Raw genomic sequence first — 123,531 nt, 5'->3', positions numbered from 1 at the left:
CCATCTGTCCTGGTTAAACAACTCTTCACTGACTAATCACTTGTCAGATAAGGGGGAGGGGAGGATTATGTAACAAATGAATAAAAATGCCCATAAGCTGCTGGCTGTGGCAACTGTGTGTTTAACTGCTGTCAGCAGCAGAGCATTAGTTTCCTCTAACAATTTGTTTGGTTCTTCTGTGTCTCTGATTCACCAAGTGAGTGCTGGATAACAGTTCTCCTGTGTTCTAAGCTTCACCTTCTGCTTAAAAACCCAAAGTCAATTGCTGCTTTTCTCTTGTGGCATTCTGCCATAAGCTCCAAGCACTCTTGATTAAAAGGGGAGCACTATTGATTTTCTTTTTTTCTGTTTTTCAGGCAGTTGCCAGAGCCCAGATGACTATATAGTCTGGGAAAAGAAACAAAAACTGGCTGAATTTCCAAAGGTTATACAGCAAGGGCACCAATTTTCTGAGAGTCCAATATCAAGCTTGCATTGCTTATTATTGTGATTAAATGCGATATTTGTTTAATTCTACTTTCAAGTTGGATTTGACAGATGTATGTAGGCATTTGTTTTTAATCCTTGTCACTAATGAAGTTGAAAATTGCGTGAGTCTTAACACTCATTACCTTTTATGCCTAAAGTAAAGTTACACACACTTGGATATTAGTAATATTTGGTAAAAAGCAAAAAACTACAACTGTTTGACGGCCCTAAGCAATATTTTCCTGCTGCTTTCTGAACAGTAAAACTGTTAAATACAACCAAATACTGTTCTGTTAAAAGAAGTCCAAATGTAAACAAAACAAAAAAAATCAAGTGAAACTGCCAATAACAAAAACAATAATCCACGAAATGTGTTTATCACATCTGAATTTCACAAACTTGACAGAACAAAGAAATGTGTTCTTTCCACAGTACTACACTCATGCAGACTTCCAGTATAGAAAAGCTAAGCATACAGTATTTTATCATTTTGTTGTCATTTCACAGACTTTTTTTTAACTATATGTTTATATGTATTTATAGTTGGAACAGCTACAACAGCTTTACTTTAGGACTGGCTGTTTTCATTAAAGATAATTTTAGGATTTTTGGCCCTCTAATGCTAATCGTGGCTAAATTCCACCACTAAATGAAAAGTGCATTTAGTCTTGTTAGCATTATCTTTAGCTTCCTCCCAGCATTAGCGGTGCATGTAAAAGAACTTTAAGTGCCAATTGCTGCTACCAAAGACACATTGTGTGAGACACCAGTGGTTATTTTAAAACTACACTACTTTACACCCCAGAAACAACATTAGCATTTTCTGTAAGGACTTTTGTGTGGAGTTAGCAAAACCTTCTCTATTATCTTACGGTTTAGCTCATTAGCTAACAATGCTGTAGCCTTTTAGCTCACTTGAAATGAGGCCACATTTGAAGCTTCTGTGTATGTTTGTTACTTCTCAGAGTATAAAAAAGATTTCCTCAGTGGTTTAAAAAAAAAAGGGGTCTCATCTGACTCCAGATCACAAGTTGCCTGGTCATGTGGCGAGTCTCATGGCTGGATCATCCCAAAATGCCTTCTCTTTCTCTCTCCTTGCACCGTCTGTGCATGTTGTCTCATTGAGAGCAGGAGGTCTTCATTATCCAGGCTGGACACATGATCTTTCTGCTGAATCTCTGAGGAGCGCCAATATCTGTCTCGTGTTTCCTTTACAACTCTCTGAGATGAGTGCGTTGGTGTGGCTACACAAACAATCGATTCGTGAAATATGATATAGTAACAAACACTGTATAACTGCTGGTAGTAAACTGAGTATCAGAAGACTGTGAGGCTATTGATTCACAATATCACATCATATAGGAGGGACAGCAGTTGCCAGGATCAATAGACCTATATACCCCAGGGAAATATAAAAAAAATAAACAGCCTTATGAATAAAAACACACTGCGGCATGTAATTTTGTCAAAGCCAAAGCATTTTTTTGTGCAATTGTGGTTAAAAGTGTTTTTTTGTTTTTTTTTTCCACAGAGAGATCTGCGCCTATGAGCCAAGCAGTTCCTGCCTCCTCTGACATATTTTTGGGCGATATAGCCCTGTGAGACATGTCAGCATACCTGTGCATGCTAACGAAAGCTGTATTCCTGCAAGAAACAACGTCATAGTCTTTGGTTTTCACTTCAGAAGATCTAAGAACCTAACACCAAAGAATCAACTACACAACAGGCAGGAAACATAAACAGTGTGTCTGCCTGAGGCCCTTCGAGGTAATAACAAGGCTTTCTTCAGCGCTACAGGCTAACATGCCTTCTCCAGGAAAACTGATAAGTAAACATGATTATGAAATCCACATTTCATCACTCTCCGGCTGCTCCTTCCCTATCTTGACGATGATTATTAGGAGAATTACACGCATGCAGCACATGTCATTAGGAGGCACCATAAAAGAAGAGAAGCGGGCAGAGGTGTTTCACATAAAGGCCATATGGGTTTCTGCATCTTTTTAAGTGATGGTAATAAAACATAGTCACCACCTCCTGAAAACCCTGGCCAATAGGAGCCCACTGAACAAACTTTTTATGTGCCCTCCAAAAATGCTTGAGCATCCCCTGTGCCACTCCGGTTAATTCCTCAACATGCGCAGGTAGGACCGACTTCAAGGGAGGGAATTTCATGACCGCGGCTCCTTCTGCTTCTGCATCTCCACTGAGCGCCTCTCTGCCGAGCCCTGTCCCGTCACGGAGGGGGTGTGAAACATGGCCCTCAAAGTCTCCGGTTTGAGGAGGTAAATATCTCAAATATCTGTCTTTCTGTCAGGGCTCTTCATAAAAATTTTTTTTTTAATTTCCAAATTTATGCAGAGCCATTTCACACTAACTAATAATAAATTTGTAATCTTTATTTATTAGGAGGAAATGGCTCCATTTTCTCTTTCTCATAACTTTATGGGTGTAATAAGAATCGACTGAGCATAAATTAAAGAAATTAGACGTTTGTCTTTTAATCCAACCACATCTATGCACACGTCTTCGCTGTTTCCCTTCCAGCTGTTAGAATAAAAGAGTTCTTATCTGAATAATACCACCGGCTTCAACAGCACTGAACATTTTCACATAGATACTGTACTCCTCAAAGTTTTTGTCCACACATTTTCTGCTACAGTCAACTTGAATATGACTGAACCACATGGCCAGTTGCTTCATGGCCAACAGCGATCCATTCTTGGGTAATTAACACAAATGGGAGAGCATTAATTATGTCAAGAGTTGGCAAGCTGGCTTGCTCTCAGCATTTTGGGAGTGCCTAAGGGGTACTGAAACATGCACAACAGCAAAGGGAAAGTCTGTCACTTACAACCGTGTCAAAAGCCAAAAGACGATGAATCAGGAATTCAGTCAGGAGTTAAAGGAGAGGGCATATCATTATCTAACTGAGCTGAAAGAATGATTACATGAAAGGATGTTTATAGGAATATAAGAGAGGTTTTGTCTTGTCTTCTGATGGTAGAGGTTGGGTTTTGTTATATATTTCAGTTCTAACCTGTTTATATTTTTTCATCAATTTTTATCAGTTTCGTCGGTGACAAAGTAGGCCATAAAAGATTTATTATTAAAAGGGAGTTTTTCATTCCCAACATCTCTATCAAGCAAAGCTTTCTCTTTCTGTTTTTTCTGTTGTTGTTTACAGAACTGTAGGAAGAAGCTAAATATAGTCTGATGGAAGACGAGCTTGATGAACAGTTATAGGAAGAAATCCTCCAAGGAAAACAAAGAAAAACTCAAATCATACTTCAAAGAAAATACTTACCTGTCTTAGAGGAATTCTCTGACATGCAGGGCTATAAATTTACTTGCTTTCTTGCTGAGAGTAAGATGAAGAATCAATACTGTCTCTTACTCGCAAGAAGCCAGTTTCAGAAAGATAGACTGTTGAGTGTTGCAAGATCAAACTAGGTGCACTTTATGTGAGTGTGTCTGAATTCATGCATTGCACAGTAAACACACATCTATCCACTGCACAAAGTTGTTGTGTGTCTTAAGTAGGATTAAAACTTTAAAAAGTAGAATTTAAAAGTTAAACTTAGCTGATAAAGCAGCTGCTTTAAACTAATTAGATATTTCTGCCACAACAGAAACTGTTTGTGTGTCACGCAATATTTATCACAGTACTTTAAAGAAATCTGCTATTAACACTACATATTTCCAATAGCCTGTCGTTTTTAGCTTCTATTGTAACTACAACAACTGAACTCTGACTGCTAGATTTAGACATGGTTACCTTAGTTAGCATAGGCTGAAAGATTGAAAGCAGGGTGAAAGATTGCTCAAGTCTTGCCAAATCTTTCGCAAATGTCAGGCTGTTTAAAATAACAATAAAATCATAAATTTGAACCCCATATAGCTGCACTAGTCTAGAACAGTGATGGATTGGTGCTTAAGACAGACAGCCCACTGGGGCTCTGAAGATGCTCCTTTAACGTGAAGGGCATAACGTTAGAGACCAACGCCTCCTCTGAAGAGGCCTTGCTGACTTAGCCATTAGTCATTTCTTCAGACACTGCACACACACTGGCACATATTCCTCAAGCAAACACACACATTAGCAGGAGAGTTCACACTCTAGAGGTGGGTTACGCCCTCAGTAACACCACCACAACCTCATCCATTTCTCAGCTAGACAAGCTGCAGCATTTGCCTTTAGAGGAGAGACCTCACTGTCTCTATCAGTCATGCTGACGATTCAGAATAGCTGCAGAGAGCTGTCACAACGCAGGAGACATAAAGGAAGCTAAAGCAGGCGAGTGTGATAATACAAGTGAAAGTGTGAACAAAATGTAGCACTGCTCAGACACTTCAGCTGTGAAAGATTACCTCAGAAAGCTGTGTAGCTACTGCTTTATATCAGCCACCTTTGGCAATATTTAGGTAAATAGAGAGATACTTCAATTGAAAGTCTTGGTGAAGTATTTCATTGATGCTCGTAGAAGTAATTAGTAAATATGCACATAAGTTCATGCCCTCATTGAGAAAGCTATCCATAAGAAAGATTAGAATTTGCCTCGGAGACAGCAGGGCAGAAATGATCTGATTTAAGTTAAGCACGAGTGGATGGAGCCATTGAAATACAGTTTGTTTGCCTGCATAACACATGATGATGCCCTCTGAGCATAGCGATCAAGAGATCAGCTTACCCCTGACTTGTAGTAATGGTTTTGAGGAAATATGAATGAGTTAGTTAGTAAGGCTGCTTATTTTCTGACATCATTAATTCTCTAAACGAATTTGCTAAATGGATCCGCTGTGAAGCTGACTGCTGGCCCCTTGTAGACATTCTAGACATACAGTTTTTGAGGTAACCCTGTGATGCATTTACTAACAGAATATATGTCTGATATATAACAAAACGGTTATCTATCACTTTATGTCACCAACAGCTTGTTTGCCTGTAGTCAAACTAGAACATTTCATTAGAACAATGAAACTATGCTCAATGAAACACAGCTATGAACAAAAAGATTCTAGACCAGGGGTCTGCAACCTTTAACACCCAAAGAGCCACTTGGACCCGGTTTCCACGCAAAAGAAAACACTGGGAGCCACAAATACTTTTTGAAATCTAAAATGAAGATAACACTGTATATATTGTTTTTTTTTACCTTTCTGCTTTGTGTGAACAACTAAAGTAAGTAAGTAAAGTTTATTTATTACGCACTTTTCACAGACAGGCAGTCACAAAGCGCTGTACACAAATATTAAAATAAACAATACAATCAATAGACATTATACACAATGTAAAAGATCAAATGTAAATAATGTAAAGAATATAAAATACATAGATCAACAAAAGGCTTGTTTGAACAGAAAGGTTTTTAACTGCTTTTTAAAAGAATCCACAGAGCAACTAAGGTGTGTTGCTTATGAAATCCATGAAGTGCTACAGAGAAAATTACATTTTATTTATGCAATTAACGCATTTTGAACTCTTAAAGAAATATAACAAAAGGAAAGACACCCAGCTGAACTAAAATGATCCATGTAGTAAACAAAAACTGTTGTGAGCCGCCTCCCTTATATCTCCTTTGGGCTTTTGGAGCCTTGACCTGACTTTTAAAAAATAATTGGAAAAAAGCACTATGCTGCTAAAAGATGAAAAATAGATATTTGCAAAATTCTGCCTAAATATGTATTTTACCACCTTAATGTGTGTGGCGGGGCGTGGTCTGCAGTGCCGCTGCAGGGAGTTGGACGCACCTGAGCGGCACCCGCAATCACGCCTTGCCGCCTTAAAGTCTGTGCTCTCTCTGCTATTGTGTTGTCGGGCTGTGAGCTGAAAAGTTACAGCCGGCTGTATGCGTACAGCAACCGTGTGTGAAAAGCGGTCAATAAAGAGATGCTGAAAAGCATGTTCATGCAAACATCGTCGGGTCTGCCGTGGTATGTTTACAATGAGACTTCTGGTCCCGAACTTTTGCGCACAGCGTCTGCAAATCGGGGCATTCATCTTCATGCAGGACTGTAAGCTGTCATCTGTGAGGCGTGAGCGGTGTTTGTTTTTAACATAATTCACGGTGGAGAACAGCTGCCGACATAATGTGGATCCAGATCCATAATTGGCCTACCTGGGGTTGAAAGTCTCGATAAATGCACCGCGTTTAGGCGGGTACACCGGCTTAAGCGACTGTGACTCTTATTTTGAGCGATGAAAAAAAATAAGAGAATATAATTTTATTTTTATATTTCAAAATCACAATAATCTTCCAATTTAGAACTACAAGTTAAAAAAAGAACTAAACACCAATAAAATACACTTCAGCTAAATACTTCTAATTTATTTGCCCAAACCACGCGGAGCCGCAAAATAAAGACTAAAGAGCCGCGGGTTGCCGACCCCTGTTCTAGACATTTGCATACAACACACAACCTTTGCAGAGGCCAAGTCAGAGGGGCTCATACACTTCAGTATGACTGGAAGTGTTTTTAAAAACCTAGCTACCTCCCCCTGGTGGCAATTAAAATTAATCCAGCTTTAACGCTGCTCCATGTTCATGTCAATTTTCAGACTTGGAATCTGTTTACATCTTTTTCATTCAGCTTATATGGCAACACATGTGACATATAAGGACTTTAACCCAGTGTTTCCCAACCTTTTGGAGCCACAGCACATATTTCCCTTAAGAAAAATCACACGGCACACCGCCAAACAAAAATGTCCCAAAAAGCATATTGATAATTTTTTCCCGCGCACCAGGCATAGCGGAATTGGTTCGATTTGTCCCCGATATGCTGCTTTCTTCTGACCACAACTCATGCTAGGGCCTTCATCTGGGTCGGATTTCCTCCAGGACCCAGGTCAGACTGACTACTTTTTCTTTTCAAATATTTATCTATTGCTATCAGTGTTGCCAACTCCTCAGTAAGGAAAATCGCTATTGGTTGTCCTAAAAGTCGCTAGAAGTCGCTAAATGACGTCATCACCTAATTTGCATAATTGGTCATGCTAATATAATTGTAACCTATGTTGTTGGAGAGAGAAATAACATCGTGGAAGAGACATAAAGTGAGTAAAAACGTCCTAAATGCATTTAGAGTTTATTTAGAACTACAAATTAAATTTCTTTTAGCAATTATTGTTTTTTTAATGTCACAATTCCAACCCTGCTCCTTTACCCGGGCTTGGACCGCAAAAGTGATCCGAAATAGGCACTCTGGTGGAGTTACTTTGTGTGTGTGTGTTTATAAGTAGTTTTAAACCTTGTGATCCACAAAACAGCATAAGAGTAAAAGAGTAAAAGAAGAACTGACTGTGTTACAGCACCCGCTGCTTGTTGAGAGTAAAGCGATACGCGCTTTTTCGTTTTTAGCGACTTTTTAAGAAAAAGTCGCTAGGGGGTCTGAAAACTCGCTAAATATAGCGACAAAGTCGCTAAGTTGGCTATTACGTGCTGCGTTGTCTCACTCACAGCATGACTATTACGTAATTGGTTCTTCGTCTTCTTCTGCATTACTGGCAGTTGGCAACCCATTTAATTAGAGCAGGTAGTTGTACCGCCCTCTAGTGGAAGAGAATGTAATTGCTTTGCCCGTTTCTCACGCGGGTCGCTTAGCGCAGTGGTCCCCAACCTTTTTTGCGCCACTGACCAGTGTATGTCCGACAATATTTTCACAGACTGGTGTAAATACAACAAAATAAAAACAATACCGATACCAAAAAAAGAAGATTTTTTCATAACACACAGGAAAAGACCCAGGGTGTCAATAGAAAATTGTACTTAGTAGTCAGTATAATCTTTTAATAATATAAGTTTGCATATGATAGAATACTGCATGATGACCTCTTTATAACTCAGACTGTTTTGATTCACTGTGACCCGTTATCATGCAGGGAAGGAGCAGTACCTGCTAGATAAGAGCTTAATAAGCAGTTTCACTTTGTACCAGGTAGAGGAGCCTCTCCTGGCACACGCACACACGCGCACACACACACACACATATCCGCACATGCTCACGCATCAACATTCCACTGAACAAACGTATTCACTGTTGTATTACTCTTCTTGTGTATAAATAAAGACCAGGGCAGTGGCAGAGTGCGAGTCTCGGAGCCCTCACTCCAAGTGCGAGTGCTCTGTGGCTGCCCTTGCATGCAAGTAAAACTGTGTGTTTCTCCTCTCTGATTCTCAGCTGAAGAAGTGTCTTAGAGTACATCTCTTGACACAGGGCAACGGAGTTAACGATAAAAACAATTACAAAAAATAACGTTAAAAACCGATAAAAACCCTGAAAACCATAAATTTCACACCCGAGCCTCAACTCTCACGGCCCGGTACCAAACGACTCACAGGCTGCTACAGGTCCGTGTCCTGGGGTTTGGGGACCCGCTGGCTTAGAGTACCAATCAGGTGAAACCAGATAATCTCCCACAGTACACCTGATCATTTCTCATGGCACACCTATGTGCTGTGGCACAGTGGCTGGAAAACACTGGTTTAACCCCTTATTGAAATAAAATTGAAATGACTATAGTAGCTTTAATATTTACCATAGATCACTGTAACGTAGTGAGTTGACTGATTTATCTATGGCTCTGAGGTTTGGATTTCTCCAAATTAAATACAGTTGATCTTAAATTCATGTAGCAAAAATCTTTGTTCCATTCATAATCTAAAAGGTATTTGTCAAACAATTTCTCCAACTTCATGCACCATCAACATCACATACAGCATTTTTCTTTCTCTCCTTTATCTTAACTGCAGTGCAAAGAAAACACAGAGGTCACCTGCTCCATGTTATTCATGTGTTGTGTTATAAACTCAGTCAAAGAGAACGACACCTGTGATTATGATACTGATACTGATTTTTCTCCATCATTCCTGAACAGAAAGCAGCCGTGCCATCTATTGATGTCTGCTTACTCCCCCATCTGTGTGGCTCTTCTGTCCTTCCTCTTCACTCCAGCTCTTGGTCGTAAGTCACATTACAGCGCAGTGTGGCGTCACCTGACATGACACAAATCCGAGTCCCATATCTTACATGGATTACACCACTGCTGTGACTCTGTCTTGTAAACACAAAGAAAGACGGTTACTGTTAACACCCAAATGCTGACCTTTGATAAGTCAGACCCATCATTAGAAGTCACAAATCAAAAGCCATAAATAGTATATCACTGACATATTGTGCCGGTCTGTGTGGTGGCAGTACATCGGATTAAACGTGCACTCTGATAATCGCGGCAGACTCACTCCCCGCTCTTGTTTGGAGCAGACAAAAAGTAAAATTACCAGCCGCAGATTGTGCACCGCTTTGTGGAATTTGCCTCATTATCCAGGCGCACACATGCAGATGCACGTGGCATTTTAACTATGGTTCATCTCCAGCTCGTTGCACTAATGACTGGCTTTCTGAGCGTAACGCTGCGGCAAGCAGTAACTTTTAACAACTTGAGGCCCACATGCACAGTCAGATAAGTATTTAGCGGTGGTAAATATGGGATTATAAATATCGTCTCACCACTTTATCTCATTTCTCAGCAGTTTTAATGGGGATGTGGGAACGACTTCCAGATGTGTTGTGTTCACGCTGCTCGCTGTAAATGAGCTGAGTCAGGTCATTGACTGGGGAGCCCCTCTGGCTCTCACCATCTTCGTTTCACAGAGTTATTCACGAGGATTTCCTCCTGAACAACTGCGGGGGGGGGGCGAGCGCCCTCCCCTGGCACATCACACAAATAGAGTTTCTGTGACAGTGAAACTGTTTTTCACCAGAAGCTCTATCAACTCTAAACCTGTTGTGATGTAAAACCTGTCCAGTCTTTTATTATGAACATAAAATTGTAGAATAAATGTGAACTATTAATGATGAAAGCAGAAATAGGATGGTGGTGGGATGTATAGCAGCTTGTAATTTTGATAGATCACATCCATATTACCCCGCTAAAATACTCCTAATGACATGTGGCTTTTTCTACCTGTTGTAGTTTCTGACCTTCATGGAATATTCTGAACAGGGCGCTGAGAGATCTGTATTATAAATTTCAAACATTGCTTTGATTAGTCTGAACTGCAACTGAACTGAGAACTGCAGCTGTCTTAATGCATGCTCAATCATCCAGCTAAGTAAATCCCAAAAGGCTGATTCTGTTTATCTGGATGTAGCATTTTCAGCTACATCCAGATGAACAGAATGAACCTTGTGATGTTAATCCAGACCTTGCTTCTCTTTTGTTGCTGTCTATGACAAATGAATGAAAGTGGCCAGTATTATCTATAAGACTTGCCATATTTCAAGCAAACAACAAGTGCGGCAGGATTTTTTCTTTTCTTTTTCTCCCGTCAGAACTGGACCTGAACAGACTGGATGGCGATTCTGTCTGCCCGCCAATAAGAAGTGGCCAAGATGACCTTCCAGGTAAAATACTTAGTGGGACACTCTTTGAAAATATACAACAGGAGCTTTAAAACAACAAATCCAAGTCTAGAAAATCCCTAAAAGAGAAAAGGAAGGCGGTGAGTTTAATTGGAGGAACAGGGTGGGCTGCCTAATGCCTCAAGATTTCAAATGAGGCAAATAAAATGTTCCACTTGAGTTTAACAAAATTGTAGAACAATACAAACTCAGCAGCTTGTAACCGCTCGGCACTGCTGCTCTGTTTACTCCTACACATCTGCTCACACGCTGCTCTGTGGTTTTAAGTTGTTTACAATAAAGTAAAAAGCATCTTTGTTTACATCCTGTTCATAAGGAAGAGTTTACACTTTAAATGTATGGAAAGACGATTTGGCAAGGATGGGAAATCAGCCTGCCCCATACAGTGAATGCACCTCATTAATATTTTATCCATGCAAGCTCCTGTAACTCCTGCCAAGTTAAACTGTGTCAGTGTAAATACACCAAACATATGTAGTTAATGTACAGAGGCTGAAGTAACAACTGATTCGCTGCCTCCTTTCAAAACAGGCTGCACTGCACCCGGAAGCTGTTTCTACAAACGAGCTATACAACAAAGTGCTGATCACTACTACACGCATGAATAGTAGTGATCAGTGATTTGTGTCACACCAAATCTGGACATTTGGTGTGACACAAAACCGCTAACGATTATAATATTACTGTGAGTAGATGTGGATTTACAGACAGTGAAATCAAAATGATTGTTTTTGAAATGTTTAGACTTACAGTAGCTGTGCAGTGCTGATCATAATGCTAATGATACTATTGTTCTCTTCACACTAATGGGATCAGCACTAATACTGCAAACCCAGTTCTGAATATTTTGGAACATGTGCAAAATGTAAAGACAAACAGTATGCAAAGATCTGCAAATCTCGCAAACCAGCGGTTCCCAACCGACAACATCTTCACGGACAATATTTATCTATTGCTATTATGCGCTGCGTTGTCTCACTTACAGCATGACTACATAATTGCTTCTTCGTCTTCTTCTGCTTTACTGGCAGTTGGCAACCCATTTAATTAGAGCAGGTAGTTGTACTGCCCTCTAGTGGAAGAGAATGTAATTGCTCTGCCCGTTACTCACACGGGTAACGGGCAGTTTATGTCCAACAATATTTTCACGGACCGGCCTTTAAGGTGTCGTGGATAAATACAACAAAATAAAACCATTCATAACACACGAGAAAAGGCCCAGGGAAACCGAGTTACTGATAAAAACGATTACAAAAAATAACGAGAAAAACCGAGAAAAACCCTGAAAACCATAAATTTCTCTCGCGGCCCGGTACCAAATGACTCACGGGCCGGTACTGATCCGTGGCCCAGGGATTGGGGGACGCCATTGTAAACCCATGTTTTATTCACAATATGTGATATTTGCTACTTTTTAAAATTTCCAGCCTTTTACTGCCCGATCGAAATGTTTTTGAGACGTGTTGCTTCCATGACATTCAATATTCCTGCCATCCTGCCTATCCCATGTAGGGTTTGATCTGATCACTCAGTTCCAGCTGGATGTTATTCCCCTGAAAGGTGTGAGGAAAGTGGATGGCTCCACAAACCTCCAGGTGGCCTACCGCCTCGACAGAGAGGCCAACTTCCAAATTCCAACTATGTAAGTATAGCAGGGGCATCTTTAAAGAAGCTGATCTTTTTTTAAATGTCAAACAGCACCGGCCCTCATGCAGGTGTTGCATTATTACAGGTCTGACACAGATGTTGCTGCTTGGCGAGCAGCGTATAATTGTTTGAGGAAAAAACATGTCAGGACGTATTTGGCATCTCTTAGAAAGACAGAGTCAGAGTATTTTTGGATGTGTTTGAGTGAGTGCAGAGAAATAGCAACTTAGACCCTGTTTGAAGCTGTTTTGTCAGCATAAGAGAAAAAAACATAATTCACCACTTCTTCTTTTTTTAACTAACTTCAAGTTGTACTAACCTTCAGACGGTTAGGTATGAGCGTACTACATCATGTACTGACAACAGTTCTGGCTTCCTGTGAGGATCTTTGCTAGTTTGTAATTAAAGGTTAGCTGTAGTAATCTGGATGTGCACAGGACTACTTTTTTAAACATCCTTTTTTAACCATGATCTGCAAACATTACCATGTTAACCATCATTTCCAGTAACAGGCACACAGATTGTGTTACTTGCCTGTTTGTTTGTGTGGTGGGAAGCGTGAGAAAGGCTTCAATATTTCCCGTTGGCTGTCACGTTTTGTTTTAATGCTTCTAGTGTAATTACTCCTGTCCGTCCTTTTAATAATAAAACACAACTACAGTGGGCATTATTTGGAGGCTAAGTGGAATCCTACCTGGGAGACTAAGAACCCACTCTCAGGGGCTTTCTTAATGGATCGCAGTCACTACACCAGTTCTCTGACAATCCAATATAAGTAAGCACTTGTCAATAGTGGGAAGCCACAGATTACTTTTAATGGGAACAGACCTGCAGCAGGGTGGCTGAGTGGTTCAGTGGTTGACACTGTTGCCTCACAGCAAAAAAGTCCTGGGTTTGAGTCTGTTAGCATCTAGAATATTCTCTGCATTGTCTCCCGCTACTCCTGCTTCCTGCCACAGCCCAAAGCCATGGGTCTCTGTGTTTGGCCTGTGTTAGAGTACCTGTCCAGGTGAACCCCTCCTCCTGCAAGGGGTTTGTCTGCTAACAACACATCGTACCTGAAATACCAGTTATCAGTTTGGCATGTAGCACATGGAATAGTTTAGCCTCCACCTTTCTTGATGATTTTATGGAAGAAGAATTGCTTTATTTATGCCAAAGGTTGGGTTTACTGTGGTAAAGCAGACAAAACATGAAAAACAACTTAGCTCCATAAAATAAATATGTCAGTGTCACAGCCCAAACAGTAAAGAAGCCATTCAGTAATAATAGAAATAGAAAAATACAAAAACGTGAAGTGGGTGAAGAGCTCAAAAGGTAATAAAAAATATGATACAATAAAGAGCTGGAATCTGAAATGAATGCAGGTGTTGTGGCAGCAGAACTGAAGTAGATGTTAGAGAAAGTGTTCAGCTGCGTGTCCAGATGGTGGCCAGGATCCTGTCAAAAATGGACATATAGTAAACCTGGGGACCTGATCATTACAGCAACTAAAATATCAAGATTTCCCTGGTGACAAAGCCTCTTAACATGGACCGGCTCACTGCAGACGCGTGTCGGGTCAAGATTACAGCTGGGGTTTCTTATAGCCACAGGCTCATCAGTCCATTTATTTAGAAACCACTTGAAGTCTCATGTTTAAAGATCTTAACCCTAACCCCAGATGCCCAATAACCTGGCAAATGTTACAGGTTAATTTCCAGTAACTTGTCCTAGAACAAAATGTTACGTAAGCAGAGATGCCTCCTGTTGTTTCCCAGCTTGCCTGCTCCAGTCTGTTTTGGCTAATCTGTTCCTGGAGGCCAGCTTTCCTTCGAAGCTCTTATGTAAGTTGCTGGCACCCTGCATCTCTGCCCCTTTGTTCAGTCATGCTAAATGTAAATACTTGTTTATCCCCCCACCTCACAAGTCCAGTCGCACAGGCTGTGCTTTGAAGTCTTTGCTTCAGCTGCGCTCCTGCTCTTGTCGTCTGCAGGGCAAAGGCAGCACATACTCGCGGCACTTAGCTGAAGAGAAAGCTCTTCATTTGTTTTATTGGGTTTTTTATTACCTCACCTTAGTCATTTACTAGGTGGTAAAAGTCGGGCTGTAGCGCCCATCTATGAATGCACCACCCACCGAGACGTTGGCTTGTCAAAAACACAGAAAGCAGCAGTCTGGATGCTAACCAGGGTAGCATATTGTGACTGAGCTACTGATTTATGCACTGAGACAGCCTCCCTCACAGTATCTGATTTGTGATATAATAGCACACCTTAAAACCTCTCTTTGTTTCTTTGAAGTGTGTGCCTTTAATTTGAATCTCAAAGACAATGACGACAGGGCTTTGAGTTATTTTTACCCAAGTCTTGCACTTGATCTGATGGTAGTTTTGCTGAGTGCTGATCATAAATTAACTCTGACATCAGAGATATTTTGAGTGTTTTAATCCGGCTGGGTGAGTGGCGGTGCATTTGGTGTGATTGGCAGAAACCAGAGGATTTGAACCCCTGCTCCTCACTTCCCCCTCAGACTCAACTTTCCTCGCGGCTTCCCAGACGAGTACTCCTTCATGACGACCTTCCGCATGATCAAGAGCACAGTGAGCAAGGTGTGGAACATCTGGCAGATAGTTGACGAAGATGGCTATAAGCAGGCCGGATTACGGCTGAATGGCGACGAGCAGGCTCTGGAGTACTTCCTGACAGGCCCTGATGGAAATCTGCAGACAGTCACCTTCCCCGGCCTTTCTGTGCTCTTTAACACCAAGTGGCATAAGGTGATGATCGGCGTAGAGCACGACCAGGTCACGCTGTATGTGGATTGCCAGCCTGTTGATCAGAAACCCATCAAAGGCAAAGGCTCTATCAACACAGAGGGAGACACTCTTATTGGCAGGCTGGATGCTGATCCCAACGCCTCCGTAGTGGTAAGCAAGTATGGAGAACTGCCTGCTCTATTTAATAATGTTCACCCTCCTTACGAGCATTATCAGGGAAATTGTGCTCTTTGTGAACAACACATTCAGGTTTATGTGCGTGCTGAGCTCTGCTATAATTCTAAAGTGCTGCTGTCACGGCAAATCTGCTCAGCTGGGTCCCAGTAGGAAAAAAGGATGGGGGGGGGGGACTTAATCCCTGCAGAAAATCACATTGGTGGAAAATCAAGCTCAACAACCCATATAGACGGCATTGATTCCAAGCTACAAAGAAGTAACAGCACCACGAAGAAGCATTTCAAAGCCCTTTGTTTTCTCAGTTTCACTTGTGAAAATAATTCCACATGTTACCATGTCTTTTTTACAGTTTGAGCTCCAGTGGATGCTGATACACTGCGACCCAAAGAGAGCCCAGAGAGAAAGCTGCAATGAGCTGCCTCCCTCTGAGGTACAGTAGCGGAGACAAGGATCTGCTCAGCATCTGTTGTGGTTTGTGGTTTTACTCAGGTTGATGGAGCTTCCAGTGTTTTTGAAGGGAAGCGGCAGAAATGCTGAGACAGAGCTGCAGAAATGTAACAAACACCTCGCCAGCAGTTTTACTTTTAGCTCTTTATTTTTTATTGTCAACATTGAGCTGTTGTCCTACAAACATTTGTTGGAGGAAGAGCTGTTTAGGAGCTACTTTAAACCTACAGACCATATATATAAACTGTAACACCACCCACTGGTGCCGGGACTCAGCATTTTGATGTAAGCATTTTTGCTTTTATTGTTAGCTAGTGTCAACACGTATTACCTAATTTGCTAACTTGGTTAGCAAAGCATATCCACAGTTAACTGCAATATTTAAAGGGGAGCTAACTTCAGAAGGTGAAAAACAGCCTTAAAACAAATGTATGTATTTAACGGAGAAACCAAACAGCCATCTTTATGCAGTTTTATTTGCGGAAAAAGAGTAACTTTAATCCTGTTACACCAAGTGCATCATAATTGATACATGAGGTTTTGAGCCCTTTATTATATCATCAGTGTGATTTTTTTTTTTTCTCCTGAAAATCTGCTGTATACAGTCAGACACATGCAGTGCTACTATGAGCAATTAACTACACAGGATGTAGCAAGAAAGAGTTTTAAAAAAAAGCATAATTAAAACTTATATGTAAAAATAAAACTAAAGTATAGGAATAGTTACTCCTTGTGCAGTTGACTCAATTTTTACTAAATTTTCCAACTCTGGGAATATTACTCTCTACCTCAACAATGTGTCTCAGTTATTCTCTGTTTCATACACTGCCAAGAAATCAGTGCGAAAGCAAGAGCTCAGAGACATGTTACATGTATATTACCATTAATATACTTAACAAATAGTAGTTAGCAGTTATACTCCAATCGTGTCCTTTAATGAATGAGGCATTAATGTGGTCAGGGATCATCCAAAATCAGGAAGCATTTGATAAATGTAGAAAGCTTTTCTACATTTATGGGATTTATAATTAAATATTATGTTTCATTTCTACTGTGATTAATGAGATGGCTGCCTGCGATGAAAACGCCACTCTGCAGTCTCACATTTCGTGCTCTGTGAACTCTGCCGTGCAATGAATTAGGATTAGTGAGAATTTTTTTTTTTTTTTAATTCAATCACTTTCATCAAAATGTGACTGATTGTACACCCTGTGGACAGACTCATTTCCTGCCCTGGTGCACTCTATTAGCTCTCAGGCTAACACGGGGAGTGTGGGTACTGTTTACGGGGCTTTGTATTTAAATGACAGCATGACATCACTCACTGCCGTTGTTGTGAACCAGAGCGCTTTTGCTGACACTTTTGGTGAGGGTGGTGTGACTACTTTCACTAACTCTCCCTTTATCTGATTTCTCTTGCTTCTTCAGATGTATGCCAATGCTGAGGTATTTATTTTTCATCTCTACTTTCTTTTTGCTTTGTGATTTTAAACCAATAATCTGTTTCAGTGCTTCAGTTGCCTAATTGCCTCAATGCTTTGTTCTATATCTAATAAATGGTGGTGATATTATTTGTTTTAGCATTGCATAGGTTGACCATTCTTACGTTTGTACATCAAATCATGTGCCCAGAAGTAACTTAAAACCAGGTGGCACAGAGATAATTTCCACAGATTATAAGTTTATGCTGAAAAAGACTTTATCTTCTGTTCTACACAAGTGTTTAGATTGAACATTTAAATTCAGTTACCTAACATTTCTCAAGTTTTCTGTGATAATATGCTAATTGTTTGTTTGTCTCTTCTGTCAGCCTGAAAAATCAATCCCAGGCCCCCCAGGTACTCCTGGCCCAGAGGGCCCCCGAGGGCCAGCAGGAGAAAATGGCAGAGATGGAAGAGATGTAAGTATTTCCTACTTCCATTAGCACAGAGTGAGTATTTTTCTCCCTTATTTGACTTCTTTTATTTATCTCTCCAGGGTCTTCCAGGGCCTCCTGGCAGTCCTGGCGCTCCTGTGAGTATTAAACACAAAATGATTTACTGACAACGTACCTCGAGGCTGCGTTCTCCCTCTCAGTGTGTTTGTTTCTCATATGATACCTCAGGGAAATGATTCACGTCGTGGCTCAGTTACACAGTTTCAAAACAGATTTGTCTGACACAATATGACTCGGCATTGCTTAGTATGCTAACACTTCTTCGTAGACCAATCCTGTTACAGTGAGTCTCCAGTGAGAGAGTGTTGAAATAATCTGGATAAATTAACTTCAGAAAATCCACCTGGTCACTGACAGTTAACAGTTATTCTGGCAAAGTTTCCTATACTGAAAATGTAACATGACCAAAGCCTTGTGAAAACACAGGAACCCAAAGTCAGTCTGAAACCCTGATACTTTATCAGGATCTCTAACCTCTCGAATTACAGGACTCAGTGTGGGAACTAGCCTCAAGTGGCTGTTAGAGGAGTTGCAGTTTTTGGATCTTTCTTGAAGGCTTCTTTTTTTCCACCCTGGAGGTTGCTCCTTAATTACAACCCACACCAATGTTCATATATACTAACTTTAACAGTGGTTAGAATGATCTATTAACAACAACAATGGGAGGTGACATAGAGAAGAGGTTGATGTGGATGAATCAGTCCACAAAACATTGGATTTTAATTCAAATACAATGTAAATGGAATATCAGTATAAATCTTACTTTAATATCGTTTTTTGAAAAACTTGCACCATGCAGCTTGGTAAGTTACAAACTTAAAGGCACTTGTTACATCTTATTTTTTGTTGACAAGGGCCTGTGTTCATAAATACTTAATATCCAAGAGGCTTCAACAGGTTAAGGGTCAACTTGGGTTAACATTCAGTTTTTTGTGGATGTTTTTCCTGTTTGGTACAGCCAAATTAAAAAGCTTATGAAAGAAGAGCTTTCAGGCCAAAATGCATCTAGGACGCTTCTACTTTAACTTCTAATCTTCTGAAGATGTGGTTGGTTAGCATATGGCTAAACACAGCAAAACCCAAATGCTAGAGATCTGTTGGATATTAAGAGATTAAATAGGTTAGTGTCACAGAATGTGGTGGCAGACTGTGGAGTAGCAGTGAAAAGGAGGACCATAATACAGGACTCTTATGATGAACAGTGGATTTATTTACAGTGAGTTGAAAAACAACACAGCTATATACAAATCCCAGCACTGTGGCCCCGTGGTGATCCTCCCTGAATCCCACACAGTGCAGATGTCCATGAAAGGTAAAAAGTAGCAACTCCAAAAACTCCTGTTCCCAACCCCGAGACTCCAAAAGCACTCCGCTCCCCGATTCCTGGTAACACACAAACACACTCAGGTTAGCAGGATTATCTAAAATCGCGAGGGTTTTCTCAAAGTCCACGGCTGTACTAATGAGTTTTGACTCAAGGATCCAGCGCCGACTGAGCTCAGCCACACTCTTAAATAGGGCGCTCTTAACAAGGCCTTCAGCTGCAGTCGGTGATGGCTGACGAGCGGTAGGTGTGGCAGCTTCCAGCGTGGGAACACTTCCGGGTCGCAATCCCTCAGCAACCCAAAACATCCAGGAATATGAATGAACATAAACACACAGGGAGACGGAGGAAAAAGGATACACAACAACCAAAACACTACATACAGAAAAATAAACATAAATACAGAATTATGGGTCCCTAGGCCCAGGCCATGACAGGTTGCGTCATATGGCTGCCTCTCACAGAAGTTTCTTCCTGTTTCCTCCTGGGAGTTTTTCATTCCCACTGTCGCCAAGCGTGTTCTCATGGGGGGGGCTGTCCAAATTCATGGGCTGCATCCTCCTGAGGCTGGATTTGTAGGCCGATTACGTCACAGTGACGCGCCGAAGACTGTCCAAATTCGTAGACTCCTCCAAATGCAGCTGACAAATGCGTCCTCCTTTTCCCCAGATTTGAAGGATGGGTCGGGTGTGTCTTCCACCATATCCCAGAATTCATAGCGCGGCCCAGCCAATTCCAGTTTCCAACAATGGCATCAGCTACTTAGTTTTAATATTACTCTTATTACTTTTTCTGGGTCACAAAATAAACTTTTAAGATATTTTCAGGCGATAATGTAGCTGTGTAAACTTCAAATATCTGCTCGGTTTATCAAGACATCACATATTTGCAAAAGTGCCCCGATGTTTTCAGAGACGTCTGTTACCCACCAGCTCGATAGCTAGCTGGGGCGATAACAGCTCCCGACACATTGTTTTCAAACCCCCGCGGTCTTTCGATACTCAGGTTAAACATGATATATAAGTCACTTAGATAACTGAAAAATGTTATTGTTTGGCTTTTTTCAGTGTTTTATTTGTTCATGAGTAAATCGGTTTGGCTGAGATTAAAGTTAAAGTTATAGTTTTAACACAGAAAGTGTGAGATGATCGAGAATTTACGCCAGTGTCCTGTTATATTTTAGATAGAAAGGAGCAGGAGCGAGACAGCTGGTGACGCAAATCTGAAGGCTAGATCGTCCAATTTCACAGCTGCTCACTTCGGGCCTACCCGGCCTTCGGAGGACCCGGCCCACGTAGACCGCGAAGGCCGGGTCCTCAGGAGGATGCAGCCTATGAATTTGGACATTTGCTTTATGGGGTTTTCTCTGTTTTCTTTGTAATATTGTAGGGTATTTATCTGATACTAGGAAGCGCCTTGAGGCAGCCACTGTTGTGATTTGGGGTTATATGAATAAAATTTAATTCTTGAAGTCTTGGTGTTGCAGTATACTGATCTTTCTTCTACCAGTTTAATTTCATCACAAGTAGCTTTGTCACAAATAAATCAATTTCCTCCATTAAACAAATGGACAAAAATAAAGCAGGGGGAGCGCTCAGTGGGTAGAGTGGGTGGGAGTTCTCATATGATGTGAATGCCACTTAATGTGCTGCTCTAAACTTCTTAATACAGCAGTGAAATCCTGGACATGGCGCCTTGTTTTCGTTCATTCGAATCCTTCATCCTTTAATCCTGTCTGGGTATTGTTGCATATGACATACCTACAAATGTTTCATTAAAAAAATAATAACTGAGAGGTCTTTGTGACTTTGTAATAAAAGTGTACAACAGTTAAGTTTCCCAAGAAGAGTAGGCTTTCTACTAAAATATTAGCAATTATGCTAAAAGAGAAATTTAGGAATAAAGGCATGCTAAGTAGCAGACACAAGCCTGGTTCAAATAAAGGCCTCATGTTAAGCAGTGTCTTTGTCATTCACAGTCACGGCTCCTTTGTTTTCGACATAGCCTTACACAAGCTCATCTTGCGGCTGATCGTCGAGTGCGGCCCACCTTTCATTGATTAAATGTTGACTGGCTCTGCCTCTGTGTATCTAAGCAACAGGGCAGGAAGATGCAGGAAGAAGATAAAACAGTTTTATTCTTGTTGTGTCTGTTTCCTAGGGCAGCAAAGGGGAGCAGGGGGAGATCGGTCTTCCTGGACAGAGAGGCCTGCCTGGTCTTCCAGGACCTGCTGTAGGAAACAGCACCTGACACACATTTTTTATACCTGCCAGTGCTGCCTGTTTGTGTGTGTGTGTGTGTGTGTGTGTGTGTGTGTGTGTGTGTGTGTGTGTGTGTGTGTGTGTGTGTGTGTGTGTGTGTGTTGTGTGTGTGTAAATATATGTATGTGTTTCAAGCTAAGGATAAAAATTGTTACAAACATTCTGTGCTGTAGTGTGTAAGGATGCCACATTAATTTGACTGTATGTTGACTGTCTGCAGGGTCCAGCAGGTCCAATGGGTCCCAGAGGGCCCGTAGGAGAGAGAGTGAGTCAACATTTAGTTTCATTCAAAGCCATGATTTACAGGAAATCATTGACAATGTACTGATTTTCTATGCTTTTCATCGCAGGGACTTCCTGGCTTTCCTGGACCTCCAGGTCCCGCTGTAAGTGGAAAGAATTCTCGTTTAAAGCAACATATGCATATGGAAATGACACTAAATCATGACAATGTGATAAATGTTCTTCTTCTTTGTCTCCTTTCCAGGGTCCAGCAAGAGAAGGACCTCCTGTATGTGTTTGCTACAGATGTTGATGTTTTGTTTCTCACATTTACATGGCTTACTGGTGAATTATCTGGTTTCTGTTCATGTCTGGCAGGGACCTCCAGGAAAACCAGGAACCCCAGGAGATGAGGGGAACATTGGACCAGAGGTCAGAATGTTTTTGTGGAATAGGTGTACAACATAAAGTCAAACCCCATAAAAAGAGCTCCCACAGCTTGCTTGTGGAAGCATGTTATTGCAACCCATAGTTGTTACTTTATTGCAACAATGATGTTGGTGAGAATTATGACAGGAGCTTCACCGTTGAAGCTTGTGCGTCAATGCCATGCTGTTATGGGGCAGCCATGTATGAAAATGTGTTTTTGTGGAGGTAAGAGGTAAAATGATTTTGAGACATTAGTACTCCAGCAATGTCTCAACTTCATATTGTCATAAGTTGGCTGTGTGAGCTGATTACTGTGGACCCAAACGCAAGATGCAGGAGTAAACAGGTAATGCTGATAAGTGCAAAATTCCAGGGACACACAAGGAACCAAGCAAGGGAATCCAAAAAGCTAGAAATGAACAGGAAGCACGTATTCTCAGGGAAACTCAGAGCAGGATGAATGGTTAGGGAGTCACGCAGCTATGAGGGATGACACAACAATGAACAAGCGGAGACTGAGACAATAATAACAGGTAACAGATGGGACACACAGCTAGAGACATTATAAGATGGGTGGAAGTTAAAAGCAACACAAGACTCAGAGAATGCCCCTTACCAAAATAAAACAGGAAGTGCGACACAAATCTGTCGAGGGATAGAATTACCTCGACAGAGTGGGAGGATAAGTCGATCATACAGGTGAACGTAGAAAGACAAAGATGAGACAGAAGTAGGAAGTGAATAAAAACACAAAGGGAACAAACTAAAAGATAATATGAGAGCGACAAAACTAAGAATAGTAGACTCAAATAACCAGACTTGAAAATCAGCCATAATGAACCCACAAAAAAGGAGGTAAACGAGACTTTAACACAAGGGCGCAATAACCAGGAAACTAAATACTGGTCAACTAAGGAACACGGAAGCCAAAACCAAAGATAACCTCAAAGAATGACTTCAAATAACAAGTAAAATACAAACAGGAAATGTAATAATACATAACACCAAGAAAAAGAGAATACTACATTTCAAAGGCAAACAAACAACTGAATAAAAATAAAAAAGAATAAAGAATTAACTGAAAACTTTTTAGTGCTTTTAAAGACATCTTATCAGTTCCAAAACAGCCACTACATCAGAGAGGACTTTTTTTTTCCTTTGTCGATATGTAATTGATATTAAATGTGTTATTGCAGGGTCCACCTGGGCCTAGAGGAGGACCCGGGGTTCCAGGGCCTCCTGGCCCTCCTGGCCCACCAGGGCGTGTGGTAAGAACCTGATCCAACACTGGTTTTATTATCATGGGAGACTTTATTATTTCATACATTTCCTATGTTATATACATACATGGTACAACAGCACACATGGGGTTGTTTACCAATCAAGGTTGGTGGTTCGATCCCTGGTACTTCCAGTCTTAGTTCTTAGCGCTATGCTAACAGCACACATTGTAAGTAGCCCTTTCCTTGTGGGCGAATCTCGTCCTGAGCTCAGATCTCTGTATGAAATCACGAGCATGTGATGCATGCACCAGTCTCTTTTCACACATTCAAATCTGGAACTTAGATTTCTGTGAACGTCTAACCCCCTGTGGCTGTTTTAGATGTCACTCTGCTGTGTTTTAGGGACCGCCCGGTGCCAGCAATGAGGGAAGTGGGGAAGCTGTGAGTGTTTTACTGTCTTATATGCTGCCAAATGTTTCCTGGATGCATGGCAATTGGAGTGGTGACAGTGAATTTGTTACCAGAATGAGTCATGTTATAAAGAAGCTGGTAACAGCCACGCTTGTTGAGTATCTGACTGGCTGTGTATGTTTATAGTGTCCTGCTGCCTGCCCTGCTGGACCCCAGGGGCTGCCTGGGCTACCAGGGATGAAGGTGAGGAATGTTAATGAAGGATGTTCAGTGATTCAGCTAATTAAAAGCCAAACCAGACATTTAAATTAGTATTCTCGTCAGACTGGGAGAGGTTTTTACATTTTAAGGTTATCATGGGACTGCAAAAAATCTTCATTTATATCCAATCTAATATCATTCTGCGAGGCATAGCTTTAGACTTAAAGTTTATTTAATAGGCTGTGAAGCTCAACAACTCATCATCCTTAACAAAGATGGAATGACTAACATCAATGCATCGATAAGTGTCAGCAAGAATGAACTGTAGAAACTCAGACTCTGACGATCAGGCCAGGACAAAGAGATATAAAAGATGTATATAAAAGATGGATTCAGATCTCTGGATGTCACTATTGTGACACCACTCACTGATTTCTTGACATTAGCATGACATTAGCCAAATGTTATTTTTTCTGAGCCATATGTCACCATATTTTGACAAGAGAGTGGCGTGCTAGTTTGTCAGCTAAGATTATCAACCGTGTTTACCAAACGAACCACAGATATACATAACCATAATTAGGGCTGCATGCCACATTAATAACATAATGGAAATCCACACAACAAAGTTGAAGCAGAAAGTTATTGGATAAGCAGACGATTTTATTTAAACCATTTTATTTGTCAAATAATTGCACTGAAACTGCTCCAAAAGGCACCAACAGCAAAAATAAGGGCTCCTGTTCAGTGACTCATTTTAGTGAAGGTGTGGCTTTGCAGCTATTAGCTGCATATGATTCAGAAAATAATCTGTAAACATTCTGTAGAGCCCACAACAGCTTTTGTACCGTGCTGTAAAAATGCTTTTAAATACTGTTTAGTTGTTCATTTTAACAAAGGAGCTGATGGGGATCGACTGTATTAGAGATACTCTACATGGACAAAAGTTCTGGGACACCAAGGTGCTGTGGCCCAAGACTTTTGTCCATATAGTGTAGTCCATTGAATGTAGGCAAGAGTTCTACCTGGATAACCCTAGCTAGCTTGTTAACCCTTGCTATTGCCCCACTGTCACAAACAGACATGACAGCATGTCTGTCAGCTGGCAGGTTAGAGATAATTTAACATCCAGAGTGATCAGGGCGTGTGTGATAATACTGTAGATGTTACAGCAAACATGGGCATTGATAAATACTTATAGTATATATAAATACTATATATATATATATATATATATATATATATATATATATATATATATATATATATATATATATATATATATATATATATATAGATAGATAGATAGATAGATAGATAGATAGATAGATAGATTAATGATGTGATTGTTACCTTTAGGGACACAAAGGTCTGGATGGTGAGCCTGGAAAGGACGGCGTTCCTGGAGACAAGGTACGTGCAGAGTGAAAACCAGACAGAGCATACAGTACATGCAGTAGTTACCTTGTAGCAATGAGCTATGCTTCTCTACCAACAGGATACCAAGAACCATTTGTACATATGCTACAATCCACCCTCACAAAATGTGATGTTAATGTGTTTACACTTGCGGTTTTCCACAGGGGGAACCAGGAAAGCAGGGTCCTCAAGGACCACCAGGTCGCATGGGAGATGATGTAGGGAAGCTTCTCCCTTGGTTACATTGTATTAATATTAATGAAATTATGTCTCCCTAAAGATATAAAGTGATAAATATCTACAAAAAAACTCTCTTTTGTCCTTATAGGGACAAAGAGGACCCATTGGAATCCCTGGTACCCCGGGAGAGAAGGGAGACAGAGTACGTTTAACAGTGATGACACAGACATTTGGACCTTTGTACATTTAAATGAAAGCTAACTCTTCTCCATTCTCAGGGCCCACCTGGCTTCAATGGTGTCCCAGGACCCACTGGTCCTCCTGGAGCTCCTGTAAGCAGCCTTAGTTTGATCAGCTCCACGGCCTCTGCTCTTCTGGCATTTGCTCTAGCGAAAAAGGGCAGGATGTACTTTAACCTGTAACTAACTTTCTCTCAGGGTGTGGAGGGAATGCGTGGACGTCCGGGTTTGCCGGGGCCTAAAGGCGAAGACGTGAGTCCTGCTCTCCACCTAAGATGATTTATATAACAAATCATGTTTCGAAAAGCGTTTAAAAAATGTGATTTAATCTTGTTTAGGGAGCCATGGGCGCTCAGGGATCACAGGGTCCTCCAGGGGAAAAGGGAGATACTGTAAGTAAGCGGGAAGAGATAAAGTTGTGGTGGAAGAAAATGGGTGAATGGTGAGACATTTATTTTTAGCACAGCATTGCTTAATATATAGTGTTTTACAGGGAGAGCCTGGCAATAATGGCTTAGATGGAAGTCCTGGAGTTGATGGCGCCAAGGTAACTATTATCCCCTGTGATCTTTTTACTAATAGAAGTGCATCGTGCTACACTAAAACTCAATAATTGTCTGGGAGACATGGAAAGATTGAATTGGATGGGCCTGGTTCTAAAATATACAAGACAGAAATACATCAAATCTACAAGCTAATGGTGACACGTGGCCAAGAAAGGCTGACTCAACCAAAAATCTAAGAGTATATAACTATTCAGTTAATTAATTAAGAAATAATAATAATAATAATAATAATAATAATGATGGATTGGATTTCATATAGAGCTTTTCAAGGCACCCAAAGCGCTTTACAATGCCACTATTCATTCACTCTCACATTCACACACTGGTGGAGGCAAGCTACTGTTGTAGCCACAGCTGCCCTGGGGCAGACTGACAGAGGCGAGGCTGCCATATCGCGCCATTGGCCCCTCTGGCCAACACCAGTAGGCGGTAGGTGAAGTGTCTTGCCCAAGGACACAACGACCAGGACAGAGAGCCCAGGGATCGAACCAGCGACCTTCCGGTTGCAGATACGCTTCCCAACCCCCTGAGCCACGGTCGAAAGAAGGAAACACAGCAAATATTATTACTGCATACTGCTTTTAATGTTTGTTTTGTTTTTTTATCAGGCTTGAAATGTTCATTCTGCCATATGAAACACTGGAAATAGCAACGTCATATTATATAACTGTGATAGCACCCTAAAATATAGTCTACAACAGCGGTTTCAGACCTTTTTTGCGCCACGGACCGGATTATGTCCGACAATATTTTCACGGACCGGCCTTTAAGGTGTCGCGGATAAGCGACACCTTAAAGGCCGGTCATACAACATACATACATACAACAAAATAAAACCAGTGCCGATACCAAAGAAGGATTTATTCATAACACACGTGAAAAGACCCAGAGAAACCGAGTTAACGATAAAAATGACCAAAAAAATAGCGATAAAAACCCTGAAAACCATTGTGAATGAATTGGGGACCGCTGGTCTACAACATATGGTGTGACCCCCCCAACATTTACCAAATTATTCTGCTGAATGCATCATGTGTGTAGTATGGCGTCCATTGGACTTTTGGCTGACGCCATGTTGGTTTCTTTGGAAACACCGTTGAACACACATTCAACAAAAGTAAACTTTTATATTGCATATAAGTCTGTGCACACTTAAACTATGCATCTCCTCAACAGGGAGAGCCCGGCACTCCTGGAGCTGTTGGTGTCAGGGGGATTGTGGGTATTCCAGTAAGTCAAACTTAATTTTTGTACATTCTGTTAAACCTACAATTGAATTATATCCTCTGTAGTTACAATTTCCAGGAGTTAGCGTTTCATTGCAAAGCTAGTGACGCCGGTAAATTAAAGGAGGATGAGCTTCTCTCTGAAGTCACAAAGCTGGTCAGCTAAATAAAACATTAAAGTCAAACAACCTGCAGGAAAGGCAAGGGCACACCTACTGTTGCCTGTAAGGCTGTGAGATGAGAGGATACAGATGTGACTTGAATGGTAAATGTGAATTCACAAACAGCACAGTAGATAAAAGGACAGTGTTTTTAATATAGGCTGTGTGACTTATTTCCAGTGTGCTATTTTTTACCTACAGATTTTTCTTACTACTGTTTCTCAAACAGTTATAAGTGTTATACGGTGATTTCTTATTCATGTTAAGTAACATTTTATGCTACTTCACTGCTTTGCTAATTCACTGACCCCATTTCCTGTTAATGTTAATTATTGCTTCTCACAGAAGCAGACGTGAGGCAATGACACAAACATTTTCAGTTTGTTTTCATGACATGGTTTTGTTCCTAGGGGCTGCCAGGGAAGCCGGGAGTAGCTGGAACCCCCGGTGAAAAGGTAATTGGAATCATCATCCATTTAATGAGGCATGTCTTTATATCACATCCCTAATGTTATTGCAGCTGACAGCTTCAGTAGAACCCTCTCTTTGAGCTTTGAGCTGACTTATTCAGTGCAATTCCTGCTGTGGATTTAGGGCAGCACTGGTGCAGAGGGACCTGTCGGACCAGCTGGACTTCCTGGAAAAACTGTGAGATTACCCTACCCACAGAACTCTATCCATGAGCCTCTAATTTTACAGATCTTTTTCATCTGTTATGTTGGTTCTGCAAGTGATATTCACACTCATTCAAACTGATTTGGATATTTTTCCCATATAGGGTGAGCCTGGAAAAGATGGAGCAGATGGAAAACCTGGAGATAAAGGAGCAACCGTAAGTTGACATTTTTTCCCCATCGGTTCATGATTTTTCTATTTAAATTCCTTGTTAAAGACAAGTTACACTTTCAGACTTTTAGACTTTTCGGGTACGGTAGTACCAGAAAGTTCATGTGCAAACTGAAGTTGAGGTTTTGCTACTTCTTGATGTACAGGGTCAAACAGGAAAACAAGGACCAGTTGGGCCTGCAGGTCCACCAGGAATCCAGGTGAGATACACTGATGCACTACCTGTCCATCCATCCATCTGCTCCCAGCTGGGCATTTCCAGAAAACGTCCAAAGAGAAACACACAGGAGCCATCCTGACTATTTGTCTAAACCACTTTAGCTGGCTTCAGCCAAAGTGAAGGCGCAGTAGCTCTACTCTGAACTCCATCGATATGTGTGAGCTCCTCACTCTATCACTAAGGCGGAGTAAACCTGTTTTAGCTGCTTGATTGGCCTGATGACCTCAGTGTTGTCTCAGTGTTCAATTTCTATGATCCAGAAGTGAGTCTGTTTGTCCCAGGCACGGCTTTACAGCTTTACAGAAGAACAGAAACTTTGATGACATCTCTGGAAATTCAGTTCAATTCAATTTTATTGATATAGCAACAAATCACAACAACAGTCACCCCAAAGTGCTTTATATTGTAAGGTAGACCCTACAATAATACATACAGAGAAAAACCCAACAATCACATGAACCCCTATGAGCAAGCACTTTGGCAACAGTGGGAAGGAAGAACTCCCTTTTAACAGGAAGAAACCTCCAGCAGAACCAGGCTCAGGGAGGGGCGGGGCCATCTGCTGCGACTGGTTGGGGAGAGAGAAGAAAGACAGGATAAAAGACGTGCTGTGGAAGAGAACAGAGATTAATAACGTATGTATGTATGATTCAGTGCAGAGAGGTCTATTACCTATAGTGAGAAAGTTGACTGAGGAATCCCCCAGCAGCCTAAATGGAGATGTGTCTGTAAGAGCTAATTATGAAGAGTAAGTTTCTGCAAAATTCACAGTTGACAGGCGAATCAGGGCGTTAAAATGATAAAGAAAATCTGTGCTGCATGATGCTCAGATAACCTAAAATGACTGTTCCCAAGAGAAGTTAGGGGTGGTAAAATAAAGCTACTTCAGCTGTCTCAACCCTGTTGCTCTGAACACACAGACATAAATATATTTGTTGTATTTTCAGGGTGAGAAAGGAGCTAAAGGTAACCCCGGTGACAAAGGAATGAAGGGCCATACAGGCCACAAAGGTGATCTGGTGAGAGAAATTTCATTCTTTACCAAAGCTTAGAAATCTTCTAATAAGAGTTTAGTGAAGAGCATAATGTGTTGTTTAGGGACCCGTTGGACCAGTAGGACCAAAAGGAAGTCAGGTGAGAAATATTGTAATTTCCAGTTTATCTGCAAATGAACTTTAACAGCTCGTCCAGTAATTTGACTTTTTTGCTCAATCTGTTTTAAAACAGGGGGACAAAGGAATGCAAGGAGATCCTGGGATAAAGGGAGACCAGGTTTTCACTCATATGCTTAATTAAATGCAAGAAAAAAATGTATTTTCTGTTGCTGGATTTGAGAGATATTGATTTATCTTCATGCGTGTGTCTCAGGGCCCTCCTGGTGTTCATGGAATCAGAGGAGAGGTATGCAGGAAAGTGTTACATGACATCTAACATTGCAAGCTTGGATTGTATATACAAACAAACAGTTTAGAGCATTTGAATAGGTACTACAATCAATTCCCACCTTAGCATATGGTATACAAAGCTTATAGAAAGTTATTGAAGCTATTAGAACACTGAAGGAATCACGTAGTTGTGTATTGTTCTGGCACACAAGCTATCTTAGCTGATATGGGCAATATCCCACTGCTAACACATACAGCCTTGGTTCATAATGATTTGTTTTCACCATTAGCGTGGGGAGAAGGGCCAAAGAGGAGTTACAGGAGCCGATGGCAGACCAGGCCAGCCAGGACACGAGGGTTTGACGGGTCCAATGGGAGCTCGAGGGCTGGAGGGAGAGCCGGGCCTTCCCGGAGCACCAGGCCCGAGAGGTCTACCTGTAAGTGACACATTTAACCAGTATAGGAAATGCATCCACTTTAGCCACATGCTAGCAAACCACATCACTACTTTTAGCAGACATGCTAGTGGTTCTAGAGATGGCAGCACCTCATCCACCAGTTTGGTTTGGAATAATCTCAGCAATTATTTCTCCCTAAATGAAACTGACAGAAACAGTGCAAATGCAACTGTTGGCTGCATCAACCCTCAGTCACTTTGCAGTAATAATATTTGTGATTTCACAGGGGCCAAAAGTGAGTGACGAGAAGCTTCGGGAAATGTGTTCAGCTGTTGTTGAAGGTGCCGTTTGTTCACCTTAATAAAACCTCACATTGAACCCAGTGAAGGGCTGAGCAGTGAAATATTAAAACCTATTTGTTGCAATTCATTTAGAGCAATTAGCTGAATTTATGAAAGAACTCTCAAAGAAGCCAGCAGCCATTGGTGCCCCTGGTACTCCTGGACCTGCAGGTCCTCCTGGACTCCCTGGACCAGCTGGAGCCGCAGGAGCAGCAGGAGCTCCAGGGCCAATGGGTCCCAAAGGCCCTCCAGGCTACTTTGGACTTCCAGGCGCACCAGGACAAAAAGGTCAGTATGGCATTTCAAATGTTTTCACCTCTAGTAAAAACTGAGCCTCGGTTTTTAGCATCCTTTACTTACAGCTGTAAGTGGGTTGTTCATTATGTATGCGTTTCACCCACACCATGACAGATAAGCTGCGAGGCTGTGATAGCCTTTTGCTTCTCCTCTATTTTCTTGGAGACCTTCCAATCCTAGAGTGGCTGTAGTGGAAAAAATTAAATTAATCCTTTAGAGAAAACAATGCTGTCAGCTCTGGCAGTACGCCTTTGTCTTCACACTGCCAAAGCAAACGCTGAAAGAAGTTATGCAGAGAGCTCTGAGGATGGAAGAGAGTCACTGATGCATAACATTATACAATCAATGATGCACTAAACAGGGCGGAATCAGAGTGGAGTCATTAAGTTTCCTAATTACATGCCTATAACTGTGCCTCTCCATTTCATCTCAGCATTAATGTGCATGTCCCTGATGTGTTCGGCTCCTGTGCAGGTGATGCCGGGGAGAGGGGAGACAAGGGGAGCAGGGGAGAGGATGGTGTGGGAATCAAAGGAAGCCAAGGCGCACCAGGTGCACCAGGTAAGGATTCTTGTTATAATTAGAGCAGAACACTGGTGACAGTAAACAGGGGGTCCACGAAATGTCAAACTGAACTAAAAACTGACTTTAATTTTTAATTCTCATTAAAAGTGCAGTTTTTGTAGCACGTTAGAGAGATAACCCTCACATGTAAACATAAATATATATACTTTTCTGTCTAAAAGTCATTGAACTTGCTCAAATGCAGGCTTTATCTCACAGCAGGTCAATTTATTTGTCAGATAATTCCATTTAAAATGCTCCACAAATCACCAACAGAAAATACCACAGTGTAGCGACCACTGTAGAGCTCAGCTGTGGGGCTCTGGAAGTAAAGATTCCATAGGGATTTTGATTATTAGCCATTATTTTATAGCCGTCCAAAGCTGTTGTATTACTTGAACTGATAGTAGAAGCATAATTTGATATCAACCTTGTTTTTGAAAAATGCATTGTGAAATGTCATAGAAAAAATAGTTACTTTATTTAAAAAAAAAAAACCCTCAATAAAGCTTTGACAGCCCGCTATTCATCACTGATCAAGGACAACAGTAGCAACACCAGATTTCTTTTCAGTACCAGAACCAGACCGACAAAGAGTCAGGGCTCTGTTGGGCCAACTATTCTTTTAACTATTGCTTTAAGTAGCAATGAATTCATTCATTTCTTCACAAATAAATTTTTAAGCAGCAATGAAAATGTTACTGTTATTCACAGCCTTTCGTCTGAGTACAGCAACTTTAATATGTTTTCATCTGATAACAGGTCACAGGTTGTACTGCCGGCTTTTAAAGTGGTGATAATTAAAGCACTACTTACAAAGCCCAACTTCAGATGTAAAGATCCCAGCACTTACCTACTAGTTTGGCATCCCTGGCACTGGAAAGAACAGCGAGCCCGGTTCTTGTAAAAGGAAGTTTTTCCAAGTGGAAGCTGATAGGGCGTTTCTGATTGTTGTTCCAGTGTAAGGTCTTTACCTTACAGCATAAAGCACCTCGAGGCAACTGATTTTTGTCAGTTTTGTGAACTTTTGTGAAATTGAAATTGAATTGAAAAGAGCTACTCTACCCAAAAACAGACATCTCTGCAACATCTCTTTTTGGTGGAGGTCGCAGTTACCATGGAAACCAGAAAATGTCAGGTCGCTTAGACTAAACTTCAGAAACTGCAAGAACAGCTAATACAGCGAGTTACAGAGCGCTGTACTTACTGAGAGCTAGGCCATACTTTACCACATACACAATTACAAATACTAAACACTGTTATAATTCAACACCACAATAATGAAAAGGATAGCATTTAAGAAGGTTAGAAGACATTGCTCTGGAAACTGGGATTTGCAGTGGATTATGGGATGAGTAGTTCCTTCACCATTAAAAGTAATTGTTTACACAATCTTATACCTTTTCTTTGTTTCATTTTATTATTATTTTTATCCAGGGAGGAGCAGCCATCTGCCATGACAAAAAGAGAGACAAAGTTAATCATATGTAGCGTGTACTACGAAGGGACAGGGATTAGCCACTCTCAAAGTAGCAAATGTAGGTTTTTTAGGGTCATACTAAGACAGGATGTTTCTAATTGTACCAACATTTATGCCACTGAAAGACACAACGTACCTAGAGACTTGTTTAATGTGTCCGCATTAAAGAATGAGTGAGTTTCATATACCAGCTGAGCCAGATCAGCTGATTGCCAGATTTAGTGTAAAACCTGAAAACACGACCTGGTGTAACAAATGTCGATAATGCTGTTTCTTTTGCTTGCCTGTTAGCCCGTCATCTTATTTTTTTAAACTGGAAAGGTCCCAGTTCACCCCTTCCATGCTAGATATCTGAGGGAGGTTATGTTTCATTTGAAATTAGAGAAGGTGAAATATACTTTAAAAGGAATAAAGGATGATTTCTGTAAGATATGGATCACATATGGATCACCTGTGTGTGGCTGTTTTAGTAGGTTGTTAATGTGCGCTCACATTTTGACTTGTCTTAGTGTTGTGTCATTCATATTCTTGCTAGAATTAAATGAACAGATTGTTAGGGTTAAGAAAGGGGAAGGTTCTACATTATACTGTTCTATGTGGTGATGAGATTATGTGATTAGTACTGTGTAATATTATAAAATGTAACAAAAGAAAAGTTTAAAAAAAAGAAAGAAGGTATAGCATAGTTTTATCTGAATATCAAAACTGGACGTCATCCACACCTTTATGTCTGCAGCTTAACTAAATCATTTGTGTCGTCTGCTTTCATAGATAAATATACCTGGATGTCATCTGCATAGCAGTGGTTATTTAGCTAGTGCCTGTATAAACTGCCAAAGAATAGCATGCGAGACATGAAAAGTATTGTTCCTGGTGCAGAAGCCACTATGTCTGACTTTTGCAGACATGGTTTCTTTAAAAAAATTCAATTTTTCATTTTATGTTGACATAATATTTAACATGTTTTTGTTTCCTCAGGTGCACCTGGCGCCCCTGGCATCGGAAAGGATGGTAGAAACGGAGAGCGTGGTGAGACAGGTAGTCCTGGTATCCCTGGACCTGTTGGTCCAAGGGGGCTCCCAGGATCACCTGGCTTTTGTGACCCATCAACCTGTATAGGCAGGCATCCTCCACTTTATATGGTTGGTGGGAAGAAATCCACTGGCTACAAAAACCCATGAAACACCCCAAGCTCACTGAAACACTCCAGATCTCATCCTGCCAGTGACCACATTCCAGGACTTGTCAAAGCATGGTGATCTTTGGAAGTTGCCATCTGAACCACGGAACGAAGAGACGCACAGGGAAACAGAAGTGAGGCACAATTGGAGATTACTGTACAGATGTTAACTAACCGAGCTTAACCCAACATTCAAAAACTGTTGTTACTGATCACGGAACAACTTCTGACTGATGGCAGGCCCAGGGCACACAAGCTGAGCCCCCACCACAGTCATTCGATATCAATTCTGCTCTTTTAGCTAATATTAAAGTCTATTATGTGACCCATATTGAAGCGATCATGAGCCAATCTTATAGTGAAGCTAGGTTTTACAAAAAAAACCAAAAACCTGATACTAACATCAGACATGAGCTGACATCTTCAACCTGCTATTTAATTTAGGATCATGCATTTGTTCCCCTCATTTTGTCAAATCGATGATCTTGTTTAAATGCTGCAATAAAGTGTTGTGTTTTGAAAGTGCGCCATCATGAAATTCCACAGCCTCTCTACAGTAAAACGCTTTTTTGTCCAGAAAAAAAAAAGAAGTCCCTGGGTTATTATGGATATAATGTTGATTCAGCAAGGCATTTCACAGTTGCCTGGTTACAAAGGAAAGTCAACACCATCCTCACCTCTGTCTGCACAACACAAATACTCTCACAGATCAAATATGTAAGCGGTTAGGAAGGAGTCGGCATAGGAGCCATTCCAAGGACATCCCTTTCATCTAACAGATGTTATCGTGGCTCGGAGACATCGCGTTTATAGATGTGTACTGTAAGTGAATGGATGCTCAAGGTTCATGAAGCTTGATATAGGAGAAGAGTGCAGCATGATTTCTATAATCAGGTTTAGACATAGAACATGATGGATGTCTCCGTCTTGATTATCACGCATTAGTGACAAAGCAGAGCTGGAGCTCTTGAATAAATAACATAAACATTTTCATTGTAAAGAGATTCAATACAGTATATTCAATGAAACAGAATTGGTCCGCTTGTATTTCAGCATTATGTAAAAGAGTACGAGTACTGGCTTTTCAAATGACAAGGCAAAAGTCTGAGTTATAAAATGAATCTGTTCCAGTCTTTATTATACAGTACAGTACAGGTGTTGTTCCAATACTTACAATATGCTACTACTTTAAAATACCTTAGCACCAATTTATCAGGAAAATTTGGGAAAGGGTTAATAAAATGCAGTTAATTCATTACAACATGATTCTATTTGATCAAATCCTGATTAATTTAGCAGTATAACAGTACAAGTTAAAGCCTTTATGCATTACAAATACAATCCCTCACCAAGTCTCTGATGCAACGTCTGCTGATGTAACTGTAACAACCATTTACAAAACCACCAGACAGGTTTGTTGCAATTTACAAATTGTTCAGTGGCAAATATGAGATAGTGAACATATGGAAATGGTAGAAAGTGCAGGTCACATAGAGCCGTGTTGATTCTGGACAAAATGTATCTTTTTGAATTGTGTCAAATTGCATCAAATCACAACTCTGAAGAATGGAGCTGTCGTGTACTGAAACTACAAGAGCTGCTCTGAAGGCACTGGTGGAGTAAAAGCCGAGACAGAAATAAGGAACAGGGTTAGCTTAGCATTTCTAAGGTAGCTATTTAGTCTACAGGTTTGAATGACTCATTTTGGGTATTAATGCAAGCTAAATGCAAGCTAGCTGAATACCTAATCCTACCAGAGCCATGAACTAATGAACAAAATAAGTCATTTTTAATTAGTTCAATGTTGCAGACATATGCAACAGCTACGGTAACATGTCAGACTTCTGGATTGAAGGATCCACAATCATGCCAGGGTTTAAACACCTGCACCAATCAAAATGAAGATTGCTTCCACATCTGAAAGTGAAGCCAGAGTGGAAGTGTCTTATACATGGATTCTTTGTAATAGTCAGCATATGGCTGCAAAAAGGTCCAGCCGTATAGAAGTCTATGAGGAAATGACCTTACTGCTCACTTCATGACCTCACTAAAGACGTTGATAATGAGTGTGCAGTCTCCATCTCTAGTTTACAGCCTTCAGCACACATGACATATATATTGTAATTTGCATTATAGTAAAAAACCAGGATAAAGCAGAGCGTGCTTTAAGGAATTGCCTACCCTGTTACTGAGAAGACACTGCTATATGATCACACATCATATCCAGTTTCTAAAAGGCTTTGCAAACTTTGCATCATCATGGCTAAAATCTACAGTTTGCATCTACAGGCCTGTGCTAGATGGTTCATCCAATCATCTGCAAGAACGATTCAAGAACGATTCCATTTTCGTGCAAGTTTTCCCCACAAAGACACGAAGCTTTGTCAACAATGTGTTCTCTCTGTGGCCAGCTCCACTGGCTGCTTGCTAGCTTTCAAGGCTAGGAACGCCCCTCTGGCAGTAATACATTTTGCGAAGCTGCGTTTGATTGCTTGTGGAGTAAACATTTTTCTGTTTGCAATATGACAATGATGTTTTTCCATTTTCAAAAACTGACAGACTAACTTTAACTCAACTGTTTATGAAAACGGCCTCTAGAACAGCCTCAGAAGTATTGGTCAAACTGAAAACCCCATCCAGCTTCACCAACACATTTAAAACCTAAGTGCTGTCAAAGCTCCGGCTTCACTCTCTTCATAAATGATCTTGTGTTATGTAACCTGAGAAAGAGATAATGACAAAGTATAATCAGCCATTAGATCATACTGTAAGATCTGTCAAGCATCACATTCAGATGCTTTTATTCGTCTTTATTTGAAGGAGTTTCTTTGTTCTTTTAAAGTGAACATTATTTTTAATTGGCTCTAGATAACCAAGGTGTCTGATGTTGGGAGGAACTCTAATTGGTCCGTGAGGGACATAAGACAAAGGGATTGTTCAAACTGTTACCACAACGCTCCGATCATCAAGATGCAAGAGATCAGTTCTCCAATTTCAGGTTCCAGGGTACAAACAAGAAAAGCAGTGTGTGTTTTAGAGCAGGTCAGAGCTACAGGCACTTAATAAGCATCACCGAGACAGAGAGGAAGTGACAGGTTTAGGGAAAGCGGCGTGAAATAGGCCGCTTTTCAAGAAAGGTGAACAAAGGCTGCAATTACACCACCTCCTCAAAGCTGTTTGCTGCTCAGGTCTATGTGTAGCTCAGAGAGAGAGTGACCAGAGCCGCCTCATTAAACATGAAAGCACAAATCTAACAGCGACACTGCTTGCTGTCTCATCTTCTGGAACAAATCATTACATGGCATATATTCATGGTCAAAAGAGCAAACTTAAATGAAGTCCTTAAAAAAACACAAAAAAATAAAACAGATATCCACCCTTAAATGTCACATGCACAAATACAAACAAGACTTCTGGAATGAAATCCTTCAAATCTCACCAAAGCTTGAAATGACATTGCAGAGATGCTAATTTGTGGGCTGTGACAGAGAGGTCATTTCTGCCGCCTTCAGTTTATTCCCAGAATAAAATCTTGTTTCCTACCTGTCTAAATAAACCAAGCAAACTGCACTACTTTAAGGGCGCATTTCTCTAAAAGGCATTTTATTTTTCTGTGTTGTTTTTGCATCCCTGTGTCACGACAAACAAATGTGATATAACAACATACATGCTGCTGTGGATGAAATGCAAATGTTTCATCACTCGAACCGATTAAAGCTCCTCCGACACAAAAACCACTGCTGCTGTTTGCCTCTCACCGTCTGCCACCGCTTTCTCCCAATCAATGACCGGAAAAGTGATACCGAGTAATTACTGCGACTGTGTCAGTCACTGACTTAGTGAGCAGTGAATGACACATGCTGCCTGATGCTAACTTGTGAAGGGTGGCTGATGCAGAACGGTGTGAGGCAAGCAGCGAAGCGTCTGACTGAGATGATTACTGATGAAACTATATAAAATCGAATAGCAGGATCTTTACTCCTGATGTTCGGGGCCGTGCCATCCATGTTATCTCCCTATATATTTACAGGAAGCATGCAAGTGAGGGAAAAAAAACTGTAGCTGCCCTCTTTATCCCATAATAGATCAGAAAGAAACTCCCACGTTGCTTAATCCCCATCCATCCCGAGCGTCGTACCAAAATCAAAACATAGAATCTGACCGGCAGCACCTGTGGCTTCAGCCCTCTGTACTGAGGTGACTTTAACAAAAAAAACAAAAAAAAGTTCTTGATTCTTGATTAAGTTCATAAATACAGCTGGTCTCCCAACTCTGCTTGGCTCTTCTTCTTTAAGTCCCCTTCACATTTTTGGTGTGGGGCCGTTGTGCCAGGCTGGCATAGTAGGCACACTGGGTTGGGTCGCACTGGCCAGGAGGGCCCGGAGGTCCAGGCTGACCATGGGGGCCGGGGTTTCCTGGCTCTCCTTGGGCTCCGGCTTGTCCCGGGCTTCCGTCTTTGCCGTAACCAGGCATACCTGCTGGGCCTGGAACCGGAAGAAGAGCATTAAGGAAACTTATTAGAACTGGACCAGCTCTTCTAAGAGTCAGCGTATGTAAAATCCTTACCTATGGGTCCAGAAGGACCTGGCTCTCCTCTTTCACCAATCCCAGGGTCTCCCTTCTCTCCCGTTGCTCCTTTCTCACCTGACACATGCGCAGGAACAGAAACAGAATGAATAACGTTAATCAGTTTTAAGGTGAGGATGTGCTTCTCTCCTGCATTAAAGCAGCTCAATTCATCACAGATTCTCATACATTTACATATTTTTTCAGTTTCAGTCGTTAGATGTCTAAACCAGCGTGAAATATGGTCACAGGCTGCAGCTGTGTGAAGTAGGTAGGGTGCTGCAGTGAGCATCACGTCCTCATTATACTGCATCATCAAAGGGGTGAAAATGAAGCAAATCAAAGAGGAGGGGACTCCTGTCAGAATAAACTACTAAAACTATTCGAGTTACGACTGGAAACGTTTAAGGACGACAAACTAGAACAGACATTTATCACAGTTTCCAGACATTGCAAAGACTAAAGAATAACTTCATTAAACAAGATCATAAACACCTCCAACTGGTTGCAGCAGATGGCCCCGCCCCTCCCTGAGCCTGGTTCTACAGGAGGTTTCTTCCTGTTAAAAGGGAGTTTTTCCTTCCCACTGTTGCTAAGTTTTTGCTCATAGCAGGTCGTCTGATTGTTGGGGTTTTCTCTACCCTACGAAAGTACCTTGAGGCAACTGTTCTCTTGATTTGTTGCTATATAAATGTAATTGAATTGGTTCCTGTTTAGTTTTTATAAAGTTGTGGATGCATGTCATGTTAGCTGTACAGTTTTAGTGTTAGTTTGGAGTTCTCTGTCTTTATTTAGCTTATTTAGCTGGTTCCTTTGGTTTGCTGGTTTTGACGTTTACTTCTGTGCAGAGTTTCAGTATCGATAGTGAGTTTCCAGATGTGCAAGCTTCAAATTCCATTTGGCACTAATGCACCCCCGGTACCATGACAGATGGAGTCTTTTGAACGGAGCACTGATAAGAAGTCGTATGATCACTCTCCTCTTTACGATGTGACATCTGTGTTATTAATCTCTGTCTCTCTTCCACAGCATGTCTTTTATCATGTCTTCCTTCTCTCGCCCCAACCAGTCGCAGCAGATAGCTGCTCCTCCCTGAGCCTGGTTCAGTCGGAGGTTTCTTCCTGTTAAAACGTAGTTTTTCCTTCCCACTGTCGCCAAAGTGCTTGCTCAGCAGGGTCATATTCTGACTCTGATTCTGACACGATTGTTGGGTTTCTCTCTGTATGTAGCACCTTGAGGCGACTGTTGTTGTGATTTGGTGCTGTATAAATACAATTGAATTGAATTGTTTTCCAAAAAAGAATATAAAATTTCAATTTGTGTGACCACGGCTTTCTACCGACTCACATATAATCTAAGTCTAAACCTGTGTTTGAATTCTGTTCTGATATTTCTTCTTTGCTCTCAGACTGAAATCCCACCTGAGCTGTCTTGCGCACATTTACCTTTAGTTTAATGAAACTCTGTTATTTCACACTCTGCATTTTGCCGACTTTCTTTCCTGGCTTCAAATAAGCTGAACTTTATTAATACAGTAGCTCTTCTCCAGTCTTACTGTCCAAAACATTTAAGGCCCTCACAGATTCATATAGTGCTTTTAAAACTAAACTACTCCAGTGCTTTTCCTCCTACACTCTCAGCACTGCTTTGTCTGCAGCAGCTGGGTTACTTTCAAGTCTGTAATGTGTATTTAACTCTTTTTCCCCTATTATTACTGATTAAAGACTTTGTAAACATCAGCTGCTTGTTTCCAGCACACTTTTCCATATTCATGATTGGTCAGATGATTTTGCTGCTTTCATCATTCATGTAAAAGTGCAGCGTTACAAGTTGGTCACCAGTTTCATGCGACCGCTCTTCCTGATTGTAATTGTGAATCCAGCTAACGGAACGATACGCTGGGCTCGCTGAACTCGCTTCATCGTACAGGACGCTGCTCCCAGATTTAAATTTATGGATATGTTGGTTTGACAACTAAACCAAAAGCTGCTTTGAAGAACCAAAAGAGCTGATCCAGCTGCGTTTATTCTCTTTACAACTTCTTTCAGCTCCCACAGGATTAAACAGCATACTGACTCTACATTACAGCCAGTCTGCTAGTTTATGACAGTACTGCATCGGCTATGGAATCACTTCAATTACCTCAGTAGATAAAAAAAATCCACTCAGGCTTGTGTACCATTAATTTTAAACAGGATGCACGCAGTGATTCAGGCATTTAGCATCTACAAACCCGTCAGTTTCTTTCTTTTTTCTCTTTCCTTTCCTTTCTTCAGTAAATCGAGCCTTCTCTCAGGAGACATTTTGACATGTCACAGCAGAGTGAACGCAGGCAGAATTGATCAGATTAACTATGTCCTGTTTACTCCGTCACAGGCAGGAAAGAAGGCCAGCTGAGTACCGGGATACTAGCCCGTGTAAAAGGAGCAGGGTCACAATTCACGTTACACCTGTGGTTACCTGATAATGTCATGTTGAAACAGCTGCTGTGAAGACAGCATGCAGAAGTTTTGTCTCAGGAAGCCCTAAGACAAAAGTTTAAAGGAGCAGCTGGTGTGAGGCGCGCAAACGCAGTCAGGACGACGTCTGCTCTTCAGTTTCAAGCAGAACTCAACCACCACTGTTTCACTCTCTCTCGCTCTCTGACATGAAATCTCTCTGGACCATATCAGTGACTTAACAAGGACAAAAAAGGATTTTTAAAAAATCCCACACTACATAATCCATCCATTTCTCACTTTAAGTTTTTATTTCATTCCCATTTGTTCTGTTATCTTGTCCTAGTTTAGCCCCATGCAGGAGTTTATGACTTCTTTCTCCTCTGAAAACCACACTGAAAGAAGCTCTACAGAGAAGAATGTAGAAACACAGTGTAACAGTCACAACTGTGTGGTGTCTCTTTAAGACAACCCAAGTTAATGTTTAGTGATGTCACAAGTATACATCACTGCCCTCTGTGTGGGAGAAACGTGCTTGCACATGGACGTATGGACTGAGATGGACCTCATATTGTTACCTTCCTAACTCAAAGTAACGTTACAGGTTGTATGAACACTGCTCGCTTCATGTATGACAAGACTGCAGCCGTTCAACCGGGCCTTGTAAGGTTGGTGAAGAGTGTGTTTATTAAAGGACAAGCACTGGAAATCCCAGTACCAGTGTCATCGTTTTTGACTGCAGCCTCCTCTCAACCACTGAATACAACCCACGTTACAGCAGGTCTAACTCTGTGTACCTCTGTACCAAAAGAATTATTATCTGACATTCTAAATACCTACATATTACTAATAACTGTTTTAAACTATACATCTCCACCTCCTCTTCTTCATCTACCTCACCAGCTGGCTAAACACCTGCCAGGATACAACAGAGTAGAATAGAAACATCCTTTATTGTCCCTCATTGGGGAAATTGGAGTGTTCCAAAACTGTACAGTTATTAAGTTATTAAAAGTGATTAAAAACAGAAAATAGAAAAAATGTGCAAATAACAGCAGTGATATAAACAACTAGAATATAAACATCGTATTGCTTTTGTTGGGTGCAGTGATGGTTAAAAAGTCTAACAGCTGCTGGGAGGAAACCTGCACCAATGCTGCTTTGTGCACCCAGGATGCAGCAGTCTGTCGCTGAACGAGCTGCAGTTCTGCAACAGCTTCATGCATGGGGTGGGAGACAGTGTTCAAGAGTGATGTTAATCTGGTTATAAACTAACATTATGCCAGCTAACTCACACTTTCACACCATATGAGAGTTTATTCACCAAGCGTCTGTCAACTGTAGATCCACTTCAAAGAAAGCTTCAGTAACTCGTGCTAGCAGCAGCAAATCAGCCGTGCTTTGACAGACATTTTCTACAACGCCTCAACAGCTCACCTCAGCGTCATGTCATCAGATAGAAGTGAGCTTCACTGACTCATCGACTCATATTTCACAAGGTTTGACAGACGCCTCCAAAGTAAATAGTTGTGGAAACTCCAAACCTGGGATTGAGAGGTAAACAGCGATCTAACAGCCTACGCTCGCTCGATAAACTCCAGTGTTTGAGTTCGTTTGGGGATAAAAACATAAAATATCCAGATTTGATCAGTTTTGATTAAAATGTGTTAAAATATAGTATGCACAAAAATGTTTTATACACAAGCAGTAGTAGAAACTGAGACGAAACATAAGGTGGCCAGCCACTATGTGCTACAGTAGGTGTTAACAAACATTATACCGTGCACTCACAACTGGAAGCTCCGTCCATCTTTTATATAAAGTCTCTGGTTGATACACATTTTGTGTGTGGTCTGACAAGTTAGACAGGAAATACTAAAACTAGTGTTTAGAGTCATTTGTTCAGGGATGTATTTGGAATGCTAATATGCTAAAATTTTAATACTACTTCAGTATTATAGAAGCACTTTATTTTGAAATGTAAAAGTATGCCTCTCGCTAACTTTAAAGATGTTATGGAATTTATCACAATGTTGAGAACCACAATACTTTGGGGTTTATTTTGGGTTCTTTTCAGTGTTTGTTTTGGAAACAACTAAACAACAATGATCAGATGATCACAAGTAAACTAATAGCAGCAGAATTAATATCTTAGTAAACACACACACAGAACCAAAAACATTTCTCTGAGTTTTGTCCTACCCTTAGGGCCCATGGGTCCCCGGGGTCCTTCTCCTCCATTCTGTCCGGGCATCCCAGGTTCTCCAGGGGGCCCAGGGCGTCCAGGGCTGCCATCTTTACCCGGAAGGCCAGGAGGTCCGGGGCGGCCTGCTGTGCTTTTCACATGTGCTGGCTGCATCTGAGCCATGAGATAAGCTAATTTGGCTGGAAGCAGAAAGAAAAGTTAGTGTAATATATCTAACAAGGTTATTCTCACTGAACCCAAATGAACAAATATCTCAAAGGGTACCAGAAGAACGCCTCACCATCCAGCTGTTTTGCCAGCTCCTCCTGGATGAGCCGCCTCATCTGTTCCAGTGACACTGACTCTCCCTGGAGAAGCAGAGATGCTAATGAAAAATTCTGTTATTAATGTCTCTATCTAACTCATCTGATGGTGCTGTGCATGCTGCAGTAGGGCCGATATTGTTTCAGAGTCTATTTCAGTTGGGTTTATGACTCACCCTGGGCCCTGGAAGGCCAGGGTTTCCTGAAGGTCCCTGTGGCCCCGGGGCTCCGATTTCTCCTGGTGGTCCTGACATGCCCATCATCCCTGTGTGGCCCTTCCTGCCAGGGGGACCAGGGTTTCCCGGCATACCTGGCTCTCCTGACTGCCCTTTATCTCCCTTTGTACCTGGATCTCCCTGGAACAGATGTCACTATGTTTGTAAATGTTTGGCCTCGAAGCACATGATCCCAAAGTAACCAGCAAGGCAGCTGGGCAAAAGTTAGTGTTTTATAAGATGGTTGATGATGACATTATATGTGAAGTGTGCATATTTAAAAAAACCAAAATACCCAAAACTAATTCAGATTTGTCTGATCTCTTTGTTAAGATCACTTCTTCACACAACTCAGTGCTGTTTTAGTGTAGCTGTTACTTTTAGATTCTGACCACTTACATTGTATACTCACTTCACTGAGAACGAGCAATCTTCTGTTACAAACTGAATCAATTTTTGAGTCCAAGGCGCATCAAAAGCAAGACAAAATAATAAAACACACCATAAGAGCTCTAATGCCATTTCACACGTCATTGGTTGTTTTGATCTAACAGCATGTAGCCCTATGTGTCATGACACCTGCATTTTTTTATAAAATAGTGCAGACACCACGCCTCCATCGTCTTATCGCACACTTTAACACACTCCAATGTTCTTGCTGTCTGTGTCAGATTTGTTTTAGAGTGTGGCACCATGTTAGCATCAGTGAAGGCTGAGAGATGTTAATGTGCCCACATAGAGCCTATAGAAAATTTGCCCTTACAGAGCCCTGTATGGCTTTTCTATGGGCAACCTCACTGTAGACTGCCCACAGAAAACTGTGGTGGAGTAAAATGTTGGCAAGGTTTGTATGGGTTAGTCACCAGGTGAGCCAATAGGGGCTGTCTATTTCTTTATTTTAAGTTTCTTTAAAGGATTTTTGGGGGAAACGTATAAATTCATTTTTAGCATTTTTGTGCAGTTGGGTAAAATAATATCTGGTTGACTCAAAATCCTGTGTCACGTCAGTAACTGTCACACGCTGCTATAATGTGTAAGCGTGTATGTCAAACATCAGCAAAATTGGTTTCCACTCCTAGCGCTGCTCACCTTCTCTCCTTTGATACCACGATCACCAGCTCTGCCCGGCACACCCTGCAAAATACCACAGACAAGTAAATGTTAGTGTGGATATAAAGAAGATGATACGTCATCAGTTCTCTTTCGGAAAGTCTTACCTGTTTTCCTTCTGGGCCAATTGGACCTGGTGGACCCTGGAAATCAAAATAAAAGTTATTATTACCAACAGCTGCTCATATTTGCGAGCTGCGATTCATCTTTACATCAAAACATGAATATATAAATAAATAATCTTGCACTCACCGCGGGGCCTTTAGGTCCACTGAAGCCTGGTAATCCTGGATTGCCCGGCTCACCCTTGTCTCCCCTAAGACCCTGTAGGACAGCAGAGACATGTTTGTCACATGGCACACTGCAGACCAGCAGGGTTGCATCATTACTGCAGATTTAGCTGCATTTCCTGCTCAGCATGCAGCAGAGCTCTGGATGAAATTTTCATAAATATTGTGGCTTGAAAACATTAAAATTCATATTTTCTAACCAGCGCGTGGGTTCAAAGACAAGCTGGTTAATGCATCCACAGAGTGGAGAAATGTATTAATGCCCATTTTATCGACACTTTCTTTAAAAAAATCCTGTATTTTAAATCTTTGATGTGCTTCTCTATCACCTCTGCTCCTCTCCACTCACTGCACCCCTTCCTTTTCTTTGCGTGGTAAATCTGACATCTGATACCATTTTGGTCGATATCTGACCCTTCCTCTGAACATCTCCTTCGCCATCCACTGAAATCACTCTCCATCTCCTTCTGTAACCTTGCTGCATTCTGCTTGCTGCCCTCTTCCCTCCCCCAGGCTGCTCCTGTTGATCTGCTTCCTCTGCTGACTGATATCATCGACTCCTCTGATAACTTGCTGCATATCGTCTGCCCTCCAGTTAGCAACATTTAGTCCACCTCCAAAGATACCATCCTTCAGCCCACAGGCCGGTGCACAGGTCCTTCTATGCCTTTCCACAGCTTATTAACATTCTTGTTGCACATGATACCAACACATAAGCTGATTTGATTTCAGCACGAATCATTAAACAAACGCTCTGCATATTTCAGCCTCTTCCTCAATACTCTGACATTACCAACTCTACATTTAGCTGTGACATTTCCAATAATGTGACACTGCTTTACAATAAACAGTTTGTTTCAGGATTTATTTACCCTCAAATAAAGGTTTATTTATCATACTAATGATATGGCATTTAAAAATGTCACTGCTGCGAGGTGTTTTATATCAATCATGATGATTTACTATTACACCTGATATTAAGGAGTAATTTAACACCAGTGTTTCACCTCTGACCACACTCAGCATGGTTTCTCCTATTTGTGCTCTCGGGTCCTACTAAGTGTATTTAAAACCCACGTATAAAAAAGGGCAGTGTACTTCTATGTGAAACATGACTTACAAAGCTGGTTTAGAGTTAGAGGCATGGTCTCTGTGCTTTTGCTGATGGTTGTCTATTGGGCTTCACATCAGCTAATTTGACTCAATGAACTCTGAAACATCTTTGTGCTGTTGGTGCCTTTTGGGGAACTTCCCTTCTGTTTTGTACAGACTGTTTGTAGTATTTTATTTGTCTGCGCTTTAGGACTTATTAGTGGCTCCGTGTGTCTGCAGCCTATAACCTGTAGAGGTTCAGTGCACAGAGGTTAACAGAGGTTATCAGCTAACACCAGCTTGCTAGTGTTTGTGCATAACTTTGGTGGCTGGGTTTCGCTTTTGGGAATAGATTGTGCATTGAACCTCTGTGTAACTACTTTCAGTCACAAGGAGTTTGATTAGGTTTGGCACACGGAGGTTTGATCTGACTGGGATTGACGGCCGTCACTCGCAGACAAATTGGTGAAGATTTACTAACAATAATAGTCACAGCAACTAACTGAGTTGTTGCAGACTGGTCCCCATCTTCTAAGTAGCCACATCGAAGGTGACTTACACACAGTTGCATTAACTTTGGTTGTAGTGCAGTCTCCAACATCTGCTCTCCCTAGTGTTACTGTAGCAACAAGGGCAGATGCTGGCATCATTTCTACATACAGGGCTTCTCTTACAAAGCAAGAAATATTGTTCATATTATGGCAATAAAACCATCACCAAGAAGCTAATAGGTGACATCATGATGGCTGCATCTATCTCCAGTAACACTGGGGTCCTTTTTAACCAGGATATATCCTTCAGTGCACATATCAAACAAATATGTAGGACTGCTTTCTTCCATTTGTGCAACATCTCTAAAATTAGAAACATCCTGTCTGAGTGATGCTGGAAAACTAGTTCATGTATTCATTACTTCTAAGATGGAATATTGTAATTCATTATTATCAGCTCACCCTAAGAGCTCCCTGAAAGGCTTCAGTTGATGCAAAATGCTGCAGCAAGAGTATTGACAGGGACTAGAAAGAGAGAGCATGTTTCTCCCATACTGGCTTCTCTTCATTGGCTCCCTGTTAAATTAAAATTAAAAACTTCTCCTCACATGTAAGGCCTGAATAATCAGGCTCCATCTCATCTTAAAGACCCTTATAGTACCATATCACCCTAACAGAGCACTTGGCTCTCAGACTCCTGTGTTACTTCTGGTTCCTAGAGTATTTAAGAGCAGAACTGGAGGTGGAGTGGAACGGTTCCACAGAGGACGGGCCTGAAAGCTGAAGGCTCTCCCTCTCACAGAGCCAGCTCCCAAACTGTCACTACCGAGCACTTATCTGCACAATCTCATATGCACACACACACACACACACACCTTCATACACCAAGTTACTTTTTGCACAACGCTCAGTCTTTTGTACATTTCTATTGCACTGTCTTGCGTCTGTATCATTCTGTTCTATGTACTGTTGCACTGTTTTGTTTTGGCTTTTTGCTATTTTTGCACATTGCACTTTATGCAGTCCTGTGTTGGTTGTCTGTTATATGTCATTTGTAGCACCACGGTCGTGTTATTTCATTTCACTGTGTACTGTACCACTGCACATGTTTGGAATGACAGTACAGCCACTTGACTTGACTTCAGGAGACAGACACTGTCTCTACTTTTAAGATTAAGCTTAAAATTTTCATTTTGATTAAACAACTAATAAAGGTTATTTAGTTACACTGTGACAAGCCTAGACTGAGTCTCTGCTGCAGCTGAGCCTGGAAACACAGTTCAGGAAAATATGCAAAGGGATTTTCATTTAACTCTGATATCCACTTGGTAAGATGCTTAACCCTCACAGCAGCTTCAATTGAACTCTGAATGTAGATTCTGATTACAGACAATTATGTTCGAAGCAGTTTAGAAAGGGATCATTTAATGGCCAGTTTGAACAGGACTGATAATTACAGCAAATGAAACCTGAAACCTGCACATTTCAATATTGTTTCCTGACAGACAGGAAAAGTAAATGTGAACCAATTCTTTAACCGATAGCTTTCTCACTGCTGCTTTTCCCCAAATCCTCACACACTCACATTTTCACTGTAAAATCATCCCCTAAGGAAACCTTGTAGGCCAGAGTTGTTTTTCCCCTGATACCAGGCACTCTGTGCAAAACCTTCCAATAACCTTGGTTGCATTCTGCATCATCAGACAATTCAGACCTTTTGTCACCAGAGACTCAGCTTAGGCATGTCTCTGTGGGTGCACGTCAAAACACAATTACTAGATGAGTCTTCTAGAAAATGACGATCACCTGATTCACTTGGCTGTGAGGGTTTTTTTTTTCTCCAACTAGCAGCAACCCGGCCAACTCCCTACCTCACTCAGGGGAAAGTGATGTTCCCTCCCCAGTCAGAGCAACATTTTCTCCAATGTTCCATCACAATCTGACAGCTCATTTCTTCAAAAAGTCTCCTCTTGCCTTCAGTTTCATGTACGGGAACTGCCTGTTCTGCTATTACTGAAAATACTGCGCTTCAGCTCATTCATTCAGCGGGTGCTTGTCACAGAGTTTAATTAGAGATGTGTGCTTCTTATACCAAAGGTGAAAAATCAGGAGGGAAAGTAAAACTGAATGCAAAGATTTTGCAGAACAGGAAGAGGAAACTCACCGGTGTTCCGGGGAGACCTGATTTTCCTGACGGTCCCGGTTCACCCGGCTTGCCCTGGGATGCCAAGTTAAAAAAACAAGAAGAAGAAAAAAAGATACAATGGAAAAAAACTGATGAGGAAGGGCAGTGAGAGAAACAGCTTGAGTGCCACTTTATGTCCCTATCTGTCAGCATGACACCGTGCTGTGTCTCTTCTCTGCATCAGACAGCCATGCCAGCGACTGAAAATGACTCACCGGCTCTCCTCTTGGGCCTAAAAGTCCTTCTGGCCCTGGAGGTCCCCGAGGACCCTGTAAGAAGAAAACATTAGTACCCTGCATTCAAATTGGTTGAATGACTCTTATCGTATCTTCAGGCCAAACTGGGAGCCAGATGCTAAATATTAGCATCAGTGCAAAACCCTCCTTTCTGGAGTGAGCGGCACCTTTGCATCACTACAGTAAACATGTCCTGACAGAAAGATGAAGACACTTATTTCTTTTACTGCCTTTATTATATAGTTATTATTATTATTATACAATTTACAGCTGTTTATACCAAATTTTTTTTAAAAAGTTCTGATTGGTCCCCAACATGGCTAAAGCAGTTGATATCAGCGCAAGTGAGTAATCAAAGGTGAACAGCTATAAGGTGTCACTGGCTCCTCTATAACACACAGACATCACCAAAGGCTGGATTTCGTTTTTTGAGATGCTCTCCCAGGTCTTTATTACAGCCACCTTCAGTTGTTGGCTATTTGTGGGTCTTTTTGCCTTTAGTTTGGTCTTCAGTAACTGAAAAACGTGCTTTGTTGGGTTGAGATCAGGTGACTGACTTTGAGAAGCTCTTGTGTTGCTTTAGCAGTATGGGTCAATACCCATGTACACTACAAAGCTTTGTAAAATTACTTTTGCAGCATTTGCCAGAATCTGAGCAGAGAGTGGAGCACAGTACTGAAATACAGTGTGGATACCACAGTATCTACTGCTCACAGAAATATTGTTGCCGTTTTCTTGCCTGTTGGACAAGTTGGCTGTTACAGGCCTCTGATTTATGCAGAGCGGTTTATAATAAAGCAGGCTCAGAATTCATTTAGAAAAAAGCTTCTTTTAGCATCCGCCTGCAGAGCCTGCGTTTGATGGAAAAACCACGCTGCATCGCCATGTTGTAGCCAAAGAACCGCAGGTGTAAACACCAGTTCTTACACCGGAGCATGCTTTCCAGATTCAAGTAGCATCACCTGTAGCATCAGGTCATTCATTTGTGACCTGCCAGTTTGAGCTGCACTCAGTTGACTGTGTTGCTCAATGGTGAAAGAAACATGCAAAGGGCTAATTTGATCTCCTTACGTAGCATTGCCTTACTGGACCGCAGCCTCTCCTGTAGGAGGCTGTTAAATGTGAATTCTTGTTGTTGTAGGTGAAAAATATATTCTTACTTCAGGAGACGTGAGCTGTGAGAACATTCTGTCTCATTGCCTCACAGCCAGAGGATCAGCTTGGTGAAAGAGGTTTTTGTGAAGTGCTACTGCACATCGTGCCACAAGAAAAATGGGGGCATAACAATCCTGCAGTTTCTGAGTGTATGTGTGAGTTTTCACTTTGACGAAAAGAGAAAAAAAGGAAAAAAAACCCAAACAACTCTCACACAGTGTCAAAAGATAAAACGGCACTGCCACGACTTGGCCGCAGTCGTTATAAAAGACATGATTAAAGATGCCGGTGGTGGTGTGCCAGGAAGAAACTTTTTTATTATCTGCATTCCCTCAATCAATACATCTGCTTCCAGACAACATTAATGATCACCGTCAAGAGCTCAGCGACTGAGACAGAACGTGCTGGAGGATTTCAAAGGGGGTGACAAATGTTTACAGGAGGGGGGATATCAGAGAGGGCATTCGAGAGCTGCAGTAGAGGCATTAGCAGGGTTTATTTGGGGGGGTTTCACATGTACATTTCTTTCCTTTAAAGGTATTGTCTGTTTCTCAGTGTGCCATAAGGGCTGAAAACTGAATATAACAAAAGCTGCATTTTTCCTTGTGGTGCCCCTTTCTGTATATATGTACAGTGCTTAATAAATGAATTAGAGCGCCATAAAACTGTCATAAAAACAAGAAGAAATCTGTCAAACATGTGTTTAAAACTAAAAGTTATATTGTTATTGTCATGATACCTGGGTTTTGATTTTTCTGGAATCACTATGCTTTTCTTTTGATGCTTGTGTGTTGTGTTCAGTTTTGCTTCCCCTGTCTTGTTACTCCTGATCTGTTCTTGCTGTTTTCCCCAGCTGTCTCCACTTTCTTAATTATCTTCCTGTGTATTACCTTCCTCTAATAAATGTATTAAGCACTTAAAGTAGAAAAGAAGTAATAAACATGATAAAAACAAATGAGAAAAAACTCACCAAATGTAAAAAGCTTTACGTACCTCTTTCCCAGCTTTACCGTCACGTCCAGGTGATCCAGACTTTCCATCTTCTCCCTGTGCCGCATAACAGAAAACATCAACTAAACAAGGAGAGAATATGAAGTTTGCATTATGATGACTCATAATGTAACCTTTGTATAATGTAACCAAGTATAGCACAGCACTGCAGGCCAGAGAGTTTACTGTAAGAATCTATATGATGCTTCCAGACTACGCTGGTACAGTCTGCACTTGTAAAATCTACTTTTAATTTGATGATTGAGTTTAATTTACATGGGAGTGACAATGAAGGGTAAGTCTCGTGTCTATGGCAACACTTCCTCTAATAACCTCTAATAAGCAGAGTGGCTGCAGGGCGAGGAGGCTGCCTGCCTCGCTGTGACTCACTCAGACTTGTCTGTAATGAGCCATGCTATTGGTCACGGGGCTTTCCTGCAGGTGTGTGGTGTTTGAGAAGAAAGCAGCAGGTGCAATGAGTCTCTATCAAAACGGGTGTTTAAAAAAAAAAGAAAAGGTGAGCCTCTGGGCTGGTGTCAGATATGAGGTGATGCTGCAGTGCGGCGCGCTAAACAGCAAGCGTGGCTGTGTGCTATACCCTGCACTCCTGCTGTGAGTAAGGCTGTTGAGCCAGAGACTAAGTAACACTCCTCGCCAGTTTCACACTGCATGCATTTGTGAGCAGTTGAGAAAGTGACGGCGCGACACTCTTCAAAACCACCAACGACGACACTCGCGGCTACATTAGTCGTCCTTACGCTCTGCGATGGCACCATCACTGATTATATTTGCATATTTTACTGGTTTTTCTTGAGGGTAATACGAATGCAGCAAGTCTGCACAGACACCAAGATTATTTTGGGTAGTTGTTTCAGAACCCATCACACTGTCTGGGAAACTGCACACCTCTTCAGGAAAAAAGATGCTGTCACAAAACATAAATAAAAGTGCACTGGTGCAGATTTTCTGCTTTTTTGCACTGCCAGAGTCTCAAAATGGTTTTAGCTTGCATTTTTAAGGTCAGCTGTTTATGCGTGGCCTTGTGAAGTAAAAGAAGAAACTGTGTCCCTTCTTGTTGCTGGAAACTCTCAGTATTTGTATTCTTTAGTTGTGGCATTACATTAGTTGATAAAGTCTGTAATGTGCTGGGTTATTTTACTTTGCTTTAGGAGTCTGATACTGCATGAAAAAGGAAAAATAGTTATGTTTTAGTTAAACTGAGGGTTAGACTACCAGGCAAGCTCAAGATAGCTAGCTTTTCTTTGTGGTAACGGGCTGAAAAAAAACCTTACAACCTCAGAAGACAACAGTATTGGAACGGTGGTTCCTTGTGTTTGATGTTTCAGCTATTTAGTAAAGTGGAAACGATAATAGACAGCTATAGAGAAAACGAAAAATGTCTTCAACAGTTATCCATCATGTATCTATGCTTTGCCTCCAAAAGCCAGATGTCTTTAAAATGGTATTTTAAAGTTTTCCTTTGGTCATTGGCTGCTTTTTCACTCATTATGATTTCAGTCTTTGTACCTGACCATTCATTAACACTGACCTATAACTCCTTTCTCTTGTAATGTCTCTAACATATTACTCTTGTTTAACAGCTCTGCTCAAACACATTAAAAGCAAACCAACCTTAGAACCTGGAGCTCCAGGTTCTCCTCTGTGGCCTTTAAAGCCCTGGTTAGAAAGAGAAGGTGCAGCGAATCAGTCACAGCAATTTGCATATCACCAGGTTCTTCCATCAGATCTACTGCTGGTTACTTACAGGGAGTCCCCTGAGCCCTGGGTTTCCTGGGGGTCCAGTTTCACCTTGTTTGCCCTGAAAGGAAACACCTTGAGTGAGCAAATGTGAATAAATAAATACAGACAAAATCTTCCAGTTGGTGTTCAAACTTTATGTGCTCTGTGGGTCATTTCCATCAACTTACAGGTTCTCCTGGTTCACCTGGTCTGCCATCTTTTCCCATTTTGCCAGGCTGCCCCTGTGATAAAGGAAAACAATTATTTAGGGTCAACGTCAAAGACCCAAAGGCCCACTTATGGTTTTATATTGCTGCCCAAAATAATCACAGCACCCAGCAGGAACTGCATATTCATGATGCTTTACGTTCTCATGATTTTTCTTACTATCAAGCCAGGAAGCCCTGGTGGTCCCTGGATTCCTTTGAGACCCTCTTTGCCCTGGTGCAAACAAAGACAAAAACGGGTCACCAACAAAAAAGAAATGATTAATAGCCATTATTACGGCACAGGGCGATGACCTACACGCTAGAGGGAAGCGGGTTGTACAATAATGACACATGGGTAATGGGTTCTCTGAGCAGAAAGTACACAGGGTGCTAACTGACCTTTTCTCCAGGGGGTCCTGGGGGGCCCGCAAGCCCAGGCAGCCCATCGTTACCCTGAAGAGGAAGAGAGGATGTCAGTGGAGGTCAATATTCACATTTTTTTTTAAAAAAAGCTCCCGTATTCTGACAATGTTATAAACAAGGCTAAAACATCCACTCACAGGTGTACCCATTAATCCAGGAGGACCTGGGTGACCAGGAGGCCCTGGGTGACCCTATTAAACAGATAATGGTCATTAAAATCGAGCTGAAGACTTTGCATTGGATGTTTCTTCAAACACAGCGAGAGGAAGGTTGGAAATGTCACAGTGGAAAAACAAACCTTGTCCCCTTTGTCTCCGGGGTTTCCAGCAGGTCCTCGATCACCTTTCACACCCTGTGGTGACAAAAAGAGAAAAGCATTTGGTTGGACAAACTCGAGAAAATAAAGTTCAAAATATCACCCTAACATAGAAGCAGCTAATAAGTTTGGCAGTAAGTGAGCAAACGTGCCTTTCCTCCATCGGCTCCGGGGGCCCCTGGAGGTCCAGCTAGTCCTGGCGGGCCCTGCAGTGACACAGCAGACCATCAGTCTCTGTCCGAGCCAACAGTAGCGAGCACAGTCGCTGGTTGCTAATCGTTCACCGCTACCCCCCAGAGGAGGCCGAGCTAATGATGCAGACAGAGCCTCGCCATCCGTCACAGCAGGTGACTGATGAGATGAGGCTCAGACCTCATGACTCACACAGGGCAGCAAACACACACTTTATAAAATGTGTTTAAATACATGCTGTTACATTATAATAGACTTTAGACAAGAGAAGTGAAGTGAGGTCATTCACTTTAATTATGACATGTTAATAACTTTGACCCACTTGGTATCCATCTTCCCCATTTTTCCCAGGAGGTCCCTGTTGTCCTTTATCTCCTGGGATTCCTGGGAGTCCAGGTGGTCCCGGTGGTCCTGCAGGGCAGTCTGAGCAAAACTCCTAAAGATGGCACAGACACGCTGTCATCAAATGATCCACATATCAAATCATATCAAATAATGGCTTCTTACCTTTGGGTCAAAGTCTGGGGCTTTTCCCTGGGAGACAGAAAATAAATGAGTTAATAGAAACAAAGCAACATCAAGGGATCTGTGCACAAGCCAAAATTGTGTCCGAAAAAAGTATCACATATATATAGAATATAAACATCTTGCTTCAAAATGAATCCTGCGTTCTAGTGGACTCTCAAGATTTCCAACCTCAACTTTAAAACTAGATGCCAGTTTTATTCCCATTTCCCCGAGCCGCAGCCAGAAGCTGACCATTTACATTAGTGAGACTCTAAGGTTGACTTTATTCTTTAACAAGAAGAAAATATAGCCTTATAAAGTTGGTAGAATGAGCATGTTAGCAACTGATCATTCAGCAAACACAAAGCAACATCCATTCAGCCGTGCATCTGTTTCCTGCCATTTATTTGGGTCCAGGTCGTGGGGGTAGCAGTCTAAGCAGAGGAGCCCAGGTCATGGCCTCCAGGTCTAAGATACTGAGGCAACGTCAAGGCAGAGAGGACTGCCCAAACCACCCAAACTACTCTGAGCTCCTCCTCAGTGACTAAGTTCCCTCATCCTCGCTGTACAGCTACACCCGAAAAACCTTCAGAGGAAGCTCGCTGACACCACCACAATCAGTCACTGCAATCAGCTTGTGGCCATCAAACAAGAGCTGGATGCAAACCAAGGTTTTAGACCGACGAGCAGCAGGCCTGATGCTTTGTACGTACTTTGAAACCCCCATAGAACACTCCAAAGGAGCATGTAGTTTTCCAAACTCCCGAGCATGCTCATACAGCATCTGAGTATTAATTTAGTCTCTCTCCAATATTGCTCTCATTTTATGTCTATTTTGTTTCATGCTAAAGTCTGAGAAACATATTTAGCTGCTAAGCTTAGGTCTTTTTAGAACCTTTTCATGGAAAATATAATGTGAACCAAACAGAAAAGCTGCGACCAACAAGTCCAAACTATTTGGTAAAAATTGCTCTGATAACTCACATGATCCTAGTGATAGTGACAGGACAAAGTGTTCTCATATCCCGCTTTATATTAAATGCATGCACTAAAACTAAGCAAACAGCTGGAGAAACAGAAGCTCTGATGTAGCCTGTTGTTCTCTAGCTGTGTGTACTTACAGGCTCTCCTGGTGAGCCCTTTTCTCCTGGCCTTCCTGGCAGACCCTACATTTGGAGAAAAAGCAACACATCACATTTTCTACCAGCTGAAGATCACAGGCATGCATCATCATCCACCAAATCTGTGGTTCACTGCAGAGAGTTATACAAGTCAAGACAAGTGAAGCATAAAAAAACTTATTTATGAGTAAATATTTTAGTGTTGGACTTACATTGTGACCTGCTGGGCCTTGAGGACCAGCGACACCTGGTGGACCCCTCAAACCCTTAAACCCAGAAATACATGTTAAAGAAGATACAATAATAGCGTGGAGTTATTTAAAAATGCTTCAGTAAATATTTACCACAGGTCCAGGTGGTCCAGTTTGTCCTGGAGGTCCCTGTAAACAACAGTCATGGTGAAATTTGTGGCTAACGTTAAAGCAACATTCTAAATCTTCAGGATCTAGAAGATGAGATGTTACATTTTCAGTGTCACATATTTTGGCATTAGAGTTTATCTTTGGTGCTTCCAAGTAGATAAAAGAAATTAAATAAAAACAGGATGGGCGTTAACAATACTCTGTCGCTAACTTCGATGGGTTACCAGTGATCTGAAAGTCAAAAGGACTTGACTTGGTGTGGTGTACGTACCGGTTGTCCCACTTTGCCTTCTCCTGCAGGACCCCTGTCGCCTGGTAACCCAGGTTCTCCTCTTGACCCTGGTTGACCCTGGCACGAAAAGAAAAAGCTAAATTTACTTCACCCTCCAGCTGCCATTATGTTTAGCTAAGGTTCTGGCGTACTGCATTCAGCAATGATTGCCGACCCAGAAATACAACTCAGTGTTTATCTGGGTATTTGGAAAAAACTGAATAAAACAAATACAATCTAAGGCTGACATTTCTGTAGTCAGAAGAGAAAACGTCTCGGTGATGAGGGTGAGCAGTTTGACACCATAAATCCACCGAATGCCCCTTCCCAGCCTCACGCGTGCTGAAACCTTCACCTCAAGCTCTTCACAACAAAGAGGCAGTCATAATCAGAGCGACGGTCACAGAGCAGTGGACACGGAAATTGCTTTTGCTGCTTTCTACAAAGATGAATTGTTTTTTTTCCTCATTCGGGCAACAACAACTAAAAAGAAAGAAAGTTTTTCCACATCAACAAAAGAGCACCTGTGCATGATAAACCAGAACAGCCGAGGAGACCTAGAAAACTCTTACAAACTTCTGAAATGACATTACCTTCAGCCCTGGGGGTCCTTGGATTCCCTGTGGCCCCGGGTCTCCCTGTAATACCACAAATAAAACTGGTTATTAACCAAAATACTCCAATTAAACATCTTTGAATAAATCATTTATGTTCCACAAAAAGCTCCTATTCTTCATGCACGTGACTGTATCGAGGCCTCAGGGCCGCACCTGGCAGCTGTAAAAGAAGGAAAAAGAAAAAAAAGGGAGTGAAAACTGCTGTGAGGCAAATCTGTTGTGCCCCTCTGCTGTTTTAATGTTATATGTCTTAACAATGTCCTTCCTGTTTGCTCTGCCCTGTCAGCAGGACGGCCACATGTTTGGATCACGGTGAAAAATGATGAAGACACATGTTGAGCTCCAGCACAAAATGTGCCTACTCAGGCTTGTTTTCTGCTCATACAAGTGCTCATATTACGCTGCGGTTCAACAGGCGAGGAGATGTTTACAAGCAGAACACATGTGGAAATACAGAAGACTGCTTCACAGGCACAGTCACACGGGAGAGGTCATCCTAACCTTGATAAACATACATTTCTGTTGTTAAAATGCAGATATAGACTTCACAATATCATGTCTAATATTGCTTTTCTGGTGTTGGTCAGTACAACAAAGTCATGCTGTGCTGGCAAAAATTGTGCAAATTTACAGGATTAGATCCCAAAAGATCCCAGTATTTTGAGTCCAAGCAGGAATTGTGTATAAATGTATTGATTGTTTACATTATTAGGATGTCAAGTGTCAAATAATAATCAAATAATAAGAGAAAACAATATGGTTTGGCAGTGTTCAGTAGGATAATTCTCCCAAACTTTAAAGCAGCTGAAGGTAAACTGCTTAGGAATAAGAAATAGGAAAAAGGAATAAAATGTCTATGCAAAATTCCTTAAAACTGCAGTTCTTCTAAAGGCCACTTGAGGTAGGCTGCAAAAGTGAGTCAGTCTTCGCAGACTCCAATGTTCAAATACCAACTTCAGCCTTGAAAATAACTTATTTACAAGCCGGTCATGCACGTCTCTAGAGCTAATTTTGTCCTCGGGTAGGTGTAGCCAGTGGCAGTCGGCTAGGCTTCACATACGTAACATACTTTCTGAGCATTTTAGTTGAAATATTGGACAAATATTATGGATGCTATGTAATAAAGCCCTTACAAAGAGCCCGTGCTCTAATTTTAGGTGGGTGAAATTTTTTGTTTGTCCTCTTTATAACTAGCATTAGCTGGCTCCATGGTGTAGCCATGGACAGTATAAAAGATGGATACAGCTGCCATGCTGATGGAGATGCAAAAATCTTAATGTGATACAGAAGCGCTAAAATCCAAAAAAGTTTATCTATTCTATTCATAGCTGGTAAATGCTTAATTGTGGCACTTTCCTATAATATGATATTGTATTAAATATAATAATGAATCACTTTAAACGTCATTATATTTGTAAGATGAACTATGGTAAACATTCAGTAAATAACATAGCTGACAACAAAAAAGGTGTGCCTTACATTTTGCCCATCTTTCCCCTTCCCTGGTAGTCCAGGAGGTCCAGTCAAACCAGGCTCTCCAGGTGGTCCTGCGGGACCTTGTTGTCCTGGTTTTCCAGGTTCCCCCTAAAATAAATAATGGAATAAAAAAATACTGCTTTTGTCTCTCAAGTCAGCAAAGCAGATGCCTCAGATATTTTTTGTTGCTCTGGATTCTGAAAGAAATTTAGGTAAAGTCAAATTCAGTTCTATGTATGATCATTTATTATTTTAAATCTCAGTCTTATAATTATTATACATCTTTTTCTGCATATTAAAACTGCAAAGGCATTAGAGAGAGTACAAAGAGCTCTGAATTGCTACTCCTACATGTAGCTGCTGCAGCAGGATTCAAATGGATTCACAGACTGAAACAATGATGGAGGACATACAAGGTCACTCTTTTTCTCAGCAGTCAGTTTCTCTGCACTGCCAATACCAGTCTCAGCAAAGTCCTGATCCTGTCAAATCACACCCACCAAACGCACTCATGGATTTTAAAAATAAGCGACTGACCTTGTCTCCTCTTTGTCCAGCTGGACCTGGAGGCCCAATAATTCCCGGTATGCCCTAAAACATAAAGAGAACTGTTAGCTAATATAAGAATGTGTAGTATAAAGACATAGGAAGCACATGCAACAGACATAATTGATCAGAAAGAAAAGACTAACCACACTTCCCGGTAGTCCACGGGCACCCTGAGGGCCAGCTATGCCAGGTGGACCCTGGAAGGAACACAGAGGTCATCGTCATCGTCATCCTCATCGTTTAGAAAACGTAGCGCTTGATGTTAAAAGGTGAATCCTATTAGATGGAACTACTTACAGGGTCTCCAACACGCCCGGTCTCTCCAGTGAGTCCAGTCTCACCCTTTGGCCCCTGAAAGCAAAACAGCTAATCAGAGATATTCCAGTCGGAAGGACTGTAGCTTAAAACGAGTGAGGAGATAACAAGCTTTGTACCGGTATCCCAGGTGGTCCCTTAAAACCTTGTTCACCAGGTAGTCCTCTTGGACCCTACAGAGAAGACGCATTAATTTAAAAATATATTTAAACGTTTCTCTTAAAGCGCTAAAAGGGCTACTCTAAAAATGAATGAAGAATAGTGATGATCCTCTACAACAAAAAGACTTAAGACTTACTGTCATATGCTGCCTTAAGAATATGAGTGTTAATTCCAGCACAGAATTCATGTTGCCTATTTAATGCTAAATATACCAATGCATTCTGTTCTGCTGCACCTAATATACAATATATCAGCAAAGCAGAGAGAACAGAGATTCAGGGCACTGCATGACTGTGTCAAATATTTAATTTACTTAGCCAATTAAGGAAAGTCTCGGGAGCTCGCTCACTGTAACAGGACATCCTTGCTGCAGCAATGTCAAATCTCTACTGGCACCTAGTGGGATCCTGAGTGTATTGCTGGATGAAGCTTGGTTATGTAAAAAGAGGAAGTGAAAACTAAACTCACCATCTCTCCTGGTTTCCCTTGATCCCCTTTCTCTCCTTTCTCTCCAGGTCTCCCCTTAAGGTAAAAGCAAGCAATGAAATAAATGGCAAAAATGCATAAGACGAGAAGAGTAAGAACAGCGTTTTATGTATACTGATCAGGGATAACATTATGACCACCTGCCTAACACTGTGTTGTTCCCCTTTTTCTGCCAAAACAGACCTGACTCGCCGCATGGACTCTACTAGACCCCTGAACGTGCTGATGGTGTGATGTGGTATTTGTTACCAAGATGTTGGGCAACACATCCTGTAAGTCCTGTAAGTTGTGAGGTAGCATCTCCATAAATCGGCCTTGTTTATCCAGGACATCCAACAGATGCTTGATTGAACTGAGTTCTGGGGAATTTGAAGGTCAAGTCAACACCTCAAAGTCATTGTTGTGCTCCTCGAACCATTCCTAAACCAGTTTTGCTTTGTGGCAGGTGGCATTATCTTGCTGAAGAGGCCATAGCCATCAGGGAGTAGTGTTTTCATCAAAGGGTGTACATGGTGTGCAACAATGCTTAGGTAGATGGTATGTGTCAAAGTAACATCCACATGGATGGCAGAACAGCAGAACATGGCCCAATGCCTCTGCATGCTTGCCTTTTTCCCATAGTGCATCCTGGTGCCAAGTGTTACCCAGGTAAACAATACACACACACCCGCCCATCCATGTGATGTAGAAGTAAATGTGATTCAACAGACGAGGCCTGTTGTCCAGTTCTGATGCTCACATGCCCATTGTTGGCGCTTTCCCTGGAAGACAGGGGTCTGCATGGGAACCCTGACAGCTCTGTGGTTATGCAGACCTATACACAACAAACTGATGCTCTGTGTATTCAGAATCAGAATGAAGTTTTTCAGCAGTTTGAGCTACAGTAGCTTAACTGCTGGATCGGACCACACAGGACAGTCCATGGCCCTGTCACTGGTTCACCACTGTTCCTTCCTTGAACCACCTTTGATAGACACTGACCACCAGACCAGGAGCACCCCACAAGAGCTGCAGTTATGGAGATGCTCTGACACACTTGTCATAATCTGGCCCTTTCCATATGGAAAAGAAATAGTAAAAACTTATAAAAGACTTGCATAAGATGTGGCCTACTTCATATAGTGAATCATATAAGGCTTATATGATTTACTCATGAAAGTGGCCACTTTCTCATTACTTTCATATATTGTTTTAGTAAGTATCCAAAACATACAAGTTTCATTTATATGATTTTTCAAGGGATCTTATATCTGTTTTCACTCTTGTATGCTTTTCATACAAGTTTCACACAAGACCGATACAAACTTTATAAGATTTATATATATCTTTTCCATATGGGTTGTCACACTCCCTCAAATCCTCACACTTGCCCATTTTTCCTTTTTCTAACACATCAATTTTGAGGACAAAATGTTCACTAATGTTTCCTAATGTTCCCTAATATATCCCACCTACTAACAGCTGCCATGATGAAGAGATAATCAGTGTTATACGCTTCACCTGTCTGTCAGGTGTCAATGTCTGATCGGTGGTAATATAATATGTAAACAATTTTTTTTAAATCAAGCAAATTAAAAGAAACAAACAAACAAACAAAAAAACAGCCATTCTTCCCAGATTTGATTCTGGAGTGTGTGAAATAGAAGAAGCGTACTCACAGGTTCTCCGGGCTCAGGAATGACGTTTGCAACCTGTGAAGAAGAAAGCAGGTGACATTTCACCACATCTGCACTCTATTACAGTTAACACGCACACAAACAGCAGAAATATTACTCACATTTCCCGGAATGCCCGGCGGTCCCATAGCTCCCACTTCACCCTGAGGCAGGAGACAATATGTTCAGAGTCTGGATGCTAATTACCTTATTACAGCTAATACTGCAGGGTGACCATTAGTGAGACAAATACAGCAGCGTTGCTCCTATTCCTTCACTTTATTAAGGTGTCCAAAATATAAAAGAGGTTCCGGATTTTTCTTTTTTACCTTGTCGCCTTTTTCACCTTTTGGCCCAACTGGTCCTGTCTGTCCTCTTTCTCCCTATGGTAAACAAAATATTCATTTTTTTTTTACAAATCTCAGATATTCATGTGCATATTAATACAGGGAACTAAGAACTTTATAATTGGAAAGTCAGTCGGTCTCAAAATGGCATCTGGGAACAACCACCGGGCCCCTAGGGTTCCCAGGAGGTCACCCAGTGCAATTAGGGACATTCATTTTACTGGAGCTGACTTTAATAGAAATGATTACATAATGTACAAAAGTGAAGTAAGGACAGTGCCCCATGTTTGCAGAAGTAAATCAGAGATGTCGCTGTAAATGACTGTGAAAGCTTTGAGAACCTTACCGGCACGCCTCGGTCACCTCGTGCTCCAGCAGTACCTGCCTGTCCAGGGGCACCAGCTTCCCCCTGGAAAAAAAATTAAATGTAAATAAAATGTATTCCATAAAATCCAAATGCCAAACAAACAAAAACGAAGGCAACTGTGAGCTCACTCTCTCCCCTGGAGGTCCTCTTGGTCCAGGAGGCCCTTCGTCGCCCTGCAGAGAAAATGCACTTGTTAATATGGCGGTTTTCTGAATAAATAACACAACAAGCACAAGCTCAGTGTATTTCTGGGTAAGGTTAATCACGTTACCTTGGGTCCAGGCTTGCCAGGAAAACCATCTGTTCCACGCTCGCCCCTGGGCCCCTTTAGAGACACAAGATTATAATTTAGATGTCATACTTTCAAAACTCGTCCCAGCCAAAAGCATTTTCCAGGCACATCACCAGCCCGGTGGCACCAATGAGCCCACTGTTTAGCAACCAAAACATTTTTTTAAAAGTTTGCTTGTGGTTTCTGTGCAACTTTTCTTTTATGAGGAAGCAGAGTTTGGATGAGCAGCCTGGAGCTTGCCTCCAAAGTTGCCCAACAGCCACAACACACACAACTCTGCAGAGTCTCACTCGGTGTGAAGAATCTCCCAATCAAATGTACCAAAGCCCTGAGATTCGCAACAACGGTAAAAAGAGAAGAATAGACTTGTTTTCTGTGATATTGTGATTTTGGATTTGTTTTGCTTTGTCATTTTATCTTTTCTCATCCATGTGTACACTGCGAAGATGTAAGATTTAACTAAATTTATGAATATGGTCAAAACGACCTGCTGAAGTTTAAACTGAGCATCAGAATGGGGAAGAGAGGTGATTCAAGCAACTGTGAACGTGGCCCGGTTATTGGTGCCAGATGGGCTGGTCGGAGTATTTCAGACACTGCTGATCTACTGGGATTTTCCCACACAGCCATCTGTATGGTTTACAAAGAATGATCTAAAAAAGAAAAATATCCAGTGAGCAACAGTTGTCTTGTTTAAAATATCTTCTTGTTGTCAGAGCACAATCGCCAGATTGCTTTGAGTTAATGGAACAGAATCGAAATATCCTTTATGGTCCTTCACTGGGAAAATTCAAGTGTTCCAGCAGCAAAGTGACAGTCAGATGGAGCATACAGATTCACACAAACGTAAAGAATATAACATAAAAAAACAATAAATAAGAGTGTACGGGGCAAATTTACAACTTAAGAAAAGAAAAGAGTGCTGTACAGTTATTAAAAGTAGCACATTCAGATTCAAAGACATGTTGAGTAGGATAATTTACAAAAAGATGTACAAAAAGTGCTGTAATAATAGGAAAGCAAATGTAATTCAAATAACCAATTATTACAACTAAGGTATCAGAGAAGATAATCTCTGAACACATAAGATTGTGCAGATGGATTAAAGCAGCAGGAGACCAGTTCTGTCAGCTAAGAACAGGAAACTGAGTCTACAATTCACACAGGCACACCAAACTAGATCACAGAGGCTTGTGAAAACGTTACCTGATCTAATGAGTCTGAATTTCTGCTGTGACATTAGGATGGTAGGGTCAGAATTTGGTATAAAAACATGGAAGTGTAAATCTACCTTCTATCCACTGCCTTCTTCAAAATATGGCACAAGGAATTAAAGCTATTCTGACATCAAAAGATGGTGCTCATGGTACTAGCTGTGTCACTTTTAAGTCCAAAAGGCCAGTATGACTGTTGCCACCTGCAAAAGCTGCTTAGCTATCACAGCCCATGCCACAAAGCTTTCAGTGCACATATTTGTGCTGCTGTTAATGCCGGTGGTTTTGAGCTTGAACTTGAGTCAGCAAACTGTTAACGACTTTTTAAAGTGTTGACGACTGTACACCTCTGCACTCGGTGAACCCAGCTGTGGACCCTAAATGCTTCCACTGTGTAATACCACTTACAGCTGAGCGATGGTGGCCTCCTCTTACAGCGTCGTATTCAAATTCAACAAGTTCTTTAGAACCATATATTCTTTCACAAATGTTTGCAAAGGCAGACTCCATTACTGCATGCATGGCTTGACTTTATACACCTGTGCCAATGGGACTGGAAACACCTGAGGTGTGGGCTAATATTTTTGTCTCCATGATTTTTTTCCAGTATATTCCGTGGTTTAGTTATGCTGACACTCAAACTTGGTTCATAATTACCTGAAATAAATGATCAAATGGTAAAAGCCTGAGAACCAAAACCTTTCCTTGTTGGTAGCTTGTAGCTTAGAGACTCATCAACATTACAGGGGTCAAAAATGAATACATGTAAAAGTTTTTCTTCTGAGATTATGTGGAAGAACACCACAAAAATATGAATAATATACATTAAGACTATTATTCATGTCTGGCCTTACGTAGATGAAATTACAAGTATTTACCAAATAAAACCTCTCCAGATTTCTTATTTTATTCACAAATTCCTCACAAATAGACTCAGAGTTTATTGTTCTTCATTGTTCTTAGCATATCTACTTCCCCTCCAGCATGTTTTGAGCCCCTTTGAGGACATCTGCTACCACTGCTACGCAGACGATATCCAGTTATACATTTCTTTTAAGCCCCAAGATGTTTCTAAGCTACAGATTTTGAATGAGTGCTTAGATGTCAAATATCTGGTTCAGTCCTGCTTTTATCACTTAAGAAACATTTCTAAACTAAGCCTCATTGTATCTTCTACTGAACTGGAAATTGTCATTCATGCTTTCATTTCATCATGACTGGACTGCTGTAATTCTCTGTTTACATGTTTAAACAAAAACTCTTAGGAGCGTCTACAGATTGTTCAAAACGCTGCAGCAAGACTTCTAACTGAAACATCTGAGTATTCATTTGTGACACTGTTGCTCATACAGCTGCACTGGCTCCCCATTGAATTCAGAGTCCATTTCAAGATTCTGGTACTGACTTATAGAGCTCTTCATGGACAAGCACCTGCCTACGTCACTGAACTTCTACAGCCCTATGTCCCTAGCAGGTCTCTTAGGTCATGTGACCAGGGTCTACTTGTCATGCATCATACAAGGCTGAGAACTAAAGGAGACAGAGCTTTTGCCACTGTGGCTCCCAGACTGTGGAACTCCCACTGAGCTTAAGATCTCTGGACTCAGTAGCTTCTTTTAAAAAACAACTAAAAACACATATTTTTAGAATTGCATTTTGTTAACTGTTGTCTGTTTTGTGTTATAGTTTGTTATCCTTGTGTGAAGCACTTTGTGATCTTTTATCTAGAAAAGTGGTATATAAATAAAGTTTTACTTACTTACTTACTTAATAGTTTGAATGCCAAAAACTGCTCATTAGCTATTTGCTTTATCAGTTAGCAAGATCTAAAGTTTCTAACTGTAAATGTCTAATCTGCTGCTGGAAACAAGGCTGATCTGCAGAGTGAGAGAGAAAGTTTGGAATTGTGAAACAAACAATAAGCTAACCGTAATCGTTTTGATTAGCACACCTTGAAAGTTTGTTCATCGTAGGCAAATCTAAAAGTTTCACTCACCATGGCACCGTCATTTCCAGGAAGACCATCCAGTCCATCTTTACCAGGAATACCCTTTGAAAATCAGACATCAGATGCAGACGTTCGGTGACACACACAGGGGAACTACCAACAAACACTTGGCATTATAAGTACCAGCATTAAGTTTTTATTTAAGCCCGCAAAAGTTTAACTTACAGGTTTTCCAGCCTCTCCCTGTTTGCCTGGAAATCCAATTTCACCTGGCAGACCCTTCGGGTGAGAGAAAAAACACAAAGGCATCTCGTCATGTTTTGAAGCAAATCTTCCTTCACTGCTAAATCTCATGAGCAAAAATAAAGACTGTCATTTCTAAAGGTCAGTTTCTAGTCACTTACGGGAGGTCCAGTGTTTCCTTGGTTTCCTGGTGGTCCAGGTGGACCCTGAGGACCCTGAAAAATAATTTTTATAGCGTGTGGAAAAAGTTGACTTGATCATATACACAGATATTTAGATGTTTGATGAAATAGATCCAGCTTTTATTACAAGAACAATGTGCCAAGATCTAATTTTCTTTTCCAAATATTTGAAAAAAATGTCTAAATTTGAATTTATTTTAAATTTTAATCATATGGATTTCCAGAAGGCAAAGTTGAAATCATTAGCACTGAGCAGCCACTAGAGGGGAGTATTGCAGCACAGTTTACCATCAATTCAACCTTGGCTAGTGCTTGAACACAGGGGACATTTCTGTTTGGCTACAGGGAGCAATTTGGGAAATTAATTGGTATAACCTGTTGGTTTTAATTTAGCCTGTTTATTTTCCCTCTATTAAAACATACAATGAAGAGACCTTTGAGAGCACTGCAGCAATTTTATGCTTTGTAGACCACAACAAATATTGAGCAGCCCACATAATTTAAATAGCAAATTATTCCTCCTCAGTTCTCCGTGAGAGGTCATCGGGGCATTACAGGAAGCACTGACGTAAGATGTTCATAAACAACACATCATGTAAACAGAGCTGCATAGAGGATGATGCTATGGCAACGTAAAATGAGTATTACATTTTTCCAAAGCAACATAAAGTAATGATGCTTCGCCATCCCTAAAATACAGACAACATATTGTGATTTTGGTTTTCCGTGTTATTTTTAAAGACCGTATAAGATAGAAACTTGGGACTCATTTAAGAAAAGCCCAGTATACCACTGGGCTTTTCTTAAATGAGTCCCAAGTTTCTATCTTATACAGTAGCTGCTGTTTTGTGAGCCTCTATGCTGCTCACATGTAACTGTTAAGGATGAGGTAATGCTGGCTGGTCTCACCCATGAATACAAGTAAGGTTAATATGTACTTTATGTCTAGCTGTGGCTGAAAAAGAGGATTTGGTTAGTACGGCAGTCTCAATGGACATTGAGTCCTGTCCACTAGAGAGTGATGGCTTACCAACAAATCAAAATGATGCTAAACTCAAGACTTTTTTTATAGACACTACTTCATATTTGCATTATTGCAAAATTAGGCAACATTTTGTCAGGATTATTCAGAATGGGGGGAAACTACATGTGAGCCACACAAAATACAGTAAAAAATATTTGAATACAGCTCCAGAATCTGGAAGTTCATTTCTAGTAATTTTTTGTAAAGTAATACATATTTGTTTAAAAAAATGCATTACATTCACAGACTGTATAAAAGATGGTCATGGCTTCCACGTCTAAACAGTTCATTTTAAAAGGCCACCAGGGGGCGATAGCTGTGGTTACAAAAAAGCTTCCAGCCTACAGAAGTGTACTTACATTTACATATTTGTCCATTTGCTCAAACATTTCGGTCATTCAGTCAGTGTCAGAAAGGAGATTTTTCCAGGATGTGCTCATTGTCAGACCCATCTCAGGGCTTCAGAATGGGACTTCACAAACCATCACAGTAGCTACGTTCATCTTTTATACTGTCTATTACAACTTTTTGTAGCTTTGTTTTTATAGTAGTGCTGTATTTTTCTGGAATGTACACATGGGTAAATAGATTCGGTCTGCACATCTCTTGTGATAGATGTATTTATAGGTTTGACCTAGCTTTGATAAAAAAACAACTCATAATCACTATCATCACTTTACATGCTGCAAAATCCAATATCCAAATGGTTCTTACAGCAGGTCCAGGAAGGCCATCGATGCCTGGGAGTCCACTGTCACCTTTCCTTCCCTATAAGATAACAGTATATTAGAATGAAAACAATGAAATGAACAAATGATAACAATAATAAAATATTCAGCACGAAATTGTCTTAGTAACATCTGAGAAATGTGAGCTTATATTTGCTACTGAGGGGTTTAGAAACTTTGGAGTTCAGAGCGCAGTACTCTGAGCTATTCAGAACTTCTTCTAACACAACAATCTTGAAAACAGCTTTCAGACCTTAAAACTGGGAAAGAAAAATGGGAATATTTTAGCTGAGCCGCTTTCATTTGGTACATATCACAGGGAAAATAGAAAGCTCTGAGATTTTGGTTGAACTTCAGTAAGCTGCTGATGACAATGATGTCATCTCTGCCTGTGCTCCACTGATGGTCTCATTTTACAAGTTGAGAAGCTGTTCCTCAAACATTAGTGTATTCACGTGCTTTTATGTGGGAAGGTTGAGCAACACTAATCCAGTAGACAGCATTTCATTTCACTTCTCTCTCCCCAACCAGTCGCAGCAGATGGCCCCGCCCCTCCCTGAGCCTGGTTCTGCCGGAGGTTTCTTCCTGTTAAAAGGGAGTTTTTCCTTCCCACTGTCGCCAAAGTGCTTGCTCATAGGGGGTCATATGATTGTTGGGTTTTTTTCTGTATGTATTATTGTAGGGTCTACCTTACAATATAAAGCACCTTGATGTTGTGATTTGGCGCTATATAAATAAAATTGAATTGAATTGACTTTGGGTAAAATCTCATAGTCATGTTGGGTGTAAAAAAAGTGTAAAAAGTAACGTGTTAAATCTAACAATGTAACAATTTGATTAATTTAACACATTACGGTACTAAATTCAGAAATTGCATTACAGTTAGAATTATGTCATTAGCTGCATTCTACAGGATCTTCAGTTATCGGCATGTCAGGCATATAGAAAGAAAAAAATAAAATTTAAACAAACATATTTTTTCTTCCTGCACATTGGGATACAGTCCGCTGATTTCACTTTGTAAGAAAATGATGGATAGGTCTACAGTGGAAATATGGACATTACTTTTAATAATAAATAATGAATGTAATAATAAAAAAAATTGTTTAAGATTATTTTATGGAGTAACAAAAAGGAGTGTAACAAATCACTTTTTCTGGGAGTAAATGAGTAACGTACAGCATTACTTTTAAGAAAAGTAACAAGTAATGTGTAATACATTACTTTAGTTAGGTCATGACCCCAGCACTGCCTAGAAAGTATATTTGTATTAACAAAACCAAGATGTGAAATTGTTGTGGGTTCTAGCTGTTATGTGTAGGGCAGCACGGTGGTGCAGTGGCCTCACAGCAAGAAGTGCCTGAGTTTGACTCCACCATCTGGTCAGAGCCTTTCTGGATACTCTGGCGTCCTCCCACAGCACAAAGACATGCAGTTAGTGGGATTCAGTTAATTGGTGATTCCAAATTGCTCATAGATGTGAATGTGAGTGTGAATGGTTCTCTGTCTTTATGTGTTAGACTGGTGACCATCCAGGGTGTACCATGCCTATCGCCCTGTCGTAGCTAAAATAGGCTCCAGTGCCCCCCAGACCCTGATAATGATAAGCGGAAGAGGATCGATAGTGTAATTGAGAAACATTAGTTTTGGGGCAACTCACAGTTTCCCATTAAAGCTATGGTCAAATTATACTTAAATCACACATTTACTTCATGATTTATTTATAAAACATCTATATTCTCACTATGTAAGCTACTTTTCAACTAGTCACAAAATTTTACTGTTTTAATCTTTTTTTTTTAAATCCTTTTGTGATGATTGCTGTTGTTTCTTCTGCATTCACATAAAACTACATGCTGTCAGATTTTTCTTAATAAGTTTGTTGATGTAATCATCTTCAGTCCTTTAAGAAGTCAGTCAGCATTCCAGGCTTCAATCAGCGATCATATAAGGATAAAGGTGAAGAAACAGGACTCAGCAGCATTGAAACCAGACAACTGATGACTGCTTTTCAGCGGCGGAGGTGAAAGCAGCCCAATCTATACCTACTCAACCATATGGCCAACTCTATTAGCACTGGCAATAGTGGAGGCCAACCCATTATCACAGACCAGAGCCTAGCTTTAACTCCCTCACCTCCACACACACACACACACACACACACACACACACACACACACACACACACACACACACACACACACACACACACACACACACACACACACACACACAGACTTATTCCCTGTGAATCTTCAGAGTGGGTTTAACAATCCTAAACCTGAAAAAAAATAGGTCAAACTTCTCACAGTCTGTTTTTCTGAACGATTCTCTTGGAAAGTACCCCATGAAGCTGCAAAGTACTTCAGCAGGACTTCCACTGATATCATGAAAAAAAAACAAGGCTACATAGAGGGATGTTTTCTACATATTCTGAAACATAAACCCAGTGTGGCTGTTTTATTAATGCTGTTAAAGCATAAATATTTTGGAGGTAGAGAGTTCGTCTTTTGACAAGGTTTGGCTTGACTGTGTTGCCCAGCTGAGCAATGACAAAGTCACATACTGCTGATAAGAAGTTCATTGCTTCCAGTAGAGAAGGGAGGGGAGAGGAGGTCACTGTCTTTGTTAATATTTTGGAGGAACAAATTATGTAGAACCACTGTGTCTGTTTTAATTAATGTAATAGAACCAGTGTTGAGAGAGAGAGAGAGGAAGAAGTATACAAGACACAAGGGACGAGTTGTTAGAGAGCACTGATAAAAGCTACATCATAGGCTCTGAGTAGCATGAAGAATAAACAGCAGCTTTCTTGATTCTATACAAAGAAGCAAGATATATGGAATTATGTAGCAAAGAAAAAATTGATAAATGACTTGCATTTTAGATTCCTCAAAGTAGCCACACTTTATTAATCTCTGGCTCTCTTCCACAGCATGTCTTTTATCTTGTTTTCCTTCTCTCACCCCAACCGCGGCAGATGGCCCCGCCCCTCCCTGAGCCTTGTTCTGTTGGAGGTTTCTTCCTGTTAAAAGGGAGTTTTTCCTTCCCACTGTCGCCAAAGTGCTTGCTCATAGGAGGTCACATGATTGTTGGGTTTTTCTCTGTATGTATTAGATGCATCTACTAGGAGTGCACAGTGGTCCACCAGTATTTTTATGCACATAATGGAGCTGCAGGATAAGAATTTGGAATGAGGCCATGAGTAGTGCAAGGTCACAGCAGCATTTTTGCCAAGTTTCTTAAAGATTATTTTTTTGTCCCCTGATTTCCAAGACATTGAGGAAGAATTTTACAAAACCACACAATTACATGTTCTGACAGCACAGAGTTAAGGTTACCGCAGATGACGATTTAGACCTGACAGGAATTAGCTAGATCCAAACCCCTACCCTAAACCCTAGATAGACTGCCTGTGTCCTGAAGGTGTTAATCCTCTGAGGCCTCATTGTTGCTCCCCGTTTGTCGTTGTCTCCCCTCCCTCACGCCCAATCTGTTGCAGCAGATTCAGTTTAATTCAGTTTTACTTATTTTGCACCAAATCATAACAATCACCTGAAGGCGTGGTGAAGACCCTACAACTACACAGAGCAACAATCAGATGCCCCCTGTGAGCAATGCATCACAACTTGTTGTGATTTTGAGCTACATAAAAAAAATTGATCTGAACTGAATTGAACTGAATATCATTTTCAAGCTGAAACTCTTCCTGTGAGTTTAAAGTACCCCGTATTCACTCAGTTGCTAAAACTGTCAATGCCATATTCAAAAGTAAGGTGAAAAAACAAAATGTGTCCGAGTTCCACTGTAATTTAGTTTGAAATTGCTGAGTAACATAAAACCAAAAATACAATTTGGCAATATAATAAGAACAAAGAAACAGGCTGCTCCTCACATGACATCTAACCACGAGGCACGGTTCTATCTGTGTCCTGTGGTTAGAGCTGGAAACAGAAAGTCAGATGATGCAAAGATAAAACAATCATCAGGTGAATTGAACCTCCCCCGGTACAATAAGGTGATATTCCAACACCCTCCCAACAAAATTAGATTCTTACCCTCTGGCCAAATTCTCCAGGGTTACCGGGTAAACCTTGTTCACCAGGAGGACCCTGAGGAATAAATCACCAAAAATGAAAACCGGAAAACTGGCATGTTAATAAATTGTTGAGCATTGCATCTGATTGTGGCTTTTCAACAACAGCAACTATCAAAAGCTAAACAGCAGGAAAGAGGAAGAAACGAAATAATAAATCAGGATCCTTACAGGAGGCCCTGGGGGTCCTTCAGCACCTGGAGGCCCTTGTGGTCCAGGCTCACCCTGAAACAGGTCAAACAGACACGTTTTATTACAGTAATAGTGAAAAATTTGTGAAATTAATCATCGATATTTTCAATATACATTTAAACTTACTTATCCTTTGTCATTCTATAAATTTGTTTGGGTAGTCTATAATACATTTGATTAAGCAAATTAATATATTCTCTTCAATTCATTATTTCCATTTACCGAAATCAATATCGTTTAGCTTTACAATTCCAATTTTCATAAAATGCCATATTTCACTTACTTTTCACACACAAAGCCACATTTTCCAAAGACCAAAAACACCAAATTACTCATAAACAGCATATTTCGTGAGGGTTATTTTTATATTGGTGCCTGGATTTCATCCTGCAGTAACAATCTGCTGTCAGTGAAGATGTTAAACAACTGCTCACCTTCTCACCCCGTAAGCCTTCTGTTTGTACCTGAAATTAAAGCACTGAATAAATAATGACATTCTCACTTTGATTTGTGAAATTCATTGATAGTTACTGTGATGAAAAAGTGTCTGCACAGTGTATGTAAGTGTTTTTTCTCAAAGAAAATAACATATCCATCATTAGTCATTATTAAGCTCATTTTCTTCATCCCATTAAGAGATGTTAAAACGTTTTTTTTAACCCATCAACTAGAAATAATCTATATTTTTAGATATAATAACAAGTGTTGTCAAGTTTCAGCTACAGTCCTGCACTTCACTAACAGACACAGTGATCTCGCTTCCTGTCTTTTTATACGCTTCAGTTAAAAACACGACGATCACTCTTTGATGATCTGCTCTGTCTTTAGCAATAATCATTAAAAAATAGTTAAAATGCAACATGTGAGGTTTAAATGCATGCTGCTGTAACCCTACTATCTTCATCATGACACGAACCAATAATCCTTAAGAGTATAATTCTTATGTACTTTTGGTGTATTTTTGGCACTTACCGCATCCCCAGGTAATCCGGGAAGACCTCTCTCCCCCTGTGACATAGGTCACACAACAAGGACAAACCCATCATTAGAATCAAGAGGCTCTCAGGGTAAAATAAGGGCTGTGATGATGGCACAGCAACAACCATAATTTATGAGATGAGCTGTAGTGCAGGCTAAAAGAAAGTGAAACTTGTGGGTAAAGAACCACGGCAGCTCTTTGTGCTTGTGTGTGCATTAGTGTGTGTGCAGCTGGGTGTGGTAGAAGCATGTGCGTTCCACTGGAGGAATCATCAAAGTTGGTAATTACAGACAGACAAATGAACTGCGTTTTAGTTTCTCAGACAAATGAGGGGGCTGACTTTGATGGTGCACAGAGGAGACTGAGGAATGTCTGGAGAGAGCAGACAGTAGCTTGGGAAGCTTCTGATAAGTCTTTGAAAGAACTCATATCAGCACCACTTAATAACATTACACAACAGTATCATCAGCTTGTAATCAAGTGAACAGTGTTCCAAATACAATAAAGGTAAGTGGGTGGGCATACCTTGTCACCTTTAACCCCGTTGGGCCCAGGTACTCCAGTCAGACCTCTCAAACCCTAAACAATAAAAGAAAAAAACCCATAACCAACAAAAACCTATTAATACAAAGGTGATGGACCAAATGTGTCACCAACTGATGTCGCCATCAAAAATCAACACTTACATCCTTCCCAGTTAAGCCAGGTTTTCCAGGTAATCCATCAAGACCTGGCTCACCCTGAAATGGGAAAATTACATTTTCTCTTTTAAAATGTAGGCAAAAAGGCAAACTTTAAAACCCAAGATAAAAGAACCTTCAAGTAATGAATAAAGAAGGAAATAAGAAACAAAAAACATAATAGCATAAAATCACAATAGGACAAAAGAATAATAGCTATTGTAGCTAAATGCCACAATACTGGGGACAGTTTCACACAAGATAACGCTGACTTAGACATGAAAATGTGTTTTGCTTAATAATGCTTATTTGACCAGATATCATATTTACTTGCATAATAAATCACATCCAGTACTTCCTATACAAACAGTTCTTCACTTGCAATATACAATATCAAGAAAGACCTTCAATAAAAGGTCTTACACTACCATCAGGTTCCTCCACCATCATCAAGTATAAGACTTGTTATTAACATGTCCTTTGGGCCTCTTAGATATCTCTACATGGTGGCTTTGGTTGTAGCTTAAATCTGACCAACCACAGTCGTGGTTAGTACGGGTGTTGCTTAATAAAGAGCAGCTTTTTCAGTCAGCAAGCACAACTTTAAATCAGTCCTGTGTGTCTCCTCCAAACCACCTATTCCCTTTATCGCTTTACTGAGGTAAGGACTTTGCCAGTACTTTTCAGCAACAGGAAATTGCTTACTGTCTGACTGAACAGCTGATGGACAGCTCTAAAAGGGGCATCAGTTTGTCTGAATGGGCCTATATGTGCTTAGAACCTGCTACTCATCCCAATGCCATACGGCAGAGTCATCAGTGGACTGATTTGATGCACAGTTCTTTATTCAAACCATGTTTAAGATGTTTAGCTTGAAGTTAAAGCTGAACATGAAACACTGATCAGAAAAAGAACTCAACACAAAACAGCATTAAATAGTTGAAAACAACTGTTGAATCAGGGAAATAATCTTTCACTGGATTATTAAAAGCCTAAATAACATTCAGTGTGATGGCAAACAGCTCCTAGAAAACTTAAGACATCAACAAAGCTTCAGCGAGCCTAAATGAAGTGCATTATATCCTGTAACGCCCCCACAGAATTCCAGACAGGAAGTGTGGAGAGTAAATCAAGGAAACCACATCTGTTTGCACAATTACGCCCCTCAGTTCTCAGTTCCTCTGAGAAGAAAAGTCTCTTTCTGAAAAGTTAAGCCCGTTATCAGGATTTGCAGTATGAGCTGGTGTTCTGCGCAGGTTCAACCTAGAAACGTGGCCCAAATCCCAGAACACGCTGGGAAAGCAAATGAGCTAACTCTCTCGTGACCTTCAGCAACAACTGTTTTAAAGATGTAGCTCGTATCTGCTGCAGCGGAACTTTTGGCCAAACAATTAGCGGCTGTTGCAGGAGAACCCCAAGTAAGAATATGTGAAGAGTGAAGCAACTGTTTAAACTCCTGACGTCTATCAGGTTGCCGGTAACCTGGTCAGGTTCACAAATTTAGTTTACCCAAATGGAAAACTTTAATTGTCATTAAAGTGTATTTAATATACTTTGAAAGGTGTGAAAGGTAAAATCTCGTAGTTTCTGAAACTGTGTTTGTTGTAGCATGTGGCTACAAAGCAACCTATCCATAAGCCTAAGCCAAAGGGGTTTTAATACGTGTCTTACCCTGACTCCCGGTGTTCCCGTTTCACCTTTTGTACCTGAGTCACCCTATAACAAACCAAAGCAACATGATTATTTTTATAGAAATATATTTCTATAAACTGCCATCAAATCAGACCATCATTTGGTGGACGTTAATTCGGATTATACTTACAGTGACACCTTTTGGCCCTGGTGCACCAGGAATCCCAGCATCCCCTTGAAGTCCCTGTGCAATAAACAAAACAAATACTTGTATTAATAAAAGTTACTGACTTCCACCAAAGCATCACTGTTTCTGACTCAGAAGCATACTGAGGCTCGCTGGGGTCGGCTGAAACTCCGAAAGACAAAAATAGCTTCTGTCAGTGATAAAAATTATCCCGAGAAACCCTTAAATGTTGACTTATGACCTTCTATCCACAAGCTATCCATTTAAAATGAGCAACTTTGTTGATGTTGTGACATAATCGAACCTTAAAAGACCCTCACAAGATTAGAGAGAGAACCTCAATGATCAGGTGATCTCCTATGAGCAAGCAATTAGTGACAGTGGGAAGGAAGAAGTCCATTTAAATGGAAGAAACGACAAACAGAATAAAAAATAAAGTGCTCAGCACACTGGAGTCCCCAGGCAAACTGAGCCTATATTACCATAACGAACAGATGGTTCAGGATCAAACCTTCTTACTTTATTTTTGATAAAGCTCTAATGATAAGCTTTATCAGAAAGGAAGGTTTGAAGCCAAATCTTAATAGAAGAGAGAGTGTCTGTCTCCTGAACTGAGAGCTGGTTCCACAGAGGCGCCTGATAGCTCAGTTTACTTTTAGGAACTCTGGGAACTGCGCATAATCCCACAGATGAAGTGCTCTGTTTGGATAATATGAGGTCCTTGAGCTATTATAGGACCCTCATTCAGAACTTTGTATGTGAGTAAAGGCCTTTAAATCTAATACTGGACTCAGGAAGTCAGTGAACAGAAACTAGTATGATTTCACTCACTGTGACATCTTGGATAAACTGGAGGTTGTGCACTGAACTTTTAGAGTAGCAGTGTTGGGCAGTAACGGAATACATGTTCCGGTGTTACGTATTTAAAATACAAAATATGAGTAATATAATACCAAATAATTAATTACCAAATAATATAATATAATTGCCAAATATAATAATAACCACTGCAGCCAAAGATAGTGCCTGATGAGCCCAGTTGTAAGTAAGCTATTAAGACTCGACTGTACGCTGTGTTCGTGTTTTCCTCCGAAACAACAAGTTCCCTTGGAGCAGCCTTTCAACGCCTCTCTCTGTCTCTCGCTAGCAAAGTTGACCCACACAACAAAGTAAAGCTAGTTTTCGGCTACGAGCCCGACACAGAACCCGACGTATTAGCCAGAGGTCCCTTTACTACGGTTCAGAGCCGCGGACCTGTTTTATATACGTGTTATATATACGAGATCGCTGCAAAAAGTGCAGCCTTACCTACTGTTACTCATTTTATATTAAGATTTAAAAAATCTAGTTGGTATTGGTATGGCAAGTAACCTTCAGTAATAGTAATAAATTACACAGCAATAGTATATTCATGTAGTTGTAAAAAGCATGATAATATATTAAGTAATCCAAAGTATTCAGAATACTTTAGTCTCATTGAATAACGTATTCCCAACACTGTAGAGCAGCCTGATAATAACAAAATATATAGTCCAGCCTTAAAGTTTGTAAAGCTATGAAGCAGCAGCAAAAATGTTTATTCTGATATTGTGCAGATGAATTGAGCCGGTCCTACGAGGTGTTCACTGGTTTTTTTATCATCTCGTATATCCTGTGCTGTGTGGGGATGCTCGTTCGCTTCAGTCTTGGGCAGTCTGTCACAGGCCAGTGGCCCAGCTTGAGCCAGAACCCATGCTCCCATCTGCCTGACTCCCTCACCAGCTGCTGCAGCTTCATCCAAGAGAAAGTCACCCAAACTGGCTACCCCCTTTTTCACAAAAAATCAATACCAGCTTGAGAGGAAATTGTCCAAAAAAACGTATGTACACTCACTTAACAGAACAAGTGCCTCTCTGAAATTGATGCCAAAACCAGAATAGCTTAAGTTTTTTTTTTTCATTTTTTATGGCCTGAAATGTATTTAAAACCTTTTCAAACTGCATGTGCATGTGCAGTCGCTCGTGAATGGATTAAAAGCTGGAAAACCAAATTCACCCACCCTCGGTCCAGCTGGACCTGGTAGCCCTGGATCACCAGCCAGTCCTGCTTGACCCTGATTATGAAAAAAAAAAACATTTGCACAACAGTCACAACGTCTGTGTTTTGAAAAGAAATAGAAAACAAATGTCAGGAAGTTAAACAATTTCTTTGAAAATACATATAATTGTTATAGTTTTACCAAATAGTGTTATAAATACATGCAAATAAGACATTAGTTCAAAATAAAACAGAAAACTGTCACATAGAATCCTCATCTACTTTTGAAATATAATGAAAAGTAATAGTGAGACATTTACTATCAGCTTTTATGAGGATAAAATAAAAAAATAAATGCTTTCGTTTTTTTATTTTATCCTCCTAAAATTCTGATAGATAAAATTAAAACAGGAAGAAGAACTGGAAAAGATGTTTTATGAAACTACCAGTTCCTTATCTTGGTAGGAATTGCTTGGCAAAATAAACAAGGGATACTTTTTGACTGCAGAAATAATAGTTCAAATTCTCATGCAGATGATTTGACACATTTTGGATGGCAGTTTTTTTTAATATAAGAGGTGATTACAAAACATTTGAAGTTCAAACATAAACTGGGAAAAGTTTAAATGAGATTTTTTAAATTCTATTAATTAAAGATGTACTGACAGTTTGGACAGTTGGAAATGATTGATAAAATATAAATACACCATCAAAACCACTTGTTATTTCATGGACACAATCTGTAAATGCCTTTTTTAAAAATATACATATACTTATTTCATACTTTAAATTTTGATATAGGGTATCCAAGTTAAGGTAAAACCATAGCTGTATGAGTTTGCTTCTTACTTTGTCGCCTTTGTCTCCAGTTAAACCATCAATGCCTGGGATTCCACCAACTCCCTGTGAGATGGTTGAAAACACACAATCAGTACCAGTTTGGAGACGTTTAAAACTCTAAATAAAAGTCAAAAGATCTCCAGGTCTCCAGGTTCACACCTTCTCTCCTTTTTGTCCAGGAGGACCTGTCAACCCTATGCTGCCTCTATCACCCTGTGAATACAAAACAAGCGTTAACGTCTATAGTTCAGTCACAGTGAGGCATGCAGGGGGGCCGGGACAGGCGGCGGTGACGTGCTGTCGAAAAAATCAACCCAGCAGTACCACAGAACATGGTTTAGTACCCGATGGATGGACGGTCAATTAAAAACAAAGAACAGGAGATGTATTATCACTGCACACACAGTAACACACAAAGTTAAAGTTATACACAGAACACAAAGACTCACATAAACCGAGACAAACAAAACACTTTTGAGTAAAGGTTCGGGAGCCAGAATATCCTTACAGCTTCACCAAGACCCGCTATGGTTTGGTCGCACATTCGACCAAAGACTCAAGGAACAATGGCTTCCCATTGTCCTCAGAGCATCACACTTTTGGTTTGTACACTGATGTCATCTTCTGTGCCAAGGAATCCCTCGTCTGAGCAAAAAGTAATGGCTGTTAAATTACACGGTACCATGAGGTCTTACCCACCTCAAGACTTCCCTCTGCTTCATAAACCACTTTACAAGTCACAGGAGGTTGCCCTTTAATTATTTCAGGCTTATATCACATTAGCACACGTCGTTTAGATCAGCAAAAGGGACTCCTGTTCTGCTGCACCCCATGGCAAAGAGACATTATCCATAAGAACAGTGCTGCACAGGGAGCTGCCTGTTCTAAAGATGCGATTAGAAGCAATTAAACCAGTTTTGATTTTGCTCCCCCGCCACGTGCTCAGGGAGACTCGATGACCAGCTCAGCCACTTTGAACCGCAGCTTAAAGTCAGTTTACGTCATGTGTTTGCATCAGGTTTGGAAAAGAGGCAAATTGCAGCCTTCCCGTGGAGAAAGTGAAGACAGATGCTTGCACAGTAAGAAACAGAAAAAGTAGCAAGGCGCATTAAAGTTCAATTTAATGCACTTTTATCAAACCAGCAAGGTTTTTTTAAGCTATAACAAGTAGAAAAGTCAAATAAATGTATCATGAAATGACTTTTGCTGTCGCTCTCACTGCACTGCCCCCCCGTAGTGCACCTGTATTATCCAGAAAAACTTACAGGTGTGGTCTCAAAACTATCAGAATAACACTTCTCGTCTTTTAGATCTCTTGGGCCTTTTTAAGTGTCCCTTTCAGTGCAGCAGTGAGTGATGAATACCGAGAAGTTTGTTTCAAGGAATAAATTACACCGTGGGACTCCCGGCTGGCACTGGAAGGCAGCACAGAGGCTGTGATTTGTGCAGACTGGGTGGGCGTCTGCACTGGCTCCCTGCTACATATCCTCTGTGGTAACCTGTCCTATAATTCATACATCTGTTACTCTGACAATAAGAGATGTATGAGCACTTTCCTAGACACTCCCAGGAAAAAACATATAGAAAAAAAGGCAAAGCCAAAAAGCGAGATAGCAAGAAAGATTTGAATAAAATAGATCTGAAGAAGCAGATTAGAACATTTTGTCTACATGCATATAAAATATGCACCTTACACAGACAAACATGTATCTGGGTTAAGATGATGCTCATGCAGAGTCGTGAAGGACAGGTTTACTTACCTTCTCACCTCTGTCACCTTTGACAGAGTTTATACTGCCCTGCAAATAATTAACCAATAAGGATTAATTATTATCGAGGCTGAAAGAAAAGCAGGAAAGCTTGAAAGCATAGCATGTGACATGACCAAGACTAGTTTATTTACAGTGGGGGAAATAATTATTGGATTTGTAAGTTTGCTCCCATCACAGAAATGAAGGATTTTTGTGGTGAAATAAGTATTTGATCCTCTAAAGCTGTCTGTGTGCCCATGTGACACACAGATTCCAAACAATCAGTTGATCATTCAATTGCAGATACTCCTGATCTCAACTGATTATATGTATAAAGCACACCTATCCACAGAATCAGTTTCTTCCAATCCAACCTCTTCACCAACACAGGCAAGACCAAAGAGCTGTCCGTCACCCTCCATGCAGGATCTTACCTCATGGGCTGAGGATGATCATGAGAAAAGTGGTGGATCAGCCTAAAACTACACATGAGGAGCTTGTTATTGATCAGACGGCGGTTGGGGCAACCGTCATTCAGAACACTACTGGTAACATCTAAATGATTCAAAAGGAGGCTTTGGAGAAAATGCTGTGGTCAGATGAAACTAAACTCAAACTCTTTGGCAACAACTCGACCCAACTGAAGGAAGAGAAATGCTGAGTATATCAAACACGGAAGTGGCAAGATAATGCTTTGACACTGTTTTTCTGCTAAGGGTACAGGAAGACTTTACAACACAGGGTCATGGGGCCATGTGCTGTAAAATCTTGAATGAGAACCTCCTTCCATCAGCCAAAATACAGAAGATGGGTCATGGATAGTCTTCCATTGAGGTCATGGAGTGGCTTCGACCTTCTCCAGACCTCAATCTTATAAATTTGTGAGGGGATATTTGAGTTGCAAAGTGGTATCCAAGAAACCGAAATGATTTTGAGAGTTTCTGTAAGGAGAGCTGGGTTCAAATCCCTCCTGAGATGTGTGCAAACCTGGTGACCAACTACAAGAAACTTCTCACTGCTGTGCTTGCCAACAACGCTTCTCCACCAAATACTAAGTTATGTTTTGGTTAGAGATCAAATGCTTATTTTCACTCAATGACATGCAAATCATTTTATAACATTTATGCAATGTGTTTACATAAAAATCATGACTCTTTCTTTGAAAGTGAGCAATCTTACAAATTCAGCATAGGATCAAGTAATCAATTCCCTCACTGTAATCCAAAAACTTTGAAGCTATCTTAAAAGTAAAAGATGTGACTGTGGACATTTTTAAGTTTTCATACACTTTCTCCTTTTTCTCCTTTGAGTCCAGGTGGTCCGATAGCACCCTTAGGGCCAGTGTCACCCTGAAAAAGGTAGGCAGGTTCACACAATAAAAATAAAGCTGAACAACTATAATGAAAGTGTAATCCTTTATCACAAACACTATAGAACTGAAAGGCAGTGGTAGATGACCTTGTCACCCTTAGGACCTGCAACACCGGGTGCACCCATGCGACCCTGTGAGAGATGAAAACACAGCCGTCTTTTGAAAGCCATTGAAGAAAGGATTCCCACTCATCCGTGCAAATAATAGAGAGGGATTAGGCGTGGTAAAATCAGCGGGGCTTTACCTTTTCTCCAGCAGGGCAGGAGCAGTTCACTTGAGGGCCTCGTTGTTGCTCAGCACTGGTAGGTGTTGGCGTGGGGATCTTGTAAGGGGGAGCCTCTGTCACAACCATCTTAGGGCACTGAAATGAAGCAATTTATTTTGATAAAACTGGACATGATGCTGTGATAGAAGTGGCAGGCATCTCTGATTAAGACTAAAACTATTCAGACCCACACTTTTAACTTTTAAAGTAGCTTTAGAAGGAATTATACCTGTATGTTCTATACCTTTGTGACAAGCTGATGATGATCAGTGTCTCTCCTGGGTGTATATTACTGCTATATTAAGGTTTGCATCCCTGTGATCCAAAAACTGACGCTTCAGGATGCTCAAGTCTGAAACATTTCATTTCAGATGTGGCTCTTTATGATGTCATAGAGTCACAAGCACACACTGTTTAAATCGTATGTTTCCGAGGGTTAACCAAAGAGAAGGAAGTGGGAAAAAATGAATGAGAAAGTAGCTAAAAGGGCTTCAGACAGTGAATGAATTGAGGGGCTGCACCAGCACACGGTTTAACATAAATAAGAACTATTTTGAGCTATTGTGATTCATGCAAAGCTACTCTAGTGCAGTCCAAGAATTAAACATTAGCATGACAGCTATCTTATGTGTACTCAGCTAGATCCTATAGGCTGTTTAGTTGTCTCTTAATTACCCAGTTAGCAAAATTACCTAGTTGTAAGCTGGTCAGATTCAAAGACAATCATTTTTTTAATCTGTGGTAGATGTGCCCGGGTCAGGTCATTTGTGTTATAGCGTATATCTGTTTAAGGCGCTCTCAAGGAGACAAAGAAACACTGTACTTCTGTATTTACTCTCAGGATTGTGGCGGTAATGTGTATTAATACAAAATCAGTTTTAAGTAATGTGTCAACTCTGTTAATCAGCTAATAAATACCACCGTGTGGAGGTCTGATTAGTCAAATTGGCAAGTAACTGCTTGTTTCTGTGTCCATCACATTTCAAAGGAGCAAGTGGAAAATATTTTGTTTCACCTCATCATAAATGTGTATGAGTGTCAAACTGTTCCTCTAAAGCTGTTTGATAAAGCTGTATTGTACAGAGTTACAAAGTAACAAAGCTAAACTGAATATTCAAAGTAGCTTAGCTGTGTGTTTTCAAGCTAGAAATGAGCTTGGGGGGGAGGGGGTCTCTCGTTTGTAACTGGCATTGGATATATTTCTATACAACCAGGTACTTCCACGGCTTAGCAGCATCTGAAAGACGCATTTGCCTTTCACTGCAAAGACGCAGACTGTGGGCCTGTTGGCCTGTAATACTTACAGGCCCATTGGGTAGATCACAGCAGGTTTCCAGCTCGGCATGCTTGGAGTCGCAGTAAATCATCATTCGCTGAAGGTCAAACTGTATGTACACAAATTAACAACAGGTCAACTGCAGAAAAATAACCTTGACTAACATGAATCACGCTGTTGCCAAAACAGAGGTGAAGACTTACATCAATTGGCACACTGTCATACAGCCTTTTCCCAATCACTGTCTTCCCCTGGATATCAATGTCCTCTCTGTCTTCTATCGGCAGCGTCTGGATGTGCTTGCAATCCAAGTACAGAGACACAGACTTGGACTCCACACTGAGAGCAATCTTGTGCCAGTTGCGGTCAAACAGGTTGTCGACCTCAGGGTTTTTGAACACAGCCCTCACAGCATCTTTTGTAAGGCCCACAGCGTTGTACTCCACTGCCTTGTTCTCACCGTCCAGACGGATGGACACCTGACAGGTCAGAAGCACAGGGATGTGAACTGAAACTTAAAGGAGCTTGTTTTCCACAGAGGGAAGTAATAAATGTACAAAAACAAATAAAATATTGCCAATTCTAAGGCACAAAGTAATTGTATGTGATTTTTTTCGCCTTTAGTTTTGACAGTTGGAATGAAAAAGAGAAGTCAGCAAGGTGAGCCTATTCAACGATGTAATTCTCCAAGTTGGGCCACATGCAGAGACAGGCACATTTGTCACTATTTACATTTGGCTCACTCACCTGTGGAATTCCATATTTGTCAAAAACCTGCCAGAGGTACCAGTCTTCACGCCTCGAGGTTTTCCTGAATTTAAATGTGGTCACAAAGGCATATTCGTCTGGCAGCCCTTGACGAAACACATCTCTGTGGAATAAAAGTACATCATTATTATTATTGCTTTACTTTTCTCTTTTTCGTGGATGTGGTAAACCACCAGTTGCGTTGGCTGTACAGCAGTTGAAATATTAATGTATAAGATTAAACACGGTCCCAGTGTTTTACCTAGCAACCTAGCAACCCGTGTGTTTGTAGCTACTCTTCCTGCTGTCCTTAGCAGTTTTACACTGACTTCTTATATTTAAACTATTGCCTGTGTATCCATTCTGTAAAATTTAAAAACCTTTCAAAAAATAGGATTAGCCAGGATGCTCACTAGCTAACAATTTGGGATTGACACCTTGTTAGCCAACTGGATTATTTCACAATCACATCCAGCGCTTGTTCTGCTGTTTCAAAACACCACAATGGTAAAAATGCAAATGCAAACACTTCAAAAGGAACTTAAAAAATCAATGGGGGGTGTTACTCTAGACACGACTAAATTGGTGTCTTTAGTACTTAAGTAGATGGCTAGTGGCTGTTTCAAAGCTGCCAAAGAAAGTGTCTCTTTTTAATATCACATTTTACTGACATTTCATCTGGCTGTGATCAGATAACGACATATCAACTCTAACTCCACAAAGTTAATATACAGAAGATGTCATTAATATAGCTACATGGTAATGATGTTTCACATGGGATTGTGTCATAATGTATTGTTGGTCTTAGTTGTGTTTGGGTTTGAATCTCCTCATTGTTGGAGTTGTTGAGTAGGAAAAATGTCCTTTTCAGCCAGAACCGAGATGTAAAGGAATGAACTTTTGGAGACTTCGGAGACTTCACTTTTGCCACTTTCACATGCATTGACAGGGCTCAAAAACAAGCTGAGCTGTTTAAAGCATAATGGGCAGGTCACTTACTCTGTCTGTTGTACTATAGGCATGGTGCCAAGGCGAACATATGAACTTTGGCCATCTTCAGCTCTGGTTCCCAGAATATCTCTCACATTGAAATACTCCATCAGGTCAAATCCTGCAGCAACACAGTAAAGAAGCCTAGTTGGACTCCACACACACATAAAAAAATCATGCCAGGCTCTCCAGTCATGAAGCTGAGTTATGGTTTTGTCAGATTTCTAGGGGGTACACTGAAGTTTAACTGGGTCAGTCCCACCACACCCTGCAGCGACTGTGTTTTGGACTTTTTGAAGAATCGCTGAATTAATGGACAACTGGAAAATACAGATGTTTTCTGGACCATTTAAATATTTGTTAGATTTGTTGCCAGAGTGGGGAAAAAAAAGCTCGTTTCCACTGCTGGTAAGGTCCTCGTGTGAGTCTGAGAGAGCGCATGTGTGTGTACATTGTTCTGCAGCGTGTGATTTGAAGTGGTGTGACCACAGACCATATTTAGGTGGTTTAGAGAGGACACTCCCTTGTACAACAAACAAGTAGCTGTAGCTATGGCGATGCCAGTAAGACGAGAGCTTGTGCAGCACTAATGCTGCCAGTCTGTCCAGCAGCTCTCACTGAAAGCTGGTGGTTAGCCTATGTTGTGTAGTCTGAGCTCTCCGGAAAACAGACTGCGGCACGAGTGAGTCAACACAATGAGAACAGCCTCAACATTTTCCTGCACAGCCCTAGTTATGCAGCAAAATCTCCGTGAGACTTCTAGTGGGAATAATAACAGCAGCGCCCTAATCTTTCAAAGAGGAAACCGCAGCGTTAAGGTGGTAATGCGAGAGTCTGGCAGAAAAGCTCAGTGGATGTCATTAGAAATAGCTTGGAAGCAGGTGGTTAAGCGCACACTTAGCCTGCCCCTCTGTCATTAGCAACAGAGCAAAAAATAACATTAGAATCAAAAGTCTTCATGACAGACATAACTGATCTGCCATCAGCCCCACACCACAGCTGCTTTCTCTGTCAGAACGTGCCTCACATGCACCGTTACCAATTATTTTATTCACTCAGCAGTGGGTGGAGACTTTGTCTTTGCTCAAACACACACACAAGGAAACATTTCTCATTGTCTTTCATTCATTTTGATTATGAAACAGCTTTATTAGTTAGGTTACCTTTACTGGCCACCAGATGGTGCTGTTTCTTTGCTGACTCAAAACATAAGAGTCATCAATTTTGCCTTAGTGTTTTTGTTGTTTGTTGTTGGGTTTTTCATGCAGAAAAACCCCAAAAAGATTTGTTGCTGTGTTCTGATACCTGAGACTTTTGCCTTATTTAAACCATGGGATGGGATACTCGCAAAATCCCCCCCAGTCTCAGTTATTTTTAAAAAGTCTGCTGAGCTACGTGTGACGTAAAATGGCTCACCTTCCTTTGCTATCTGAAAGAAAACACTTTGAATAATTGACAACTTAACAACTAAAAAGTGAATCTTTGCTGTACAAAAGCGATGTTTGCTGGTTATCAGTTGCTCGAGGAAGCCACGCAGCTGTGAGTTACACTGGCCTCGATTCTCCCTGTCACTGTGCTGCATCGTGCACACCATGCTGTTTCTGTGGCTCTTTGGGGCCAAATCTGAGCACAAAGCTGTAATTTGAACTGGCAGCAGATAGCGTATAATCAACCCAAAAAGTTATTTTGGACAGCCAAAAACGACCACTGGGGTGATCTGCGGCAAAAGCCAGATGAGTTCACTGACTGGGAAAGGCGAGCGCATACACACAGCATTCTTTTGATGGGAGCAGATGGCAACATTTGTACAGTAGATAGTGAGCGCGGAGCCACGGAGATGCTCCGCAGCCTCTTGTGTGCGCTCGGTACCCCGAGGGGGTCTGACTAGACAGCCCGTGATAAATACAAGTCTCATTCAAACCGCAGGTCTCTTGGCTGTCAAATCATAATAAGTGGCGAATAGTCTTGACATTTAGCAAAGAGAACTGCACTCGCTGTGCACCAGCGCAGAAGCATTTGTTGTGTAATTATAAGAAGGACCTGCAGGAGTAGCAATGATAAACACCGTGTGTCTGCATGAAGAGAAAATCTCGGTGTGCTTACCCACAAACTGAAAAAAAGTACTTTACTCAAGCAAGTTTGACATTGTACATCTTAAAGTCTGCATTTACAGAGCGACTGTAGCTTGGAAATCCCCAGACATCTTTATCATGTCAGGGAGCGTCAGACCTCAGACTGCTGTATGATAACATTTCGCCCCAAGTGGGGCCCACAGCAGGTTTTTGCTCGTAGAAAAGACCTGATTGTGACGCAACTGTCTGTGTTACATTCAAGGTAGAGAAAAAAAATCAATAAGCACCCCTGTGCTGTATTTACTGATGCTAAAGTGAAATTAAAAACTAAACATTTGCTTCCAGACAACACTATGGGAACAGTTAAAGTATAGAAAATGAGTAATTATGATGGAATTTAAAATTATGATAGTGTTTAGCTGTAACTAAATGTAAAGGAAATATAAATCAGTGCAGTGTAGAGTGTATTCATGGCCTGTTCCACAGTATTCTATACTTTGGGTACAAGGAAAGTATTTCCCATAGAGTTTTCCGCTGGAACAAGATCTGACAAACAAATCATTGGTCAGAGGATTTATTCCAGTACGAGCGCTTAGCGCATCTGACTAAGTGATACATCTGCTTAAGAAAGCATCAGTGGCTTTCAGTGATTTATCAAAAGTTTGTTCTAATTTCTTTTGCGGCTGAGAGAAAAAGCCAAACCACATAATTAGCACTCGCCCAGTGACGAGGATGTGATAATGTGTCTTGACAGCACAAAGTGGCGCTGTCTCTGATCATGAAAACACTCTTTCAGTCAAAAAGTCAGTGTAACTTTTTAGCAACTATAAAGAATAAGAGGATACATCAGGGATAAAGCTTTCTCAAAGGGTTCTGTACTTCAGTCCAATATATACCTATATTAACATAAAACAGTTCAAAAAGACTTATAAAAATATGATCTTCTCGAACTATAAAGAAAGGGATCATATCGAAATTAAGTGAATGTCTCTATTTAAAAAATTTCATGATGTGATATTATAGTATATAGTATATATTATCAGAAATCTGTTCACTATTTTTATTACACATTATATCAGTAAGGAAGCTGACTAAATATTAACTGATAACTTATGGCAAAGGGGTGGGATTAAGCGTGTACTTCTTCCCACTCCCTTTCAACATGTAAATGAATCAGAACGGTAGCAATATTGAAATGTATTGACTTTGGTATAGTATTTTTTTTCTCTTAGTTTCTTTACTAAATGTCCCTGTATATTGTTTACATGTTTGAAATAAATTAACAATAAATAAAAATAAATAAATATATACTCTTAAAACCTGACTACAGTATGAGGGGAAATAGTGTTCATTTAGCAAAACTGAAATACAATAAACAAATATGCACTGCACTGAAGTATTTAAAAGTTCAGACTTACTAGCTCTTAATATTTCACAGAAGATCTCTCAAATAATTGTGAGAAATTAACTGATAATTATGAGATTATGTGGTAACCAGGCAGGAATTACAAGCCACTGCTATTCGCTAGTGCATCCAGTTTACAGCTAAGTCTTCATAGTTTTTTTCACCAGGTTATAAATGTAAAAAGTAAATGTATGTAATGTAAATTAAAGGAAGTAGACTTCACATCATAGCTCAGTGTGTAACTCCATATATTGATGTTGAGAGCTGTGGATGCTAATGGACTGACAATCTATATGGATGCTACGGAAAAACAGCTCCATGCTGAGACGTCTGTGAACACTCGCCTGATGAATTTACAGGTTCAGTAACTCATTTCACTGAAATTTGGATTCAAATTGAATTTTAAAAAATTTAATATTTTGGACAGTTTCAAATTTAGGATTATCTGGAGCATGCTCATTGGTTAATAACTGACAAGTTATTAACCAATGAGAAAACAGTTCTTCATCTCATTGGAATTTTTGTTAGTTTGTTTCCTTTTTATTAAACTAAAAAAATACATCTGGGAACTTTTAAAAGTCTGTTGTTGACAATTATCTACAACTTTACTACTATTTAAAGTCATATTCATCACATTAAATCAAGGAGCACGACTGGCCCTGTCCCTCACTAATTGACTTATGCATTAAAGCTGTCTCTGAAGCAAAAGGATAAACAGATACTGCACAGGACCGCCGAGCTCCCAGGCCTCTGGTGGAAGACCCAAGTTTGAAGGATAAAGACGGCCCGACGGGGGCGAGAGGGGAATAAAAAAAATATGGGCTGTTATATTAAATATTAATCATTATCATCCATCAGAATCAGAATGAGAATCAGAATGTCTTTATTGTCACAGGTACAGCGAAATTAAAAGTGGTCCCTGATCACTGCATCATCCCTAAAAATATAAAAATATAAATAAAACAATAAAATTTAATAAAATCAATAAATAAAATGCTTAAAGTGCTAATAAGAATAGTGTGACCAAACATTCACATACATTCCCACACACATAATGGTTGTTGTGGCCGAGTGGTTAAGGCGATGGACTAGAAATCCATTGGGGTCTCCCTGCGCAGGTTCGAATCCTGCCGACAACGAATGATTCTTTTAGGGTGCAGGGATAGCTCAGTAGGTACAGTGGTGGCCCCATGATCAGAAAGTCAGGGATTCGAATCCACTGAACAGCTACCCTGAGGTACCCCTGAGCAAGGTACCGTCCCTACACACTGCTGCCCAATGGCTGCCCACTGCTTCACTGAGTGAATGAGTTAAATGCAGAGTGGAATTTCCCCACGGGATCAATAAAGTATACATTTTTATTATTACATGCAGACACCATCCATCTTTGATTTGCAGATGTTGCATCTACAAACACAAGTCTTAAGCTTACCCAGTTATTTTTTCTCCAAAACAGATATATTTGGTTTTGTTTTTTAACTTCATTTCATTAATGTTTTTATATTTGAATTCATTGCCAGCTGGTGTCTTTCTATTTCAAGTTTCCATGTTATGTCTGTGTGGTTTTCCTCCCACATGTCTAAAGACATGCAGTCTTGATAAAATGTCCTTAAGAAGTGACATGTTTTTGGTCCAAGTGTGTTGGCTGTCATTCGGCAGCCTCTTCAGGGTGTACGCAGTGAAGTCCAGTAGCGTTGTGGTGCTGACCAAGAGTGATATACAAAAGAGATGGAAGGATGTCCGGGTTTTAAATAATTTTTTTTTTAAGAAATCAAAGTCTGTCTTTCCTGAATAAATCAACAGAACAACCTGTGCCAGCCAAGTATGTTAAGAGGGAACATTTCTAAAAACATAGCTTTTCGGTGCTCTTACATCTCTTTTTCCTTGAACCTGGACTTAGCACGAGTCCAAACACTCATGCCTGTGCATCTGTTTTTTCTCTTACTGTGATGGATGTGGGTGGGAGACACAGACAGGAACTGAGATTTCCCAGAACGCACTATTATAACTGGTGGATAAACGGTTTTCAAGACCTCGGAGAAGAACCTTTAACACAGGAGCGTGGAATGTGTGGAATAAAAACATCTAATGATGGAGCGCTACATGCTAGTAAAACAGCAGCTTCACTGCTAATCTTAAAAAGAGCAGCACCTTGTCTTGACTCTTGTTTGTGATTTCCTTAGCCTGGATTTCAATAGTGAAGCTGCAATAACAAACATGTCTGGCGAGTGTACTGAGAGGTCACGTCTTTCTACAGACAAAGTACTGCGGCGCCTCAAGTGGTCATCTGAAAGGTTTGAGTTTGATGCAGATGAAATGGATAAGCTCTTCAGAACTGTTATCTCCCAGAAAAGGATGGTGACCTCGCTTCAGATAAAGCTGAGGAGTCTATCCTAGATAGAAAAGTAAGTTCAAGTATCTTGGAGTAAGAGATCGAGGCACCAGCAGGTCAACCATACTAGTAAAAAGAGCTGAACCATGAGGTGAAGCTCTGAATTTGCCCACTTTAAAACTTGATTTTGAAAAAGACGAGTGTTTTGTTTTCACAAGTATATTTAGAGAGCTGTCAGAGAATTAGCAGCTTCCTGGTCATGAATTAAACCACTTCACTTTATATTCTCATGGAAAGAGAGAGAAACTGTGTGTGAGAACAAACTCTTTGCATGGAATAAATGTTTTTGGAAAATGTAGGAAATGCTTTCAGAAATAAAGACCTGACTTTGTGGTTGACACGTATTGCCAGTGCTGCATGTTGCTGTTAAGAAAGCAGCAGTTTGCACATACCTGGAACCTCTTCAAGACCATAACTGGTGCTGCCGGGCTTAAACCGATCAGGTTGAACCTTCATATTTGGACACAGGACATCTGAGAAGAAAGCAAAATAATTCAGTTAGGCACGCTCGTGCTCTCATTGGACCATGGGGAGAAAGATATGGTAACCCTGTATCTTCCTGTTCAAAATCGAATCATATGTTATTGTTTTATTAGAAGAAGCAATCAGTGGGAAACATTCTGAGGGGTCAGACGTAAGAGATGTGAAGTGTCATGTTGTTAAACTGATTTGCGATGAGGGGAGCACCAGCGCAGACAGTCTAGCCCCCATTTCTGCCGTTTGATATCTGGGGATGGGAAGCATGTGGATGGCCGAGTGACGACTGAGATGGCTTTTATAGTGGGGGGGGGGTGACAGTGTTATATTTCCACACACGCGCAGCTCAGTGATGGTGATGACAGCAAGAAAGGCAACCCCTTCAGGTTGGCAGGAGGGCCATTTTCTGTGTCAGGATGCCAGCTTCTGTGAAGGGTGCTGTCTAGTTTCAGAAGATGTAAACATTTGCTTAATGTGACCGACAGTTTTTGAGGATCACTTCACTCCTGCCTAATCCATGGATACAGATTAGCCTTCATCCATATTGATTTTGCTGGTTCACGTGAGTTTACGTTTGTTTGTTTTTTACTAAACTGTGTCATAAAGCACATGCACTAATAATCACATGTGAGCGTGCTGACACAGTAAAGAAATGTGAACACGGCAAACTTTATACCAGCTAAATGTTAATATGTCAACAAGGCCTCACTGCCTTCCCATAAATGCTGGGTGGAGGACATAATGATACACCTCAAAATAGAACAACTCAGGTACAGAATTCAGGGCTCACTTAAGTTCATGAAGAGCTGGTGGCTATTTCTTATTGTGCTGGAATAACATCCGTTAACTTAAAGTTGTTTTTTTTTAAATCATTTTCATTGTTGATTTTTTGTTTCTCATTGTACTATAGTGTATACAGCTTGATGTCTGGCTATTCACAGAACATAATAATACTCAAAAAAACAAGACGAATTAGTACAAATATTCAAATACACTCCTGTGCAAAAGTCTCACTCCACCATCATTTATTCTTTATATTTTTATTCCCAGAACTTTTAAAGCTGTCTTGAGCCATAGTTTCTGGAGGACTTTAAAACTTTTTCATCATACATTGGTTGCTTTATTACTAATTTTCATTTTTAGTCCAGTCTTTTTATCGTTTTCAAAGGAGTTTGTTTGTTTGCTTACTTTTTGTTAATTAAGCCAACTAGCCCTCACCTATGAATCATTCAAACATTAAAGTAGTGCTGTGTCTAGACAAAAAAAGCCAAATGTGACACAGTATAACAGGCATAAAATACTACTTTTGAACCATTAATGTGATTCCCAAAGAGCAATTTGATGGAAATTTTGAAGTCTAAAAGGCTAACTACAACAGATTAACAGCATCTTAAAGTGAAATCCTTAAGAAAAAGCAAAAAATCCAGCAAAGACCTGACACAGCCCCAGGAGATGTGTGCGGTGCTTTAGTTCTTCTGTCTACTGTTCACTGAAGCCCCATCAAAGTGGTCTCAGTGAAAGAGTGGCTGTCAAGAACCCATTCTTAAGGTAAGGGAAACAGGAAGAAAAGGACAAGGTATGTCAAATTACACAAGAGCTGGGCTGATATTAAGATAAACAAATTTTACATTTTTGTTTCAAATCGTTGGAAGGTACAGGTGTCAGGAAAGGAGGTCCGGACACCCACAACAGTGGGCATCTACAGCTATCTGTAAAACATGGAGGAGGCTCTGTGATGATTTGAGGCTGCATTTCAGCTGGTGGTGTTGAAGAGTTTGTCAAAGCTGATGAATTTCTGAACACAGAACAGTATAAATTTTGAGCTACCATGCAATACCAGCTAGAAAGAGCTTGACTGACATCAACTTCATTTTTTTTTTTTTGCATTAAATTTTTTTAGCATTACACTGATAGTGTAATGCTAAAAAACAATATCAGTGATGGATTGGCATCTTTATGTGAATTGTACGAGCATTTCTTAACATCAGTGACTAGGATCAAGGCTAAGCACGATAAGGGGGAACCATGAAACATTTTAAAAGTAGACAGAGGATGTGTCAACAGCACCGGTGATAGTACATACGCTTGCTAGCTTGCTAGTGTGACCATCATTGCAAAACATTGTAAACATTATATACCACACAAGTGGGTACATTTTAAACTGACATTAGCATTTGGCTCAAAATAATGCAATGCTATGTTTTGTTTCGCCTCAGAGCTGCTAGCATAGTTGTAAACTTAGACATATAGACTTTCCTTTTTATGGTCATTCTTTTGCTCTAAGTGCCATGATAAACTTTCCACTCTGTTGATTGCTGAAATTAAACTGCATTTTTATCAAGACAAATCTGTATCCTCCACTCTTTGAAACTCTCCCTGATCGGCTCCCTTGTGTTAACTTTCAGTGAACAACAGCAAATCCAAATCTTGTTACCCTTTGGAATCACTATATCATGAAACCTGTTATTATGTCATTGATTTGTCTAACCATGAATGCTATGATGCATATATTATCTGACAAGTGAGACACTCCAAATTCCCTAACAGATGCATTATTTGCTGAAAATCTATTTTCTTTCCAATTCACAGCTGTAAAAATCTTCACTGCAGAAAGACTTTTAACCTGTAGCACTGATTATGAGAGCCTGTCAGCTCTTGAATACTTTATCATGCCAAAGTAGTGGAGTTATTACAGTTTCTTGTGCATTGTTTTTAATTTGGGCTTGACATCTTTCATTGGGAGCGAAACTGGAGGAGACAGTTTTTTGCTTCCACACGTACACCGGTATTTTTGAAAACGCAGATTTTTCTGTGCGTTTGCACCTTTCGTCCACATGTAAACGGCGTTTTCGGTCAATGAAAACGGAGATTTTTAAAAACTCCTGCCAAGGTGGAGATTTTCGAAAACTCAGTTTTTCCGTGTGGACGAGGAAAACGGAGAAAACGCAGCGTCAAAGGTGTGCGCCTTTTTTTGACGTCACACTGTGCGCCAGGTTATTAGCTGTGTCCCAAAACGTCGGCTGCATCCTCCGGAGGCCACATTTGAAGGCCGATTACGTCACAGCCAGGCGACGAAGGCTGTCCCAATTCGTCGACTCCTTCAAATGCGGCCGACAAATGCGTCCTTCATTTCCCCGAATTTGAAGGATGGGTCGGGTGTGTCCTACGTGGCCCACCATATCCCAGAATTCATAGCACGGCCCAGCCAAATTTCAGCTGCCAACAATGGCGGCCGCTACTAAGTTCTAAAATTAGTCTTATTAATCTTTCTGGGTCACAAAATAAACTTTTAACATATTTTCAGGCGAGAAAGTAGCGGTGTAAATTACAAATATCTGCTTGGTTTATCAAGACATCGTATATTTGCAGGTTTTCGGAGACATTTGTTACCCACCCGCTCGATAGCAATGGTCACTCCAGCCGGCGAGAGCAGCGAACTCCCGGCTTCATCGTTTTCAGACCCCCGCTCTTTTGCTACTCAGGTTAAACATGATATATAAGTCACTCGGATAACTTAAAAATGTAATTGTTTGCCTTTTTTCGGTGTTTTATTTGTTCCGGAGTAAATCGGTTTGGCTGAGATCAAAGTTATTAGATTGTTAGATTAAATAAAACTTTATTAAACCATCAGGTGGGCGGGTGGGTTCCTCTGGGATTTTCACACAGCTGAATAAACGTCAAACAGAAAACTGATTAAATAGAAGTGTGAGACGGTCGAGAATTTACGCCAGTGTCCTGTTATATTTTAGATAGCAAGGAGCAGACGGCCGAGTTTATTAAACTCCACCGACATAGCGGTGATGCAAATCTGAAGGCTAGACCGTCCCATTTCACAGCCTCGCACTTCTGGCCTTCTCGGTCTTCGAAGGACCCGGCCCACGTAGACCGCGAAGGCCAGGTCCTCCGAAGGATGCAGCCGACGTTTTGGGACACAGCTATTATTGTTTCGGTGAAATGAATTTCTACAATGGCGGACTTATACAAAATACCGTTACTGTTAATTTTACTCTCTGCAGTGTTTAAATGCTTACATATACACACACAGTTACTGTCCCTCCACACATAGGACTCAGTTCTGCTTCTATGCTCCATCTTTGTTTACTCTTTCCCACTCAGGCTTCTAGACTTCTGATTGGCCAACATTTCTACACGGTTAGGAATATATGGCCACCTGCTGCTTTGGCATGTTCCTAGCAGCGTTTTCCTTCGTTTTTGGCTTTTACGTGTGGACGGGATTTTTTTTAAAAACGAAAACGGAAAATCTCCGTTTTCAAAAATACCCGTACGTGTGGACATAGACCTTTTAGACCTTAGAAAGGACCTTTGGCTTATACTGTTTATAAAGCCAAAGTTAGCCAAAAATAACCATTCTGTAAAATGTATATAAGCACGTCACTCTTTTTTAAAAGATGGTGTTGAGACTCGAGCATGCTAAATACTTGAGCTACCCTCAGATTTGTGGCCCTAAGGCTATAATTTAGGGCTCTGGCTGTGAGTTAAAGTGGAAGCAGTGTAAAACCTGCCTTTGGGAATGAATCTCTAAGTATCAGCAAAAATGTATGCATTACATGGGGCATCTGTTTTCAGCCGTAAACTGGTAAATTATTCATTTTTGCTATTAGCTGTGTTTCCTGTCACTATTATAGCTGGTGAATTTTTAAACACCATCTGGGTGCCCCTTGTCTGTTATGTGGAGAACAGGCATGTAAGGTCAAATATGCAATCTTAGGAGTTTGTGTTCTTAGGTGAGGCCACACATGCTCTGTCGAATCAGTGTAGCACAGAATAAATAGTGTCCATTTTTAAAACTATAGATTAAAAGGTGAAAACATCTAACATGGACATTTGAGCCACTGTAGCTGACCCACTTGAAACATTAGAGCTATAATTTTCTGGGTGAAAATAACTCACATCGCTCAGGCAGCCAGTTATGCTGACCACTGATGTACTTGGAGGCTCACCCGTGGCGATTTTAGAGATTATAGAAAGAAAACACTGAAACTTTTTTTATCTGACTGAATTTAGCCTTCGGCTTGTTGGAGTTGATAAAGTATGATTTAAAAATACACAATATTATCGAGTGCCTCATCCAAAATCTATAAGTGAAGAGTCAGAGGTTACTGGTTTAGGACAAAACTACAAGCTGCTTTTAAAGCACAAGAGGTATGTAACTTTGTAACATGATACACCCTCAAAAAAGAATTAAGGCATTTTAGAGTCTTACTCATCACATTCTTCACAGGAATCACTGTTTTTGCCTGACAGGTTAGCACCAGGTTAAAATAAAAGTTGGGGGTTTGTCATTGCTCATCCTTAAGCAAACCATGTAATCATGTCATTTCCATTTTAGTATTTCTTGTTCGTGGTAAAGACTCATGGCATCCCTTTCTTTCCGGTCTGCCTAATTTTAGGCAGGAATTTTAAGCGTTGGCGCGGGAAGCATCCATCATCCCCATAAAAATACTAGCAAACAGATGCGTCCCTGCTTCGCTACAAAGCTAAAAAAGTTGTTAACATAGAATATTTTAAGTCTATTTTAGCTGATTAAGTTAGCAGTATAAACTATTTTGTGTCTATGTTGAAACATTTTCTCAGCACACTAGTGAAGAAAGCATTGAGGTTAACACTAAGACAGGCTTTCTACTGCTAAATGCCTCTGCACTATAGCAGCAGTCGAAAAGGCAGCTGTACCACAGATATGTCTTGGTCGGGAAACTGTCATTTACGAGCTAATTTTTGCAAGGGCTTCATATTCAGTCACAAGGAGCCGGGATAGCTCAGTGTGCATGTGCATCTCTGTGTGGTTGGGGTGGGGTTTTGTGGTTAGGGTCTTTCCTCTTTTCACAGTGGTTAAAAGGTTAAAATAAGTCACTTTGATGAAGTGGATATTGCGACTGAGGCAGACTGTTCAAAGTATAACTTCAAAAAGAAGCCATGCGGCATGCAGTGTGAGTGTTTTGTTGGCAGTGGTCGCGATGACTGACTTACTCTCACACAGCCTCCTCCTCAGCCTGTCCCTGATCTTGTCAATGGCATTGAAGTCTGTTACATGGAAGACATGGGCATTCTTTGGCTCCGCTGCGATCTCTTCCAGCTCCTCCTTCAGAGCCTCCCCTATGCCCACAGCAAACATCCTGATGTCCGCTTTGGCAGCTTTCTTGGACGGCTCCAAAACATAATCCTGGCTTCGGCCATCTGTGAGAAGAATGGCCACCTTTTGAATGCCTCTGGCGGCCGGCCTCGCTCCATTCTGCACTGTGAAGATGTTGCTGGTTGTGTAGTTGATAGCATCCCCAGTCATTGTATTTCCCCCCAGGTAGCGTATGTTGCTTGCAGCTCGCTTCACATCTTCCAGGGTCTTGTGTCGTCCTAGGTTGAACTCAGTGGTTGGTCTGTCACTGTAGCGAACCACGGCTACTCTTGTCTTGTCAGGTGCTACATCAAAAGACTCCACCAGGTTAGAAACCCATTGCCTAATCTTCTCAAAGTTCTCCTTTCCAACACTGGATGAGGTATCCAGGATAAAAGCCAAGTCATAGTGGACGTTTTTACACCCTAGAGAAGGCAGATCCAGAAAGGATTTTAACACATACAGTCTATAAATGTTCTAAGGCTGCTATTACAACAGAAATGTAATCCTAATGGTCTTACCTGCCCTTTGTGCTTCCACCTTCTCACTGGAAAGAGTCAAGGCCAGGATGACCAAGACCAGGGTGATCCTAAATCCCAGTCTTAATTCCATCTCAACCTTGGCTTCAGTCTGTTTTGTTTAGCTTATTATAACCATCAAGTTGTTCAGTCTGTGGAAAGATGAATAAAAATAGTTCAATTCTATTCAATTCAATTCAAAACATTTATATGTTTATATTTATTGCATTTATATTTATATTGCATTTTGCCTATTTGAGAAGCGTTTGAATTGATCTGTGATATGTTATAGTTTCTGAAAAGTGGCCTATTGACACTAGCTCAAAAAAAAAAAACTACCCTAACTCCAGATGGGTCAGGCAGAAATCCCTCTGAACGCTACACCTATGCAATCAGAAAATGGGGTTTACCGTATTTTTTGGACCATAAGGCTTACCAGATTATAAAGTGCATTAAGTGAAACAAAGCAGTTAGATATGTCAACTTGCTTCCTCCACTTCCGTACCATTGATTCATTGATGTTGAATTTTATCACAGCTACTCTATCCCCATGTTGTTGCAGTATATTAACAATTAACCTCGTATTGTGGATGGATTATCTCAATTGTTCTCCTGACTGAATTTTGGCCATGCGATTGCATTTGTCCCTAACCATCAGGAACCCTCACGTTAGCGTTCATCCTCCAGCTTCACTGTGTTTGTTATGCTAACATAGCTGTGTCGCTAGCGATCACGTACCACATTATTATATACCAGCTATCTCAACTTCAGCAACCCTACAAACATCACTGCTGTTTAGTTTTCTGTCTTCATTTATGTTGGAAGTGATGGCAGAGCTGTATGTTTTAATTTTTTCACAAATCTCTCAGTCAGAACATGCTATATCCTGTTTAGGTGGAAACTAGCGAGCTAACTTCCTGCTAACTCCGTCAGAATTTAATATATTATGTTTTAATGGATGCCTGAATGTTAAACTTTTTTGTTACACCTGGTAAAGCAGCAACATTGACCATTTTATTAAAGATGAAAGAATTTAGACAGTTTTCAACTCTCATTGATGCTGCAGTGTTCGTTTCACTTTGTGACCTGAAGCAGACCGAGTTTTGGAATAGTCCACGAGGCTCCCGACTACGGTAGCCGTAATGCTGCGACAATCCATCAAGCGGTGCGGCTTCTTATCTTAGCAAAGTTGTACTAAACATTTTTTAACAGATTTTTGAGCGCCCCGTACCACATAAAATCGGTTCGAGGTCAGTAAGCACAACCAGAATTCATACATAAGGTGCACCGGATTATAAGGCGCACTGTCGATTTTTGAGAAAATTAAAGGATTTTAAGTGTGCCTTAAAGTGCGGAAAATACGGCATTTTCTTTACAAACAAGTCTTGACAATCATTGGACAAAGAAGGCAATCGTTAGCGTTCCAACAGCTACATTTTAAACTGCAGTAGACACCTTATATGTGTCAAAGAAAAGGAAAAATCTCATCCCCATTATTGTCCAGTGTTTTACTGTCTTCTCTCTGGTATGAAAGCTGGAAGGAAATGTCTTTCATTCTTAGGACATGATAATTGAAACCTAAGACTAAAATACACACTTTTTTGTTTTACAGCAGCAGTGAATACTTCACCCAGAGAAAAACTGGACTCGGTAAAGAGTGCTGGAATTTGCTGCATATATATCAACTCCAACCACATAAGGACAGTGTCAGGTCTGTGATGTTTTCTGATGATAAACTGCAAAAGTTCTCCAAAGTAATTTCTTACTCTTTAAAATATGCATTTAAACACACATCTAACTGCTAGAGTGCCATTTTTACAGGTTTGATCATGTTGTAGAAGACATCGGTCTGCCTCTGTTTGAATCATTTTTATGCTGTTGTCTCTGGGTGGCACTGAGAGGAGCCTGTCTTTTAAACAAAAAACTATTCTTGATCTTATTGCACACCAGTGGTTGTGATGCCTGCTATTAAGATTGATGTCTGGCTGACTGTAGCCATAACACAGGCTCATCCTGATCTCATTGCAGGGGGTTTGTGGGGGAAGTTGAGGAAAGTCTGAGTAATGCACAGCTTGGAAAAGCAATAATATAAACTGATTTTTTCTCACCATCTTTTACTGTTGTGATAGTTTCACTCAATTGTGCTTTTTTATGTATGTTTTCCAGAAAGAAAAAGATACATTTTTGGTGGTGGATAGTAACTTTTAACTTCCAGAAATAAAGCAGTGCTGTGTAGTTTTCCTATAATGGAAGGAGCAGGTAATTCACCTTTTACATTCCTAACAGTCATTAGAAAACTTGATGTTGATATATATTAAAAAAGCTTAAAACACATGATTTTAGAAGGTTTTGCGTCTGAATTTCAACAATCTGGAGAAGTGTTGGCAGCAAATAAACGTCTCTGGGGTTGAAAAGTTCAGCTAAAGTGTCAAACACTGTAGTTGATCCATCAGGTAGCCACCTGAGGTCAGTGCCAAAAGTGAGTCAATCCACATGGAGTACCATGTTGAAATGCCCAACTTCAGTAAAAAAAATTAACATGTTTGGTTCAAACAAAAAACAAACAAACAAAACATCTTTTGGGCATTTTGCATAGTTTGTCCCTTCATAAAAACTACAGAGGCTGTTGAACTGAACCAGACCTCTGACTGCTTGTGATGATTTTGCATCACAAATCCAAGAAATAGCTTCAGTTTATGTGGGTAAATATCGGTTTGTTACTGTACGTAGCACTGATTAACAGGTATCTGCATCTGTGTGTTGCATCTGTACATGCCCTAAAATGCATGCTAGCCTTTGCAACTTATCAGTCCAGTCACATCTCTAAATATAATAATTTGTTATGCCAAAAAAAAAAAAAAAACTCAGCTAAAATGGTAATTTTGAGGCTTCAAAATGCACGCAAACAGTGGCTATGCCCATCTTTTGTATGCAGTCTGTGGTGGGCACTGGACTTCACTGAGCACATTAAAACATGAGGATTGCTTATGTTGTAAGGTAGACCTTAGTCACATACTGCCATTCAGTGATAGTTTCAAAAAAGTGTGATGCAAACTGGAAACAAAGACCATTCACCTGCTAAATAAAAGTTGTTCCTTACAAATGAAATTTTACTTTGAAGGCAAACATTCTCCGTAGCCAGCTTTAGTCAGACTCATCAAAGCTTCACAGCTGCTTAGCAAGTGTTTGCAGACAGGTCAGCATTTTCTATACAAACTACAGTGATCCTGGGAATCTGCCAGCAGCCAAAGAAATTTCAATGAGGTTTTCGGTTCAATGGTGTATAAATCTTTTGAACCAGTTTCATTTAGTAATGCCAAGCAACTTTCTACAACCACTCGCCAACCTGCTAGGGAATACATTTTTTTCCGTAGTGACCAGGCGATCACTAACTGATCTGGCCTTAGCAAGGAATGAATTGGATGAAAGTTAACAGTAAAATCTCTCTAGCAGGTAGGCAAATTTTGTATCATCTAGACAAACTTAGCCTATCTGTTTCCAGCTATGCTAGGCAGAGCTAGTCACCTCCAAGCTGTCAATCTGTTGATCCAGTTCTTGGCATGAAAACCTGACAACCTGTGTTGTCCAAAATGTCAAGCTAATCATTTACTTGGATTAGCTAGACTTTTTAGGACTACAGTGGAGAATGAAGTATAATCAAAGAGCAGTAAGTAAATGTAACTATGTAAGAATATATTATTTTAAATTACAAAATGATCTAAACAGAAAGTCAGGAAATATTGTGGTGGGACTCAACAGCCTGTTGACTGTGCTTTAGCTTCTATGTAGCCTGTGACATAGAAAGTTCACTGTGGGTTGTACAAACTTCTTTAGTGCATGGTATTGCCCTTATCTGATTCTCCACTGGGCTATTTCTGCTACTTGGTTTCACTGTTGCTATTAATGAATAAAACAGGCACTTTAGCTGAATTGCTGTAATTGCTCCAATTAGTGTGCATTTAACATCTAAGAAATTCAGCCCAGAGAGCTTCAATGAAAAAAAAAAAAACTACAAAAAATCTCAGCTGCTCAGCTGAATGAGATTTAGTTTCAAGCTCCTAATCTTCATTACTCAAGTTTGTATGTCAAACAGATTATAATTTGTCTTTCTTTCATCACTGATTATATAAAATGTGGAGCTGAATTAATCTGCAGTTTTACGTAGCTACAGTATCTGACGTAAAGCTAAAAACAGGATATCAACATCCCAACCTGGGACCGGATTCCTTACAAACAGCAGGTCTGTATCACCAGGCCTGTTTCCACTTCGTCTCTTGATGGTTGACCTGGGACTGCAGTGTAGATGTCTATAACAGAAGCACCACGTTTATCATTCCTGAAATGCAAAAAACAGAGAAAGGCCTTTTTTTAAGTGCAACCAAAGGAGAGGGGGAAAAAAAAGAGTACGTTTTCTGATAGCAGATCTGAGCAACACATAAAGACAAAAAAAGCCAATAATTCAGAACTGCTAAAGAATAAAAAAGCATTTCAGAGGCGTTTTATGGAAGCAGAATAAGCAGTAATACATGGAAGACTTCATGACTTTTTTTCCCTTACCTGGCCTGTCACTCAGTCAGTGTCGCTGGAGGTGTCTCTCTTTCTGTCTTTGCCTCCAGCACTCACACCCTGAATCAGCACTGGGAAAGCATCATTATCACTTGATAATAATCCAAACTGTCACCCCTGCAGGCATCAGAACTCACGAAGGGATTATAATATAATCCAGGGAGACAATCCAGTGCAGAGTGTTGTTAAAAAGTGAGGTGAGGTGAGCTTCAGCAACCTTGTGGATGAGTGGACAAGGTGGGAGGGAACTGCAAAGGGGGAAAGTGTAGGGTTTCACTTGGGGACGAAGCAGCTTCTACTGTTCTTGACTGGGCTGTGCTCTCACATAAAAAAGGCAAAGAGGCACAGCCAATTATAGAGCCAACTTTATGGATATTTTTGTCCTTTTTTTCCTCTCTGCCTCTCTCTCTCTCTGTCCTCCATAGCTGCACCCATCTGAGGTGTTGCCCTTAAAGTAGAGGCATGGCTTCTTGGCAACCACCTCAACTGTCCAGCCTTTGCCACTGTTATAGCCACAACGGAGCCGCCCTGGGGCTGGCGGTGGGCTGGGCCTTATTGGCTTCTACCAGCAACACACTTTTAGAAAAAGGCTGTATTTAAGTTGGGGAAATGATTACAGAACACTTGTGCTTTCAGCTTTGTGTTGAATGGCTGTCCTTGCACTGGCTTATAGTAAAGCTCTGTGATCTATATTACTTATGTTATGCTGTTTTTCTTGGTTTACACTCATGTCAGACCGCACACATTTCATTTAAATATACATTTTTATCATATGAAATATATGCTTGTATCCTAATTGATATGTCTCCTTGACTTTGTGGTTTCTCATGTTTTTTTTCTCCCAATTTAATGTTTTTAAGGGTTTTTTCTTTCTTTCCTTGGGACGTTTTACTGCTTCCTTTTTGTGACATCCCAAGTTTCCACAGATAGGATGAAAGATTTATTCATGTTTGAATCAGCAGAAGAAAAATGGATGCATGGATGGATAATTGGATGGATGGGCTGTATATAAAAACACAGGGCAGGTTTGGGCAATTCATTTCCTTAAGGGGCCACATCAGAAATCAGGACCGCTGAACTGAAATCAATTCTACTCAACATTAATTTGATCTCTTTATAAACTGTTACTGGTAAGAGTAGGTGTTGCAATTAAGGAATGAGAAGATAAAATATTTGTAGTAAAAATGCCAACATTCTATCACATTACAGCAACATTCGCAAAAGCAGTTCTGAAAAAAATGTGTATGCTGTCACAAAATTTCAAAGACTTTTATCTTTATTCAACTTGCTATTGCAATTTTACTTGAAGTTACTTCATCTTTAGTTCTTTTTTCTTCTTTAGTGAGTAAAGGTTAATCTGTTTTGGGCTTGAACAAATGCATTAACATCAGTGACTGAGGTGAAATTTCAAAAGATTCTGTATCTGAAAGCTCTTTGCCTTTCTTCTCACAAAACATTTAAGTATTTCTTCACTAAAGTCAGAGGTAAAGCCATGTGCTTAATTTGTGGAGAGCACGTTGCAAAGTTTTAGAAAGATTATGGACCTGACAACAGAAATCTGTGAGTTGTGTGTGAAGAAAGGCAAAGAGCTTTCAGATACAGAATGGAAGGCAGATCTAGCATTTGCTGTACTGTCTTTGACCTCAGTCAAAGTTGTACATTACAATACATTAGCAAATGTATTAAACCACTTGTCATAAAAACAAGAAAACACAAAAATTTTCAGAAATCTGTCGAGACTTCCTTAAAACTAAACATTATACTGTTATTTATCAGGCCAATCACAAGTAAATTGAAAATTTTTACACCCACATTTGAGCTGGCACCAGTACACTTCTCTGAGAAGTCTCAAATTAATTGAGCACAACATTCAAGCACTAAAAGTGACTTTTGGGATGTAATATAAGGGACTAGTATATAATTTTAAAAAATCTGTGTTTCTTTCTTTTCACCTTTTTTCTAAAACAATACATTTTAAAATTTATAGATATCAGCAATATTTATATTCTAGCATTATAAAAATCCTTTTGATTAAAGAGTTTTTACATATAGTGTTGGATTAACCTGTACAGAAACATAAAAAATTATTTTGGTAGTTGCCAGTTTTGTTCACTTAGGTCAGTCTAATGAATGTGGGAAGCACTCAATAAGTATTTACCTCGTCATTTCTTATCAGTCCTATAGGAGCCACTTAGCCACAACCAAACAGCCAGAAGTGGCCCAGGCAGTACAGCATCCAGAACTCGTCTCCAATCACCCAAAGTCTCAAAAGTCACCAGGTCATGTACAAATGAAAAGGTTGATGGTTCGATCCCTGGCTGCTCTAGTTTGCATGATAACATATCATCAGACAAGATACTGAATTGCTCCTGATGCATTCATTAGGAAAAGTGCATCTGTGAAAGAGGCATGTTGTATAAAGTGATTTCACTGCTCAAATAGAGCACTATATAAGAACCAGTCCACTTACCTCCCTCTGTTGGCATACCCGTCAATCAGAATGTCCACCATCATGACTTTAAGTCTCACCAGTATCAGAATGGAAGAATTACAACAAAAAAATCACTCAGTACACTTGTTATAAAGCAGAAAACTCCTTAAGTTGGACATTCTGATATGGCCATTTGAAGGGATTGACTCACTTTTGAAGCCTGCCTCGAGAGGACTATGAAAGAACTACAGTTTTGGGTTTTTTGGGGGTTTTCATTTATCATTGGTTTCGTTTTTTCAGCCCTAGAGGCTGCCACTTGGACCAAACACATTTTTTACCAACCATCCAATCCCATTTGATAGATAACTGTGCCTGTGCTCTGATTTGACAGACCAGTGATTCAGTGTGGGCTGCAGGCACTTGTAGAGTTATTGCTGCTGGGCCATGAGCCTTTAAATACATAAAAAGTTTCCTTCTCAGTTGTTTTTTTTTTATTAAATATGAAATCACATCAACTATTCTGAAGTTTTAGAAAGGCTTTGATTTACAGTAGTAGAAGACTGCTGTGATTCACATTTCACTGTACAGTGATGTCTTTATCATGTGTGGTCATGCTCCTCGACAGTGCCCACACAACGCTGTGGTCATGCCACACGTCACGTCATGTTTCGTGCAGTTGTCTCCACATGCTTTTACACCACCTTAGAATACAGCCAAATCCTGTGCGGTGCAGTCAAGGCACCAAAATGCTCCAAAGTCAGTATTTGAATGTCACGGACAACAACATTAGCCATTCCATTGAGCCCTATTTACGGTGTCTTTGTAGCTGAGGCAAGTGCAGGCCGGGCTATGTATAGGCTCAGTGTGAAGTGGATGGGAAGTAGGCTGACGATTCAGGGCAGATGCACACGATGAGTGATGGTGTCAGTCTGAGAAACCGTCTGTCGCCCTGTGTGAGAGGGCTAAAGAGTTGACCAGCATGTTGGGTGAGTGAGAGGCTGCAGGCACCATGTAGTGTTGGAGAAAGCCATCTGTCATGCAACCGACAGCCAGCTTTCAAACTCCCGTATCAGATACAGGCTTACTCTCACAATGTGCTCGCAGTTTTTGTCTGACAGTTAGTGGTCGAGCAGACAATCTTTAAGAATGATTTTCTCACATATTTTACCATTTTATCTTAGTAAAAGTATCATGTTCATTTGGCCTATTTGTGTAATTATTTGGAAAAATACAACCTGTGAGAAACCAGCTGACCAGAACAACATAGCTTGGTTTATGCCACATTACTTAAGAGTAGCGTGTATGGTACCCCAGAGTTCTTTAACATGACATCACAACATCGCAAAACTATCGTCACACAAATTAGTATGACATTGATTTTTTTAATATTTGACTAGTGATTCTATACAAGCAGTTTTCATGTTCCAGTGACCATCTATAAGTCCTGAAAAAGGCCACACCCTGAACAAGCTGCCATCCTATTGCAGTGCTAAGACAGAGAAATATACAACCATTCACACTCATGTTTTCCAGTGAGAACTGAAAATAAAGTTATGGCTCTTTCCTTATTTATTTAGGTAAAAGATTCAAAATAACTGGCTGGATTTATTCAAGGTGAGACTTACTACTAGAAAGACACTAAACCCTTTAAGATTGTATTGTGTATATGTTTGTTGTTCCACAGTAACGTTTACTGTGCGAACTTCCATTCACTAATTTAGAAAAATAGTTTCTCCAAATCCCATTTGTACGGAAGAGGAGCATGACATTAAAGTCAGAATTCTGAGATTAAAGTCAGAATTCTGAGATTAAAGTCAGAATTCTGACTTTTTTCTCAGAATTCTTTTTTCTCAGAATTTTGGAAAAGAAAAAAAAAGACATGCCCACTTTTTTTTTTCTGGTGGCCCTAATCCTCTTCCATACATTTGAGAGGAGACCTGTTGTGCTGAAATTATGTAGACACTTCAGGTGGACATCAGTAACTGCTGTTACATGTCAGGCCAATCCCAAAGATTCACAGATTTGGGACATCTTCCCTTAAAGTCTGTGAGAGCTCACAGCTGTCCTACTGTCATCATGACAGTATTAGAGTTCTCTTGCACTTTATGCATGTTTTCTGTTGAACGACCCACATTTCAGTTTAGATTCACTTATAGAATATCCCAGGCTCTCTTCAACTTCAGCGCCTCATCTTTTGAAGCTAGGAGGTTCACATGAGCTTTCTGTATATTTCTCATGACTCCCTTGAAAAGCTTATCTTTTTGCCGGAGCTTTTCCTGGTGCAGACTCGTCTCTATCCATTTTCAAAGATGCCGATCTCCTCCATGATGTCGAGACTTGCTCAGAGACTTTTTTTGATGACAGAACAGAGGGCATGTCAGTCCTGGAATAACTGAGTTTTTAGTCAGATGATTGGTGGAAAATAACTCAAAAGTATGAAGGAACAAATGATGTGTTTTGTCCTTATGTTTATTCCAGTTTTCTGGTTCTTGCCCTGCTTTTTCCCACAGACAAGACTATAGACAGACCAAAGACAGTATAAAAGATGGATCATGTTTTAAAATCCAAACAAATGGTGAATCAGATTGTGAACCTGAATGCTCTCTAGCTAACAACACCAAATCACAACAACAGTTGTCTCAGTGTGCTTTACACTGTAAGCTAAAGATTCTACAATATTACAAAGAAAACAGAGACTACCAGAATAATCTTCATGATGCCCTATCAGCAAGCGCTTTGGAGACAGCGGGAAGGGAAATCTCCCTTTCAGAAATTAATTATTTAATCAGTATGACCTGAAACCAGCAACAAGGCCTATAAAATCACTAGTAGTGTTTACAGGGGTCACAGAATCAGAGACCTGAGAGTCGTTTTCAGTCCGTCTGTGAGCCACAAAGCCTGCATGTCCACACTGGTTTCAAAACACCTCAATGGCATCTGCCACTGAACCTGAGTGACAAAGACAGATACTTTCTGTACCATAAAACTTCTTACTGTTCCAGGGTGTCACTCTTGAGGGCCGCCCTTCAGTAGAGTCTGTGAAATTAGTTCTTGTCATTGTTGACTTGTGTAGTGTTGTACTTACACTGGCCCTCAGAGGTCAAACACACTGCAGCTTAAGAAAACACTGGCAAATAGAAAAATGGTGCAAAAGCAAACAGAACAGAATGGATGTTGAATAAAACATAAGAGAAATAGAAATAAAACTGAAGAGCTGCAGAAGTGAAAGAAACCAAAACATACAAAAGATCGCACTGAAACAAGGACTCTAGTTCTTAAGGTTAACTTTCTTAATATACTAACTAACATGTTGGGGGTTTTTTGCTTTGTTTTTTCTTTTTAGTGAGGTTCACAAGAGACAGCACTGCATATGCAGATTTTAAATGAGTGCAAAAACACTGCAAACGGTTATATCAGGTACTGACAAACAGAGCCCTGGAGCAGATTTTGTTGCAGGTTTGGTTTGAAAAGTTTTATTGTTGATTCCTGGGCAGAGGTCACAGTTGGTATAGACTATAAGCCTGAAAAAGCTTTTGAAGCTTTTCCTTTGGTGTTTATAAGACGGTGGCTCCAAGCAGCAGATTTTCACTGGAGTAAATCTTCCAGTAACTGTTTTTTCTGACCACTTGGGGGCAGTGGAAAGAAGTTTTGGATCCATAGTCTCCTTTTTTTCTAGAGCAAACATAGCACTTAGTTACCAAAGATAATTTAATGAATAAAGCAGACAGTATATAGTGGCAGTAATGACAGTGAGATCACGAGTTCCTACTTTGGGCTGAGTTACATCTCCAATGTTACCTGCCTGGCTTGTTTCCAAAAGCCGCATTAAAGCACTTCCAGGGTGGAGGAGTGCGATCAAACAACAACAATAAACTCAGTTGGCATTCAGAAACTCCTGCAGCTGCCTATAAGTCAAATTAATTCTGCTTAGAAAAGCAGAATTGCGTTAACAAATCAGAAAGAATGATAAATTAACAAAACAAATGTGCTCTCCACCTATCTACACATCTGATCATAAACCAGTTTTTTTTCATTGCATTTTTTATGTTTGGGCCACAAGAAAATCTTGAGCTGGGTCTGGCTTTGTGCCAACAGCATGTACAATACACCTTTCAGAAGGAGCTTAAGTTAATAAAAAATAAATAAATAAAAAGCACTGCCGAAGAGTAATCATTATGTTGTACTTTCCTGCTTGAAATACTAGAAATCAGGTTTCCAATTGGAGTACATGCTGGTGTATATCAGTCCTCTGCATGTGTGTGTTTTATGATGACATCATCCTATTTTATTAGAGACATTCCAGAGGGACTGCATTGTTATGCTTTGTGATCAAGGCTTTTTTCCTCATTAATCTGCAGTTAGCAGCACTTGGCTTCAGACTATCAAGTGCTTGTTCTCTGCTTCCACCTTCAGCTGACTGTCGGTTCAGAGTGCAGCTTGCAGATTGCTTACTGCCATCCTCCTCGTGGCTCTTCCTGGCACTTCCACTCTCCCAGGAGGCCGCAGGTGCAGGCGGCTGTTTGATGCCTTTCCCAACATGTGGCTGTCCTCGAAGAAGCCTCTCTCCCCGCTGCCCTTTGCCTTGGACACCTTGGACCAGCTTGCGCTCATCTGCTGATAATCCTAGTGTTGACGTGTTTGAATTGCACTGATCCTCTTCTAGGCATTGTGCTCTAGTCAGCCTCAGCCGCCTCCAACCTGTCTCCTCCTGGAAGTTGCCAGGGCTGTGGCACGCCACCTCTCTGCCATATGCAGCCTGAGCTTTAATTTGAGGGAAAAATGAGGGAGGGGTAGGTTTGCTGCACAGAGGAGCTGGAGTACCTCGACACACCACATCCTCCAGATGCTTGCACCCATTCTGCTGTATGGGGTTGGCGTGTGTCAGCTGTGGCCTTGCTGATTGATTTTGCTGCTGGGCTTTGACTGGTGCAATGGAAACAGAAGGAAATGCCTCTGCTTTTACCAGTCTTTGCCTCATGCATGATTTTACCTTTCTCGTTTGGGTCACATCCAGCTTACAAGAGGCTGGGTTGGGTTCTTGGTGGATAAACTTAAGCTTTTCCTTCTGAGCCTCCTTCACCTTCTCTGGCAGCTCCAGCGGGGCAAGTTTCAGGGGTCGTCTGAGGGGTTGAATCTCAGTCTGCTTCTCTATGTCCGGCTTCGGCAACTTGAGCGCTAACAAGTCCAGCTGGGGCAAGCCTTCCTCAGTAGGCAAGGAGGTCACAAGGTGACCTGCTGCCTCTCTTTCATGGCCAAGTGTCTTGGAGTTGTGGCCCTTTTTGGCTGCTGGTCTCAAGTTTTGACCATTCCGATGCAACGTGGTATTTTTAGCTTGAATAGTTAACATTTCTTCTTGCTGCAAACACCATGAACAAAAGACATGTAATTGACTCAGATGAGTCATACAAAATAAAAAATAATAATGTGACTTTTACTTTTACCGGTTATAATTTTGAAAAACAACTTTGATGGCAGTTGCTGTACTCTAAGGATGATGAATCATTTCCTCAGTGACCTGTTAGAGTTAGGCTAACCCATACCTTTTTTTTAACTGAATTTTCAGCTGTTTCGTATATTCAAATTGAAAAGCTTCAGAAAGAAGAAGATCACAAAATATGCTTGTTTGGTATGTGGCTGAAACACGTTCTAACTCCAACCGGGTCTCTGATGTCTCGGTGGATGTTAGGATGGGCAGTAACTGGGAGAGCCAGGTATCCCTGTAGCTCTTAAAAGCTCATTAGGATGGCTGTTTCGAGGAACTGTTAGACTCAATCCATTCTGGAAAATAACTGAACACCTGGATTCGGATCCATTTATTAACGACTGATTAATATTTACAACTGCAATCTTGAACATCTATAATAAACCAAGGAACTATTTGCTTACTTACAGCATTGGCTGTTTTAAATTTAGAAAGTCATCAATACAGATCCCTACTTTGCAGTGAGCATTGGCTGTGGTCATAAATTCACTTAATGGTGCTGTCACTGTGATCAGCATGGAAATGTAATGAAATGTTAACACATTTGTTTTTCAAATGCTGCGCGGTGTCCTTTAGAACAGTGGTCACAAGCCTGAAGGCTGGGAGAACAACAAAAGGCCGTGAGATGAATATTCAGATGGAAAATCAGAAAGTTTGTGATACACGGAATGATTCCGTCTTTAGATCTGTCCAGTTTTTTATATACAGTTTTACTGTGTACAGTGAGTCTTATTAAAATGTATATTTTTTTAAACCACATGAAGGGAAAATTGCTCTTTATATGACAGAAGCTCAATCCAGCCCCAAAATATCTCAGTTAATAAATCCAAATATCAGTTCTGTCAGAAGAACTGTTGATGACTTTACTTTGATTATGTCTGCACATATAACTAAATTAAATAAATGCAACAGACAAATTTGTCTCTCAACACATCCAGTAACATAAATATTGTTTTCACTCTTAACTTTTTAAAAGTTCCTCATTCCTAAGCTAAGGCTGTTTAAAGTCTATTACACTCACATCACACGCTGTCCTTATGCTGCTGGGTTATTACTGCACATCAAAAATAAATAAGCTAGTACAATTCACACGTCTATTTTTATTTTTTTTAATGAATTAAAGAAACATAGAATGAGAAGCAATAGATTATACTGGAAATAAGCAATATATGTTTTTCAGTGCCTGGTCGACCAACTACACTCAAAACCAAAAAAAAGGCTTACTTTAACTAATTCAATGACATATAATGTTAAATTTAATGAAATCTGATCAAATGAAACTTAGTTGATAATCACATTATTTGAATAAATAAACTTTTTGTTTTTTGGAAGTTTTTTTTCCTTTAAGTTGTTTCATCTGGACAGTTACTGTAAAGCCATTGCTTATTATTTATGCATTATTAGAAGGTGATCTAAGACACAACTGTAAAACATGACTACATCTGCACATGCACGTTGACTTCCTCGTAGATAACAAGTCACTGATGAGAATCAGTGTAAGGATACTCACAGGTTTAGCAAACATCTCTTGCTTGAACTTTTGTTGAATCATATCTCACAGAGGAGAGGAGCGTTCTTGTTGTTGTCTCTGCTCGTTGGACCGTGCCACCCGGGTGAAGGCAGTGCCACTATAGTTGCAATGGATTTTAGCAGCCTTAATGTCATTACACAGATTAGGGTCACAATGAGGCACAGTGATCTCTACTGATCTCCAGCTTAGCAGCCAGTGTCCACACTCACTGTGAGTTCTTGTTGACACGAGTTTCTTTTCATTCCCCTCAGCAGGATTTTACGCTAATAAAAAATCACTGGCACCTTGCTGCTCAAATTATGACTGAAAAGTAGCAGTAATTTTCATTTTCACTGACCACCAGATGGTGCCAGAGACAACCTTTGAAGAGTATTGTGACCTCACTGTTGCACACATAACAGGGCCAGCTGTGAGCTGCAAGAGACCTGCAGAAATAACTTGTAACTTATCAAATATTAATATAATCATAAAATAAACCATTTTTCCTCCTAAATAACAGTTATAGGCAATTTCCCTTTGCACACACTATGAAAAGAGCTGCTTTGCATTTTAAGATTCCAACATTAACACATTACTGTCTGGAAAATCTCTGAATGCTCACAATATTATGCCGCATACATAGAGCTGGAGCAAACAGGGAGTTAAACATCACACAGGCTGGCATTACTTGAAGATAAAAATGATACTGACAGAGGCTAAATTCACAGAAGAACCTCTCTGGAATGTAAAAATGTCTGTCCAAGTTTCCTAAAAACTGAGCACCTGAATGATGTTTTTGCTTGAATGATGTATTTCATTTTGTTTTCATCTCATGTGCACTGTCACAAACTGTTTGGGGTCACTAAGAAATGATCTTGCTTTTGATGTTCTTAAATGAAAATATAATGAAATGCTTTCAACAGTTAATTACGGATGCATTCAGTCTCCTTTAATCATTGATCATTTTTAATGCAATATTGGCACAAATGTACAGCAGCCATGGAGTTTTTTTTTGCTGAAAATCCGGTGGAACATTGTGTTGCTTAATGCAAGTTTATCAGGGTAAAAGGCTGATCGATCATTAGAAAAACCCTTTTACAATTATGTTAGCACAGCTGAGAACTGTTCTGCTAATTGAAGAAGTCTTCAGACTAGCTGAATGTCCAGAGCGTGAGCAATTACAAAAACAGAAATTTCTCCAGAGTCATCTTCATTTGTTTAAAAGAAACAAAGGATATAACTCAGCGGACACGATCTAAAACATTTTATGATACTACTTTTTTTTACTACTATTCCCTTCTTAGAAGCTAACTGCCTTTAACCTAAGTAGAAAGAGAAGTAGGCGACAGAACTAAGCAAGAGGACATCAATCCCTTACAGGTTCTCAACTGGCAACATCATTAATGTATGGCAAGTATCCATGAAGTAACAGTCTCATTGTCAACAGTGAAAAGGGACGTATTGCTTTGACAGCTAGAGTGCTAAAGGTCTGCAAGGAGATCCTCTGAAGAAGGGAAACTTTTAAATGCTTATTTCTAACCTCGTCAGTTTCTTACTATATTCATCTGGTGTGATCGTAGCTCCAATTCACTTTGCAACTCACCCAATTTTTACATTTTCATAAAAAAAAAATTCTCCAGACTTTTGACTTGATCCCCATGTCATTATAAGAAACTAATAATGCTGCGTAGCAAATAGCTTTATATGCAGAGCACATGTGGAAATGCTTCGTTAATATCAGACTGAATGTATGACAGATCATAACTGTCCGGTTTGAAGAGTCACACATTTACTTACCAATGTAAGACGGTTCCTTTTGGTGATACCATTACATCATCTGCAGTTCACACAACACATTGTGGGATTAAAAATATGGATGTGGTGTGGATATGTGGCCAGAACTGAAATTCCTGTGATGTTCACTTCAGGCTGCCTCCACTTCACTCCATAGAGTCACTGAACTGGACCGAGCAACCTTTATTTTTGGAGTCGTTCTTAATGGAATTATCAGGAAGGGCGTCATTTGTAAAATTCTCCCAAATCCAACATGTGGAGCGACCCACTGTGGCAATCCCTTGTAGACTGTCCAACAAGTTTTAGTTTCAGTTTTGCTGAGTGAAAGTCTGGTATTGTATTAGTCTGTAACTCATCTCTAATAAGCAGTTCGTGTCTGTGTAATAAACACTCTACAGTTTATGGTTATAGCTAGCTAACCAAGCCTGCTAGCTGTAGCCCAATTTAACATTCTAATCCAGCCCCCTGTCCCATTATTTGTCCCATTTACTCCAATAAAGCAACATGAGGGGATGTCAAAATGCTAACGTTGAGGCTTCAAAATTCAGAATTAAAATCAATGGGTGATGTCATGTGTTTAATTCTATCATGTAAATGCATGTGGTTTAAAACCCAGTCTAACAATTTACAAAGCCCCCCCCCCCAAAAAAAATATATCATTTTAACTTCACTGATTACAAAAAAGAAAAGAAAATGTAAAAAAAATGAAATTTACAGCATGATTTGTAACCTTTACATTACCTTAAGACAGGGGGCGCTGAAGGTGCTGTGTAGACATGTCTTCTATATTATCGATCTTCACTGGAATTACACTTTAATCCCATTTCTCTTCACTTCACACGTATTTCTTCTCTTCTTCAGTCTAAATATCTTGAGACAATCAAGATAAGACAATGATGTGCTGTGTGTTGCCTGCAGGAATATTTGCACATCTTAATCACCCTCCTATTGCAGCTTGTTTTAAATTTTAGCTCTATTTCTCCCACATCAGCCTCATTTATTGTATTTAGAAGCAGACTTTTCCTAAATGGATGAGACTTGTGTGAGACTAGTTGGACCATCAAATATACAGACAGACTCAATCATCATTTTTTTTTAAAAATCTCCTGTTCTCCATTGTCTTGTTCTCTTGCATCCCTCCCCTAAAAACGAAATGTCAGCACCTGCTTATTGCATCATATTATTGGTGTGGTGGAGTTGGTACCACTGCAGAACAACTTGGCTCTGCTTACATGATTATTTGAGATGCAAAATTACAGGCTTACCGCCAAGAGAAGGCCTCAACGCCCCTCTGCCACTGTTCTTATTGTGTCGCCCTCTGTGTTGCCTGACGTTCAGGGCTGACAGTATAATTACTACGGTGTGGGAAGAGGATAAAAAGGGATGTTTGTTCATTCTCCCACCTACTAAACATCCAGCTGCACCACATGAGCCACTCACAGAGAAGAAGGTGGCGACTACCAGAAATCCTTCATAACATAAAATTTAATGCTTACAAGCTGTACCTTATTACTATATACAGAGGACTAGACTTACTGAAAAGTTAAGTCCCAGGCATCTTTGGCTCTTAAATAGTTTTCATCATACTTATCTGACAGACAGTTCAGAATTTATATTTAAACAAATGTGACTTCTCCTTTGTGGGGTCCCTCAAGGCTCAGTCCTTGGACACCATTCTGTTTTACATATACATGTTATTCTTGGGTAATATACTTATATTACCCAATGATAATATATACATACCCAATGATAATATATACTACCATTGCTAAGCTGGCAATATACAGTCGTGTTCAAGTCTAGCAATCTCAACAGCTTCTCCTACCTCAGCTCATGTTTTTATGCTATCACTAATTGGAAGTGTTTAAATTTCCTCGAACTTAACTCTGATAAAACTGAGGTTTTTGTTCTCTATAAAGAATCTTCGTGTTATTTTTGACTGGCAACTTAATTTTGAAACTGGAAATTTGAGTACGCACTTCAATTTTCTCCCGTCTTGTGATGCCACATGCTCGTCTTGTGTATTTCTTAGTCCTCTCTTGGTTGTCTTCAACTGGTCCAGAATGCAGCATCTAGGCTGCCAACAAAAACTAGCCAGTAATCACACAGAACCACCTTTCTTGCATCTCTTCATCGAAGTCCCTCAAAATTATTTAAAAATTCCAATAATTATATATAACCCATCAGCCACGCATGGGTAAAACCAGTCCATTCATTCACTTCATTAGTTTGGTTTGCAGTTATTTCAGTAATTTAATTTATTAATGTCTTTACTTAAGCCTAACAGTGATATTATGAAGCGCTCACATAATAGCATTGTGTGGTTTTTAAAAATGTTTCTGTTATATTAATTATGTTTGTCTTTCTTTGAGTTTCTCTTTCTGGTTTGGGGAGGTGGCTGTTTCCTGTCTGGGGAAAAGGCATGGCCAAGGTCTGAAGACAACCAAGTGCTCGTTAGAAATGGGGGTGTTTTAGGTTTAGTTATGTTATTTTGTGCTTAGTTAGGATTGGTGTTTGATTTTCCCCCTATTGTGTGTAAATGGTCTTCGTGTTTAAGTCAGTTTGGGAGTTAAGTTGTGTCTAAAAAAGCACATAACCTTTAATATTCTTACTAAGTATCTTTATTTCTACTCATTTGTTTTGTGAAATGCACAAAATTAGAAGGCTAGTTTTTTCCCCATGGTTTTAGTTTTTATAATAAATTAAGTTATTATTCTGCTTTAAGTAGGCCTGGAAGTGATATCAATAATCTCATCAGGAAGAAACTGAATAAGCATATTTCTCAATAGGTTAATATAATCCCTTTAACATGGACACTTACGGAAAGAAAGTAAAACTTAAATATTTTAAGCACAGGCATGGTGATTTGTTTTGCATACGATTATCATTTATTTTCTCCTGCAGCTGAGATTTGCTCTGATCCTTGCCTGACCACCCAAGTACTTAAGACCTCTCTCTTCATAGTTTTAATTTTTAATTTTTTTAACCAAATACTTTGGGGGATTTAGTTGCTTCCAGCTTAGAACCTTCTCTAAACTTTCTCATAAAAGATAAATCATCAACATGTTATGAATTTTGAGGAAAATTGATCACAAATGAGTTTGATAAACTTGCCTGCAGCTGTTTAATGAATATGTAACAATGAAACTCCCCGGACCGGATTTTGTTCTCAAAATGAAAAACTCTTCTTGGATTTCGGTAAAAGGACTTCAAAGTTGGAGATGTTAAGCACTTACAAGAAGACAGAGGGTTTCAGAAGGAGGCTCATCATTTTTATTCAAGTGTGTTATGGCTTCACCCAGGCTGTTCAAACCCAGTGAGTCACCCACACCAAATCATGCACACACACTCACCAAAAAAAAGGAAAGAAAGAAAAAAGAAAACATACAAATGTAAAATGTTATGTAAAATGTTCATTGCACTCTGAACAAATCTCAACGATCTCTTCTCTAAATGTCGAAAAGAGAGCCACACCAGAGAGCACTGTACAGACATCAGTTTCAAAATTGCAACAGAGGACGTCAGTGGCCTCAAACCACATGATTACCAGCAAGATGGGCTATAATCTCCTGTAAGGAATATGGTACATGGTATTATTTGTTCATCAGACCTACAGAAGAACCTATTGCAAAGGATATTTCACAAATAGAAGTTATGGAACACACTTTCTATTATTACACAGATAGTAGTGCAATTTGTGTCTCTTTGTCCCTGTCGTAGATAAACATGGCACTGTAGACAGAGAAATGGCCTGCACATACTGCCACATGCAGTAAGGAACACCTGGAAGCCAAGCATGGCCACATACGGGATGCCTTAAAAAGAAGCAGCAGCCAATGACCAACGGGAATCAAATCACCTCCGTATCGTATGACGCCACGTGGCAGAAGACAATATGTTTGTCTGGCGAGAGCAATGGCGTGCGGCTGTTTCTCCGTGCCATCTGCATCTGTTACAGAGTAACATTCAGTCGAGGACCATCAGCGTGACATGTGGCGTGGTGGTTGAAAAATCAGAGTAATATGAACGCGTGTGGGAGGGGGATGAAAAACGATCTGACTTGCAGCTCATGAAGATTAAATGAGTTCATTTGTTTGCTTCTTCCATTCAAAAATAAAAAAATAAAATGATCCATTATGGCTGATACATTCCCCAGAAATGCTGCTTGGAAAAGTTTTACTGTGAAAGTGGAAGCAAAGCAGATGACACTGATCACTTAGTGAGCGTAGACATTTGGTTAACCCTATCAGTGTTCTGATAATGATAGATTTCGATAATGGTAACGATCATTCTGGTGTACTGCATTCTCAGAGTAACAGGTGAGAGGAGGAAGCACTGAAACGTCTCAACAACAAAGTCCAAAAAGAACAGTTGTTTTGTCTTCAGTCTACTCTTCAAGTACATTCAGATAACCTTGGGCTTTATTAAGGTTTCGTATTCTCAACAAATCCCCCAAAGAGATCAAAATCAATGATGCATCCAGCTGTCTCACTATCTGACCTTATATATTTTTGTGACATTAATCTGGAATTCCATCATCCCAATCTTTGGTTGATAGGGATTATATCACTAAGTAAAATGGGGGAAAACAACAACAACCACAAAAAGAAAACGGGGGACTTGGAGTAAGAATCATCATCACCCTAAGCTAAGTTTGTTTGTGCATTTTGGAGAGCTGATTTTCTGGGCCTGCTCTTGTCTCAAGGCTTTTTAGCTAGAAATCTATCTGCCAAGCATCAAACAGCAAGCAAAGTTCTTAACTAGCAGGTGATAACATCCAACCAACCTTCGGAGCTGCATATTTATCTCAGGAAAGAGTAAATATTGTTCTTTTGTATAGATCAGTAGTTCTATTGCTCTATACATGACTCCAACTGTAATGTTAAACATGGTTACTGGAGAATCTTTCTCACATTATATCCTTTTTCATTGGTAATGTACAAAGGCATTAAGCAGCTGCTAGTTTAAAACTGACTTTCCTGACTCTAAAAGTTTAAAGTTTCAGGGCAAATTTCCTGCAAAAATATGTGAAGTTTCTGCTCATCCCCAAATGCGTTGTCATTGCTACTTTACAGCCACAACAGAGAAGAACACTAGACAACATTAGTCACAGGACCATTATGATCAGTCTATTCCTTTAACACTACAGGGTTTGTGTGTTTTAGCTTGCATCTTATAGCTCAGTGACGCCTCATTGAGACAAGGAAGGTTGTTACTCTGTGATTGCACTCATTTTATTTTTTTGCATTTGTCATTCAATTGAAAGTAGTTGCAGCAACCAGCTGGTTACCTAACCTGGGTTAACCTGGGGGCCACTTTCAGTTACGAGGTGAATTTGTATTTTGCTGTAAAATGACCATTTTTGCAATTTATCAGTTCGTATCTATATAATCACAAACAGATGTTGGTGTGTTACCAGCTTGACCTGATTCAATTGCAGAATGATAGCAACAAGAATAAGAGCTCCATGTTATTGCTGATACATCAGGGTTGCTTTAAAGATGGCATCTCACTTCAAGTGGCCGTGGACTTGGTTGCACACAGTCACAATAATTTTTGTCATGTCATCTCTAACCACTGTGTGGCTGCAGCATTAGCTAATTGAAGTACCCACAAGCTACCAAACATAGCTAAATATGGTTTCAAGTTGATACGGTCAGCTGATTCATCCAAGTTCACAAAAAACAGCTGATGCAGCTTCGAAAATAGGCTGTGTCAGCTTTGCGTCAGTTTTTACCATCAGCCGTAAAAGGCTATTGGGGTATTGTCATTACCCTGCTGTGTGGGCAGGCGGATGGCGTGAACACCTAAGTTTGTGAATGAGGTAAAAATTGATCCCATGGGTGTATTTACTAAACAAAATCTTGGCCGAATCTGAATCTTGGTGACCTCGATCCCAAAGGTCAGACGTCAAGTTTTCTGAAAATCTTGTGAAAGGATTCTGAAAGCTGATAGCATAGTTGTGTCTTCTAGGAGGCTGAGGGGAAGCATTGGATGTTGGCAGTATTTTTAATAAATACTATCCTTTTTCTCTGGTTGTGGCCTGTTGTGGGTTATGTTAAACTTTCCATGTTATATCCTTTAAACCTGTCAAATAATCACACTCCTTGTGTTTCTTGCACCATCTGACTTCATTGTGGGAGGTTGTGGCAAAGCTCAGCAATTATCTCTGAAAGCACAGTGTCATTATTACTGAGGAGTAAAGACCCAACATTATGAGAAGGATACCCAAGCTGCTATACACCAGAGTAATCTTTTGAACCATTATGAGATGATTGTGTCTTTTAAAAGTTAGGAAGTGATTCAGTCTGCTTTGCCAATGCGTGAGTGCCTGACTCTGCGTGGTGGGTTTCAGATGTTGATTTCCTTATCATCATTCGACTTATCAGGACTGGAATCTGTCTCTATGTAACCGCATCTGCTCTATTGTTAGCCCTGAAGCCAGACTGCTATAGTCTAACAATAGATTTGGTAACGTACAAACAGATTTGTGTTGAAATGTGCCCACTTTAACAGAAACACTGACTGCTGTTTCTTCAAGGCACATATGCTCATGTGTAAAAATACATATGCATCTCAGCCATGAAAAGGCTTTTTTTTTTATTCCAAAGATTGTTATCTAAATATCCTGTACAAAATGTTTAAAAGCCAGTAAAGTTCCAATAATGAAACAATGCTTTTAGGGCTTCTCTTAGACTCCATGCCTATGTTTGTCACGACTGAATAGGATCCATAGCTTTTTACCGTTTGCCCAAACAGAATGGCATTCACCTTGTGAGGCATGCTCAGCTACCCAGGAAATTAATAAAAGCCTGTTAAACACAAGGCTGCAGAGAATACTGAAGGTCACACTTTAACTTGAAAGTTAAAGTGCAGAAGTTTTACCAGGTTTCCAGAAGTATTCATTGATTTTTACATGACATAACCTGCTATGGGAATAAAAAGGCTCCCAGGCCTGTGCAACTTAAAAAAAAAATCCTTGCCATCCTGCTCCATACTTTACAAAGAATATACACTGAAATTTACATTTGCATGTTAAAATGCATTTTCAATCCTGACTAATTTACATGATGGAAATTTAAACACATGTGAAGGTAGATTGGACCTTAAAAACAGGCTGGTAATCAACATGAACATCCAGAGTTAATCAAGTATTTCCTAGCCTCATGGCGAGACACAGGCGTCAGGGAGATGATGTTTCTAAGTTGCATTTCTCTGAAAATTTCAAAATGAGAATTCGATATGTACATCGGGTTGTTTGGCCTGTGCGCTTGGACTTCTTGGATTGCATTCATCACCTACAGGAAATCAAGAAAAAGGGGTTTCATTGAAATCTTGTTTTTTTGTTTTTTGTTTTTTCCTTTTTTTGAATTAAAAATCATAAAGCGAGGTAAATAACTGCAGGGATTTATCAAAAGAAATGTTCATTATTTGGTAAATCATTCTTAATTGTTTGTAATTAACATACTTAATTATAATGGAAAAAATTGATCTGCCCATTCATTATATTAAAGTTCATGCACTTCCTCAGATCAGCCTTTCGACTACAAAAGAATTCTCCCTGTCCATTTTCTTCTACTGCTATTTTACTGAGAGTGAAAGGATCATCCTGGTGTTATCAAGCTTGCCTTATTCACAATCTTGAGCTGTCCCCTCCTATTAATTCATTCTCACTATTTCAGGTTTTTCCCCCTTGTTGATGTGTTTATCACCTCGTGTTTCCCTAATGGCTCCAAAGTGTATCCAAATCTCAAGAGTTGTCAGTTCAGATCTGCATGCCTCCCCGTCACTGTTTGCACTCAGGCTCTGAGTCCTACGTAGTTACATCTGTGCAGGTTTCCAAAGCACGCTCAGGGTTAGCTGCTACAGGCATACATCATGTACTATGCAGGGCTTTGGAGCATGCTCGTATGTGTCCTTTAATCAAACGTACACTGCTTATAAATTCAGATGGAGTAATGTAATTGCACTTATCAAAAATTCCACCGTCTGGGTCGGCTTACACTCGTCAACATCACGGCACGGTAATGCCAACTTCATTAATCTGACTTATTTTCTGATTTTCAAACAACCTGCAACTGATCTTTTCTCAGCTTAACTCATAGACCCCCATCTTGATAGTGGTGACCAACACTTCCCATAATGCTCCAGTTTACTTGCCATTAAGAGACTGAATATAAAAGCTGGCCATTACTTCCAAGTCTGAAAAAGCCCAGAACAGAAGTTTCATTCTTTCCAAATATCAACAGGGGGTGCTGACTCCTCTGGTTGCAAAAAGGACTCTGAAGTCCACGTAAAAATGAACCTACTGCTGATTTATGATCTCAGTAAAGGTTGTCTTGAGCTTAGGATCTCAGTAGTTTAACATGATCATTATTTTATCAAATATGGTTCCATTTATAGAAAAACAAATGATAAAGCAAGGTATACTTTAGCACATTGCTGATGTCTGATTAAAAAAAAGTGTGATGTCATGGTGAATTTTCCCATCTTCTATTTAGAGTCTGTGACTCTAAATAGAAGATGCCAAAACTATTGTAGAATATCTTATGGGGCTCATGAAGCTTTTCAAGGTATAGAAATTTTTTTTTGCTGATGTCAGAGTGATGTTATTAGGGGTAACTTTTATTTTTATGTTTTAGGTTTAGAATTTGTAAAAAGTCACCATTCGAGGTCAAATGAGAGATAGGTTTCATTATGGAAAACATAAGAGTCAGTTGTTTCCGGGTATTGAGCCATATGAGGGACTAAGAGTCTGAAATTGTGCTGCATCTTTAGTAAATTGAGCAATATTTTTTTAGAATCAGTTTTATGTGTGCCCTCCAAATGGCTGGAAGCCAAAGCACTGAATCATCAATTTGTTATACAGTTTGTGGCTGCACTGGATTGTTATCCATTAAGGCAACTCCTACTACAAAAACCTGCCTTTAAAAACATTTTTAACCATATTTGAATGCTAATTATCTGCGCAAAATCATGAATGCAGAGAGAAGCCTCTGCACTTTAACTGAACTCATATTTAGCATGAATGTCAGCGGGAGGGAAAAATCATTATCAGACTCTGGGTGCATTAGAACCCAAAAGTGGAAAATCTGTCTAAATGGAAAAGAACTGAGGGCTGATTTTTGTGGGTGTGTGTGAAAATAAAGCTTTTATGGCCAGATCTGATGTTTCTAGAACAGTAGGAAATATCAATAACAGCAGCATGATCCTTTCTGATCACAGACAAACAGATGCCTTTCACACAAATGTTCTGGAAAAGAGACGCAAACAATGTC

The 123,531-nt window shown here is 40.4% G+C and overlaps 2 protein-coding genes and 1 non-coding gene across 4 annotated transcripts; 2 read left to right on the top strand and 1 right to left on the bottom strand.

Moving 5' to 3' along the window:
• The first annotated feature begins 2,567 nt into the window (after window positions 1–2,567).
• LOC116321778 (collagen alpha-1(IX) chain) lies at window positions 2,568–34,956 on the top strand. 2 transcript variants are annotated; one of them, XM_039605191.1, is made up of 38 exons: window positions 2,568–2,753; window positions 9,347–9,432; window positions 10,804–10,875; window positions 12,406–12,535; window positions 15,052–15,448; window positions 15,825–15,905; window positions 17,351–17,368; window positions 17,733–17,822; window positions 17,900–17,935; window positions 21,343–21,414; window positions 21,664–21,708; window positions 21,794–21,829; window positions 21,931–21,954; window positions 22,044–22,097; window positions 23,291–23,362; window positions 23,720–23,758; window positions 23,915–23,971; window positions 25,289–25,342; window positions 25,513–25,566; window positions 25,677–25,730; window positions 25,807–25,860; window positions 25,966–26,019; window positions 26,106–26,159; window positions 26,261–26,314; window positions 27,510–27,563; window positions 28,131–28,175; window positions 28,315–28,368; window positions 28,499–28,552; window positions 28,713–28,766; window positions 29,734–29,805; window positions 29,885–29,920; window positions 30,014–30,058; window positions 30,155–30,187; window positions 30,462–30,608; window positions 30,856–30,910; window positions 31,004–31,198; window positions 31,682–31,768; window positions 34,230–34,956. In XM_039605191.1, exons 1-38 carry the CDS (start codon window positions 2,725–2,727, stop codon window positions 34,430–34,432), a joined length of 2,850 nt encoding a protein of 949 aa, XP_039461125.1. In that variant the 5' UTR covers window positions 2,568–2,724; the 3' UTR covers window positions 34,433–34,956. The 2 variants fall into 2 exon arrangements, with proteins under 2 accessions (XP_039461125.1, XP_031597579.1); XM_031741719.2 differs by lacking the exon at window positions 17,351–17,368 and having other exon boundaries at window positions 2,569–2,753.
• Window positions 34,957–35,543: 587 nt separating this feature from the next.
• col22a1 (collagen, type XXII, alpha 1) lies at window positions 35,544–103,086 on the bottom strand. Its single transcript, XM_031741708.2, has 66 exons — window positions 103,028–103,086; window positions 102,683–102,806; window positions 98,474–98,622; window positions 97,811–98,377; window positions 91,738–91,818; window positions 85,486–85,597; window positions 84,487–84,610; window positions 83,943–84,218; window positions 83,768–83,848; window positions 82,443–82,559; window positions 82,285–82,329; window positions 82,113–82,175; window positions 80,836–80,874; window positions 79,235–79,288; window positions 79,085–79,138; window positions 78,258–78,311; window positions 76,223–76,276; window positions 76,072–76,116; window positions 74,407–74,460; window positions 74,246–74,299; window positions 73,714–73,749; window positions 73,176–73,205; window positions 72,721–72,774; window positions 72,512–72,565; window positions 68,440–68,493; window positions 66,681–66,734; window positions 66,502–66,555; window positions 66,325–66,378; window positions 63,094–63,147; window positions 62,951–62,995; window positions 62,802–62,864; window positions 62,438–62,491; window positions 62,231–62,272; window positions 62,112–62,144; window positions 60,436–60,489; window positions 59,925–59,978; window positions 59,788–59,841; window positions 59,634–59,687; window positions 59,479–59,532; window positions 58,945–59,049; window positions 57,442–57,486; window positions 56,849–56,926; window positions 56,560–56,595; window positions 56,428–56,481; window positions 56,216–56,260; window positions 55,095–55,121; window positions 54,910–55,023; window positions 54,548–54,601; window positions 54,378–54,431; window positions 54,217–54,270; window positions 54,056–54,109; window positions 53,835–53,888; window positions 53,636–53,689; window positions 53,473–53,526; window positions 53,340–53,384; window positions 51,711–51,764; window positions 49,542–49,595; window positions 49,306–49,359; window positions 45,521–45,592; window positions 45,376–45,411; window positions 45,248–45,292; window positions 44,120–44,299; window positions 43,922–43,988; window positions 43,638–43,820; window positions 38,998–39,075; window positions 35,544–38,915 (listed from the first exon to the last, which is right to left on the bottom strand). Exons 3-66 carry the CDS (start codon window positions 98,562–98,564, stop codon window positions 38,722–38,724), a joined length of 4,860 nt encoding a protein of 1,619 aa, XP_031597568.1. The 5' UTR covers window positions 98,565–98,622; window positions 102,683–102,806; window positions 103,028–103,086; the 3' UTR covers window positions 35,544–38,721.
• trnas-aga lies at window positions 90,011–90,092 on the top strand. Its single transcript has one exon. It is a non-coding gene; the product is annotated as a tRNA-Ser (tRNA).
• Window positions 103,087–123,531: the final 20,445 nt, after the last annotated feature.

This window comes from Oreochromis aureus, linkage group 22 (genome assembly GCF_013358895.1).
Source record: "Oreochromis aureus strain Israel breed Guangdong linkage group 22, ZZ_aureus, whole genome shotgun sequence".
NCBI classification, from domain to species: domain Eukaryota; kingdom Metazoa; phylum Chordata; class Actinopteri; order Cichliformes; family Cichlidae; genus Oreochromis; species Oreochromis aureus.
The sequence above is the reverse complement of the archived record's forward strand: the minus strand, read 5'-3'. Positions and strand labels throughout refer to the sequence as shown.

Excerpts from the sequence above, each read along its gene's own strand:
- LOC116321778 (XM_039605191.1), top strand. The coding sequence starts at position 2,725 with ATGGCCCTCAAAGTCTCCGGTTTGAGGAG. Across the intron at positions 10,876-12,405 it reads TGGCCAAGATGACCTTCCAG|GGTTTGATCTGATCACTCAG; the intron begins GTAAAATACTTA and ends TATCCCATGTAG. Across the intron at positions 23,759-23,914 it reads ATGAGGGAAGTGGGGAAGCT|TGTCCTGCTGCCTGCCCTGC; the intron begins GTGAGTGTTTTA and ends GTATGTTTATAG.
- col22a1 (XM_031741708.2), bottom strand. The coding sequence starts at position 98,564 with ATGGAATTAAGACTGGGATTTAGGATCACCCTGGTCTTGGTCATCCTG. Across the intron at positions 55,024-55,094 it reads CCCCAGACTTTGACCCAAAG|GAGTTTTGCTCAGACTGCCC; the intron begins GTAAGAAGCCAT and ends TGCCATCTTTAG. Across the intron at positions 44,300-45,247 it reads GTGGTATCAAAGGAGAGAAG|GGAGATCCAGGTACAAAGGG; the intron begins GTGAGCAGCGCT and ends CATCTGTTCCAG.